The sequence below is a fragment of the Gobio gobio genome, assembly GCF_949357685.1.
Source record: "Gobio gobio genome assembly, chromosome: 4".
Taxonomy (NCBI): domain Eukaryota; kingdom Metazoa; phylum Chordata; class Actinopteri; order Cypriniformes; family Gobionidae; genus Gobio; species Gobio gobio.
This window is the reverse complement of record NC_137100.1, coordinates 32,119,994-32,243,766: the sequence shown is the minus strand read 5'-3', so window position 1 is coordinate 32,243,766 and position 123,773 is coordinate 32,119,994. Positions and strand designations below refer to the sequence as shown.

Here is a 123,773-nt window from a genome sequence, read left to right as displayed (position 1 = left end):
ATATACATTTAATTGATATATTGTCCTAACCAACCCCCGACCCTAGCTGATAGTAACCCTCTTGCAATATTTAACATAATTTGTTTCAATATATGAGGCCCTATATTCTTATTTTAAATTCAGTTTTGCTGAAAAGAAAGCCCTTATTTTTCCGCACGGTGTCATGTTCTGTTGGTGTTCAGTTTCATTTTCATGGACTTTTAGTTTGTTTCTCTTCAGTTACCTGTTTCCTTTGTTCTAGTTTCCTGCCAGGTTTTTCTTACCATGGTTATTGATTAATTAGTTGTCACCTGTTCGTCATTGAGCTTATTCACCCTGTGTATTTAAATCCTTCAGTTTATTCATTTCATTTTCTGGTATTGTTTGTGCCTAGCTTGCTGTTTAGTTGCTGAGTTACCTGGTTTTTTTATTGAATTAATATTCACTTCATTTTGAACTCTGATCATCTTCATTAGACCTTAATAAAATGTTACACACGGAAGCAAGATATTTTTTGTGTATGTACGAGACTTCCTTTTCATTAGCCGCAGCTCGGCGTGGCGCTTCTCATCTGTGCAGACTTAACAAAGTGCAGTAAACAGTAGAAGTGTTTGCACTGCAAACTAGTGTGTTTATTAGGTTAATAAATGAAAACAATATGAAATCAAATATCAGTTCACAACATCGATCACCATAATTAACTGTTTTTGCACAGCTAAAATAACTGGAGAAAGCCTTGAACATTCAAATTTAAAATGGCTGTGCTCTTATTTAAAAAATTCAGGTAGAAAGATAATACAAATGTAATCATTTCTGTGGGTCTATTTGCATCTGTTGGAATAGAATTGAGGTGGCGCTGTCACAATAAACTAGGGTCTTAAAAATGCTGTCCTAGAACTCCGGTCCTGAAGTTGCAGGTATTGCAGGAATTTGTATTGCTGTAATGACATTTTTGTCATCACGGGGGGGCACAACCTCCCCGCCTCTGCTGCTTATCTGCTGCCTCTAGCGGTTAATAAACTGCATGTGTCTTGAGGAACAAATCGCATACTCTCTTGAGTAGGTATTTATATTATATAAATAATTACTTCACGACCGCTAAAAACGTATGTTATTTATATAGTAAGAATGTAATCTGGATGTACTACGTTTGCCATGTTGTCATTATCATGTGACCTACCAGCGTCAGTTGCATCGCTGTAGTCATTCACAAATCCTCAGTGTCCATATGATCACTTCAGAAACTTACCGGAAATAATAGTAGCACTTTTTGCCTTTTTTATGAGTAATGTGAATTTGAATGTGAACATTTAAGCCTACTATATAGGGCAGTATGTGATTTTGAATGCATGGAGCCATTGTTTTGGTTGTGCTTTGGCTCTGAGTGGATGAATGTGTTTTGAAGCACCGTGTACACATGGATGAAGGACATCTTATCAGATGAACAAATAAATAATGTTTTTTCTTTGTTTTACAGGCAGTGATTCGCCATGATCCCTTATTCTTGTTAGTTGTGACAACAACATTTTAGCTTCACGCTATCCACAGCAGGAGCTTCTTTTTTTGTGTATGAAAATTATATGACACAGACGATTGTCGTATTTATGCAATTTCCTGCACAATCCTTCCCGACAGCTCTAAAATATCATTATTTATATTATTATAGATTTAGTATAGATTTATTATTTAAAGTGTGTTGGTTTGGAAGACAGATTTTGTATTTTTGTGCATTCTCTCATTAATAACATTTTGTTATTTCTCTCAAAAAGTTACTTTAATGAATCATAAAATAACGTTTTATTGAAAAATTGTGTCTTTCATATTTTAAGTAGCTCTCATAAAGGCCCTGCTGTATTGTGAATCATGGCTATTTGCGCTGTGACAATTATTACACAATATAGCGCACTCCTTAAATTTTCCATAGGTGTGAATGCGTGTGTGAGTGAGGCCTAAGCCATGTAATGGGGAGAATTGGGGAAAGACCTGGCAAACTACCCCGGAAATTCATCGCTAAGAAAATTAATGGTCTCCCGCGTATGGCAAGAGATGGCCCACAGAATCACCAAGAGTCAAATACGACTGAAATGGTTAATGAATGAATGCTAGCACACTCCCACTCATACCATATTGCTTAAATTAAGCAAATCTCAGACCGTTTGGAAATGTGAAATAACCTACCAATGTTTTGGAAGGTTATAATCCTTTAAGCCATGTTTGTTTTGTTTAAAGTTTGTTTTGGTTTTGGTTTTGTTTAAGCTTAACTTGGAGGATAAACAAATACCTAATAGGTATAAAGAAAATCCACTTATGCATCTTTATTCAGGGGTGTTAAAGCCCCTATTATGGATTTTTGAAAATTACCTTTCATGAAGTGTGTAATATAATTCTAAATGAATGAAAATATCCTGCAAAGTTTTAAATCTGAAAGCGCACTGTATATAAAGTTATGGTCTCTCAAAAGTAAGAGTCGACTCTGAGTCAGTTGAACAAATCGTTTTTCAAGCGAGTCGCAAGCCGTTTCGTTGTGACATCACGACAAAACATTAGCATATTATTATATTATATTACTTTATTATATTATATTTACTTTCACTATTAGATCGTACAAAATGTATGTTATTTTTTATTTAGTACTGTCCTGAATAAGATATTTTACATAATTCTTTTTTACATATAGTCCACAAGACAAAAACATAGCTGTTTTTTTTTTTTTAATGACCCATTCTAAAGTTTATGTACCATTGATTCTTAAAGGGTAACTTCAGTGATTTAGCATTCGGCTTTGTATCAGTAGAAACCCAGTAGTATATTCAAATTATGGTACTTTCCCCCCTCATATCCCCCTGAGACGAGAGAATTATGCATTTTATTTCTGGAAAAATTCCTCAGATGACGCAAATATCGTCATTTTGCGTCATCTGAGGATTTTTTGGCCAGAGGCTAAAGACTACAGCCACTAGATGGAGCTGTTCCGCATGTTTTCAACCCGCCCATAGGGGAGAGATCTCACTCACAGAATGTAAGACACAGACAGCCACACGGACAATCATCATAACGCAGCGCAGTGCAGAGTAAAGTGAGTGTTTCAACTTTTCAATGAATTCCTGGTATAGTTTAGCTTAACGTGCCAGACTGGCGCTTAACGTTACCTCAGCTCTACGTGATGAATGAAATCTGACACTGCTGCGTCTGTGACGTGACTTTCGTTCAGCTCACTCACACTTTATTGAAAAGACACGTTCAGTTTTTAATTGTAGTGTTTATTCTCTAACTGAACAAAATGATTGTATTACTATGAAGATCAAAACGACGGTGTACGGTGTGGCCTCGTAGGGCAGCGAAGCAAGTGCATTCTGGGAGTTGTTGTCTTTCATCCACATGAGACAAAAATAAATTTTCTGTCTTTTCTCAGTCTAGAACGCACCAAATTCAAAAATAATTTCACATTTCTACTACATAAATGACCCAGTTTAAATACAAAGCTTAATGCTAAACCATTGAAGTAACCCTTTAATACTGTGTGTCGTCACCGGGATGATCCATTTTTGTTTTGCGATGGTTGTTCTTGAGTCCCTTGTTTGTCTTGAGCAGTTAAACTGAACAATGTTCTTCAGAAAAATCCTCCAGGTCCTGCAAACTCTTCAGTGTTCCAGCATCTTTTGCATTTGAACCCTTTCCAGCAGTGACTGTATGATTGAGAGATCGATGGACAATTGATGGACTCAAACACAACTATTAAAAAAAGTTCAAACATTCACTTATGTTCCGAGAGGGAAACAACGCATTAAGACCCGGGGTGAAAACTTTTGAACAGTATGAAGATGTCCAATGTTTAAATATAATTTTTTTTTTAGTACTGCCCTTTGGAAGCAACAGAAGATACTTCCCAGATACTTACTTTACTTGTTTCCCAAGACAAATTAAGTACAATTTACCTTGATCTTCAAAGTTAATGCAACGAGCAGTTTCCTTCGGGAGCCTCAGTGATTTTTTAAATCTTTTTTAATAGTTGTGTTTGAGTCTTTCAGTTGTCCTCAGTGTGAAAAGATGGATGTCAAAATCAAAATCAGTCACTGCTGGAGAGGGTTCAAATATGCAAATGATGCTGAAAAACTGAAGAATTTAGGCAGTTTAACTGCTCAGGGCAAATAAGAGACTCATGAACAACCATCACAAAACAAAACACTTTTGATTTAATTCATCAAGAATCAATGGTTCATAAACTTTTGAACGGGATAATTTTAATAAATTCAGCTATTGTTTTGTCTTGTGGACTATATGTAAAAAAAAATTATGTAAAATATTTAATTCAGGACAGTACTAAATAAAAAAATAACATGCATTTTGTATGATCTCTCTTATTTAGTTTAAATTATTCACATTTTCACAGATTCTGCAAGTGGTTCAAATACTTTTTCTTGCAACTGTATGTCTTATCTTGCTGTGATGAATAGCTATACTCTTTCAAGCCCATGCAGTATGTTTGTTACTTACCTGTGTACCATTCTTCAAATATTAATAAATGTTTTGATTTTTTTATTTGGAAAGCATCAGATTTGGAATGCAAGGTTTGGGATTAGTGATTACACAGATTTAAGGTCAAAGCTTATTATGATTTATAGTAAGCCAACAATTTTTTTTTTTTTTTTTAACTCAACAGATGGTGTAAATTAATTTAAGAGTGCTCGGTCTGTCTATATGATCAGTGTACAATAGTCAACTTACGTTTTTCTAATTAATTAACATGTGATGATGCCACACTGTCCGAGACTATAGGGCAAACATACAATTGATGTTATGTCTGAACTTGACTCTAAATTACAATTTACTGTTAACCATTGCCCACAGCATGGTGTGTACTTGACAGAATGACCAGAGCAACATTGGGCTGTTCGATTTTCCGTTTGAATAACAATGCTCTGAGAGACAGGTATTTGAAACGGAGAGTCCCAATGGACGAGCACTAAGCGGACTAACAAGCCACTCCAGCACTCTAAACCTCCACACGCTTCCACCGCAGCTTTAACGGTAGCAACTTTGATTTCAACAGTAATTGGGGTCTTGTCTCTGTCCAGTACTGCCAATAACAGGAGCTAAGGTTAATAAAGGCTAAGGTGTTTGTGCACCTATGTGGTTTTTTTTCTATGGCAGGTCTTTATGTGTCTCTATGTGTGAGTGTTTTCTTATGGCAGGTTGCTCAAGTGGGAAAGGCCGGGTAATTAGATGCCATGGGCGCTTTACCTAGGTCATGGACTTCAACACACTTCAACCTCTTCAATCACAAATATATAGGCTAACCTTGTATTGTCAAACAGCACAAAGCAGAGTCATACACAGTATTCATAAATCACAAGTTAGATATTACTATAGAAAGATTTACTTTATTTGTTGTATGTCTGATAAAACAAACAATGGAGGATTATTTGACTCCACAAACAGTTCCCTGAGACACAGAGTTTCTTATTAAACAATCATTGCCATCTGATATTTATTCTGTTATTTGTTCCATTGGCCAACTATTTATTTTAAACTTGTGAAGACATCAAGTTTTAATCCAAAATTGTTCCGTGTTTAAGCTGTGGTGCAAAACAGGCCCACCTTAAAGTTCAAAAATCTGAAAAGTGATTTTGGTTTTTTGTGCCTTTGTTCCATAGATGAACAAACACATTTTCAGTTTACATGCACTTCTTTGGGAAACTGTCCAGATGTATAATTGTCAATAATGTGGCAGTTGAACTGACCAGTAAGGGAAAGACATGTAAATGTGTAGTTTTAATCTCTTGAGCAGTGATACTGAGGTTAGCCCACTGGAATGCGATTAGTAAACATTTGAAAGTTGAAACTGTGAGGCCACCATGCTAATCTAAACATTCTGAAAATGAGTTGCAAATTTTCAAAGTCATTACAAGTTAAGAACCCATTTAAGTCATGCAATTTAATCTCCTCTTTAATACCTATATTATATCTCAGAAACATGACAAAGCTATTATTTTTGTTTTACTGTCAGCAAATTGTCTCAGATTTTACAGAAATAGCAGGTCTTCAATTGGGCTCTTATAAATATAAACAGAATAAGGAACATGGACCAAAAGAAAATTATAGGTTACACTTTTTAAGGTGTCCTTGTTACAGTGTAATTGAGGAATTTTTCTCATGAATATCACCGCTATCATCTCATTTCACAATTTATAACATTTCTCAATTTAAAGGCATATATTTATAGCTTGCTCCAGGAACAAGGTAATTTCTTAAGATGGTTCTTAAGCCAGCTCAAACACCAGAATCATAGTTTAAGCATTAGAAATAAAACAGAGTACTGGTCTGGAACGAGAACCTCTATGTCTATGATAATCAGAACCTGGTTATGGTAGATTTGCTCTGAGCCCCACCTGCTGGACAATAGGCTGCAACTGTCATCCAGAAAATCTTCATTTAATGCTCAGTAACAAAGACAGATCCTTTTGAAAATCAGATCCTTTACCATTCATCATCTTTAAATACTATGTTATACATAATGGTATATGGCATAACTTATGCGTTCTCACATTTCTGAACCAAGATGGTTGAAAAGAATTTCACCAGCCAATTATGAAATTGAAAGTCATATCAGAATCTTCTATTCAAAATTGTAATAATTTGCTTTTTTTTTGTTTCAGTGACCTTTAAGCTTCATCTTTTAGCCAATGTAAAGATGTCCAATGATGGAAAATGGTAAAAACTGACACCTACAAGATTAAATACACCAACCTTTATATGTTCGGGAACGTTTGTGTTCCCTTTTAGTTGTAGGCCTACTTACTTTTCTTTGGAGTGATATTTTAGATGCGCACTCAGACGTGAGTGTAAGACACCAGGAACAAGGACGTAGGCTGGCGTTATTGTACACCTATCGTACGCCTTGTATGACTTGAGGTGTGTTTGGATGCTCCATTCCAGTAAGGGTGGAAAGACACTAGGAAGCCAGGGTTGCTGCTAGTGTAAATCACAAACTGAGGCTCTGTGAATCTTCCGTTCAGTTCGTATTGCTTTATTGGCATGACCTACTTAGGTGCATATTGCCAAAGCATTGTACAAAGCGAAACAAACAAACAAGAACACACATAAAATACATTCATATATTTATTCATATACACATATAAGTACTACTAACGCGGATGTGTTCACTCTGCTGTATTTGGTACAGTGAGTCTCTTAAGGATGTGTATTTGTCACAGTTGGAGGAGGAATTGTGCCACCCTTACGAAAAAGACGTTTATTCAAGTGTTCTATTAGTACACTTCTTTTAAACTTAAAATAAGAAAGCATACTTTTAGTTTATTTTTTACATACTTCTCAGAAATATACTTTATGTACTTCTCAGAAATAGCCTATACTTAAAATTGTGCTTAAGTATACTTGACATACTGACAGAAAAGTCTAAGTATATTTGGCCTATACTTGTACTCAATCTTTTGATTGAGATATAAATAAAAGTATAATTAAGTATTCAAGATATACTTGGCTTGTAATTGTGTTTAATATTTTAATTGAGTAGCCTAATAAATATTCTTTTTACATAATTTTACATAGTCTGAACATACATTGTTTAAAATATTGATTAGAATATTTATATAAAACAGATATGTTCCTAATTCTGCGTACCTGAATTTTTGTGTTAGCTAGTCCACAGGTAGTGTACATAGGAAGTTACTTTAAATCTACTTTATTCTTTCCCCATCATTGATTGAATTGTCCAGCTATCCATGTTTTCACTGTTATACGGTAGGGGGTGCTATGACACATTTCTAGTACAGAATCTCCAGATCAAAATACAGGAGAAGAAGAAGTTGAAACAAGTGATAGAAGATTGCTCAGGCAAATGTAAAATAACGCAATCATCATATATTAAATATCATGTAAATCAAAACTGCCTAACGTTACTGAATTAAATGTCGAACTACTGTAAAGCTTTGGGGGGTTGATAGACTCAATCTACTCCATCTGTGTTTTGATTATCATTCTGAATCTGATCAAGGGCTATCTTAGACAAAGATGCGAATTTCTCAACTTTTTCTTTAAAATGTTCCCTTTCTTTATGAAACTTTCCCACATTCAAGTGTTAATAAAAAAGGATACATGAAGCTAATGATTTTAAAAATGAGTTAAAGTACAGTTAAAGGTATATTTCAAGTATAAAAAATTATATATAAATAGTAAACTATAAGTAGCCTATAATGTTATATAAAGAAAACTTACAAGTTGCAGTATAAACTAGTAGTTTACTGAGAGTACTTCAAAGTGTACTTTCATAAACTAAAAAATTTACTACTTGTATTAAAATAGTAAACTACTTATAAGTTCACATGTAGTACAGGTGCAGAACAAATGAGAAACCTAGTTGTGCACTTAAAGGGTTAGTTCACCCAAAAATGAAAATTCTGTCATTAATTACTTAGCCTCATGTCGTTCGACTCCCGTAAGACCTCCGTTGATCTTCGGAACACAAATTAAGATGTTTTTGATGAAATCCGATGGCTCAGAAAGGCTTCCATTGTGCACAATGCACTGTACACTCTCAAGACCCATAAAAGGTACTAAAGACTTTAAAGTCGTTTAAAAAAAAAAAAAAAAAAAACGTGCACAAAAAAACCCTAAATAACGACTTATATAGTGATGACCGATTTAAAAATAAGGCATCATGAAGCTTCGAAGTGTTATGAATCAGCAAGTCGAATCATGATTCGGATCGCGTGTCAAACCGCCAAACTGCTGAAATACGTGACTTTGGCGATCCAAACCGCTGAATCGACTCACTGATTCATAACGCTTCGAAGCTTCATGATGCCTTGTTTTGAAATCGGTCATCACTATATCCTCCTAGGACCCAGGAATAGACTTTTGTCCACTGTAGTGGACATTATATTTGAGTGAATTACTCTGACATCATACATGTCACATGTCACAGTCTGGATGTCCTGTAAAGAGCACATTCGGGGCTTTGCAGAGATAACACATGTTTGGAGGTTTCAACAGGACAATAACTTCTTCTTGCTCTTTAAAAATGGCTGACATTACTGTTTAGCACTCTTATGGAAATATGATAATATTTTTTAATTATAATTTAAATAGGATTAATTTTCAAATAGTTTGTTATAAATCAACATCTCAGGAAAATGTTATGGGGTTTCTAATCAAAATATGACTTTCTGTTACAAAACAGGGCATTGATTTAATAAATGTCCACTGTAGAGACGCCAGGACTTAAATCATGTTTATCAGGCATTCTGTGAGACATAACAAGTGAATAGGCAAAGAAATACAAATCAATATTCCTATGAAATATTAGATATTATTATGAAAATGTTGCCAATTATTCCTCACATTATTACACTTCTTTTTTCATTACATGTTGCACCAAGAACACATTAATATGCAAATTAGATGCATTGTATTGAATGGGAAAATCCAAGTATGGCCATTTTACCAACATATTGCATAAAGTAAAATGGTATATTAATGCATTTCATATCTTTCATAACAAAGTTCAGAATCATCTTTAAACAAAAAAAAACTAAACCTAAACATTGATTAGTGAATGAAAAATAAATCTCATTGTTTTTGCCTATACGTGCAATGTCATGTCATTTTATTTTTTTAAGAGTCCTGGTGTCAACTACAGAGGACATATCATAACTTATGAATAAAATATAATTTTTCAAAAATGTTTTTTCCCATTAGTTTCTTATGCTCTAAACAATGGTAATAACATGAAAAAATACTACATTCAAACAACTTTTTATCTGGGTCCCAGGAGGATATAAGTCGTTATTTAGGGGTTTTTTGTACTACTAGTACACATTGATAGTATACTTACTACATAAAGCATACTTAAAAAATATACTTGAACATCACTTAAAGGGTTAGTTCACCCAAAAATGAAAATTCTGTCATTAATTACTTACCCTCATGTCGTTCGACACATAAGACCTCCGTTGATCTTCGGAACACAGATTAAGATATTTTAGTTGAAATCTGATGGCTCTGAAAGGCCTCCATTGGCACAATGCACGGTTCACTCTCAAGACCCTTAAAAGGTACTAAAGACGTCGTTACAAAGTCCATCCGAATCATGATTCGGATCGCGTGTCAAACTGCTGAAATTTGCCGATCCAAACAGCTGAATCGACTCACTGATTCATAACACTTCGAAGCATCATGATTCCGTGTTTTGAAATCGTCATCACTATATAAGTCGTTATTTAGGGTTTTTTTGCGCACAAAAACTATTCTCGCCGATTCATAAAGTTATTGTAGAACCACTGTAGTGAGATGGACTTTGTAACAACGTCTTTAGTACCTTTTAAGGGTCTTGAGAGTGAACCATGCATTGTGCCAATGGAGGCCTTTCAGAGCCATCAGATTTCAACTAAAATATCTTCATTTGTGTTCCGAAGATCAACGGAGGTCTTAAGGGTGTCGAACGACATGAGGGTAAGTAATTAATGACAGAATTTTCATTTTTGGGTGAACTAACCCTTTAAGTATACTTCATAATATTAACTTGAAGTACTTCTTTTTTTGTATGGACACCATCTCAATTGCTCCTGAAATTCATTACACATTCGCTCTTCTTTAGGTAACCAGGTCTACTTATGTCGTCCTCTTTTTATGGCCAGCTGGTGGTCACTAAGTCTGTACATGGTTAATAAATGTCTGTGTGTTATATTCCTGACTGAGATAGCCAGACAGACTGTAGCTACTCTCTATTAAGTCCCAGATAACATTAGAGACATCTTTGCTTTTTGATTGGTTCTTTCCAATGCACCATGTTTGTCTCTTTCTCTTTATTCATTATTTCTTTAATTCTTGTATGTTTTTCAGGGGCAGTGATATTGAACGCATCAGTTCTGTCACCATTGCAGAAAGATTACTTTTCTGAGCACTCAATTCTTGTGTTTTTAGTGCTTTAAAATGAAGAGCGTCTTCACAACTAGAGTTTAAGTGTATCCAGAACTTTAAAGCTCTTTTTTATTCATTAAATTAAGGGTAAGACGGCCTAGTTCCACCATACATGCATTATTAGCTGTGCTTCTGTGGACATGAAGGATGCTTCTACAGAACTGTAGAAATGTAGACCTTCTAAAGAATGTTTGTCCCAAACCATATGGCTGTAGTTACTCACTGGGCCCCAGACCTCACAAAATAAGGCAATAGGCAGTATCACACTATCAAAAATCTTTGTCCAAATTCGGATTGGAATGTTTATTTTGAATAATTTCATTCTATATGGCGGCCGCGGCAGTGCTCTGCAGGCTTTTATAAGGATTTTAATTGCCAAATTGAAATTTCCAGTGGGTGTTAAACCAGACCAAGATAATTATATTATATAAAATTATATTATATAAAGAGTGTTTAAGTGTGGTGTTGTTTACAGTAATATATATATATATATATATATATATATATATATATATATATATATATATATATATATATATATATATATATATATATATATATATATATATATATATATATATATATATATATATATATATATATATATTTCTTCTGAAATATCATAATCGTAGTTTTTTTTTAATGTTAAACCTGTTGACACAGGGTTGCTGCTAGTGTAAATCACAAACAAAGCTCTCGGACTCTTCCATTCAGATAGGGGCACCCCAAACGTAGTCAATTAATTATCTTATTTCTATATGTGTATGTTTACAAAGTGTATAAATAGAGCTGGCTTACTTACTACTTTAGGCCCCCTTAGAAGCCTGCTGAGGCCCTAAGTGAGAACATGGCCCCCTGGTTGAGAACCAGTGACATAAACTATACAGCTATTGCGCAGCCTTTGCACTTCATTTAGTTTGCCTTATTTCAAAAATGCTTCTTGGCAAGTAAACAGCACACCAAAATCAATGAAATTCACACATATGAACGTCTTCCATGCAGGAGAACATAAACGGCCAGAAAGAGCGTGGGAAATGGTCATATAAAACTAAATATGGCTGTTTTGACGAAGAAAAAGTTCACTAATATTTTAAGTGGACCCCTGAGGGGTAAAAAAAAATCAAAATACAAAAATCTAGCCTATTAGGCTTAATGACCTCTTTAACTTAGGCTGTGTCACGTGACCCGACATCCCCGGACTGGCCAGGATGAGCGCAGCCAGAAAATGGCGGATATTGAGGAGTTACGGGTAGGCGAAAGTGCAATGATAGCTGGTTACTTCTTTGCGGTTTTCATATTCTGAAGACATTTTGTAGTTTTGTTATGCTATTTTACCTGTCGGTTTTCTGCCCATGGGTTAGTTTCTTTAGGCCTATAGTTAATAGAGAGACGTCACATCAGTCCGTTAGACGGATTGTGTTTAGCTTGTTAGCCACCAACCAGCTACTCTTATAGCTCTCGAGCTGCAACACAAACATTGAAGAACAGCCTCAAAATGTCACTGCTTTCATTACCATCTTTTACTGCATGAAAACGCTTTATTATAATGCCTAACTGAACTTGACGACTGTTCGCTGCAGGTAAAAAGTTTTTTACGTTTCAATTTCTTCATTGCTCGAATCGTTTTGGTTGGTCTTTTGTTAGCTAACGTTAGCGTCCAACAGCAATTGCTAATGTATACATGTACCCGCAGGTGTAGTTTGTTTTATAACGTGTATTTATAAATGTAAATGATGTGTAGACCACTGTGTCCTAATTGTGTGTGTATAAATGTAAGTGGACGCACGTTTTACATTAAATTGCAAAGTAAACATTACGGAGGGACACACTGACAATGTTGTTTACAAGCCTGAAAACAAACTTGATTCCTGTCGATGTGAGCGAGCGTTTCATTCCCACATTTGTTTCAAGAGAACATCTTTTACTGGCTTTGTGCATAAATCATCTAATGATTTCATGCGTTATACTTAAGATCAGCAATAGCAAATGTAGACTGTGTTGGATACAGAAAAGGTAGATACATGCTTTAATGTACTAATTATTGCCACTATATGACTGATTCATGTTGTTTTGTAATTGTTCAGAAAAATCCCTTATAACTATAAACCCAGCTTTTTTCAGCAGTTCAGTTGATTTCTTTCGGGATCAAAGTGAACCTCTGTGTTTTGTCCTTTGTTATGCTCTTGATGTTCATCTAATGGGTCTTGGAATTATTCTCAACATTTTAGATGCATTTCGGTCATTTGTTAAGGATTTTTAAAGAAAAAAGGATTAACACATAAGAACAATCAAGCATGGACCATGTAATGAAGGGTCAGTTGAGATTTTCTTATTTCTCTGGGGTTTCTGGAATGGGTGTATTTGGGTGGGTTGTCACCTCATGTCTCGCACAATTCTTTATGAATTAATCTGCTTACAAATTTCAACCATAAAGTTGTAACCATATTCCACCAGCTTATGCCATGTTTATTATTGATGCACAGATTTTTAAAATCTTTTTATAAATTATGATTATTGTAAATACAAAACATGTCAAATTTTCAGTATGGCATAGCCTAGACTAGAGGGTGGTTTTTCTTACTAACTTGTGTGGTTAAAAAAGTTAATTTCCTTGATCAGCCCATATGATTTTCCACGTTTACTATCTCAAAATGCAGAATATGGTATCAAGTTTCCGTGTCTCAGAGCTCCAGGTACTGTTAGGTTTTGCTGGAAGGAACAAGAGCGGTCGCAAGCATGAACTATTGCTGAGGGCTTTGCATCTACTAAGGAGTGGTTGTGGTCCTGCCGTGCAGATCAAAATAAAGGAACTGTATTGTCGGAGATACCCAAGGACTTTTGATGGGCTTCATGATTTGGCGGCTCTAAAGTCAAGCATTAAATCCTACTTTCAAATAGACAGTGGTGCTACAATTGAGAGCTCAGACCTTCCTCTGCAAACCGGCCATTCAGACCTCCTGCAGCAGCAGCAGGTGAGCTGCGATTCACCTGTGTTTCATGAATTAAAGCCCATGATGAATATGCAGCAGCCCACGACACTTATGGCCCCTGTCCACCCGGACGTGCAGATGAAGGCTCTACCGTTTTACGATGTGCTGGATGTCTTGATCAAACCATCAAGTTTAGGTAATTTTATACAAAATGTCTGGATTTTTCCATGCTTGGTAAAATGAGAAAAACTTTTGATTAGTGTGGAATACAGCTTTATACAGATAAATGCATTGCACATTTTTTATATATATATATATATATATATCTCAGCTTAAAGGGATAGTTCACCCAACCAAGCATATCTCAGCAACCATTAAATGGAAAAATACAATGGTAGTCAATGGCTGCCGAGATCTGCTTGGTTACAAACATTCTTCCAAAAATCTTCCTTTGTGTTCAGCAAAAGAAAGAAATTCATACAGGTTTGGAACAACTTGAGGGTGACTAAATGATGATAGAATTTTTGGTTGAACTATCCCTTTAAGCATAAACAAAATATAGTGTTAGAGTTTGTGTAAAAGTGTGCACTAACATTACAGTAACATTGAGAAGTTTGGGGTCAATTTTTATTTATTTATTATTCTTATCATTAACTTAACAGCACGGATGCATTCAAATGATCAAACATGACTGTAAAGACATTTTGGCTGCTACAAAGAATTTCTATTTTAAATGAAACTTTCTGTTCATCGAAGAATATTAAGAAGCACAACTGTTTTCAACATTGATATTATGTGTTTCTTGAGCACCAAATCATTATATTAGAATGTTTTCTGAATGATCATTTCACACTGAAGACTGGAGTAATGATGCGGAAAATACAGCTTTGTTCATTACAAGAATAAATTACATTTTAAATATATTTTTACTGTATTTCTGATCAGCATAAAATACTTCTTTAAAAATCATTGAAGAACCTTTTTTCGAACGGTACTGTGAATTAATTGCTATCCCATCAGTTGGGTTGTACATCATTTCCTCATTGCCTGTGTCTAAATCTATACACCCTATGACTTGTTTTAAAGGGACCCATGCCATTCAGAGGTTTCATCATGAGAAGTACTTCATATTTGCATTGACTCCACAACAAGTGAGAGAAGTTTGCATTTCTCGGTAAGAACTAAATGGCTTAATTGAGACTTAAAAATGTGACTTGTGTCTTTTACTCCTGTTCTAAAATTTGTTGGTTCTTTGTTCTTTTTAACCTTTTGCATAGGGACTTTCTTCCAGGTGGAAGAAGGGACTACATGGTTCAAATTCAGCTGCGGTAAGAACCAACTCAGTGTGTTGCTTTTCCTAAACTGTCATTTGTATATTAGATTCAGCAGCATAATCAAAATTTTAGACTCTTGATGTTCTGTTTTGTTTTGATTCTAGGTTTTGTCTAGCAGAGACCAGTTGTCCACAAGAGGACAATTATCCAAACAGCCTGTGCATCAAAGTCAATGGGAAGCTATTTCCCCTCCCTGTATGTAGACCTGTTTAATGTGTTTTCCAAAACTAGTTCTTATAAAAGTATGTGACTTCTAGAGGTCTTGAGGCATTTTAAATGTTGACGTCACCGTGAAATCAGAATGGACTATTCTTATTTTTTATGGAACATTGCAGTATTATTTATCCGTGCACATTTATTTATTTATTTATGTGCCCTTATAATCTTAATCCAAGCTTTATAATGGCAGTGAATGTTACTCTGTTTTTGAAGTCCATGAAAGTGCATCTATATTCATCATAACTGCTCCACACGGCTCCAGGGGGTTAATAAAATCCTTCTGAAACGAAGCGTTTGTGTAAGGAAAATATCCATATATTATAAGTAAAATTTCTAGCTTCCGGCCGACCGTCTTCTGTATTCAATTTACGGGAAAAGTGTAACGACTCACGCGGTTCAAAATGCTTACGCTACGTCTGACGACATTGCACACCAGTACTTTTCCCGTAAATTGAATACAGAAGATGGCATGCCGGAAGTTAGAAATTTTACTTTATAACGTTTTAAATATGGATATTTTCCTTACACAAACACATCACTTCGCTTCAGAAGGCTTTTAGTAACCCCCCAGAGCTGTGTGTAGCCGTTATGATGGATATAGATGCACTTTTATGGACTTCAAAAACAGAGCAACATTCACTGCCATCATAAAGCTCGGAAGAGCCAGGGCTTTTTTAATATAACTGATTGTATTCGTCTGAAAGAAGAATGTCATATACACCTAGGATGACTTGAGGGTTAGTAAATCATGGGCTAATTTTCATTTTTGGGTGAACTAACCCTTTAAATCAAAATAACTTCCCTCTCGCAACAGCATCTCTTCTCTGATGATACAGGCGTGAGGGCAGGCCTGTCACATGAGATCACAGAAATTGCTAGCCACAACCATCCAATTAATTCCTGATAGACAAAATCAAGTCCTGCCCTACATTTATTTTTTTTCTTGTTCGAGGGGCTGTTTAACTCTGATATAGATAATGGGGAAGAAAAGACTCTCTGAACTTCTGTTTCATACGGACTTTAACACGATTTTAAGACAACACAGGATGTGGATGTAGTCAGTATGTGCAAATGAATGCATACTGAAAACCAGAATACCAGTCTGACTCTAACCATAAGGCTATGACTGCCCCAAAGCCGAGAACATGTGCAGGCTTTTAAAAGGGATATAAAACACTGCATATTAAAAACCTCTGTGAGATGCATCTATCTAGATACACTTTAGCATTATGCTGAGTTTATGCTCAAGAAACATTTATTATTGTCAATGGTGAAAATAGATGTGTTGCTAATATTTTTTTGGAAACCATGATTTTTTTTTTGTTCAGGATTTTTAATAGAAAATTTTACAAAAAAAATTCTGAAGTATAAATCTTTTGTAACAATTTAAAAATTTTTACTGTCATATTTGCTGAGTAAAAGTGTTCATTTCTTTTTTTTTAAATCTTACTGACTTTAAACTGAACATTTGTATAATTGCTAATCTGATATGGTTATCCCACAGGGATATGCACCGCCTCCTAAGAATGGTGTAGAGCAAAAAAGACCCGGCAGACCACTGAACATCACATCGCTGGTCAGGTTGTCATCTGCTGTACCCAATCAGATAGTAGTCACATGGGCACCTGAAATAGGAAAGGTATGTAAAATACCAGTACACGTTGCCACACTGCTTCAGACATTTCTTTATGCTAAGCATTGTATGTATTTCCATCTTGTTTTCTGCAGACATACTCCATGTCTGTTTATTTGGTGCGGCAGCTGACCTCCCCACTGTTGCTACAGAGATTAAGAATGAAGGGGATCAGAAACCCTGACCACTCCAGAGCTTTAAGTAAGTCAACATTTCCCTCTTTGAGAAAAAAAGATATCCATGTAATCTTAATCATAAATATGATCACACTAGTGTTATGATATCTGTGTTCATTTGTTAGTTTTTTTTCATGAATTCTTTAACAATTTGCGTCTTCGTCCTTATATATAATTTATTCACTGAATTGAAATAATGTACTAAATCCACCCCTTTACTCTTGTAACAGTTAAAGAAAAACTCACGGCAGACCCTGACAGTGAAATCGCCACAACTAGTTTACGAGTCTCACTCATGTGCCCAGTAAGTTGCTGTATCTATAAGATCCTAACTGGCTAATGTATGTCACTTTAAACAACATATTTAAGTTTTTGTTTAGTGGCCTAATGTAGTATGACAACTTTTTGTGTGACCAAATAAATATTCTTTTCACTTAGCTTGGCAAGATGCGCCTTACGGTACCCTGCCGAGCTGTCACCTGTTCCCACCTGCAGTGCTTTGATGCTGCTCTATACCTGCAAATGAATGAGAAGAAGCCCACCTGGATATGTCCCGTCTGTGACAAAAAAGCCACATATGAGAGTCTGATTATAGATGGGTGAGATTACTTTCACTGTAGCTGAGATGCCATTTCAACCACAATCACTGAATGTTTTTGCCTTTATTGAGATAGTAATATAGGAGTAAACTGGGCACTCTCTACTTTTCAGGCTCTTCATGGAAATACTTAATGACTGCACAGATGTTGATGAAATCAAGTTTCAGGAGGATGGGACTTGGTGTCCAATGAGACCAAAGAAGGAGACGTTGAAGGTGTCATCTCCATGTATCCCAAAAATTGATTGTAAGGTTCATTACCATTTATAAGTGTGTGAGCTCCATCTCTGTGTGCTAGTTTAATTCATTTTAGATAGGATTTCCATTTTTGATAAATTTTTAAAGTATTTCATGGCCCCTTAGGTGCTGTCCCAGTGAGACAAAGTGCAGTGGTGCCACCCCCAGAATCCAGCAGTACAAAAAAAGCAGACGTAATTGACCTTACGCTAGAGAGCTCGTCTGAAGATGATGATGATGATGATGATGATGATGAGGACAGCGATCCTCCTCTGAAAAAGCGCTGCCTCTACATGTCAAAGGCTGAGGAGATGCACAGCAAAGGGTTTGTGTTCATTAATTTGATGCAAATCAGACCAGGTATTTTTGTGCACCTATTTCATAAGCCTTGCCCTTTTGTCACATTTTTTGAATGACCCTGAAGTGTACAATAAATGCAGAATTGACCGTGGTGATGGTAAAACCTGAAAAATAAGGAAAATGTGATTTTTCTAAACCTGGGCAAGTAGTGTAAGTTTATTAAAAATCTTAAAGAAAAAAGGATAGAAAGTTAGGGGTTTTTTTGCACCCTAAAATGTTTATTATTATTATTATGGTAACTTTATGATAAGGTCTCATTTGTTAACATTAGTTGATGTATAAACTAACATTGAGCAAATACATTTGTTACAGTATTTATTAATCTTTGTTAATGTTAAGAAAAATACAACTGGTTATTGTGGGGGGTTTTTTGTTAGTTCAAGCATTAATTGTTAACAAATAAAACTTTTGATTTTAATAATATATTAGTAAATTTTTTGTAAGTATTGTTCATTCTTACGACATGTTAACTAATATTAACTAGTGAAACCTTATTGTAAAGTGTTACCATTATTATTATAAAATATCTCTATTATCAGGGCCTGAGCACGGATGGTGTGAGGACACTCTTGGAATTGCTCCATTTAATTAGAAAAAAATGTGTTTATTAAATCAGAAAAGGCATGGAAATTGGACCAAAGAAGTTGGAACCCTGTAAATGTTGTAAAATGATCCAGAATTATTCCCAAAATGCTTCAAAAGTTCGATTGCAGTGGAACCTCCATTACTCTGATAACGTTGTTTTGTGTATATTGGTTTTCTTATGTTCCTATTTTCATGTGTTAGGGTCTTGACTTATCAACCATCAACTGTCCGGGTGCCAAATGTCCAGGCGCTGGACACCTCATACCTGACCTCCTCGATAGCAGACTACTCTGTTCCATTCCACCATTCAACCTTATCCACTATTCCCACAGATATGCAAAGTATGTGCTTTCTTGTATATGTATCCAGTCTGCCATCCAATCAAATATGCTTTCATTTATGCTCAAGCTTTTACATAAATACTAACATATCATACTACACACATCTTTCCCAAAGGTCTTGATTTATTTTCTCTGATTCAAGGGGACCCCCAGGTATGTGTGAAATATTCCTCCAAAGAAATATTAAGATTGCATACACACACATTTTCATAGTTTGCACTGCTGTTTACCTCTAGTTTCCTTTATTGTTCTCTCAGCAACATTACAGAGGCCCCATATTTTTAGACAACCTCTCCAGCAGCCTTCAGAGTGCCACCACCAGCTCCAGCCTGGTTTCCTCATCCGCACAGTACGAGACGGCAACCCATAGCAGCAGCTCGAGTCATGAGACGGGTGTGATCACAGGAGGATCCTCAGGCCTATCAGACATTATCTCTCTAGACTGAATCCTGGTGCAGCTTTATTGGTCAGTCACCAAAACAACTACACTCAAATCAAGTCTGATAAGCGAAAACAATTTTGACATTTGATTATGGACCTCAAGAATCGTGTTCCGACAAGGACCCAGAAGGACTACAATGAAATCTGAGTGGGTCAGCAACAATACTGTTTTAAAATACAAACCTGAATTAAGCTTATTTCCCTCGAAATGGGGAAACCGTCGGTTACGTAATGACTCTCTTTCCTTAGCTATTTTATTGGAGGAGCACAGCAAAACAAATGGCATAAATGAGTGGACTGGAAAGCTCAGACACGTCCAAAAACGGCACTCTTCTCTCCATTGTGTGTTGCTTCAACAATTCTGCAGTTGAAACGGAAGCAGGTTTTCAGCGGCAGCTCACTTTATTTGTCCCTTCGTTTTCAGCAGTGCAATTACTTTTTGTTACAAGACTTAAGTTGCAGCAATAAAAACAGTTTGTTGTATATTTCAAAATTTTTAACTTCTCTGATATCAAGGCCGAATGTGTCAGATCTTTTTTTTTTAATTTTATTTAAATTTGTGGTTATTCGCTCGAGGGCCATCAGATTCCCTGTTGCTAAACCTACTTTGAATATGTAATTTTATATGGAAGTTGTTTTTGCTATCGTAACACATCTAACATATTCACCTCAGAAACTATAATATGATTGTTGATAAAACTGGGAGTAATTTGTCTGATTTCATATCACAACCAATTTTTCACAACCAGCATCTGCACGTGTAATGAAAATGAAGCCATTCATTTTAAGATTATGCATCAAATTTTTTATATAGGATGAGGGTCATAAAATTTAAAGAGAATAATTGGTGTTTTAGAAATTGGCGTTTATTGCTAATGGCTTACTTAATAGACACGAGTTGCAGTTTAAATTCATCTTATATGATCCGACTTATGATTATGAGCCGTACAACTTACTTGCGTCAAGTCTGAAGGCATGTGATTGGTTGTTCCTCGTTATTTGTGTACTATTCTGAATCGAAGATGCTCATATATTTTGATGTAAAAAAACAAACAAACAATGATGTGCTGTAAATGTTGATACAGTGATTTTATTGCCCCTCTCAGTCAGGTTTTTAATCGACATAGCTCTCCAATAATGATGGCAAAGGTAAAGCTGTTGAGAATCTTGAATTCTTTGCCGAAAAGGAGGGTACAGTTTAAGATTATACATATAACATCCTAAGACGTAAATCAATACACAGTGATTGAAGCATTGTTTCATGTTCATCTGGAAAAATATATTTTTAAATATGTCCAGATTGCTGTTGTCTTTTATGCATGACACATCCACACCTTTTTAACATGTTCATATTTTATTTGCTGCAAAATTGTGCAGCTTTGAATATTTAAATTAAGCGCTATCGTTTTTAAATTAAATTCTATTGATTTTTGTAAACATTATGCCATACACTTCAGTGTCATCACGTTAACATTGTAAGGTTAATAGCTTCAATCACCATATACAATCCAGAGAAGTTTAAAGTTTGTCCAGGAAGTTGTCCAGTGCTGGGATGCCCTCCTTCAGACCTTTGCGTTTACGGGTCTCAGCCACAACTTGGCAAGGTTTGCTGTTTATGTCGTAGGGGTCACCTGGCAAAATCTGCCAGTGGTCAAACACACACTGAGGGAAGGCCTGTCCACCAGTGTTAGACCTCAAGTCTGCTGTAAAACCTATACAGAATCAAAAGCAAGCAAATTATTGCCACTGAAGGTATTGAGGACTTCTGTTAAAGGGTTAGTTCACCCAAGAATGAAAATTAGCCCATGATTTACTCACCCTCAAGTCATCCTAGGTGTATATGAAATTCTTCTTTCAGACGAATGCAATCGGAGTTAAATTAAAAAATGTTAAAATAAAAGTTTTATAATGGCAGTGAATGGCTGATCTGTTTTGAAGTCCATAAAAGTGCATCTATCCATCATAAAAGTGCATCTATCCATCATAAAAGTGCTCCACTCGTCTCTGGGGGGGTTATGAAAGGCTTTCTGAAGTGAAGTGGAAAATATCCATATTCAAAACTTAAACTTCTGCTAACTGTCGTACACGCGTTAACGAGAGACTGGCGTTCCAGCATACGTCATATGCTGGAACGCCAGTCTCTCGTGAACGTGTGCATGACGCCGTTAGCGGAAGTTAGAGATTACAGTTTGAAAAGTTTTTATGGATATTTTTTTTACACAAACGCATCACTTCAGAAGGCCTTTATTAACACTTATGGCACACTTCATGTGCACTTTCGGTCTTGTGGACTTACAATGGCCGCTGCGTGCGCGTGTCCGCTAAGTCCACGAGACCGCAGGGTGTCCCATTTGTCATTTTAGGTCTCAGAAGGGTGCTCGCGAGCGCCCCCTTTGAGGCCGATATGCACCCTCGATGCGCACTTCTGCGAGCTACGCAGCGGACTTCTTCCCGGCAGTCAAAGCGACATTACGTCGTGAAAGTGCGAACTCAGAGGAAGACCGTGAGGGTTTAGGGTGCCATTTGGGACAGGGCCAGAGACTTCAAAACAGAAACAACCATTCACTGCCATTATAAAGCTTGGAAGAGCCAGGAAATTTTTAATATTACTCTGATTGTATTCGTCTGAAAGAAGAATGTCATATACACTTATGATGACTTGAGGGTTAGTAAATCATGGGCTAATTTTCATTTTTTGGTGAATTATCGCTTTATTGTCCACAATATAATAATTAATTAATTATAATAATTAATATAATAAATTCAGGCACCACTTGTGTTTAGTTGCTATAACTAATGTATTTATTGTTGGAATATAAAAATGACGACATCAATGTCCTATAAGCTGCTGTCAAATCTAAAGTATTAACTCACCAAATGATTCATTTACAGGTAGGTATGCCTTCACAACAAATATAGGTGTCCCAGCCACTTGGGACTCCTCGAACACATGGCCTCTTTTTCTGTTCAGCACACCGTAGATGCCACCAACAACCTGCTCTGGGCACTGGAGGGGAAAAGAAAATATATTATTAACCGCATAAAGATTGCACTCCCGTTTTTCTATTCCAGGACTCCACCATGTGTACCTGAATCTCAACCAGGTAAATGGGCTCCATGAGTCTTGGCTGTGCAGTGAGCACAGAGGCATACAGAACTCTACGAGCTGTGGGAATGATCTGACCGCCACCTCTATGGATTGCATCAGCGTGAAGAGTGACGTCGTGAATGTCAAATCGGACTGCCCGCATGTTCTCTTCACAGAGTGCACCCTGGTAAGGTAACACAAAATTGTTTCTGTTGAAATATCTCATTATTATATTGTAAACCGTATGAATGTTTAAAATGCATAACCTATCTTGACTCACTTCTTTTGTTGCCCACTGGAAACCAGCCACTACACTGTCCTTTATCTCATTCAGATACTGAACTCCCTTTGTGACATCCACAAGGACGTTGGGCCCTGTGCCATCTGGTCCAAAGCACCAAATCTTTCGGGCCTCGGAAACTTCCCACTCATATTTCTCAGTCAGGTAGCGAGCTCTCTGTTTGAGCTCCTGCCGAGCGGTCACGTCACCCTTATCAACGTCCTCCGCCAAGCCATCTGGGAAGGGCTTGGATTTCATGTACAGACGATTGTGCTTGTTGGGAGACTTGGACAAGCAAACTTGGTCTGATTCTTCACTGACAGTTTCACGATATGACACAACTGGGTCTGATTTCTGCAGAAAAAGTGGAAAGTGTTAGTGGAAAAGAATAGAGTAAAAAAATCTGTACACTTTAGTATCGTCATTCAAGCACTACCTTTAGAGGGATGCCGGCATGATCTTCCTCAAGGTCTTTTAGGCAAATCTCCAGATGAAGCTCTCCAGCACCTGCCACAATGTGCTCACCGGACTCTTCAATGATACACTAGCAGAAGGTGAAAAACAATTTGTATTTGTTATAGAAAAGACTGAAATCTGTTTAAACCATCTTATTCCCCACCAAGATATTCACCTGAACCATGGGATCAGACTTGGCCAGACGTTTGAGACCCTCCACCAACTTTGGTAGATCTGCTGGGTTCTTGGCCTCCACAGCAACTCTCACCACAGGACTAACACTGAACTTCATAACACGCATGTTGTGAGCATTTTCAAAAGTGGTAATGGTTCCAGTCTTGACCAGGAACTGATCAACCCCGACCAAACCAGCAATGTTCCCGCATGGCACATCTTCAATGGGCTCCACATAGCGACCCATCATCAGGATAGTTCTGGGGAGACCATTGGGTTATGATTAAATCAAATCAAGTGAAGATAACTTATACTGTATATGTAATTGTCAGCAGCCAACCTTTGGATTGGCTTTATGTACAAGTCCTCCTTCTTTCCTGGTGTGAAGTTTGGGCCCATGATGCGCACCTTTTGCCCGGTAGAAACAACACCAGAGAAGACACGACCAAAGGCATAGAATCTACCCTTGTCGGTGGTTGGCACCATCTTGGAGATGTACATCATGAGAGGAGCTTTAGGATCGCAGTTCTTTACACCTTAAAAGTCAAAGAAGGAATGTGAAAAGGTTGGAGAAAAAAAGCACTCTGAAGTGTAGTGTAGAACACTGCGAGTGTAGTGACTCACCCATAGCGGCCTCGTCATCTCCAGGACCCTCGTAAAGCAGTTCACAGCGGTATCTTTGGGCAGTGACGGGAGAAGGAAGATGGATGGTAATCATCTGGAGCAAAGCATCGCCTGCAGGCAACCAGCGGCGCATCACAGCCTGGAAGCATTCGAAAAACCATGTGTCAACAACAATAGCAGGTTTTCAAAAGTCATTATTTCCAGTTGAGGTATTTAGCTCTACCTTAAGTAGAGGTTTTCCTTCTTTTTCTTTGTCTTCTGCATCAAGCTTAACTTCAAGTTTCTCAATCAGTTTCTGGGTCTCTTCTTTGTTGAAATTCATAATGGCATCAAAAACCTGTGGAGTTATTCAAATGAGAGAGTAATTGCAAATGAGTGGTAGTAGCAGGAGACGATAGAACAAGAAGAACTTATTCAAACACAAACCTTAAAGATTGGATCCAAGACAAGTTGGCAGAAAGTACGGGGAAGCTTCTTGCCATCTGCATTGGTTGCTGATTTGCTGAATTTTCCACAAGAGGGATCAAAGTACCTGAAAAAGATGGCTTTGAATTAAAGAGATTTCATACATACACACAATTTATACTGGAAATCATATGGGTGATTTGTACTCGAGACATTAGATCACAATGACACCTTTATAACACAAGACACTTACTTGTCTCCCCAAAGCTTTTTCATCATCTCCTCCACTTTCTTAGCTCGTTCTGCTGGAGTGAGGTCTGTTTTTTTCTTATCCCCTTTGGCAGCAAACTTGGCCACGTACATCTCAGCAAACTGCTTCAGAGTAAAAGCCCAGCCATGGAGGCCTGACCCAAATCCCACAGTCCCAACCACAGGATCCACCTAAGGTACCCCAGAAACCAGTAGGAAGCACATTAATAGAAGCAAATATTTTACTCATAAAGTTGACTTTTCAGTCTAAACTGTTACCATAATGTTTCCCATTGGTCCGGTCTCTCCTTCACCATAGGTTGAAATGATGACATTAACGTTCTCCACAATCCGCTGGAAGGTTCGGAAAAGCTCATCGGGTTCCAGCTGCAACTCAAGGAGGGCACGGTCCATTTTGTTCATCATCAAGACAGGCTTGATGCGCTCTGCTATGGCTTGTCTCAAGACAGTCTCAGTCTGTACACACACACCTGTGGATCAAGTCAGCTTTTAATTTCGTTTTTCTGAGCAAGTTCGGTTTGAAAAGCAAAGTCGAAGCAACGTGACGGAAGGTGAGGTAGAAGTGTGCTTCCCCGGAGTGTGTGATTGGCTGCCGGCACAATTCTGCTTCAGCGCTTCTCTGCATTTATTCATGAGATTTAACTCTTTTAACATAATCACTGCGATGTATAATGCATGAGATCGCATTACAGTGGAGAATTCATGAGAGCGGTTTCTGCACGGAACGCCGCGATAAGTTTAACAACGCTCGCAGCGTAAATCATATAGATCATACACAGACCGGAGGACTTTTTTTTGTGCTCTAAACATGAACCAGCACCGTGTATGCGCACATATTTATTCAAATTAAATACACGTAAATAAGGACACTGATACAGCTGTGCGTCTTATCATAAACACGATGACACAATGGATTATTCTGATACACGATGTACAACGAAAATTCAAAGAACAAAGGACAAAAAAGTAACTGTGCCTTTATTCTTTCTGTGTCAAACTGGCGTGTGTCGCAGAGACTGTAGTGCTCTAAAATGTAATGAAAATATTATTAGACGTTTTAAATGTTCTTCCATGTTTCTCCCTCATTCTTGTGAGTTTGTTATATAGGGTTAGATTTTTTAAATGCATCAGGGTTCCCTCAACTCATGTGTCTGTATAATGTGTGTGTTGCAGGTCTGTGTTTTATTGGCTGTCGTCTCCCCTTTTCCCACCTACTCTCCCCCTTTTCCACAGCTTTACACGCCCATTTCTTGAGACTTTTTCAACTCATGAGGCGTGAACGACCAGGCTAAAACAGGGGGGGTTTCATGACAGAACAGAAGTGTGAATATGATTTCCTAAAATGAGTTTGCCTTACCTGATACACAGTCTACCACTACAAGGGCACCATCTGTAACTCTGAGAGCTGCCGTCACCTCAGAGGAAAAGTCAACGTGTCCTGGCGAGTCGATCAGGTTGATGAGGAAGCCAGTACCATCCTTACACTGCTTAATGAAGGCTGAGTCATACTCAGTGAGCTCATAATACAGAGAGATCGCCCTGTAAGGGAAACATACATGTAAAGGGTTTCAGCGATGGTGAAAAGTAATATTGGTGTTTTGCGTTGTCAATTTAGTTTGAATAGAATAAGAGACAAAGGGCTACATAAAGACAAAAATATTTCAAATAAATGCTTTTCTTCATATTCATATTCACAAATAGGCTATATATATATATATATATATATATATATATCACTGTTTCAAAAAAACGGATAATATTCAGAAATGTTTCTTTAGCAGCAAATCAGCATATTAGAATGATTTCTGAAGGATCACTTGACACTGAAGATTCAGCTGTGCCATCACAGGTATAAATGTAATTTTAAAACATTCAAATAGAAAATAGTTATTTTAAATTGTAGCAGTATTTCACAATATGACTGTTTTATTGATTTTTGAGCAAATAAATGCACTTTTAAACATTCAAAAATCGTACCTACCCTAAATTTTGAATGGTGGTGCATGTTCAATAAAACATGACATCAATAAGATTGATTATAAAAGAATGACTTTTTAAATAGGAATACCCACGTTGACTTTATGGTGATGCATCGCTCTTGTTCATCTTTTCTGGTATCAGTAAATCTGGTCTCTCCTGCACGTGCATTAGCAATAATACCAGCTTTGCACACCAAGGAATCAGTGAGAGTAGATTTGCCGTGGTCCACATGGGCGATCACAGACATGTTCCTGATGTTGGACTTTTTGTCCATAATCCCCCGAATCTGGTCTACTGTAAAGTTCACCTGAGGGCCAAAGACACGTTTGTCAAGTGTTGATTGTTGAGTAAATATAAGTGTGTTTGTGTGTGTGAGGGACAATATGTGACGTTAAAATAAGTGAATGCCTCGGGCTCATTAGAGGATGGGAATCTACAAAAAGCAACTCTGATAGTTTAGCTAAGCTTGTGTATTTACTTTCCCACTAAAGGCTGTATAAGGTACATTGTATATGTACATTGGAACGGTATTAGTCATAGAATTATATAATGTTAATAAACCAACATATCTGAGCTATTAAACTCACTTTAACAGACAAATTTGACACACAACACTAAAATAATGCAGTAAACATTCATAATGTTATGTAAAAAAAACGTAATAAATCAAATTAATTAAAGTACAATGAACATTTAAAAAAAAATGATGGTGATGTGATTTTGAAAATATCTCTATCGCCATAAATTGAGGCAATTCATACTTGTTGTATTTTCTTCTAAAATGCATCAGGCTTATTCTAATATATTTTAAATGCCTTTTTACGGTATATGGTAAAGCAATGTAAAATGTCTAATGTGTACTATGTATTATGCTTTCAAACCTAATTAATTATACAATAACAGTAATTCTTGATTTCAATAACGCTTTTTGAATGCATCATAATTCATAAGAGAATGCAGTGAGGCACAGCGCTGTACCATGAGTGCGCAGTTTTCCGCTCTGTGATGCTGTCTCCTCAGCACAAGCGCTACCCAGCGATGCACTCAGCCAATAGCTATAGGCATATTTCCATCCAAAGTTGCGAAATTGGAATATCGTATAAACATTTGCGCATAAAGCACCGTTTCCATCCAGCGAGTCGAAGAGGTAACAACATCGTCACTTCCTGATAAAACTCTGGCGCTAATTAAAAGTAGGAGAAGCCACTGTACAAGTTACTTGCGTCTCAGAGCGCGCAGACGAAACGCAATAAACGTGTTTTCTATCTTGCTTTGGGACGCAGTCATTTAAGAGAGTTCTGGGAGGGAGCTATAGCCTACTGAACCGCTTTGACGACAGAATTTGCTCAGGCATTTCACAACAACCAAAACAGCATTTGGGATGATGTGCAAGAAGATCGTTCCGCTGGTTAGTCCAGTTATGTTGTCCCATCGCGCAAAGTCACGGCTACGCATCGAGGAATTTAATCGGTAAACGTGTTTCCATCGTAGTTTATGCGCATTTTTACAATTTATACGCATCTTTGCGTTTCCATCCAGCAGTTTTTGATGCGATATCCCAAAATGTGCATAAAATGGGTGGATGGAAACAGCAAGCTTATTTAGCCTGATAAGAGTGTTGGGTTGTTTCGCCCCCTCAAAAACAATAACACAGCGGCCCCGTCACTATAATAACGACATTTGCACCCAGCAGCCCCTTCACATGCACGGCTTGCTCTGTCCCTGCGCATGAAACTTTAATACACGCATAGAAAAGAACCGTGGGGGCGTTCGCGCGCTATTTATAACGCAGTAACGTTATTCCAGTGCGCGCTCGTGCACTGTGTTGGGCCATATCCCTAAAATAACACGGCTAGACTTTCACTTAAAAACAAAGATCGAACAAAACGCATGCGGCTGTGCTTTACATTCATGCCTAGTAGTGTAACAGTTACATGACGAACTTTATGATCTCCCATCGAGCACAGATAAGCATAACGTTAGGCCTATTTCAATGCGTCATTCTCTTTCCTGACCGTCTTAAAATAAGGACAACAATTAAATGTTCCGAGTATAATTCATGTTCAAGGTTGACATACAACGCGAGAATATCTTACAAGCAGGTTGTCATTACGTCATTGACGTCAGAATAAAAAAAAAGATTAAATAGCCTGAATGACTGAATAAATGCGTCCTAAATGAACAAAAATGTTTTAATGTATAACTTTAGTCATTTTTTGATGAATGAACAGGGTGAATGACATGGTGAAATATCGTACCATTTTGGCGAATGGCTCCCAAATCTAGGACGGCCTCTCGCTGCGATCGCTGCTCCTCTCCGCTTGAGGACCTGGGGAAAGAGAGAGAATATGACGTAGAATCTCAGTTTATGCTGCTGCGACACATAAGGTGTGCTCGACTTCGGCTGCGGAGGGATGTAACCGATCGGCGAGAGCTGCCGCTTGCTGTCGGGGAGGAGCTGAAAACGGAGTCGGACACTTTCTGCTTCCCGTAGTGACGCTTCAGAGACGAATCACATGCTATATTTGTCTAATACACAGGCGTTTTCGTGCAATACTTTATGTACTGCTTAATACAGATTCGGTTTGTACAAGAATAAAGTTCAACGTAAGCCTATTCTATTTAAATACCATTTAAGTGGGCTCTATGCTTTGTTATTGGGATAAGCATGACACAATTTAGCGTTGCGACTAAATGAAAAGAGCTTTTTAACTGTTATAAAAATACGGATTTAGTGCACATTAGTGGAGCTGAGGGTGTCAGAATGAACACAAAACACACGTGATCCTTGTCCTCGGCCAATCGTGGAACAGCTGTGTCGTCATCAGAGCTCGTGCAGCCGCTCTGGAGAAACTGCGCCACATGAATGTTATCCTCAACGTTCTTCATATACAATACTGATGCTAAAATGTTATTTATGTTTTATGATGCTGTGGAACATTATATGTGAAACATTTGTATCGTTTAAAATGTTGCATGAATATTTTTGGAAATAAACGTTTAGAAAAGAAATAAAGAAACTGCGTCACACTGTGTTCTGAAACATTCGGCGTCTGAGGGAGCGTCTCAATCAGCTGCTCCCTATAGTTCAGTAGTCAGGGCACTGATTAGGTTGGAGTCGGGCGATTGCATGATATTCACGAGTTTCCTGTTGTGTTAAAGCGACTCTGAAAATATTAGTGCACGCTCCTCGGCTTACATAACCTATGTTTCAGGGAAGTTAAACTTATATTCCAACTGTTATTTACGCAGAACAGTTTTTGTGTTATGTCGTGTGTGGTAGCTATTGATATGATTAAAGAGCCAAAGATTTGCCAGATAGGTGTCGTAAGGACACTACGAGCTAATAACGTGTAACTAGCCGGTTTTTGTAATGTTTCTGTTTTACCTTGAGAGTCTGTTGTAAAGCGTGTCGTTTTAAAAGTTTGCCGAAATGGTAGCATTAATTACAAACTGGTAAAGGCAGCAGTAGCCTAAACTTCCCTGAGCACTTCGAATCTGTAAACTTGAATTTCTTGTGTTATATAGGCCTATGTTAGGCCTATGTGTTTCCAGAATTACACACATGCTTGAATTATTTTATCTTTAAATATATTTTAATGTTTTTCTTTAAAGTCCATGATGAATTATGCATGTAATAACCAATGTAATGTCTATAGCTAATGTAGCCTAACCTTGATTCTTTTCCAAAGAAGATGACTTGTGCCAATAAATATCCCTGTACACTAGACAAAGTAGACAGTTTTATTATTTTATTTTTATTCATAATAAAAATGCAAGTTATTTTTGTTTTGTTTTAAAACAGACTATAAAGTTATGTCCCCTAACTCAATCCCGTCGCCAACCATTCTCCACCTATAATAATCTAAAGCCTCCACCCATATGTGACATGACAGCAGGTTTCTTTAACAGTGGTGCAGAAGATGTATTTTTTATTCATATTTTATGAATGGACTGTCAAGCTGAACAACTCAAACCCATCACATAAAATTGAAATGGAAAATTATTATTTTTCAAAATTTCCTTTAATCCATAATGTACTAGTGTGCCGTGAAAAATGAATACTACAAATAAGAATATATCATCGCTCTGTCGGGCCAAAACCTTGTATCTCTATATTTTGTAATTTTTGTTTTATAAAATTAATGCTATTGGTCATACTTTACATCTGTATGTGGATTTTTAGAAATATTTAACCAATAAAAGCATTTAATAGAGGTTGTTACTAAAACTCATAACTCCATTGGCTCCTCAAACTGTCAGTCAAGACTCATAACTCCACCATGCCTCCATTTAGAATGTGCTGTGCCCACGCATTTTTCATAAAATGTTAATATTATAATGACACGTGCAAGTGTCTGACCACAGCTATATAAAGTCACAATACCAACTTCGACGAAAGAGTTGTTTTATTACCAACAACATCATATATTACATATATCACACACGTGCCGTGGCAAAAAAAAAAAAAAAGGCTGGGAAACACTGCTCAAGAGCACATTTCAATGTACATGCACATACACTGATCAGGCACAACATTATGACCACTGACATGTGAAGTGAATAACACTGATTATCTCTTCATCACGGCACCTGTTAGTAGGTGGGGATATATTAGGCACCAAGTGTGGCGCCATGGCGCTGCTCTGAATAAGGTCTCTATATCTGTTTGAAAACGCCCCAAAATTGGGAAATGGTTTTTGTCCCGCAGAGATTACTGGAAAGACCAGTGAAGGCATTAAGATTCAACACAATTTTCACTAACTTTACTTAATAAAATCATTATAGTGACCCGCAGAGAAGATATAGGCTGTCTAGCGTTCAAGCAATTATGTAAACAATCTTATTTTAATATTAATAAAATGATGACATCTGAAATTAACAGAGATGATCACTAGAAAGTTTTTAACAGTGTGTGATTTCTTTAGATTTAAATTGCATCGTTTTAGACTAATGCATCCCAACCAGCAGGTGGCGCTGTATCACTATCATTGTTTAGACTTAGAGGAGGAGGGAAAGTTCGAATCAGGTGAGGAAGGGGTAAGGGGACTGATTCCGAAATCGACATGCGATTCCGAGATCTCCTTCCGAAATCTTTGACATGTCTGCTATTCCTTGTTTAGTTGATGGATGGAGTGAGGAGAATAACAACATAATATTGACTTGGAAGGTATTGTAACAAAAGTACTATTGTATCGTTTACAGTAAAATTAGCGTTACCTTACGCATGTGCCGTTTTCCGTTTCAGCAAAATGAAGGAAACCTTGAGCCAAATCAGGATGCTCGGAAGCGATGCTGTTCAGAAAGCCTTAAACTGCTGCAGAAAATTCAAGGTACCGTCATGTGTTACTTTTGATGGGTTACAGTATGGTGATATTGTCAGAAGTTCATAACCATTCTTGTGTATGTATACACAGGAATACCAGCAGCTACTGAACGACTCAAACTTGAAATGACAGTTTCATATAATACGTTTTTATTCTCGTTGGGATTGTCTAATCCCAGTGAGATTGAGGAGAGTCTCATCCACACATTATTAAGAGGTAAATGTAGCATTGTGGGTTTTTTTTATTGTTATTGATTTGTATGCTGAATATTTTATGTTCCCTCCACCTTTCTTTTTCTGTAGCTTTAGAGGCTGCAGGATCTCAGGTGTCCTGTTCTGATCCAGTTCAGTTGTGGGAGGCTGTTCTGCAGACTTTTGGCACCTCAGTCTATGTGCCATATCTCTACAAGCTTCTGCTGATTCAGTGGATGCTGTGTCTCATGCGCTGTCAGTTAGAGAGAATTCTTACTCTTCTGACACAGACCAACAACAAGGTATTGTTTTCATAATCTTTATAAATATCATATTAAGGCTCCTCTTGGGAGTTTGCGGAATCGCTTGACCCTCTGGTTGAGAACCATAGTTTTATACCTAATTTACAATCAGCAGAATCTCTAACTCAATATTGTTGTATCTGTGATTTTCAAGATAATTATCAAGCCTGAAATGTTCTGTATGTGCACTATACTTACCTAGTTATGCCCAAACAAGATTTAAAGACTTAATATCTTCTCAGAAATTGATCCTAAAAGTGGAAGAATGTGCAAAATGTTTATATATGTACATGTATATATTGTACCTGTAGTTAAACCAAGTATAATACAAATCTGGCGGTTTTGCAATACAACTACATAGAGATAATCACTCAAAATAACATGCAAGAATAATAATAAGAAGAAAACTATTCTTTTTATGAACGTAGGCCACATATATTATATTTTGACTGCTGTCATTCTCATCTCCTTTCAGAGAGAACATTCAGCACCTGTGAATCTACAGACAGAAACACGAAACCTTGCTTTGAGCATGGAAGAAGACTCCTCTCTAATGGTTGCCATGGCAGCAAAGGACCTCAAGGATCTTTTGCACATCTGCACTGTGATATGTCAAGGTATAAAAGGTCTGAACTAAGATGTTGACATGATGAAACTTTTGTTTATATAAATATTTATACATTATGTAGGTCATTATATTAATGTCACAGGAAATATACAGTGCATGTAAGTCTTGTTATATGATAACATTTTGTATTTAGATTAGAAACAAGTAATTTTTAAATTCTTAATTTAAAACAACTGAGAACTGTCATTAGTTCCAAAATGTGTTTGTTGGTTTAGGGGTGGAACAGATGAAGATGGAGAAATATTCTGAAGCCCTTGAGGCTTTTCAGGAGGCTAAAGGGCTCCCAAGTCCCAGAAGTCTCTTGGCACAGATCCACACCCTTACAGGCCAGAGTTTTGCTAAGCTGGTAAGAAGCTCTGTTCTACAATCCTCCATCCAGTGAACCCTAAATAGACTAAATCTTGAACCAACAGTTTCTGAATCAGTTCCTATTTATATTTGATTAACTGAGTTTGTTTGTTACATTAGATTAACTGATTCATGTGTGATGTGTCATCATTTCTCTCTTGAGGCTGTTTCCAATGTCTGTGCAGGGTCAGCCCAATTGTGCTCTCCACTTTTATCGGAAGGCTGTGGAGGTGGATTGTGCTTGCCATAGTGCACTTTATCAAAGTGCTCTGGTGTTCAGACAGCTTGGAAATTCAAAGGCAGAAATTGAGGCCTTGCATCTTCTTTACTCAGTAAGTCTGCACACAACTTCTATTTACATTTTTAATTTTATGCAATGTACCTTGTAATTTACAGCATGTATGAGAGGTGCATTTATGTAAAATCATTAACTGCTTGTGATATCCGTGATAAATTATGAATTGCTGTCTTTACTTCACACTGACCATATAACAACTCAGTACTTTATTAAAAACAATAAACAAATAATTGGTGTGTGTTGTAGGTCTGTATATCAGGACTGTCTTCTAGCGTCAACAAAGTAAACAAATTAATTGAAGTAACAAGACTTTGCTGGTTTCGCTTCAGTAAAGGATGTTTCACATTCTTTCAAAATATTCCAATGAATGTATTTCCTGCATCATATGTAGTGTCATTTTTAAAATTTGTTTGTTAAATAGTACTTTTCTCTTGCTTTGTTTACAGGCAGTCCAGCTGCAGTCTGATAAGAGTTCATCTAGTGTGTCACTGGTCTCTCCAGCTACGCTGCTTGGTGGTGAACAGATGACATTCATTAGCAGAGTCCCGTCCTCCTCTCTGATTCTGCACACTTTGGCTCACACACGTGTATTCAATGGCAGGCAAGTGATCCAACAAGGACCAATGCTTGACTAGATTCTCAAATATGAATATTTCAATCAGATCTAGAAAAGCTTGTACTTTTACACTAAACCTCTAAACAGAATACATATATATTTTGTGTCAATCAGTATTTCAGATGGTGTTGAGCACTATCTTGATCTGTTGGCGTCACTGCAGTCAGATGGCAAAGATCTTGTAAGGACTGCACTTTTTCAGGCATCAGATTAAGAAATAAATAATGCATACAAAGGGATGTAATTGATTCAATGAAGTCACCTTTATTTATATAGTGCTTTTATACAGATTGATTCAAAGAAACTTCACATTATTAAATAGGAAAATAACATAATCACTACGCCACACAAACTTCATCAAATATGAGAGAATGAGTCTGTGTTTCAGGTGTCCCCAGGGGATGGCACTTCTTTTCCCAGAATCCCAGTAGTCTACCTTGAAGCAGGATTTGCTTTGTTGAAAGCTCAAAGGTATAGTGATGCTCTTGTGGTCTGCGAGGAGGTCATCACCAGCACTGTAGACTTCATTCCCAAGAGGCTGCTGCTTGATGCTGTTGAAAAATCGGATTCCGATGTTGTACTTGAAAATGTGGACTTTGTGTTATGGGCTGGTGTGGCCCATCTCCTTCAAGCTCAAGCCCACTGGAAACTGAAGGACACCAAAGAGGCTATTACAAACTTTACAAGGTACGATGTGTTGAGAGTTTTATTCAGTACTTCGCTGTGTTGGCAAACCATGTTTTGTGCAAATTGTTTTTTCTTATGCTCTCTTGTTCTTTCCTCTAAGAGCGATTAATCAGCTGGTGAAAGTGTTCATTAAACAGAAAGGTAAGGAATATCTTCCTTTCTAGATTGCTTAATCATACTAAGCATATCTGTCTTTGTTTTTGAAGTATTATCCAGACACAAATATTTTTTTATCCTGGGGTTCTATTTATAACAGATCTGCATTCAAGAGATTAAGCTGTTTTCCGCTTTTTATCTTACTGAAGCCACATGATGTGTGAACTTGCTTTATTGTCTTCATTGTCTTCTTTCATGTATCATTACTTACACAGTTTCATCAATTTTTTAGACTGGAAACAAAAACATCTTGGAAACACTGAAGCAATGGTTGAAAAAATGGTGACTTTGGAAGCAGCAAAAGGACAAGCACTAGCTGGTAGAGGGCTCTGCTTTTTGGAAAGAGGTCAATTGAAGGAGGCCCTGAGAGATCTTCATCTCAGTCTCCAGATGTCAACAGGTTTTCATCTGATATGATTTCATTATAGTGAATCACTTCGACTTGTTTGTTGTGCTTAGTCTGATACGTTGCCCTGTCCTTCTCAAGTTTACGTGTGGAATTGAATTTCACTAGGTTGTAAGACTACTAAAATGTGGCTAACTGAGGTCTTGTGGAGGCTTGATCGTAGAGAGGAAGCATTAGCACACTGGAGAGAAGTCCATAGTACTTCAGAGACACCGAAGTCAATGTAAGCTATTGGACTTTTACACTATGACTTTTACACATGAAAGTCACATCCTTGCAATCTATAATTTCTGTAACTGGAGTGATGATTGTTCAGTAATTTATTGACTTGCGTTTCAGAAACCTACCGCTGTATTTGCAGGCGTGGCCAGAGGACACAGCTTTTGACTTCACTAACTTAAAGAAGAAAATGGACGAATACATTCATGCCAAAGATGTAATGACATAAGAGGATGTCTGAGAGGATGCTTTCTATTGTAAACCGCACCGTGTCATCTTTTTGGTGCATAACTACATACACAAAAACAGTTTGACAAGATGACAGATATCTAATTTCCTTTTCAGGTAGCATACTAACCATGTAGCATACTAATAGTCCTGCTACTGTAGCTGAAGTGTCATCCCTAAAACAAAAATACACAGCCTTGCTAATCAGAGGTCAGGATTTCGTGCTACAATGTCTCTGACATTTTTGTTCAACCATTGCAAATTAGGTTACATTCCACTTGTCAGAATGACGGACGAGAGAATGCATCCAGACTGGAATCAAATTCTTTGTATATTTTAAACTAAAGTCTAAAGTAATGGGGATTTTTCTGATTAGCATTTTGTTTTTTGAATGGAAATGAAACCCTTTTATCCGTTATCTAGAAAACAAAATTTATACTGAAAAGGATTTTCATAATAATATAAACGATTTTATTTTTAAAAAGTACTTTAATCATTATACCATGCTCATTTTTTCAAACCTGCATAATTGCATGTATTGCAGGTACATAGGTGCATAAAAAAAATTATAATGTTGTGGAAAGTTTTTTTTTCTCCATTAAATCAAAAAGTGAACATTTCAAACATTTCAAATATTCTAGATTTCATGTAAAGTGAAATATTTAAAGCCTTTTTTGTTTTAATATCGATGATTACGGCTTAAAGCAAAAATCCAGTATCTCAAATATTGGAATATTTCCTAAGATCAATCAAAAAAAGGATTTACAATACAGAAATGTTCAAGTTCTGACAAGTACAATGTTCAAGTTATGGACTCAAGTTATGGAGACATGGTTGGGGCTCCTTTAGCACAAATTACTGCATCAATGCGGTGTGGCACGGAGGCGATCAGCCTGTGGCACTGCAGAGGTGTTATTGAAACCCAGGATGCAGCGGCCTTCTGCTCGTCTGTTTCTCATCTTCCTTTTGACAATACCGGTCAGGAGAGTTGGCTGGCCAATCAAGCACAGTAATATCATTGTCAGCCAACCAGTTGGTAGTAGTTTTGGCACTGTGGGCAGGTGTGACATCCTGTTGTAAAAGGAAATCGGCATCTCCAAAAAGCTTGTCACCAGAAGGAATATCCTGGAAGAAGACTGATTGTGGACTTGATAAAACAGTGGACCAACACCAGCAGATTACATGGCATCCCAAATCATCACTGACTGCGGAAACTTCACATTGCATTTCAAACAACTTGGATTCTGTGCCTCTCTACGACTTTGATTTGCAAATGAAATGCAAACTGTACTTTCATCTGGAAAGAGGACTTTAGACCACTGAGCAAAAGTCCAGTTCTTTTTCTCTAGATGCTTCTGATGTTTCTGGTTCAGGAGTGGCTTGGTACTAGGAATTTGACAGTTCCATTTCCTGAAGATGTCTGCGTGGTGGCGCTTGATTCCGCTTTGCTTGACAGTCTTCTCAAGCTCCACACTTTTCCCTAATAGTCAACTTCAATATGCTTTGATAAAGCACTCTGTGAACAGGCAGCCCTTTCAGCGATGACCTGTGGCTTACCTTCCTTGTGGAGGGTGTTGATGATCATCTGGACAACTGTGAAGTCAGCAGTCTTCCCCATGATTGTGGTTGCGTACTGAACTAGACCGATAGATATCTGGTGTTTATACTGTATGAATGGTCATTTAATCAAACTCATAAAAAAGACCAAAAGGGAATCCAACAACATTCATGGTAAGGGGAACTTCTATAGTTTCTAAAAATTACCAATGCGTTTTTTTTTTGGCTTAACAGCCTTCCTCAGGATGTACAGACAAACTCGAAAACAATATTCTAACATTTTTAGATGTTTTTTTTTTTTAGCTGTAATTATCGACAATAAACAATGTTTGAAACATGTTTTGTCTTTTTGAGATTACCTAACTTGTTGGGCAACATGGCCTATTTGGCAATAGAGTTGGTGGCAGTTTGACACTTCGGCTCAGCAGAGTAACAGTTTAATCAGACTGTCCCGAGCCAATCCAAAAGAGACAATTCACAACGCAGCATAAAATAAACCAATCGCAGTGAACTGTGAAAGACACCAGGACCAATGATGTTTAAGCTCCTCCACAGTCGGTCCAAGATTGGCCAATCAGTTAGCGCAAGAAATCGCGACGTGTGCTCTGATTGGCTCGACATTCAAAATGGGCGAGGAAACTTTTCCTCCGCAGAGTTGATGTTAGCAGGCTAATCCAGTGCCGAGGTAAAAAGCTAGTGTGAAGGTTGGAATCGGTCACTTGAGAGAGCTGCTCATTTCCATCAACTATTTGTATCTTTTTGCGGGAGAAGCAATATGGCTTCGGGTGGCGAGTAAGTACAATTTAGTGATACGTCATTTAGTGCGATGATGGTTGTTTTGTTTTCAGTTGAGTGCCAGTTTACGTTAGCCATGAAGCTAAAAGACGAACGCGTCATGAATGGTGATCAATGAAAAGAGCGAGTTTACACGCTACAGGTTTCTCATCCGAGTGTACACGTACATTGATATAATCTCTTTGTTCTTTAGGTACTCACGTTCTCTTTACTAATTAACTTCTGCGGGAGTTTTAAGGATATTATCATCCGCTGTGTTTAGCATGTAAGCTAACCGAACTGAGTCATCTCCGCATATGATCGAGGCTTTCGGCCCACCGGCATCACCGGCGACTGCTCGGAACAAAAACACGCACAGTACTGATAAAAGACTCGCATGAATAACAACCATATTAATATTCCATGGCAGTAAAACCTTGAACAATAAGCATCAAAGCGAGCTAGCCGGCTTTGTGCCTACAGCAGCAGCTGCTGATGATGATAAGTCCCGTGATCTGGATATTTCAGCCATCAAATAAAAAACTGTTGACAAGATGTGTAAAAAACGTCAGATTCTAAATGTACCAGACCATAGAGCTGTTATAAGCGATAAAATGTTTGTTTCAGCGGTTTGGGTTTCACATGTCACACAGCAGCATTTGCTGTGTCATTGGCAACTGGAGCTGGCTAAATGCTAACTGCATCACCCACTCTGAGAGGAATAAAAATCATACTTCCACCTAACCTGAACAATATGTGGTTAGGTTGTGTACACGATTAAAACTAACACTTGTGTGAGGGAGTCAACTGTATAGTTCAGTTGTATGTAATGATATAACGTTTGCTGTCTGTTAGCTACGAGGATGTAACGTTACCGTGTTAGCTTATTTACACAAGTTACGCTGCTGGCCTCTGCCTATTGACGTGTCTGATAAGCGTTTTAGGTTTAGTTTTTTTACTTTTCTTTTCAGAAAAAACCTTTACACCGTGCACCGCTTAAATTGTTGTATTCTGCGGGATTAGGTACACTTAAGGCCTTGCTCACGACCGCATCCCGGCCTAAATCTAGCGGATCATTAACGTTACGGCTTTCAGTCCAGTGTTTTGTGGAAAGCTCTAGAGTAACTTGAGCTTGTGCACTTGTCCATCGACTCCATCGTGCTATCCTCTCGGAACAGACAGGATAATATGTCATGTGAATTATTTCTACTTGAAAGTGCTACTTAATGAAATGTAAATATCTTTCACTTTCGCCGTGAGTGATACTGAAAGAAAAAAGAAAATAGCAACTAGCTGTCTCTGATAACCACCTGACAAGTGCCAAGCATTGTTAAAAGGACAGCTCGCCCGAAAATGAGAATTATTCTTTACTCGCCCCCGATTTGTTACAAACATCTGAACACAAAATCAGATATTTGCTCAATAACAGTCCTGGTTACCATTCATGTTCATTTTATGGTTAAAGGGGGAAAAAATGGATGCCGTAAAAGCAAATTGTGAGGTTGTCATTCTGTCCAGCATCATCTTTCTGTTCCACTGAGAGGCCTCAGAAAACCAAGGGTTCCTCAGGATGAATTCATACTGTGTGTGTGTGTGTGTGTGTGTGTGTGTGTGTGTGTGTAGTTTAAATTATGTTTTTCAATCACTTTTTGAAGGATATTCAGAATATTCCTAAATCAAAGTATATCATGCTAAATTTAATATCTCCCAGTGTTTGAAAATTAGCAATATTATCATAATTACAGCAGGTATATCAGAGGAGATTTCTTATCCAATATGGGGGGCCTTCGAATATTGTGTTGGACAATGGCCTCTAAGTAAAAAAAAAAAAAAAAAAATTAAGAACCACTGCTTTAAAATGTTCCTTTTCCACACAGATCCAAAAATGATGATCTTTCCACTGCCATTCTGAAGCAGAAGAACAGGCCAAATAGGTTGATTGTTGATGAATCCATCAATGAAGACAACAGTGTGGTGTCTCTCTCTCAGGTACAATCTTCAGTTATATTTTAAATGTGTAAAAAATGTGATCATCCCATTTGCATATGCCCATCACATTTTCTCTGCTTTTTCAGGCAAAGATGGATGAGCTCCAGCTTTTTAGGGGGGACACAGTGCTGTTGAAGGGCAAGAAACGGAGGGAGACTGTTTGCATTGTCCTGTCCGATGACACCTGCTCTGACGAAAAGGTTCGAATGAACAGGGTGGTCCGCAACAACCTCAGGGTGCGCCTTGGTGATGTCATCAGGTGAGACTGTTTTCTGTTTAAACTTTCATTGCATATTCTGAGTGAATGATCCTGGGAGTGTTGTCAGAACCGTTTAAGGGTGTTCTTCTGATTGACGGGACTCAAATACTAGTTGTTCCAAAATGTTCCTATTAAATAAATGTACGATGGATCATTTATTTGTTCCCCTTTTCTGGTTTTTAGTATTCAGCCATGTCCAGATGTGAAGTATGGAAAGCGCATTCACGTTCTGCCAATTGATGACACGGTGGAAGGCATCACAGGCAATCTGTTTGAGGTCTATCTCAAGCCTTACTTCCTGGAGGCTTATCGGCCAATCCGTAAAGGTAAATATTACTTCCAATGTTCATTATAATAGTAATAAGACAATGTTTTTTACTCTATTCACTTTTGGGTGAACTGTGAGATGTTACTTTTTATATATGGTAAATGTATGTTCGCTGCCATCCAAAGGTTTGGGCTCAGTAATTTTGATTTTGAAAACGCTTATTTTAGTGTCCTTGTTACACATTACATGTGGTTACAATAGTAATTTCTATAAATGATCCGTAACTACTAGAGATTCACCGGTCGAACAGCCAAAAGTTTGGCCGATCTCTATTGCATAGTCATTTGTGTGCCAATATTGCAAATATTTCCCCCCTTGAATATTTTGGCACATCTGTGCATTCAAGTTAAATTTGTGGATCATGATGCTTGGCATGAAGTGTTTGTCACCTAATAGATTGATTTCTAATATTTCAGGCATGTGAACTTCTGTTTGGTCAGCTGTATTTTAAAGGGTTAGTTCACCCAAAAATGAAAACGTACATTAATTACTCGCCCTCATATCGTTCCAAACCCGTAAGATCTTTGTTCATCTTCAGAACACAAATGAAGATTTTTTTTTTTTTTAAATCTGATTTGTCCTTCTGTTGACGGCCTACACAACTACCACTTTGTCCCTTCAAAAAATTAATAAAGAGATCATAAAATGAGTCCACATGAATCGAGCGGTTTAGTCCACATTTTCTGAGGATACTTGATTGCTTTAAATCAGGGGTCTCCAAACTCGGTCCTGGAGGGCCGCTGTCCTGCAGAGTTTAGCTCTAACCCCAAATAAACACACCTGAACCAGCTCATTAGTGTCTTACAAGGCCCTAGTTGGATACTGATTAGCATGTTCAGGTGTGTTTAATTGGGGTTGGAGCTAAACTCTGCAGGACAGTGGCCCTCCAGGACCGAGTTTGGAGAACCCTGCTTTAAATGATGAACAGATTCAATTTAGGCTTTTATTTACATATAAACATTGATCAGCGAACATAAATACCGAAACTGCTTGATGTGCGAGAACAAACCTCACTGGTTCTTGTGGAAGCTCAAACGTGCTGTGTAAAAAACACGAGAACGAACCTCATTGGTTGATAAATGTTAATGTGAATTAAAAGCCTAAATTCAATCTGTTCAAATAAAGCAATTGTCTATTCAGAAACCACTAAATTCATATGGATTAGTTTTACGAATGAAAGTCTTACAGGTTTGGAACGACATGAGGGTCAGTAATTAATGACATAATTTTTCATTTTTGGGGGAACTATAACCCTTTAATAACCAAGAAAGCGTTTGTGGTTTGTCTAAAGCTGCATGAAATTCAGTCACTAATTAAGGTTGTTTGATTGATATTGATTTGGCTTGATTTCCATAGGTGATATTTTCCTGGTCAGAGGAGGCATGCGTGCTGTTGAGTTCAAAGTGGTGGAGACTGACCCCAGCCCGTACTGTATTGTGGCCCCAGACACAGTGATCCACTGTGAGGGGGAACCCATCAAGAGAGAGGCGAGTAGATTGACAAATATTTCAAGTATTGTCATGGTTTATAATGGGTTATATGGAGGATCAATATGCAGTATGAATGAATGTGTCTGCACTCCTGTTTGCAGGATGAGGAAGAGTCTCTGAATGAGGTGGGCTATGATGACATTGGAGGGGTCCGGAAACAGCTCGCCCAAATCAAAGAAATGGTAGAGCTACCTCTGAGACACCCAGCTCTCTTCAAGGCTATTGGAGTGAAGGTAATTATCCGCACAATGAGACTTGCATTAAAGTGTTGTGAGTTTGTAGTCTAAGCTTCAAATCATATTTTGTTTGTTCAGCCTCCTCGTGGCATTCTGCTATATGGACCCCCTGGAACTGGAAAGACTCTCATAGCTCGTGCTGTGGCAAATGAAACTGGAGCTTTCTTCTTCCTCATCAATGGTGGGGATGCAAGAACACAATTTAAATGAATTTTAATGGCTGTTAATGTTTTGTTTTATGCTTGTATATCGATGCACGTTTATGACCCTGAGATTGACGTAAACTCTTTTAATGGTCCCAGGCCCTGAGATCATGAGTAAACTGGCAGGTGAATCTGAGAGCAATTTGCGCAAAGCTTTTGAGGAAGCTGAGAAGAATGCACCAGCCATCATCTTTATTGATGAACTCGATGCCATTGCTCCCAAAAGAGAGAAGGTAAGACTGAGTGGTGTTCGGAGGCAATAATCTTTCCGTCATTACAAAAGCAATCACAGCAGTTGCTTTGCACAAATAATCGTTACTTTGACTGATTGGGTTGTAAATTCTTTATGCTCTTTTTATCCATCAGTTACTAAAAAAAAGAAAATTAAAAAATGTAAACTATTCTGGCGCTTGTAATCTTCTCAACCAATTTAATGTATATTGAGTTATTCTATGGGACATTTCTCTCCCCAAATCCTGCCTTGCATTTTTGGGTGCTTTTATAGGGCTTTTAGGTCAAAATGGCTGAAACTTATTATTTTAATATTATTAAAATAATATTTAAGTAATAAAATAAATTTCATTTAAGGGGAAAAAGGTTTTGGCTTGTCTTCTGAGAGTGCAATGAGCAAAATATTAATGCACCACATAACCTTTTTTCAAAGCAATAAACTGTATGGTAAAAGTGCAAACCGTTTATAAATCATAAAGTGCTTAAACTAACGTTTATAAATCAAATATAAGTTTGTAAATTGCATAAATTATGAACAAAATGGCATGCGTTTATGCATGGTTTAATACTAAGAGCCAAACCACAGATCACAGTACTTTTTTATTTAAAAACATGAGATGCAGTGAAATGGAAAAAAGCCCCACAAAGTCTGGAGACATGTTTTAAGTTGAAATTCTCTTTTAACTTTACACCGCTTTCTAAACAGACTGCTCTCAATCAAAGATGTCCGTCTAGCGCATGTTTGCATAGAAAATAATGGAAAAGGATTGCAGAAAATATTGTGACTATCTTCTCCGCATTGAGCTTCTCTATTTCTGCAGTGTTTTGAATGAACGATGCAGAAGCGGCGCATTAGTCAACTGGACAGGTTAACAAAAACATTAAAAGACAACGACTCTAACATCTCACCTTGTGCGCCGCTGATACGGCTGCCTGATGCACACCTAAAATTAGAATGCACTATTTTTGCGTTCGAATGTGGGTTTTTACTTTAAATTCGACAGATTCTAATTTCAATTTGACAGCCATAGTGCTTTTAAAGCTCCTTTCCTCTTGCTTCACTTCTAATACCTATTAGCATAATTTACTATGAATGTTTTTTCACCAAAAATGTACCATCATGCACCTAATGTTTCACTTAATGGTTATCCATCTGTTTTTTACAGACTCATGGTGAGGTGGAGAGGCGCATTGTCTCTCAGCTGCTCACTTTGATGGATGGACTGAAGCAAAGGGCTCATGTCATCGTCATGGCAGCCACTAACAGACCCAACAGCATTGACCCAGCTCTCAGGCGATTTGGTGAGATCATTTTGCTCAAGTGTTGCTCTGTAAAGAGACCTCTGCAAAAATGTTTCCAGTTGAAATTCAGGCTCTTTGGCTACATGCGCCTACACCTTAGATAGGAACGTCTTGTGCTGATGCCCTGACTCTTGATTTCAGGTCGCTTTGACCGAGAGGTGGACATCGGCATTCCAGATGCCACTGGAAGACTTGAGATACTTCAAATTCACACCAAGAACATGAAGCTTGCTGATGATGTTGATCTGGAGCAGGTGTGTTTCAGAGCATGTCAGAACAATCAGTGCTCCGTGATGATTCACTTTCATTTAAACTGGGTCTCCATAATCGGGCAATGGCAGAAGCATCATGCACGTTAAGTCTGCCCCCGCAGAATTTTGAGCCAAGTGGATTTTAAATGCATCCCCCAAAAAGAAGGCATTTTCAGAATGTCTTTCATGCAGATCATTTGTTGTTTTCCTCCCTTTCCTCTGTGTTATATAGACATTACTGATCAGTAGGGCAGGGATGATGCACCTATCTCCCAATTCGATGCTACGATACTTGGGGGGGGCCGATACAATGTATATATTGTGTTTTTTTTTTGTTTTTTTTTCTCAAGTGTTGAAATTCGATATTGCCATGTATTGCAATTTTCGTTTAGCTTTTTTTAACTTTAGAGTAGACCATGGGAATATTGCAGGTCGTATTTCTGTCGATGGCTCTCCGTCTGCCATTTTTCACTTTCTCGAGTCCAATGATTGTCTGGCATTCTGGGCGTACTCTTGGGGTGTGCGCGCGCACAACTTCTCACACTATTGAATTAAGTTCTCTTTTGTGTCATCTTGTGCTTTAATATTTAAAATGGCATGGCCTAAAAACGCGTGCAAATGATAAACTTTCGTGATTCAGCCCTGGTGACTGTTGCGTCAACTGTCCCGAGCGACATTTACGCTGGCTCTGGGCGATCGGGCAGTCCTTATTATCAAGCCCTGCCCTCTGCTGAAATAAGAGGTAACTTCCCTCCACCTCGTCTATAAGCAATGACTAAAATAAAGCAATTTAAAATGATTCTATTCTTGAATCGAAATCAACTTTAAAATCATAAATATGATTAGTTGGGTAAATCGATTTTAGCAGTTTTTGCTTTTGCGTGTGAATTTGAGTCCCACACAAAATGAAAACTGACTTTTTTTTTTTTTTTTGTCTTATTTAGGGCACCAAGTCATTGTGGCTACCGCCCCTTTTAAATATCGGTGCATTTTCACACAAAATTTAGTTTTGTTTTTTTCAACCATCCACCATTTGTCTTCAGGTGGCGAATGAAACCCATGGCCATGTGGGTGCTGATCTGGCCGCCCTTTGCTCAGAGGCTGCTCTGCAAGCCATCCGTAAGAAAATGGACCTCATCGATCTGGAGGATGAGACCATCGACGCTGAGGTTATGAATTCCTTGGCTGTTACAATGGATGACTTCAGGGTGAGGATCTTTATCTCAGTAACTCTTACCTCAATCTAACCAATTAAGTGTGAGAAATGCATTCAGAAACAAAAGACATCATTTCTTTGCTCTTTTACCTAACAGTGGGCTCTTAGCCAGAGCAACCCCTCTGCCCTGAGAGAGACAGTAGTGGAGGTGCCCAACATCACCTGGGAGGATATTGGTGGTCTTGATGACGTCAAAAGAGAGCTGCAGGAGCTGGTGCAGGTACTGAGCACAGTCTTGTTCAGTTTGTTGACTACAAACTGTTCACACAGCTGAATTTTGTAGCTCTTACTAAATATTTCTATCCTTTTTTAGTACCCAGTGGAACATCCAGACAAATTCCTTAAGTTTGGCATGACCCCATCCAAGGGTGTGCTGTTCTATGGACCACCAGGTTGTGGTAAAACCCTACTGGCCAAGGCCATTGCCAATGAGTGCCAGGCCAACTTCATCTCAATCAAGGGCCCAGAACTGCTCACTATGTGGTTTGGAGAATCAGAGGCTAATGTCCGTGAAATTTTTGACAAGGTATGTGATAGTGTAATTTCGACAAGGCGGTTTCTAACTCAGTCCTGTTTATTTGATTTTGAATGTTGAATGGGAAAAATGATTGCTTGTTTTATGCAGCAACTATAATGACTTGAGTTAATAATACATTTTAAAATGGTTTTGGCTCTCTCTTTGTCCTCCAGGCTCGTCAAGCTGCTCCTTGTGTGCTCTTCTTTGATGAATTGGACTCCATTGCTAAAGCTCGTGGTGGAAACGTTGGTGATGGTGGTGGAGCAGCTGACCGAGTCATTAACCAGATCCTCACAGAAATGGATGGCATGTCCAGCAAGAAGAACGTCTTCATCATCGGGGCCACCAACAGACCAGACATCATTGACCCTGCCATCCTCAGGCCTGGCCGCCTGGACCAGCTTATCTACATCCCACTGCCTGATGAGAAGTCTCGCATTTCCATTCTCAAAGCTAATCTCAGGAAGTCTCCAATCTCAAAGGTGAGGGTGGATGGGGTTTTTTTGGAGGGGACTGGTAGGGACATTTTATTTGGTATTAATTTATTGCTTTTTGTGTAGGATGTGGACTTGGACTTCTTGGCCAAGATGACCAATGGCTTTTCAGGTGCTGACTTGACTGAGATCTGTCAGAGAGCCTGTAAACTGGCCATCCGTGAGTCCATTGAGAACGAGATCAGACGGGAACGTGAGAGGCAGACCAACCCTTCTGCAATGGTGAGATTCAGTTTGTCTAATGAAGTGTTTCTCGACCATTTTAAGTCCTACTTTTTGAGGAAGAAAAAAAAACATCCTTGTTGGACAATCTTTTCATAATTGGACAAACTCAAATTCATCTTTGAGTGCAAACCTAAAGACTATACTGTGACTGACAATGTTGTGTTTTGATTAATATCAGGCATGGCAGTTTTTTTTTTTTTTCTAACATGTTGGTTCGTTTCGGTCTTGTATATTCAGGAAGTGGAGGAGGATGACCCTGTGCCTGAGATTAGGAAGGACCATTTCGAGGAGGCTATGCGCTTTGCCCGTCGCTCCGTCAGTGATAACGACATCCGCAAATACGAGATGTTCGCACAGACCCTGCAGCAAAGCAGAGGCTTTGGCAGTTTCAGGTGAGATCTTAAACCAGTGTTAAGTGACCGCTGTTGTGATATTAAAGGGGTAGTTTGCCCCAATTTAAATAGTTTACTTGCCCTCAAGTTGTTCCAAACCTGAATGCATTTCTTTCTTCTGCTGAACACAAAGGAAGATATTTTGAAGAATATGGGTAACCAAACAGTTGATGGACCCCGTTGACTTCCATAGTATGGAGAAAAAAAATATGGAAGTCAATGGTCCATCAACTGTTTAACATTTTCAGGATGCTGTCGTTTGGTGTTCATTCAGACTTCAGGTTTCAAGATGCCGAATGGTTTAATTTTTTTCTTCCCTTTTTAAAAAAAAATATAAAGATTCCCATCCAGTAACCAAGGTGGAAGTGGACCAAGTCAGGGCTCTTCTGGTGGTGGCGGAGGCACAGTCTTCAATGAGGACAACGATGATGATCTTTATGGATAAATGTGACCACGTGGCTGACCCTCACAGGCCATTCTTCCTACAGGCCTCCGTGTACAAAAGACAAAAAATAAAAAATTCCAAGTTTTTAGGACTGTGCTTTTTTTGTTTATTTTCCGCTTCTCCTTTCATGTCCATTCCCCTTGTTTTTTATTCGCCTCGTTCCCCTTCTGTCCACCCCCTCTGTTGATAGAGAAAAGCATGTAGCTGCTTGTGTTTTGCTCTGGTTTGTGAAAGGATGATTTCTGAGAACTTTGATCTTAACATTCTGTGGGTGGGGGGTGAATTTCAGTAAAAACCATACACAACAGTGATTTCATTAACTTCACAAGCTATATGAGCAGCTTTAGTGGTGGGGTTTAATGCTAGGCTGTTGGAAGGATGATAAAAATAAAAAAAAATTAAAAAAATTGCTAATGACTTCATTTTTTTTATGAATGTAGCATATAATGTATTACAAGTTTGAAAAAATGTTAAATAAAATTCACGAAATGGACCTGATGTTGTGGTGCTTCATTTATAGTAGGTTTGAGATCTGTGCACATGTACAGACAGCTGGTTGTATAGCCTAAATACTTGGTTTCATATAATATACAAATTGCAATGTGTACATCACAACTTAGACAAGATTTAAATGCAGCTTTTTATTTAAATGAGTTACTGATATTGAAGACATGTCTACTTAAGATCTTTTACATTTTCCAATGCATCTGATTTTAATATGGATCACTGAAGGGAAAATGAGGGTGTCCTGCATCTCTCCAAACCTTTTGTCCGTCTTTCTGTGGAGTGACAACATTTTTCAGCCACAATAGACATTACAATTTTTTTTTGTTTAGCAATTAAGTATTTGTAGTTACCATTATAGTTGGAACAATAAGCCTTTCGTTCCTGTTGAAGGATTCGATGAGCCTCATGTCTTCATCAGATAATTTAAAATCAAACACCTGTGTGCAAAGTCCAACAATGAGTACATTTACATAATCACTGCAGCTCAAATCTTTCATTTAAGCATATGCTCAAAATAAAAGCGTGACACCAACGATGCCACGTGTCATTGGTTTTCATGTCTCTTAACTCATCTCTATACACACAATTTGAGAGCTACAGTGGAGATAAAAATTCACTGAATATTGACCGATTTTATTTTTCATTTCTGGGTGACCTATTATCCCATTAACTCTCTCCTCATTACAGGTTACAGCTCTTGTCCTCTAGGTGTCTCTGTATTCCCTCTCTTCATTTGACATCCTGAACAAGCCCTAAATGATGATTGACCTTGCTTAAACCCTCCAGGCATTATTTTAATCATGATTTTATTCCGTGTAGACTCAGCGGCTAAATAACCCGCCAAGGAATGCGAGCGCTTAGCTGGAGGATATCATGGAGGATAAGTATTAACGTTTAAAGCTGAAGTGTGGAATTTTTGTCACAAGCATGTCCAAATGGATGCACATTGCACAAAAATTATTATTATTTTCAAACAGGTTTCCTGAACACTCCCCCCATCATCCATTGAGTGGACAAACAGATAGTCCCGCCCCAAACTCAAGCCATCGAGTCAGTTTTGCTGTGATTGGTTGGTCTGGATGCTCCAACAAAGAAAGCAATTTAAATGTTTTGATAGCAAAGCGACACAGTTTAGACTTTTCAGGAAAATCTACCTCTCTGCATGTTCAAATGGGGCAGGAGAACGTATTTTAACATTGAAAAAAAGTTTTATGTCTTTTTAACCTACCTCAATGTTCTGTGTGATCCTGGATGGAGTGACGCTTTTGGGGATGCAAACGACACCCCTCTGAATGTGCCATCTATATGAGACAAAAACAAATCCAGAAGTGCATAATGGACATGTACTCAAAAATACACTAATAATACTAACATAAAACTTATTGTGAGCCTATTCTTGGATCTGTTTGCCGTCCTCACCTGTTGATGACCTGAGCAGGGCTCTTGTTATAGTGCTTGGCCATACTGAGAACTCTTGGATCATCCAGCAGACGGGCCTGTCCGGGTGTAACCCATGGCCGATCAGGAGAACCCAGAGGACTGTACGCTGTTACTGTCAGCCCTCGACTCCAGCAGTGAGATACCAGCTTAGTCTGAACCAGGTATGGATGGCACTCCACCTGAAAATATTGCATACAGAATTCAGGAAAATGCTATTTTGTGATATTTTCAATTATAAATATTTAAAATATGTATTTATTATCCATAAATTAAAAAAATAGAATAGTTATAATGGTGAAAACCTTATAAAAATGTCAAAAAGCTGTGTAATAATAATGCCTTTCGAATGCCTATATCAGTTGTCAATGGCAAATTAACACAAAGACAATCTAGAGATTACGGTGTGCAGTTATCACTCTTACATACCTGGTTGACCACTGGCTTGTGTTTGGCAACACTGAGAATGTCATCAATCTGTCTGGCATTAAAGTTTGACAAGCCAATGGCTTTTACCAGCCCTTGGTCCACCAGCTTCTCCATGGCTGCCCATGTGTCTCTGTAGTGAGTGTCATCATAGCGGATAGTGCCATCAGGATGCCTGGGCATCAGCTCATCTCCTCTCCTGGAAGTATTTAAAACACACGGTCTATAATGTTTTGTAGCACAGATGAAACCATAGTTTCAAACAATTCATTCAGCTAAAATTATTCTTACTTTTGATTGCACACGACACCTGTACAGCCTCGTTTGATTGAGTCTTTTGTACTATCCTTTATCCCAAACTAAACTTATTTTCTTCAGATATACTACCCGTTCAAATTTTTTAGATCAGTATGTTTTTTTAAAAGAAACAAATGATTGCTTTTATTCCCAAAGGATGCATTAAATTGAGCAAAAGGGATAGTGAAGGCATGTTTAATGATACAAACGATTTCTATTTCAAAAGAATCCTGAAAAAGTATTACAGTTTCCTGAAAAAATATTAAACAGAATAGCTGCTTTTAACAATGATAATAATACGAATGATATAAGGATGATCTCAAGCACCAAATCACCATATTAGATATGATTTCTGAAGGGTCATGTGACACTGAAGACTGGAGTAATGATGCTGAAAATTCAGTTTTGCCATCACAGGATTTAATTACATTTGACAATACAGCCTACTAAAATAGAAAACAGTTATTATTTTAAATTGTTATAATATTATTGATCATATAAATGCAGCATAAGAGACTTCTTTCAAAAACTTTTGAATGGTAGTGTATGTTGGTGAAATTCAGAAAAATTGCTCTGCTATTCAAGAGCTAGGCATGGAAACACATTGACTTACTCAAAGGCCATTGGCCAGTGCATGAGATACAGGTCCAAATAACAGAGCTTCAGATCTGACAAAGACCTTTTACAGGCCTCCTCGACATCATCTGGATGGTGCTTGGTGTTCCACAACTTGGAGGTCACAAAAATGTCTTCTCGTCTCAGGGGCTATGGTATAAATAGTACAAATGTCATGTGTGAGACATGATGGTGAGCTGTGTTGATGAAAGATTATTATGGCAAAATTATGTGTTTTATGTACAGTTTTATCTGCAGGTACTTTTCCTGGTCCAAGTCGTTCAGTCAGGGCCTCTCCGACCTCTCGCTCATTGCCGTAAGCCGCTGCGCAGTCAATGTGCCTGTAGCCACAGTCTAACGCTGCTAGAACAGCCTGCTTCACCTACAGTAACACAGAATCCAGTTCTGACACAATCAAGAAGATAACAAACTGCGAAATGAGAGAATACTACTTTACATATTGTACAAAAGTAACTTTTTAGGCAGTTTTTATCAGCTTATGTCTGGTTTGTCCGACATATGATGGAGAGGGAGGGGGTTTAGCCTACACACCTGTCCTGGAGCACTTTTCCATGTTCCTAGTCCCACCGATGGCATCTGCTGACCCGTGGAGAGAGTGATTGTTTCTGTCATGGTTTAATTTAGAGCATGTTTTCCTATCAAAAAGAAGGAAACGTTTTCAGAGGAGCCATCTAATTACAGACTTGAATAACTGTTTATAATTTTTATTTCATTATAAAAACTAGACTAACTAAAAAAGAAACATCGTTATTTATTCTGATAAATACATAGTATTATTGGTTCTATATTGTCATTTAATTTGTTAAGATAAGCAGTATCTGAACACAAAGCTGGATAACTAAACACTGTACACAGTGCAACACAAATGAACTGCCATTTATACAGTAAAAACTGTTGCTTCAAATCAAACGTCATAATGCTGTGATTCATGTAATTGGTTTGGTTCATGGCTAATAATTCTTTAAAGGGATAGTTCACCCAAAAATGAAAATTCTGTCATAATTTAGTCAAGCTCAAGTTGTTCCAAACCTGTATGAATTTCTTTCTTCTGCTGAACACAAAGGAAGAATGTCTGTAACCAAGCAGATCTCGGCAGCCAGTGACTACCACAGTATTTTCCCCCCACTATGGTAGTCAATGAACAAAGAAATTCATACAGGTTTGGAACAACTTGAGGGTGACTAAATGATGAAATACATTTTTGGCTGAACTATCCATTTTAACAAAGACCAGAGAAAACCAAATGAGAAAAATGCTTGAAAAAGTATTTTCAGGCCACTGAAATAGTGGAGAGGGACTGTTGAATTGTATTGTGCTAGTGTGTGAGATTGAAGCATTTTATACAAGCTTGCATAATCCCAAAATGTCTTTCAGTCAACCCTGGTCAGCTAATTTACATGCACATTATACTAACTTTTTGTAGTGTAATTCTAGTTTAAACATTCAAAATTACAAATTTGACTCACTTGAATCATTTGACATAACAGAATGAAAGATTTAGTTCATATCTTACCTTTCCAGAATGCAGAATTTGACTGACACAGTTAAAGAGTTTTTATACCCTACGGTCAAAGTCTTTGTTTACTCATTTCCTAAAAGGCTTGAACAGTAACCAAAAGCCATGCACACAGCTACAGCTATCTGATGAACCTCACATGACAAGAACATTCAGACCTATTGTGACAATCTTTTTTCATTTCATCTTGCTAAACAACGTTGATGTCATCGCTTGTCAGTGTGGCTCTGGGGGGAATGGAGATAATGAAATGGCTTGAGTTAGGAAACAACATCTGTTTATTCTGGATGTGTTCACAATGGGGCCGTATATCAAAACAGTTTAGAGTCAGTCACATTCTCACATGCTCAGGTTTAGCGCTTTCAGCTGTCACGACCCTCCTGCTGGACAAATATAGAGCCAACGAATTACTGTCTGTCTCATGACTGCTCCAAGTGTTGTGAGCTGGCAGCGCGCTCGACTCAAGGCCCACTCCACTTCCCTTATGTGGTCAGGCAGAAGAAATGTCTTAGTCACCGTACAGAGGGGGAAAACCCTGCAAACCCCTGAAGAACATTCTCGTTTGTGGAGTCACTGACAGTGTAAAAGCACCAATGGCTCATTTATGAGGGTACTCTCTGAACGGTTGTATAAGGCTATTCTTTATGTGAATAGTGTTTGTTGCACATTTGAATCATTTCACAAACCATTATTGTTACTGATTTCTTTTATGATGTGAAAGCTTGGATCAAAGTTCAATAAAATTGAATTTTGACAAAAAACATTCTTCAGGGCCATTCACACAGAACATGTTCATCTTTTAAAATTCGGGGTGAAGGGGAATGACAAAAGCAAGGTCTAGAGACTTTAAATATTTGACAATATTACTGTGTTTTTAAATCAATGTGTCCTGTGCAGGATGTTGAAAGAGACGCGAAATGTGAGCACAACGGTTAAACGTCTATCTAGCGCATGCTAGAAATACAAGGGAAACGCATAGCAAAACAGTGTTCTGTGTAAACGATTCTTTTTTTATTTCGTTATTTCGTTTTTGCCTCAGTGTTGCTCCGTGATGTGATTTTCTTCCCTCTTACTAGTAGGATATGCAAGGCTGCAGTAGTTTGGCTGAAATCTGAGCATTTTGTCCATGCCAATGTTATATTATACCCTTAGAGGATTAAAACTTCAAACTGACTCTGCACACAATGTTTCAAATATTTATGCTTTTGACCCATTGACAAAATACCACCAGAATGCCTCAGCATTTTGCCTGATTAACATGTTGTTGTTGTGGTTGTTTTTTTCTGAATATGTATTAATCAGTGTGGGCCATAAATCTCTTGGGTGACGTCAGGCCACAGTATTAGTGAGGCAATGCTTCTGGGACTTATTCAGCTAAGTTATATCATGAATTATTCAGTTAAGTTGAGGAAATGCCTCATGGGTGTTTCAAAAAGTTGAAAAGAAAATAGATTCTTATGCACTTCAAGGGGCATCTGAGACCCTGATTTCTATTTCCAAATATTTGAGACACTAATCTGAATATTGGGGGGCATCTTTCCCCCTGAATGTCTGTGGTGGTCTCCATCTCAACTCAGAAAACTCTGTAGTATTTTCAACAATGTCAAACAATCCAGATAAAACTTTTAAAGAAGAAGAATAAAGGGAACTTTCATATGTTCAGGTGCCAGTGGAAATCAGAATGCGCCAGTGACATCATCCTACATGGTGTTCAGACTTTGAAGCCGTTTCTCCTAACAGATGGATAACTGAAACTTAAAGGAGAACAGTCTTTTTGCTTAAAATACTGTAACAATACTCAAATATTTGAGTGTATACAGTGATTTCTTTTGTCGTCTTGTAACACATTTTTGAACAAAAATAATAATAATAATAATAAACTTTATTTTATATAGCGCCTTTAAATGTTACATCTCAAAGCACTTTACATAAAAATATGAATTAAAAAACACATAACATTGCAGGCAGTAAAAAATAAACAAAATAGACAAATGAATCACATAAAAGCTATCCTAAAATAATATGTTCTAAGTAAAGATTTAAAAACACTAAGGGATTCTGCATTCCTAATCTCAGAGGGCAGGGAATTCCACAACTTAGGAGCCAAAGAAGAAAAAGCCCGATCACCCATAGTTTTCAGCCGTGTTGTTTGGACATTTAAAAGACCAGCTTCAGAGGAGCGTAGAGCACGTGTTGGCGTATAGAGGGTTAAAAGCTCACACAAATATTGAGGGGCCAAATTATTCAAGGCCTTATACGTGAGCATTAGAATTTTAAAATCAATACGAAAACTAACAGGTAACCAGTGCAATTTTTCAAGAATTGGAGTGAAATGCTCCCTTGCACTGGTCCTAGTTAGAATTCTAGCAGCTGAATTTTGTACCAACTGTAATTTGCTCAGGGTAGCTTTAGAAACTCCAGCCAGCAATGCATTACAGTAATCAATGCGTGAAAAAACAAAAGTGTTGATTAACTGTTCTGCCACAGAGAAAGTCAACATCGGACGTATTTTTGCAATGTTTTTCAGATGAAAAAATGATGCTTTGACTGTGTTACGAACCTGATGGTCAAATGTTAAGTTGGCATCAAATATCACCCCCAGATTTTTCAGTTTAGTTTGAAATTGTAAAGCAGAGCCATGCCTACAGATGCCTACAGATGTCACAGTCTTGTGATGTCATTAGACTATTTTAAGGAATAGAGTGCAACTGTTGGAAGTAAAAAAATACCATTCATTTTCTCCATATGGGAATTCATAACGTATAAACTGTTGAAGACATAACTGTGAGCTATGAGGCTGTTAATTGATGATAAATGCTTTTGCTGAAGTCATCAGTGCACATTATTTCAACTTATTTTAATCATGCTTAGTGTAATTCCTGGTGAAAAACTAAATAACAAAAAACTAAAAATCTCCACCAATCAGAGAACCAGTCCAGTAACTTTGTCTTTTTGACCAATGGACCCTTTTCACAGACTGTGATGACGCGGTTTAACGGTCATCAGCATTGTAAATCCTGCAAAGTTTTTTTTATTTTCGTTTTTTTTAAATGCACATACATTTATAACTCTATACTTTGTATTATATTACCTTTGCATCCAATTACAAACAACTAGTTGATGATGCGGTGAGGGTGTTTCTAATACAGCGACTATGGGAGTGACAGTAAAGTTGAAATTTTTGTAGAAACTCTCTTCTGACTGCCGTTATCAATCTCTCGATACATTTTTCCCTTTTTGAAAGTTGTGAAAACACTATTGTGAGTTTTTTCGTTTTTCTTTTGCCATTTGAGCAAATGACGACACAAAAAATATATTTACTGTAGTCGTTCATTCACAGCTATAGAAGTTTCTGGGTTTCTCAGAGAAACCCGGAAATGTGAAAAGGGTCAATTTTCAAATCTAATTTCATAATGCTGTGATAAACGTGATTGGTTAAATCCCCAGAGAAAACCAGATGAGAAAAATGCTTGAAAAAGTATTTTCAGGCCACTGAAATGGTGCACAGGGACTGTTGAATTCTATTGTGCCAGTGTGTGAGATTGAATCATTTTATACAGTCTTACATGATCCCAAAATGTCTTTGGGTCAACCCGGGTCAGCTCATTATGAACTCAATAGAAAACCGAGTGTTACTTTCTCAGATCATAGGCCAGGTCAGTGGCCATTAGAGGAATGCAGTGCAGTTAATGGAGCTGTCATGTCTGGGACACAGATAATCAGACCCATCGAGAATGTTTAATTATGCTTAATGATAGAGATTTTATACTTTGTCAGCAGTACACATAAATGGGACTTTGATTCATACCTTATGAAGAAATATTTGAATAAACACCTTTAGTTAATTAACTTGAGCAATAATGCTTTTTGTATGACTTAAAGTTGATTGAGTCAGATATTCTTGGTAACTGAGAACGGCATGATTCACTGGGTAATTTCAGAGGAGGGATGAGGATCATTTCTGAGTCAAGCGATGTGGCATGAGCCATTTGTCAGACATATCCGCATAATTAAAGCATTCTCCATTCATGTCACGTAGACTTTACATAATGTACTTTAAATAGATAGAAGCAAATGTTTTGTCCCAAATATGATACTTTTATAACATTTATTTTAAATATAACTAGAAATTCAAAACTGTAGTCCAGCATTGATCTTTGGAGTTGAAACCTTTGATAGTTGTTACAGTGTAACTGCATCTGTACATTCAAATAATTTGTTGTCAACATTCTGATTTTTGTATTGAGATTTGTTTACATCGTCCTGTAACTTGGACAGCTTTCGGTGTACATTTCATTCAGCCTGACACAGTGATTTTTTGTCAATATGTTTGGTTTATTACATGTTCTTGTAAATAATTCCTAAAGCACCAAAAATTTATACGGCAGCTACTGAAAATGAAAGAGTTCAACAGCATGGCATACACACACACACCCTTACAGGCCATATTCTCTCTGAATCACAGGAAACTAACAGACTCTTTGCTTTCTACATTGATTTATCCACCCAATGGACACAGGGAGCTGGATTTACTGTATACATGAGGACAGAAGTCACAAACATGAGACATTTTAAATCTGACGTTCAAATTCAAAACAGAAGTGGCTGAATGTAATACAACTATTTTACACCAGTCTTTAAAAAGGTTGTGTTCTTCCATACTTCAAATTGATCACCAAATACAGTAATGATTAAATGACAGTTATGACTGTATGAGAGATATCCTGGATGGATCCATGGAAAATTGAAAATTGTTGCTTTTATAGAAAATACTGTTACTCAAAGGTTGTTGTTACTGTAGAAAGATGTACATCACAAATCCATTGAAAGTTGACTGTGCTTTATATAAATCTAAACTAAAATACAGACAACTTTTGCAATTAATTTCACATTGCACACATTTAAAAGTGTGAAATACTGAAACGGTTGTAGTAAAACGCTGTTTGAAATACAAATAAAACCCTCATAACTTCGTTAAAAAAAGTTTGCAATAATTGTAGCTGTGGTTACTGGACAATGAAGATCTGTATTTCAAAAAACATCACAGTTCTCAGTTTCACACAGACCGATCTTCAAACACTAATCAACATTAAGTAACATAGTATTTCATTCACTTCCATTGGCTCATAGGATGAAAAATTATCATTAAAAAAAAGATAATTTAACAATTATCTTGCCCACATTATTTTTTTCCATGGGACACAACATGTGTTACTTAGCAGAATGACCAGGCTGTTCTTTTCTATACAATGAAAGTGAATTTTGACTTCAATTCAGACAAAACAACCTGACATAAGGAACAGACCAGAAATTATGTTATTCACTGAAACTTTCCTTCTCTCAGTTAATAAAAAAATGAAGAACTGTTAGTAAGGATTTGTCAGACCAAATCGTAAAAAGTTGAGTACATATGACCAAGACAAAGATTTTTTGTTGTGTGTGATGTGCCAAATAATTGTATGTTAACTATAATATAACTTGGATTGACAAATATGACTGAAACCTAAACACACATATGATATAAGAGATTGCCAATGATGGCATTATATTTTTTTGTTCTTTGTTCTGTTTGTTATGTACTTATCTTTTTGCACCTTTGCACCTTTAAAAAAACTTTCTTTCTCATCTCAAATCTTATCCATTCTTTCACAATCAGAGCTGGTGATTCCACAACACACAATTTCTTTATTTACTGACAGCTAGAGGTGAGGCACATAACAGCACGCACGATTTTATGTGAATAACGGCTTAAGTTTTGGTTTGGACAACATGGAAGTTGTAAGAGACAGCCTGACAGCCAGTCACCATCTACTTTTCATTATCTGGAAAAACAGCCTGGACATTCTGTGAGCTAACTTATGTTCCACAGAAACAATAACATGTTACGAGCACCATGATGATGACTACATCACCAATTTATCCTTTTGGGAGTAAACTATTCCTTTAATGATGTTGTTGCAATACATTATTTTTGGGTACTGAAATTACTAAATCAGGGTTCTACAAACTCAGTCCTGGAGGGCCACTGTCCTGCAGAGTTTAGCTCCAACCCCAATTAAACACACCTGAACCATCTAATCAGTGTCTTACTTGGGCCTAGTAAAACACTGGCTGAATCCGAAATCGCCCCCTAAACTATTCTCTACGTTAGTCCACTAATACAGTTCACTTGAAGGAGTGAATGAAAATGAGTGAGTGAATTCGGACAGCCATTGTTTGTAGGCATAGTCTGTACACTCGTTATTGCCGTGCAATTTGGGATTGAATGAGTGCCCTCAAAAACATCCTCTATGGTTTCGGACACCACTACAAATGGCTCTTCCCTCAAATATTGCCCTATTTGAGGGTATAGGGGGCGATTTCGGATTCAGCCACTGATTAGCTGGTTCAGGTGTGTTTATTTGGGGTTGGAACTAAACTCTGCAGGACCGACCCCTGGACTAAATAATTACAGTATTTATTTCAACAATACCCTTTTCTATGCTAATGAAAATAAAACAGCTGGTTTGGTGGAGCCACATTAAGGCACTCAAAATTTCTGTGACCTACAAAAATCCCTTGATCACACCACTAAATGTTTACCAGAAATGCCAGTACCTGGTACTTCAAAAACTACCAGAAAGCACCCGTAGAGATGGGTCAGGAAGTGGAAATCTATCAAATCGTTACCAAGCGGCTCTGCTGGTGCTCAAAAACCCTAAAAAAAACAGAAGTCTCCAACACTTTAGTTGTCTTACTTAATCAAAATTCAAAACGAGCTAATTGATTATTACAATGGAAAAGAGTTTAATCTGCTACAAAATAACACATTCAAATTTTGAATAAATAGCCATTTGTTTTTGGACCGTCCTCATCCCATCATTGCACCAAAAATATTAACCTTCCATCCAACAAATCATTCATTTTGTTTTTCTTTATAACCGTTTGCCTTCAACATGTTAATACAGAGAATGAAAACTGTAAAGGAAAATAATAAAAATAATTAAAAAAAAGTCATGGGGTGAAACAAAGCCACGAACCTCTGCATAACAAACTACTTTAACATCTCAACAACAAAAATTTGGCGTTTCACATGTTCAGTGATAATAAATTAATTAAAACTGTAGCAAAATATCAAATGAGCCCCTGGTCCTTGCGACATATTTGTCCCTCTTTGAATTCAGTGTCTGTATTGGAAGGAAAACGTGTGTTTGAAAAACGTAAGCTTAAAGTGAATCCACTGAACTTCCTCTAAGACTGTGGTAGGTGCTGTTTGATGATCTCTCTGGACTGGGGTGGTATTCTGTCTGGGAAGCGCACCTGGAACTCCACTATCAAATCCCCGCGCTGGGATGGATTTTTTGGGAAAGGTAGGCCTTCTCCACGCAGTCTCTTGATTGTGCCTGGTTTGATGATATCGTTGCAGGGCAATGTGATCGCTCGGTTGTCAATGGTGGGAATGTTCACTGTGCAGCCACACAAAGCCTATCAAAAAGAAAAAAAGAAAAAGTGAAGTCAGTGCGGACAAGAGACGCTGATGGTATTTCAACACTTAAGCACAAACTCTACATGGCGACATAGAGACCTAGTGTAAGATGCCTCTATGATGTTACAGGCACAGAGAGCACATGTACAGTATGGACATAGTTCACATATAGTAGTTTATATAAGTAGAGTGCACTGTAAATAATAAAATAAATTGCTGTAAAACCCGGCAGCTGTGGTTGCCAGAACCTTACCATAAAAAATATGCTAGCAACATTTTAAGTTTTACAGATTTAACTTATATATATATATATATATATATATATTAGTGGTGGGCATAGATTAATGTTTTTAATCTAGATTAATCTCACTGTAATCTTGGAATTCATCTAGATTAAAATGGCTCATTTGAATTCTGCCGAAGGCATTCAGAATATGTGTGCTCTTAAGTGATCGTTTGTCTTTTTGTAGTTTGAATAATAAATAACTTCAGTCCCTTTAAGACCTGACGCACGCATGGATCCCAAACATTGTTCCTATGAGTTGGTTACGACTGTGTTTACGTTAAAACTCACCAAGACGGGCATTTAGACATTTTTGAGTGTATTTGACCATTAATAAGCTGGAAAAAGGAGCTCATTTTTGCACTTGTATGTCAGAGGCGGCTTTATTACGGTATGTGTGTGTGCGCATCAGACGCGAGCGCCAAATCTGCGGGAATTAGTAGAATTAACGTTATGTGCAACCCTGCGCGAAATTCAGACCGGTCATACCAATACTAACACGCTGTCATGAGGGAAAATCCAGCAGAACACCCGTTCGCCATGTTCAGAGGGTTAACTGGACTGAATGAGAGGAGGCGGGTGCATGTCACTGTCGGTCGGAGAGGAGAGCGCAGCTGATATCGATACTGTAGAAAATGAGTATCGTATCGTTTCAGATATTTCAGTATCGATATATATCGAAATATGGATATTTTTGACAACACTAGTAGGCAAACACACATGTTAGAAGACTCGTTCTCACGCCTCTACAGTGCAATTCGGCTAGGTATACATCCGCGCTAAAATATCAAGGTGAAAGTCATCATAGCTTGCGTAGTATAGACTCAGCTCCCAACCCAACTTTGATAATAGATTAACGGCAATATTTTTTTTATCGCCCGATAAGAGTCTCACGTTAAAGCTACACTGTGTGATATTTTCCCCCATCTAGTGGTGAAAAGGTGTATGACCATCCAGTGAATTTTAGTTTCTGTTCCTCTCAATTCCGATTTCGTTTTAACTCCTACGGTGGCCGATTTAGTCCAAGATTAATATGGCTTCCAGTTCGAGCTCGTCCACATTCGACACGGTGCCATCGAGTGTTAAAACGCGAAAGGCGAAGCTTGAATTTACGGGTATGTCCCTCTTTGGCTAATGTACTTTCAAGATGGAGGGACAACATGGGGACCGGCATTCGAACCCCTTACCCGTATGTATTTTCAGTGGCATATTATAAACTTACGAGAATACTTTATTACTTGAAAGAAGTAAATATACATAATGAGCACATATATTTTGAAAGAACTAAGTGTTTTTAGCTAAGAATAAACTAAAAGTTACACAGTGTAGCTTTAACGCAGCACGTTAACGCCGATAACGGCCCACCACTAATATATATATATATAAACGTTGTCAACAATTATCTACAAAATAGCTTCATTCACATTTGATTAAAAACTTTGGCCGCACTTTATATTAGGTGGCCTTAACTACTATGTACTTACATCAAAAAATAAGTACAATGTTCTTACTGTGTTCAAATTGTATTGCAAAACACCTTTGCTGATATTGAGGTGGGATACGGGTATGGTTAGGGACCGGTGTGGTGGTATATGTAAGTTTAAGGGTAGGGTTAGGTGTAAGGGAATGTAAAAAAAAATGTAACTACAGAAACTGATTACAGATGTAATTACATGCAGGTATGTTTTTAAATGTAAGTACAATGTAAAAACATGAATGTACACAATAAGTGCATTGTATCAAATGATTAATTAAAATGTTAGTACATAGTAGTTAAGGCCGCCTAATATGAAGTGGGTCCAAAACTTTTTGCAGGAGCTGTAAAGTTTCAGACTTGGATTGTGTCAAAGTGGGCAAGCATGTGGGGAAGTCCAAGTGTGTGTATGTGAGTGTTATGCTGCAGATGGAGTAGCTGGGTGCACAGAAATCTAATTCTGGCCACTGCTCTCATTTCACACAGCTAATGAAGCAAATGAAAAATCAGCTGAGGACATTAATTGCGAGTCCAAAATCAGAAGTTGCTATGGATAAAAAAAGAGACTGAATCAGGATTCCATAGGTTTGCACAAACAAACTAAAATTAGATTATTTGCACAGATGGAACACTTTCAAATTGTTGAAGTGGAATAATTTTCAAAACAAAACTTTTAAAAAAGTACAATTTACTTTTTCATGTACTAGTTTTTGTAAAATCTACTTAACTACGTTGTGTAAAATGATCAAAGAGAATAAGTCAATTTAACCAAGCCAGTTAAAGTTTGTTGCGTAATTTCCACTTAATCCGTTTATTTTGGCAATATTCTGTTTCAGATACATTTTACTCACTGTCTGTCTATAAATGTTACTCAACAATATAACACTGAATCAAGCCATGCTTTTAAATTGTATGATTTACTTAGAAACATCTAAGTAAATAACACAGTAGATATTGCGTAGATGATCTACACAATATAAATAATGTACCCACCCGAATATAGACCTCAATACTTGATATACACAAACACAATAACGGTAACATTCGATGGATCATTTTTGAGTAATGTGTCATTTTAAATAGAAAATGAACTCCAGATGTCACAAAACAACAAGTTACTAAACCTAACAACAAAAACAACAATAAAACAGTGTAAATACAGCTGGAAAACAACGAAAAAGTAACCTTATTCATTATTTATGGGAACACCAGTATCAAAAATTCTTGGACTTTATATTAGCAATAGGTGGCCTTAACTACTATGTACTAACATTTAAATGAATCATTTGATACAATGCACTTATTGTGTACATACATGTTTTGACATTGTACTTACATTAAAAAAATTACCTGCATGTAATTACAACTGTAATTAATTTCTGTTGTTACATTTGTAATTAGACTGTTGACACTTACCTTACACCTAACCCTACCCTTAAACTTACCACCATACCACCACACCTGACCCTAACTTTACCCATATCCCACATCAATATCAGCAAAGTGTTTTTGCAAAACAATATGAACACAATAAGTACATAGTACTTATTTTTTTATGTAAGAACATAGTAGTTAAGCCCACCCTAATTTAAAGTGGGACTGAATAATTTTTTATCAGTGTACGCAAACCCTAATATCACTGTCCTCATTCCTTTGGATAAAAGCATCTGTTGAATCAATAAATGTAAAAAAAAGAAAAGAAAGGTAAATCAAATGGAAACTGAGGAAAACCTTAGATACAGATTATTTTGTGACATGATTTATATGTTGAGAATATTTTTGCGTTGCTGCAATACTTGAGTGTATTGCATTCATGGTGTTAGTGAGATGCTAGTGGACGGCATACTCTGAGCTTTCTGAAAGTTATTGCCTGAAATAATTAAAGAATTCATGACTTCACTGGTTCATATAATCCTGCCGTGTCATAATGTGAACAGATTTGCCACGCTTTCCATTATGGAGGGGCTGAAGCTTTAAGGTTCCCACTGGACCGTCTGATAAAAGCATAGATATACAGATTTATGTAAAAAATAATAAGACATACAAATTACAAATATAATTGACAGGATTAGATGACAGATTTAGTTCATTTTTATCTTCTAACAGAGCTGATTCCTCACTGTTGAATAATCAGGACATTAAAAACGAAAAGGATAAATTCAAGACTTTAAAGCTTAAATGTATGCAGTGAAGAACCTGCGGTTATTGCATGTGAGCTTATGTTGGAAGAGCTTTTCATGAACTTTCTGTGAATACCAAGCACAAACAATTCCAGACAGCTCTGCTTAGCAGCTGTCTCAAGGGACGAGAAAATGTGTTCGCAATGACATCAGCTCCTTCCTACAGACAGCAGTGGTGTGGGATGGGGGGATGGGAGACGGGGGGATTCATGGAAAGAAGGGAGTAGCTGATACTCTCACAAAACAGTTGACCATGACAAGGTGCCAGGCATCTCCTCAACTCTGGCTAATGATGATGTTTCCCAAACAGTGTTGTTAAAGGAGATCCTTTTATGGTCTACTACAGCTATAGGTGCGAAACTGAGGTTTGTCAATGATCTGGACATTTGCACCAAGACAAAGTTTGCAGAACATTACCACAAGGGAAATATATAGGCTACATTTACATTTACAAACCCACTAAGCAAGCAGATCATTTCATAAGTATGTCAATGATGACGCTGACAAGTAGTCAAATGCAACTATTCACAACTTGCTCAAAATTCAATTGCAGGTCCTGACAATTTAGTTATCACTCTCTTTTTAAAAGCCTAAATGTTTATGAACAGAACTGTATTTAGCACTCCAAATGACTGACAACTGTATTCTACTGCTGTGTAAACATAGACGTACAGGTTCAGCATAAAAGTTTTCAGTAGCACATTATTTTACAGTCCTGTTCCCCATGTACATACTATGTACTTATTATAATAACTGGGTAATAACTAATTACTTACCCTGAACCTATACCCCTAAATCTAACCTTAACCCATGTAGTTACTAGGGCTGCACAATATATCGAAATGATCGAAATATCGCAAATGTACATATCGCAATATGCATATAGCAAGGGTATGCAATATCTGAATGATTTTAATAGGCTACTTCAACATTGTGAAAAGTGTACGTTTTAGGTTGACGCATATAGCAGAGAATAGATTGGGCACATGACTGTTACTTATTGGACTTGCTTGACGTTAAAATGAGCTATTAAACGCAATAACTTGGAAAAACAACTCCTTGCAGTCTCATGCTGTCTGACACACACAGCATATATGTGCGCACAAGCCGTTCTTTTTTTTCGTGTCGTGTTACACACTCGAACTGTCAAATACACACACAGTTGTGTCAAAATGGCTGTCTTGATGAGTATTCATGTAAACAGTCGGTTATGCTTTAAGTGAAAGATATCAGTTGGGGAAAGAAATAGATTTTACACACTTAAAGCAATATCGTATCGCATATCTAATATTGCATTATTTAACAAGGATATCGCATATCGCATTTTCCTTCAATATCGCACAGCCCTAGTAGTTACCTTCAGGGCTTGACATTACTACCCACCAGATGCGGGTGGATTTCAGCAGTGGCATGTAACGCAGTCACTACCAGCCACTTTGGCGGATTGAATTTTATATAATATACATTTTTCAATTATTGTCTTTTAAAAAGGTATCTGAAATAATAAAGTGCAATATGTTGTGAAAAAATTTTTTTTGTGATATCGATACTGAAATATATGAAACGCTTCCAATACTCATTTTCCACAGAATAGATACAGGATACCAGCTGCACTTTCTCGCTCTCTCATCTCATATCAATGTCAAAACATTGTCGCCATCTTTATTTTTTATATCAACTTTCACAGAATGGAAATGTTTTACTAAACATTCAGAGCATCAGTTAATGAATGGCTGAAGAAGCAGAAAGCTCTGAAGCCAGAAGATAGAAAGGCAGATAAAGACAAAAACGAGCGTAAATATTGATATGGCATACACTAGGTGAAACGATTTGATGACAGAGACAATACTTAGTGATGCCCAAATTGCTTCTGTTTTTGTTGGACGGGTAAAAGGGAATTAATTATCGCATTGAACACTCTTTAAAACTCACTAGTATCAGAGTAATGTACTTAAAACTCAGAGACGATTGTGCTGATCCATGCGGGGGCAACAGTCTAAGCAGAGATGTCCAGACTTCCCTCTCCCTAGCCACATCCTCCAGCTCTTCCGGGGGGACCCCGAGGCGTTCCCAGGCCAGCCGGGAGACATAATCCCTCCAGCGTGTCCTAGGTCTTCCCCGGGGTCTCCTCCCGGTGGGACGTGCCTAGAACACCTCCCTGGGAAGGCGTCCAGGAGGCATCCGAAATAGATGCCCGAGCCACCTCAGCTGGCTCCTCTCGATGTGGAGGAGCAACGGCTCTACTCTGAGCTCCTCCCGAGTGACTGAGCTGAGTGACCCAGCCACCCTACGGAGAAAGCTCATTTCAGCCGCCTGTATCCGGGATCTTGTCCTTTCGGTCATGACCCACAGCTCATGACGATAGGTGAGAGTAGGAACGTAGATCGACCGGTAAATCAAGAGCTTTGCCTTACAGCTCAGCTCCTTCTTCACCACGACAGACCGGTACATCGACTGCATTACTGCAGAAGCTGCATCGATCCGTCTGTCAATCTCCCATCCTTCCCTCACTCGTGAACAAGACCCCAAGATACTTGCACTCCTCCACTTGAGGCAGGAACTCTCCACCAACCGGAAGTAGGCAAGCCACCCTTTTCCGACTGAGAACCATGGCCTCGGACTTGGAGGTGCTGATTCTCATCCCAGCCGCTTCACACTCAGCCGCAAACCGTCCTAGTGCACGCTGAAGGTCCAGCTTTGAGGAAGCCAACATGACAACATCATCCGCAAAAAGCAGCGATGAAATCGCATGGTCCCCGCATGGACACTCTCCGGCCCTTGGCTGCGCCTAGAAATTCTGTCCATAAAAATTATGAACAGAACCGGTGACAAAGGGCAGCCCTGCCGGAGTCCAACATGCACCGGGAACAAGTCTGACTTACTGCCGGCAATGCGGACCAAACTCCTGCTCTGGTCGTACAGGTACCGAAAAGCCCTAAGCAGGGACGAAGGGACGAAGGCGAGGCCCCAGACGATCCGATCTCTGGACACAGAAACTAGCTTTACGGACGTGGAATGTCACTTTATAATGTGTGTTGGCAAATCACCTTTCTGAATGTGCTAATGTGACTAAAATTACCATTGTCTCTTACTGTATTCAAAGAGACAAGAGCTTGTTATTAACCCGAAAATGCTCACAGCCTGAACAATTCAGAAGCGCACTTTTATTACTTCTTAAAAATAAAACTAATGACATAGCTCTGAACTGTGAATACAGAGACAATGGTAACTTTAGCCACCGTATAAAGTAGCATCCTAACCAGCACATTCACAAAGGCGATTTGCGTACATTCACAAAATATAACGTGCGTTACTTGCATGTTCTGAAAAAGAAGTTGGTCAAACAGTTGGTATTTATCCGTCTTTGCGAATTCTACTCACTGTGTGAGGTTCGCCACACTCCTCTTTTTGTTGTCCAAACTAGCTGTAAAGGCTGCACCCTATTCTGATAAGGGGACGGGGAGCAGCAGCTCATTTGCATTTAAAGAGACACACGAAAACAACGTATTGTTGCTGCCACCCAAATAGGGGTTCTCAAATATCCTATAATAAATAATCTGTGGTGTATTTTGAGCTGTAATATCACAGACACATTCTGGGGACACCTGAGACTTCATCTTGTGAAAAGGGCATTATAGGACCCCTTTACATATTAACTTAATGATACAAGATCACATTCTGAGCTGTCTTAAATAATCCAGCTTCATCATACAGATATCATCATGTGGCCTTGTGTTTCCTCGGCATCGCTGCTAACAGGGCTCTTTAGTACTGCTGATGAGTAATTACTAGGTGAATTGGGTATGGAAATTACCAGAAGACAAGGACCCTATAGCTGTCTTACTCTTGTACAAACCCACAGTCATTACCAGCAGGCAATTAATGAAGCGCAGAGCTCAAATTAAAACAGTTCCTTGGGGTTCCGCTAAGAGCATCTCTAAATGAAAAGTCATATTGAAATGAAGACAATAGCTGGGTTTCCATCCAAATGTGAAGCAAATCTTTTCAAAGTTCACAAAAAAAACCACAAAAAAAAACATGCGAATTAGGTGCATTTCCATCAAGTTGTTTGAGTGGATGGCGGTGGTATTGGTAACCTAACAGTAAATTAAACTCCCTCAGTTTAACCTTAACGTGGCTTAAGAAAGTGGTATTAAAAGACCAAACTCTGTAAACACCAAACTAAATAAAGCATCTGTACAGAAAATCAGATGAGTCCACAATATGAACGCAACACGTTTAATTACACATTAAGCGTTTTCCTCCCATAGAAAACCAAGAAAACGCTTATAATGAGGCTTAATGGACCAACAACAGTTATAAAAAAAAAGACGAAAAACGTTATACATTATTAATAAAACACAGGCAGGTTTAGTGATTTGCGAAAACAAAATCTGTACTCACACTTAGATTGTCATAAACACAGAGGGAGAACTATTCCAACAAGCGTCATATCTGGGCTCATCGGCTTTTCTGCACATGGTATGCTTTATTAGTATTTTGGTTATTATTTGTTTTAGAATGTTCCCATCAGGGAAAACAGACGATCTGTCACGTTGGTTTAATGTTTGCTACATCAGAATTTATTCGGCAAATACATTTCCATGTCCCATTATTCGCATTAACTCTTTTTCGTCAAAAACCACCTCAAGCAAGCGCAAAAACTCGTTTCTGATGCAATTCTTCAAAGTTCGCATATAAACAGGGTGATGGAAATATAGCTAATGTGCCTAGTCTAGAGCCATGCTAAATCTGCCCTATGAATGCTTCTACAATAAAGAGGCAGATGAAAATTTGTGTGGCAAGTTGCCATCAGTATGAATGAGATGGTACCAGATGGCAAAACAGTTTGTGATGTTCACTGGCACTTATCAAGTTTCATTCTGGACATCTAATGAGCAAGACCTTTAAAAGTAAATCACTGCTCTGAAAAACATCTCAGAAACTATTAGTAGCAAAGACTTTATATACAGAAAGACGGTACACTCGTATTACTATGAATGGAAGAAAGTGCAATGTGCAATACGACGGAATAAGAGCCAATCGCTGATTGGTAAAGTCGTGTCACTGCGTACGAATTAGCGGCTCAAGCCTGAAAAACGCAGGTTTTTTTGTCATGATTCGAGTGTTTAGAAACAACATTTATGAAACATTATAGTTGTCAGATTTCATTGGTGATTTCAAATATGAAATTTAATCGTAAGCTTGCCGAACACTTTTGGAGAATTTAATGTTTCCCCATTCAAAGAGCCAGCTATTTCAGTCATGCTGCACTTGCATGACTGAAATAGCTGGCCCAGTGGAGTCTCAAAGATGGCCGCTGTGTGAAATGACATGCCTTAAAGGGGCTTTGTTAGTATTTATTTAAGACACCGTAGATTAAGGTTACCAGACTTCCCCGTTTCCCGGGGACAGTCCTGGTTTTTGGTGTTCTGCCCCCGACTGGAGCTGTCTCCGGAAATGTCCTCATTTTACAGCTCGTTCAAAACAAACTGCAAATTTGAAGTTAAGAAAAGTTGTCATGTCTGTATACAGTATAAACAACTTGTGATATTAAATACTATAAACTATTTTTTCAATAGTTTTATTCATCATATATTTGTAGTTTTATTTTTACGATGTGTTTTTGTAAAGTCATAATTTTGTTATAATATTGTTTTGAACTGCTTGCTATTTACAATGGTTACCATTAACTGTTTTCATTGTGTGAATTATTATTGTTTTATTGTTTTGTGGGTGTGGTGAATTGTATTAAAACCAGCAAAAATCCTAATAATCAAACTAAATCATAATAATTATTAATGTTAACAATAATAGGTTTTTTTTAATTAATAGATAATAACAATGATATTTGGCCACTCAAATAGAAAATGTCCCCGGTTTCCATTTCAGAAATCGGTTCACCTTATCGTAGATGTTTTCAGATATTAAAATCTGTGGTTGACATATTGCAAAAGCCAAAATGCTGTTTAAGGCAAAAGAGCCTACGCTGTAGAACTGGAAATCTAACTGACACATTATTGTTTGAAACAGCTGACAGCTGAGTGCCTTGGCTGAGCTGCCATGGTAAAAGTTGTCAAAAGTAAAGTTAACAGAAAGACAAGGAAATATCTTTTCTATTAATGACAGCAGTGCTCTGAAACACATCACGGTCACTCAAGACTGACATTAAGGCTATTTCTGCTAATGTCACTATAGAGTATTAACTGACAGTGGTTTTCTAGGTCACTAGACAAACAGAAATATATGCAGTTACTGTGGTTATTATCCTCAGTGGGTCAGCCCATGGAAATCCCATTACATCTAGGCACCATCAAAATAATATTTAAATGATTGCTTTGATTAAAAAAGCATCATGTTCCAGCATTTAATGACTGTGGGCAGAATTTTCTGAGGTTCTTATTCAATCCCCACAGGCTAGCGCTGCAGCAGTGAAATTCTTGAGCTGTAAACTCCTGAACTTTCATGATGAAAACACAACTGCAACAGAAATACAATTCATAAAAATCTAACTTTTCAATTACAGTTACGATTGTTTTTCACCTACTTGTTTATTGTGAACAAACTATATTATCAGCAATACTTTTTTGGTTCCAGACGTGAACATTAAATGTTCTATGCAACCCGAAAAACCACGCTTTGCTCAATCACATGAAAATTTTATATGTGCAGTTCAACTCATCAAGGCGAGTTCAACTCGCTTTTTCAAAGCGAGGACTCTGCTTTGGCGTATGACACTGCACCATGACATTCCTGTGCTCTCACACTGAAGTGGGAGAGAGAGTAAATCAGCAATGACGTTGAGCCATGGAGGGACTCTACAGACACCAAGCATGATTTGTTCTATTGAGTCCTATAGCTATGGTAGATCAACACTGGGCATGCTCAGGTACATTTACCCATAATTATACACATTATAATGTTAGACAATAATATTAATATGTTTCATAATGAAATTGTAGGTCAAAGATAATAGGGCTGCACGATATTGGGAAAAACAGATGCGATATTTATTTTTTTCTGCTTTTTTATATTACAATATGAAAATAATTTCAACAGATGACTTGAATATCTCTATTTGAAAAGAATTAATCATTATAGAATAATTTGAGTGATTCTAGGAAAGTGCATCTGAATAGAAAATAAACAAATAATAAACAAATTACAAGCATATCAATACAATTGAACAAAGAAACAAATTAAACAAAGAGTGCTTTATGTTTTTCAGATAAGTCAAACTGTATTCAGGTACAGAAACATGATATAGACGGCAGCAGGTATATTAGGCTGCTTTCACTTTAAGACTAAATAGCCTAATGATACGCATCTGTTTTCTTTCTCAACTGTTTATGTTTTCTTAAGACAAATGTGTTTACGAGGGTACTCGCCGAGATGGGCACTTTGATATCATTTTGCATGTATGTGTCCGCCATGTATGTGTCCGTTTAATCACAAAAAGACGAGAAAGAGAACTGTGAATTCTGTGTTCGCGTGCTGTCTGGGCCGGCGGCTATGTGTGCATGCACAGAAAACAGCGCCAAGTTAGAAAAAAGTTCCAAATTGAGTTCTTTTTTGCATCTTCTTGTGCTTGAATGCTTTAAACTTGTTTACATTTTTAAACTGACGGAACTTAAAAACACATGAAAATAATAAACTTTCACTCTATGATGGTTAAAGTTTTGCAATTAATCCGCGACTCGCATGCGTTCCGAACCGTGGGGCCTAGTCCATACGAATCAACGAAACAACTATGATTTCTACTTATGTTACATAGCACATCCTGTGATGTGACTATTGTGGATATGCGCACATCGATGCTGAACCAATATATTGTGCATCTCTAGTCAAAGATATTGCAGGATAATAAAACTACCAATTGTTTGCATGGGGAGAATAATGCAGCCAAATTTAGCAGCAGTGCAGATTAACAAGGTCAGACTCAGCACTTATTTTGGAGTGGGGTTGATACCAAATGAAGCCCATTAATTTACCCTTTAAGTCCATGTAAATGAGGGCACAAAGGCCAAAGGGTGGTCCAGTGTTGAGACTGCCGTAAACCTGGCTAATCTAAGTCTGGGTCTGTCTATTCTTGGGCTACAGAAGCCAACTGATAAAACAACCCAGTCTGCTTTGATGGCCAGTCAGGGAATGTCAAGGAATAGTGGAGAAAAAAAAACACAGGTGCAAAAAACAAACTGTCAATTAGGGATGAACAATATTGAACAATATTCTGGACAGTAACCAATATATCAGTAGCTATGTTTCCATCCACCTATTTTATGCACATTTGGGATATCACATAAAAAACGCTGGATGGATACGTCAAGATGCACATAAATTCTAAAAAGCTAGTGCTTTAAATTGGGGCGGATACATTTTTTGATCCGATAATAAGACAAGTTGTCCTCGCTGCACAACAAAAACCTCACGTGACTTTGCCTCAACAGTGGATGTGATTGGATAACTGGTCTAACCAGCAGACTAATTTCATCACACTGCATCCCAAATGTTGGTTTGATCATTCTAAAATGCCTGTGCCAAAGTCATCAGAATGATATGGTATAATGATCTCCCAGAAGTGTCTGTTATTACCAATATTTTGCACCAACGATATCTTGTGATAATTTTGCTCTCTTGAACACATGGAATTGAGATGCTGATTTATTCGCAAATGTTTTATGGGATATTCCAATTTTGAGCATAAGTTCATAACTTTGAATGGAAAAGAGGAAAACCAACACTACACATTTTTTTTTAAAATTCCTATGCAAACACACCTGATTCAACTCATCAGCTCGTTAGAAAGACCTGAAATGAATGGGCCAAATAAGGAAGATATCCAAAATATGTACTGTTGGTTTTCCTCCAGGAACAGGGTTGGGAAACACTGCAATATATTTTGAGGGGAAACAATGGTTTGAAAACTGATTGTGTAAAAACATAGAAGATTTAAGAGCACATACCTCCTTAAGACCGATCTTGGCTGTGTAAATGATATTGGAGCCATCCCTTTTGAAGAGTGGGTGCCCCTTGTCCTTGAGTACAAATGCAATATCAGCAGGAATGTTCTCAGGTGTCTCATCACCCTCTTTGGGGAAGGTAATCTTGGTCCCTTCCTTCCAGCCTCTCTTGATGACAATGTTAAGGATCTTGTCCTCTGTCCTCATTGTCCTTCCATCTGGGTTCAGTCGTCGGCGAGTGATTCGCATCCGCTTGGTACATCCGTGGAAGATCTCCTCTAGAGACACTTTAAGGTCATGTACCACCGGAGGGTCCTGCATTTTCCTTCGGCCACCATGAAGGTGCTCATTACGATGTCTTCGACCACCACCATGATGAAAACCGTTGATACCATTGAATCCAAAGTGGCTGAAGGAACTGAAAGGATCATCATCTCCATCCATGTCAATGTCCATGTCATGGTCACCATGTTCTGCAAAGCCATTAGTGGTTCCTCGCTGGCGTCCAGAGCCAAAGAATATATCGAAGGGGTTGGAGCCTCCAAAGAAAGAAGCAAAGGTGGCATGTGGATCCCCATGGAAGGTGTAGTGATATGTAGTCCCTTGTCCACTAGATGAGCCTGTGCCACCTGTTTTCAAACCTGAATGGAAATACACAGGGGGAACAATGTATCAGGGTTTTCTGCATTTACTTCCAGTTATTTTAAGTTCTGCCCAATTCCACAGTTTCTTCTGTGACCATTGCAAAGTTAGCAAACACTTTAGCTTTCAGTGAAATTTCTGAATCGTTAAAAATTCTTTGAAATCGTTTTTTTGTCATCTCTTAAAGGGTTAGTTCACCCAAAAATGAAAATTCTGTCATTAATTACTCACCCTCATGTCGTTGGACACCCGTAAGACCTCCGTTCATATTCGGAACACAAATGAAGATATTTTAGTTGAAAGCTGATGCTGAGAAAGGCTTCACACAGGCCTCCATTGGCATTCAGTACATTGACACTTCCAAGATCCATAAAAGGCACTTAAAACGTCGTTACAAAGTCTATCTCACCACAGTGGCTCTACAATAATCATACAATGCGACGACAATAGTTTTTGTGCGCAAAAAAAAATCAAAATAACACCTTTATCCAACTTGTTCTCGACTTCCGTGTGCGCCTCCACGACGCATGCGCGAGAATATGACGCAGATCCGGCGTTCGGACATATGACCCAGAAGCGATTTGTTTACGAGCAGAGGAAGACGCGCGTGTCTAAGCTGTTGGATTCTACATTGATCGTGCTTTAGGTCTCGGCGTAGTGCTCAAAATGGAGCTTAAGTGTGTATTTCATCGATTCCCGAACACCGGCGCTACGTCATATTCTCGCGCATGCGTCGTGGAGGCGCACACGGAAGTCGAGAACAAGTTGGATAAAGGTGTTATTTTGATTTTTTTTTGCGCACAAAAACTATTGTCGTCGCATTGTATGATTATTGTAGAGCCACTGTGGTGAGATAGACTTTGTAACGACGTTTTAAGTGCCTTTCATGGATCTTGGAAGTGTCAATGTACTGAATGCCAATGGAGGCCTGTGTGAAGCCTTTCTCAGCCATCAGCTTTCAACTAAAATATCTTCATTTGTGTTCCGAATATGAACGGAGGTCTTACGGGTGTCCAACGACATGAGGGTGAGTAATTAATGACAGAATTTTCATTTTTGGGTGAACTAACCCTTTAAGTATAAAAAGGACTGAGGGAGCCATACTGAGGGCATCACTAATTGAGTGTCTACCATAGCTGGATTTAGGACTCCACTGGCCTTGAAGACACTGATAAAACCTAAGCCACTTTCTATAAAAGTGTTAACTGATGTGTTAACAGGATGACATAACTATTATGGCCTACTGCATACTATGTTTTAATAATTTGAGATTGTAGATTCCTCAATCTTAAAAGAAGCACCTCTTTTCCAATACCAAAATATTTGCCAACGCCAAGATGATTCTTTGACTCATTCCTTTGACATTACTAAAAGGACAGCCCCCCCCCCCCCTCCCCCAGAAAAAAAATTATTGAATTAAATGAATTATTATGATGACAGTCCTACACAGACACACTATAATTGGCAACTGAGATGTTAATTCTAAAGTCCTGTTGGACAATTATCAAGTACTAGCCCTACATCATGACGTAAAACGGAATAGAATTTCATTTAGTCTGCAACTGTTCACTCATCACCATTTTGAGATTTTGAGGTGTAAAGCTCAACAGAAGACCTGCCAAGTCTTTCTTTCTTTCTCTCTTTTCTCCACCTCTTCTCAGTTTGGTTACAAAAGAACAGATTCAAATAGATGGGCAAAGCACAGAAACACTCTCTTAAATTAACAGTCTTCTTCATTTCTAGTTGGCCTCACTTGGTGGTCTGGTTCTAAAAAAATATGCTGAAAAGAACATGTAGCAAAAAAATCCTGGGCAACTAATGATCCTGTATGAGTGGAAGACCCTAGCATGGTGAATATGTGTTTTGAAGTTTACTGCAAAACAGTCCTCAGCACAAAATTAGAAGTTCAGAAAGAGCAGGTCAGTTAGGATCAAACAATCATTTGTTTTGTGTTTTTCAGTTCTGTTAAAAAACCATTAACATCCATGTGTTATGGTGGGAGATTGATGGCCTGTAACAAATGCACTCCTTCTAACTACCAGGACACAAGCTGACTCATCTTGCAACTTCACATCTTCAACTCTATACTTAATGCAGACATCTTATAAAACATGTTCCCACTTCATTCTTTGCAACTTCAATGAACACCTCAGGCCAAAACAGCTAATGAGGGGATGGTTGTGGGTCATTTGGGAATAACAGATTCATATATCTTAAAATACGGATTTAAAAACGCCAGTGTGTAAACAGAGGCAAATAAGCTTTCTGTTGCTGCCACAGCCTTTTGAGGGAACCCACTGGCTCTTTTTACAAGCAATATGGAACCACGCCACAGTGCACAGAAATAATGTATGCAAAGATTCTAAAAACATAAAGGGAGTCCTTGTAAAATTCAGGAGGAACTTCAGTGAAGGAGGAATTGGCAAAGGCGTACTCAGTGTAAAGATGCTTAGTTTGGCATCTAGCCTGGAGTTGGCATAAGTGGGAACACTTCAAATCCTTCTTTGTTTCCTCAGACATTTTTCTTATTTTGGAATAGTGCCATGATTATAGTCCTGCATTAGTCAGAGAACTTTTCTGCAGTGTGAATAGGTTATTTTGATAGTTGGGAAAAAGCAGAGGTGGTAGAGTTGCACTGACAGTGTATAAAGAACAGTGGTCTAGCCAGATGAGCCATGACATGATCCTTTTAAGGGTTGTCCTATCTGGTATAAACACAGAACCGTGACTGGGTCCATGAAGTCTTCTTGTAGCCTCTGCATTGTTTTCTTAGAAAAGATATGATACATTTTAGACTGTTTATGCAACACTGAAAACAAACAGACGGTGGGGAAATTTTCACACCGGTAATTTTGCGACAACACCAGTATTACCGATTACACCGGAGAGGGGGAGCACTGTTTTTTACTTTCGCAATGACGCATACTCTGTGCATATGCTGATAATTTGCGGGCATCTGGGAGTCGCTATCAATATGCTGGGTATTGAAATCAATTTCTAATGGATGCTTCATGCGCACTCAGTGAATAGGGAGTGGGATCCTTTACAAGATAAGATATTAGTCAACTAAATGCTTTTAATTTCTATTAAAAAAAAAGACAGTGGAGGCGGTGTAAGGACATTAACACCAACTACTGCAGCAAGCCTAACAGACTGCTGGGTTATGATAATAATATAATAATAGTAATTTGTTTTGCGTACTTCAACTATTTATGGTAGGGGGAAAATCTCTTCAACCACCACCAATGTGCAGCATCCACCTGGATGATGCGACGGCAGCCATATTGCGCCAAAACGCCCACCACACACCAGCTTATTGGTGGAGAGGAGACAGAGTGATAAGGCCAAGCATATGGGGATGATTAGGAGGCCATGATGATGGACTGAGGTCAATGGCAAATTTGGCCAGGATGCCGGGGTTACACCCCTACTCTTTTTCAAAGGATATCCTGGGATTTTTTTTTTTTTACAACAGAGAGTCAGGACCTCGGTTTAACGTCTCATTCGAAGGAGGGACGGTGGTTTTTGACAGTATAGTGTCCCCATCACTATATCTGGGCGTTAGGACCCACACAGACCACAGGGTGAGCACCCCCTGCTGGCCTCACTAACACCTCGAAATAATAATTAATAGGCTTTTCACAATTGAAATAGTGGGTCATTCTAAACCCTGCAAAACTGAATCCTAAGTTATCTTGTTTCACGATTCACAATACTTTACCTGGGGTTGACAATTAATAGGTATTCATAATCCAATGTTTCACACTATAAATTCCTAAACCTTGGGTTAATGTGCTTATTTGCATATTTGCATGTCAGTGATTGGATGAACTTTGTTTACATAAAGGCTTGTCTAGCTCTTGCACATCATCATACATTGTTGTACTATCCCATTTTTCTTTGCTGCTTGGGCTTTTTCAGACTTTAAATGTAAGAATAAAACAGTTTTTCACCGCAGCTGATGTTTTCCTTGACCATTTGACATTTCCCCCCTCAGACGCTGAAACTGACTGTGAATATGCGCGAATATTGGGTGTCTGTTGCTACTGTACAAGTTTGGCACCGTAATGCAGAGTGCAAAAGTGGTTCTAATCCTGCTCCAAAGCAGGGTTTCATAGGTAAAAAGTAAATTACAAGTGTGAAACATTCCTCTACCTCTGGTTTAAAGTGCGATTTAGAACAATGATAATCCGGGGTTAAGCACATCGAAAAACTTGTGTCCAAAATCAAAAATCAACTGGATATCAAATTGTGAAAAAGATAACTAAATTATTGCTTCCCCGAAAACTGATTATGCCCCAAGAATGAGTCATAGAATCTGCTAAGGTACTGAGATGTTTGGCTGTAGTTCATCAAATATACTCACCATCTTCGCCATACTGGTCATAGATCACTCTCTTCTTTGGGTCACTCAGAACCTCATAAGCCTCTGCTATCTCCTTAAACTTCTCTTCAGCATTAGGATCCTTGTTTTTGTCTGGATGAAACTTTAGGGCCATCTTCCTGTAGGCTTTTTTGATTTCATCCTCATTAGAGCCAGAAGGTATGCCAAGGATCTTATAGTAATCCTTCCCCATGGCTTTAATTTACAGATAAGAGTCCTTCCAGAACCACCCCAAGGTCTCTACAACACAAAGGTGAAAACGAACAAGGTTACCAATGAAGAAATAAAACTGCATTCAGGTTAAGATTTATCTTGGTGTCAACATAAAAATAAATAATGTATCTTTTTTTCTTTGTTGTTGTTTTTTTCCCCTAAAGGAAACAGAAATATACAAATTCCTTGTGTTTTAAACGTAAAGTATTTGATATTGATTCGTTTTTAATGAACTGTTGTGTAATAGCAAACGCACAGTCTGGCATTTTTCAGTCGTGCTGATATGAAGAACAGCAGCACTTCTGCTCGTTTGATATTACTTGTGCCCCTTAGACTAGACTAGAGCTTCTGCTGCAGTCAGTCAGTGTCCACACGATATTAATTAAAAAAAGCAGAATACATAAAATATCATAGAGCAATATTATACAATCATATATGTCATGTAGTGGCCAAGAAAGGTTTTAGTGTTACACAGAATGCAGTAGCCTACACAGACGGACATATTTTAATATGTATAGCGCAAATAAGAGCAGCTCTTGATCATTTGAGCGTGTCGTTTGGGCGGCACTGCATAAAGAAACACAAACAAAGACTTTATCTTCAGCATATTATACAGAGCAGTTTCGATTTACACACATAAACACGCATGCGTTTAAAAAGTGTCATGTTGCATTTTGGCTATTTGCTTGTCTGATCTTTTTTCCGTTTGACAGGAAAAAACGGTTCTGTCTAAAATACACAAAGCCTTATATAGGCTAACGTTACCTACTGTATTCGACAGATCACGAAAAAATTAATTAAAGCTCACCAGATAGCTACAATATCTGCAGAATAATGTTGCCGGTTTGCCGCATCCGACAGGAACCTCATCGCTAAATCAAAACCTCTGAGGTCTCCCGGTATCCCTCTCCGGTATTTAATGATGTCACGGTGACCGCCAATGAAAAAATAACGGACGACTGGTGACTGAGTGATATCTCACTGACGTCAGTTTGAGCTCTTTATGTATTTTTCGCATAAAAATAGATGTTGGATTACCCGCGTCTGCACCAGCACACACTACAGCTATAACGGCTCAGCAGAGTGTGCACACACACACCAGAGTGCGATTAGACAACATCCTTAAATTAGATGAAATTAACACTGGCTGTGTCTCAAACCCTTCTGAGCTTTCTAAACAGCAGGCAGCGAGGTTTTGAAACGCACGCACTTTCATAAAAGTAAAGACTACCATAACAATTCAAAAGCCTTGTGCTGATAACTGTCCTGAACTGTATTTACAGTTATTGTATCAACATTAATCATCACTATTAATTAGAAACCGACATGCTATTTTATAATAATTCTCCATGAGCCACCGAAGTTGTCAAATTCTCTCCGGCAAGACTTTAAAAAAAGCTTTTTAAAAACAAAATAGCCTTCGAAATCTCACAATAAACTATTACAGGAAATTATAAAGACTTTCAATCACATTCTTGATATATTTCACTTGTAACTTACTTGTAAAGGCATGCAGAATTAAAAAACAGAGCTTACCGTGTGACAATATCCTTTAGCTGTCTGCCGGTTAGAGCTGCATGACATTCTACTCCATTCATTTAACCACGCCCCAAATTTACATACGCCCCGCCCCGCACACCTCGCAAATGAATCACTTCAAGCAAGTCCATCTCCAGAATCACATTTCCCTTAATGAAGTGCATTGTAGATTTCTGACAGTGTGCTTACAATAAAGGGAAATTGCAAAAATAATACATTTATAAATGTGATAAATAAAATTGAAATATTACCAAATTTTACTAATGTGAATCTAAATCCTTTTTTTTTTTTCTATTTATGTTTAAATGTACAGTCATATGTCTGGAGTGTATGATTTAAAGAGTAGCATTTTGTATTTGACAAATGAGAACTTGAGGATGCCTTATCCACAGTGTTTTCTACCGCTTATGCCGCTCTCCACCTCCAAGCATGTGCTCTTCAGTCAAGCAGGGGGCGGTTGCATAAACCACTAAGACTAGTCTTACAAGTTAGTCATCACATTTTTTTCTTTAAGACTGTTCCTAACTTTTTTAAGTCAGTTACATAAAAAAGTAGATTGGTCTAATTTAATATGGAAAAGTAAAACTGACTGTCCCTTGACTAACTGCTAAGGTCATACTAGATCTTAAGACACTCATACAGCTGGCCCATGCAGTCTCTTGGAATAAGTGGGCTCGATACAGCTGTCTGGCCCCAGATCAGGCTTTACATTAACACAGCAGACTGTCCACTGATGTCTGGAATCACACTCATCTAAGGTCACTCCGCAGTCTAAGGTGTTTCTACATTCAGCCTCTTTTGTGTGCAGGCTCTATTCAAGAACGCTATTATATAAGTTAACATCCAAGTCCCCCTTGGATTTTCCTCTTTACTTTTTGAACTGTTTAAGTCTATTAGCTGCTTATTTTGCAGTTTCTGAATATTTCTAAAACTATATCTACACTGAAGTCAATCCATGTTATGCAATGCTGAGTCGGGCAAGGATTTGTGCGTTTTGAAGGCAAACAGATATTGTTCATAAAGAGTGTGTATGCAAACCAAAACAGTTTGGTTTCCAACATTCTTCAAAACACCTTCAGATAGAAGAAAGCCATACAGGTTTGGAAGTGCGAGGGTGAGTAAATTATAATATTTTATCTGTTTTTGGAGCAAACTATCCTTTTAACAATTGATTGTTAGATATATTTCTAAGGAGGGTCAGTGCTCATTATATATACACAGATCAGGCATAACATTATGACAGATGAAGTGAATAACACTGATTATCTCTTCATCACGGCCTGTATATATTAGGCAGCATGTGAACATTTTGTCCTCAAAAGCTGATGTGTTAAAAGCAGGAAAAATAGGCAAGCGTAAGGATTTGAGCGAGTTTGAAAAGGGCCACATTTACCCCTTTTCCACCAAGGCAGTGCTAGAGCTAATTCAGAGCCAGAGCTAGTCCCAGTTCATAGTTCTGACAAAACTGCAGCTCTTGTGGGGTGTTCCCGGTCTGCAGTGGTCAGTATCTATCAAAAGTGGTCCAAGGAAGGAACCGTGGTGAACCGGCGACAGGGTCATGGGCAGCCAAGGCTCATTGATGCACGTGGGGAGTGAAGGCTGGCCCGTGTGGTCCGATTAAACAGACGCTCAAATTGCTTCTCGAAGTTAATGCTGGTTCTGATAGAAAGGTGTCAGAATACTCAGTGCACAGCCACAGACCTGTCAGGGTGCCCATGCTGACCCCAGTCACCGCCAAAAGCACCAACAGTGGGCACATGAATATCAGAACTGAACCACGGAGACTAGTGGAAGAAGGTGGCCTGGTCTAATGAATCACATTTTCTTTTACATCACGTGGATGGCCGGGTGCGTGTGTGTCACTTATCTGGGGAACACATGACACCATGATGCACTATCGGAAGAAGGCGACCCGGCTGAGGCAGTGTGATGCTTTGGGCAATGTTCTGCTGGGAAACCCGGATGGCCCACGTCACACCACTCTTCATCTCTCGGCACTGGCTACCACTCGCATCAAGTTTAAGGCGCTTACGCTCGCTTACAGATCCACCACGAGCTCAGCTCCTGCATACTTTGACTCGCTCCTACAAGTCTACACCCCCACCAGAAGCCTTCACTCAGCTAAGAAGCAACGGCTTGTGGTACCATCACAGAGAGGTAGAAAATCCCTCTCCAGCACATTCACATTCACCGTTCCCTGCTGGTGGAACGATCTTCCCACCTCCATCCGAATTGCAGAATCACTGACAGCATTCAAACGACAGCTGAAAACTCACCTCTTCTGCGAGCACTTAACCTTATCTTCTTAAAAAAAACTTTCATTCTCTCACCCCCTACAGTGCAATTCGGCTAGGTATACATCCGCGCTAAACTATCAAGGTGAAAGTCATCATAGCTTGCATAGTATAGACCCAGCTCTTATAATAAATAACTTCTGTCCCTTTAAGACCTGGCGCACGCATGGATCCCAAACACTGTTCCTGTGAGTTGGTGAGTCTTCGAACCTGTGTGTATGCCTACTAGTGTACTGTTTCTACAGTATCGATATATCAGCTGCGCTCTCCTCTCCTCTCCGACCGACAGCGAGTTGACACGCACCCGCCTCCTCTCATTCAGTCCAGTTAACCCTCTGAACATGGCGAACGGGTGTTCTGCTGGATTTTCCCTCATGACAGCGTGTTAGTATTGCTGTGACCGGTCTGAATTTCGCGCAGGGTTGCACATAACGTTAATTCTACTAATTCCCGCAGATTTCGCGCTCGCATCTGAAGCGCACACACACATACCGTAATAAACCCGCCTCTGACATACAAGTGCAGAAATTAGCTTTTTCCATCTTATTAATGGTCAAATACACTCAAAATGTCTAAATGCCCGTCTCTGTCAGTTTTAACGTAAACACAGTCGTAACCAACTCACAGGAACAATGTTTGGGATCCATGCGTGCGTCAGGTCTTAAAGGGAAAGAAGTTATTATTCAAACTACAAAAAGACAAATGATCACTTACAAGCACACATATTCTGAATGCCTTCGGCAGAATTCAAATGAGCCATTTTAATCTAGAATAATTCCAAGATTACAGTGAGATTAATCTAGATAAAAAAAATTTATCTATGACCACCACTATATATATATAATATAATATTAGGTTAAAAAAAATCTGCACAAACATAATACATGTCTGTATGAAAATAATGATAAATATGAAAAATATTTTAATTACTTTGTAGACAGACTTTCTGGTAAACTAGTAAACTATTTACTAAACCAGCATATTTTCAAGTCACTATTAGGCTACAGTATTAGGGAACTTTTCCCTCAACATTTTTTATGAAAACCACTTGTTTTATTAGCTTGCAAATGAATTGCAATAAAATATTGCATCGTGCTGTATTCCATTTATTGGATTATTTGAGTAAATGTCATTACAAAATCCCCATGTCTTCTTATTTGTTTAAAGGTAGCTCACTTCTTTAAATAGACAGAAATGAAAGCGGCTGAAAGAGGTGGACTGTTGGGAATAAGTGCACCTGAATCATCAGAGTACTTGAGTGTGGAGGAGAAATGTAAATGATTGAGTGACTCAGAACCTCCCACAGGCGACAACTTAAGTGCAGTGACTCTGGCATATTACTGATAGTCATTTAACCCCTTACATGCAGTAGAAGAAGAAGGCTCTAAGTTAAAGAATTGTTGTTTTTATTAATTGTAAATTGAAATGACAGACAGTTAAATCGGAACTCTCAATATTCATCCAGGGGGCTGTTTGATGGTCATAAGCAAGTTTTCTGTCCCAATCAGTCCAGGATTCCCCTAAAGGTGCCGCTCCATCTAGAAATACCCCCAACCCACAGCTAGATAAGTGTCTCCATGGCAACCGGCTCTACAGACTGTACCTCCACTGTCCATCCACCTCTTCAGCTCTCTACGTGACTAAACGTTTGAATGACTTAATAAACAAATAAATAAATAAAATCCCACTCACATGTCTAACTAACTGATTGCTTGCAGTGCAGGGGTGGCATATACAAGTGGAGGCTTTCTTTTCCAAAAACCTATTTCTTTCTGGAGCATCTGTATGACACAATGTACGTCATTTAATGGTCACAGAAGCAAGAACTGTTTGTACACATGGAGAGGAGAGAGACAGAGAGAGAGAGAGAGAGAGAGAGAGAGAGAGAGAGAGAGAGAGAGAGAGAGAGAGAGAGAGAGAGAGAGAGCATGCTGGGTTTGAACACTGGGTAACAGAACAAATTTCCCACACAAAATGTACTTTAGCACCAGACAGCATAATGGTAGCCATGACAACTGGACCCAGAGATGTCTCTGTCACTGTCTTCTAATACCAATGACATCTGTCAATACAGAACAATACAAAACAGATGTTTATTTCATTAGAGGTGACTAATGAAAAGTAAAGTGTAATTGACGATGTGCTCTGCTGTAGTTTAACTAATTTCATCAACTCTTTAAAGGGACAGTCCACCAAAAAACTAAACATCTGTCAGCATTTTCTCATCCTCATATTGTTCCAAAGTGACTTTGTTCCTACTGTGGAGCACAAAAGGAGTTATCACAGAATGCCTAAGCTGCTTTTTTTCTAACAAAGGTGAATTGTGTCCAACACACACACACACACACACACATTGGGTTTCCATTGGGGACTTTCCATAGACATAATGATTTTTGTACTGTATGTTCTATCCCCTAACCTTAGCCCTAAACCTACCCATCACAGAAAACGTTCTGCATTTTCAAGAACATCGTTTAGTAAAAATATTGAAAAGAGAAAATATTTTTATTGCGGTAAATATTTTGTTTTAAGAATTTAACATTTACATAGAGAAATTACTGTTTCGTTAAATATTATCAGAGAAAGATTTGTATTCATCATCACTCAAAAAATTCTGTGGGTCGCAGACCCAAAGGTAAGCATTACATCGCTTAGCATGATTTAGCTGGAAATGTGCCAAAGATGAGATTCTTATCTCCGATGTTATCAAATATGTGAAATGCACACAAATACAAAATCCTGCTTGGCAACTGAAATCTGTTTGCATCCGAACTTCAGAAACAAGTTGATGACACTTCTATTTCTGATACTCGTATTTTCCAGCTAAATATGTGGGCAGAGGAATATCTGTTTCAAAACACATTTATAGAAGTACATTCTGTTACTATGAGGTGAATGTCTGCTCATATAACAGTTTGTGATGAAGACCCCCTGGCCTATGATTTTACATGAAATCAAGACTGTGTATGTATGTTCTTACCATGTTAAAAAGTGTTCATGCTATACTTAAATAATTTCACTGACACTTAACACCAAGTTATAACGTAAGTGCTTAGACAATAATAATATATAGGCTATACGGTGACATGATAGAGTGGACGTCCGTCCATAAATGCAAGGTGACATAGTAGAGTGGACGTCCCATAAATGCGAGTGGAAATTCTGAGCCATGTTCTCGCTCTCACTCCTGGCGCTCGCTGTCCCTCTGCTAAAACAGAGTGATGACTCAGGCTCACTGCTGCATTGCTTTTCCAACACTGTAAACATTTTGTTCAATACACTCATAAGCAAATCAGTGAACATCTACAAAGAGGGTTGTGAACCTATAGAAGGAATATTTCTCTTAATAAGGCTTGTCAGATTTAATTATGGAAATGTGGCAACTAAAGTTGGCTGATATATTAAAAGAGATCCATCACTAACAACTGGCAGTTAATCCTCATAAGTCATGTGTTTCATTAGTGCTGTATTGCAGATAGGATCTCCCGTGTAAGTGCAATGCAGTCCCAGTTTTCAGCGCAAGATTTATTGTTTCTATAATGTAATGGGATATTTACCAGTCAAACAGCTATAATTTTTGAGGCCTCTGATATAAAAGCTCAATGACTTTATAACATACACAGTCATGTGAAAAAGAAAGTACACCCTTTTGAATTCTCTGGTTTTACATATCAGGGCATAATAAAAATTAGGTAAATACAAGATGAACAAAAACACATTGTGTCGTTGTTTTTTTTATGATAAAGCCAAAATGGAGAAGCCATGTGTGACAAACTAAGTACACCCTATGATTTAACAGCTTGAAAACCACCTTTGGCAGTATTAACCTGAAGTAATCATTTTCTGTCTGACTTTATCAGTCTCTCACATTTTTTTGGAGCTGTGGTTTCTTCTTTACATTTGCTTCTGTTCATTGAGGTTTGCAGGCATCTGTTTATAGCTCTCTGAAGGTGCCGTCGGGTTGAGGTCTGGACATTGTCTGGGTCTTTGCAACACCTTGATTCTTTTCTTTTTCGGCCATTCTGTTTTAGATTTGCTGGTGTGCTTGGGATCATTTTCCTGTAGCATGACCCAATTTCAGGCAAGCTTTAGCTGTCGGACAGATGGCCTCACATTTGACTCGTGAATATTTTGGTATAGGGGAGCGCTTTTTGACTTTCTCAGTTTGTGTAAATCCACTTGGGGTTCAGAGTATTTATTTTTTCCCACATTAATTTCACTCATGTCTGGTACAATTATGTGGTTTTGTTTCATTAATACAGTGTATACTTTATTCTTGATTTACCCCGAAAGAATGGAAGTGAAATGTGACAACATGCCCCATATGTGGGGTACATTGTAACATGTGAGGGGCACAATGTAACGACCAAATGACAGCTTAAAATGTTATCTGATATAATCAAAAAAATATCCATGACAAACTAAAATATAAAAAATGGCATATTTTAATCATTAAAAATATAAAAAAATTTGAGTTTGACAACAAACACATCGCTTAATACAGCTACAGCATAGGTAAAAACATGATAATAATTGTATAATTTCTGAACATTGACTCTCAGTCATTATTCACCCTTTTCTAATGGTTTCTCAAAATAATTCATAATATAGAAAATAATAGCGTAGTTCTAATAGGGGCACATTGTAACGCAGTGTTACAACGCACCCCATCTGCGCAACTGGGATTTAACCCCGGCTCGTGTCTTCTGCTGTTAGATCAGCATTAAAGAACGATCTCAACTGTTAAATAACAGATATAAGATCCAAATAATATCAGATTTGTCTTATTTTAAATAAACACAAAAAACAGTGATGAAAAAAAAACTTTTGCTAATGTTCAGTAATATCTTCCAAAGATTTTTTAAATAATGTTGATATGGCAACTAGTAAATACACCAAGTTGCGTCATCCTGGCATGTGTGGAAAGTTTTAAACAACTTACCCCGCGTTAGGTTGTGCCCCTCGCTCCCCTACAGAGGAGTTCATGGTCAACTCAATGACTGCGATGTGCCCAGGTCCTGTGACAGCAAAACAAGCCCAAATCATCACCCCTCCACCAGCATGCTTGACAGTTGGTATGAGGGGTTTGTGCTGATATGATGTGTTTAGTTTTCACCTGACTTGGCGCTGTGCATTACTGCCAAACCTCTCCACTTTGGTCTTGTCTGTCCAAAGCACATTGTTCCAGAAATCTTCTGGTTTGTTCAGATGCAACTTTGCAAACCTAAGCCATGCATCCGTGTTCTTTTAAAGAGAAGAAGCTTTCTCCTGGCAACCCTTCCAAACGTGCCATACTTGTCCTGTCTTTTTCTAATTGTACTGTCATGAACTGAGGCCTGTAGACTAGAGTCTGAGGTGTAGCTCTTGGGTTTTTTGCAGTTTCTCTGAGCAGTCTGACCTTAGGGTGAATTTGCTGGGATGTCCACTCTTAGGAATGTTTTCCACTTGTAAATAATCTTCCTCACTATAGAATGATGAAATTCAAATAGTTTGGAAATGGCCTTGTAGATTGATAGGCAGCAACAATTGTTTCTCTTGGATAATTGCTGATGTCTTTGCCTTGGCATTGTGTTAACACACACCTGAATGCTCCAAACTAGCAAACTGGCAAAACCTCTGCTTGTATGTGGTAATGCCAAAGACATTTGATTAACAGTGCATGACTGTTACTTACCCTCTTTGAAGCAGTAAGAAGCAGATTATTTTTTTATGATGGTATACAGACATATGTACTTTCTTTTTCAAATGACTGTAATTCTGTACATTTCCCAGAAGAACCTCTTACACACTTACAGGTAGCACTGCTGTGGCTCATTTGCATTTCCATGTGCATTAATCCAAATCAACAGTCCAAATGACAGTATATCACAAGATAAAATTTGAGCTAAATTTAAGCTATAAATATTATATAAATATAAAACTGCAGCTTTGAAGAAACATACAGAAACTCCATTTATGTATATCTTAAACATTTTCTATAACTTTTAATAATGCCGATTTCAAAGGATAGTGATTTAATACTGTTTATGTGGTTATACTGCTTGGGGTCAGTAATAGAAAAATGTTTTAATTAATTTAGCAAGGACACAATAAATTGATCAAAAGTGAGTGTAAAGAAATGTAGGTAACACTTTACAATAAGGTTTTATTTGTTAACATTAGTTAATGCATTAACTAAAACTAACACCTAAAGAAATGAGCAATACATTTGTTACAGTATTTAATCTTATTTAAATGTTAGTTTATAAAAATATAGCTGTTCATTGTTAGTTCACATGCAGTGCATTAACTAATGTTAACAAATACAACTTTTGATTTTAGATTAAGTATTGTTCATTCTTGTATTATATAACGTTAACTAATGAAACCATATATTGTTACCAAAATGTAGTAACCAAATTTCAAATAAATGCTGTTCTTTTGAATTTTCATTCTCTACTCATCAAAGATTCCTGAAAAAAGTTCTTAATCAGCAAAACAGCATGTTAGAATGATTTCTGAAAATTCATTAATTGTTTTGTAATGCAAGTTTGGTCCCTAGGAATATGTTGCACTGTAGTTGACCTGTGGTGCTGCCCTTACTAGACCTAGAAAGAGTCATAATTTATGGTATCATTCATAAAAAAGATTGTTTTGATATAAGGCTGCAGAGCACAGCTACAGGACCGCTCGGAAATAAATAATAAATGAAGTGAGATATGTAATTAAATGTGGTAGACTGTGGGAGAAGCGACAGAATTTCAGCTGGCACTGCACTAGATACAAGCTTCACAAGTTGATGGCACATGGTCAGATCACCATATCCGTTTGTATCATGTTTTTGAGGACAAAAACAACGCTGCGTTATAGCAAACTTCAAATCATAAATGTTAACTAGAGCCAAGCCATAGGGATTTAATGCTCACAGCATATGCATTTTTTAATCTCTTTTGTTTACTTTTTTAATATGTACATACATTCTGTTACACTGCTACACTAGTCAGATACTCCAGCGTGTCACTCTGGCTCAGATGTGAAAGAATGTATTAACAGCTAAACAGAAGAAAAGACACTGGCATGCCACATCTCAGTCTCCCATCTGCTGTCTGGGTACCCTGATAACCCTCCCTCTGTAGCATCTATTAAAGCGGATAAGATCGCCATGGCAACCGCCATATCCTGGGATGTGAATTTCTTACTTGCACGGCCTCAAAAGGGTAAAACTGACTGATACATTTTGTCACATAAATATGGCTTTATCTTTTAGGTGGGCATGTATACTGTGCAGATAAATGCTTTCAGGTCAGTACTAAGATATTAAAAAATATATTTATATTGTAAATATTCTTAAAAATCATGATTTGAAGGGAAGGAGATCATACATACACACATTTTCGTTGATTTTAGGTATTATTGACATTGGATATCATTTACATTTCCATGTACATAAATCATTTGACAACATTTTGTATAGCGGATGTCAATCATGGCACAAGAGGAACAAAATCACATTGAAAACATTTTAAGGAAATAATGAAATCAGAAAGTCATGTTCTATGCAACTTTATACTTCTTTTCATTGTACTTTCATACAAGTGCCCAGGTTATTTCAACAATTGTTCTGCTTACTGTTATAAGCGATTTTCTAAACAATATGCACATTATGCTCAAGAGCATGACAATGACAATACGTACATCATGTTAATTTCAGTTTGTTTGGGGAGGATCTAAACATCTATAACTATTAACCCAATGTACATGTTTAAGCCGCAGTATTACGGAAACCAGTGAATTCTGTGGTATGAGAAAGTATAGAAAATGACCTCTGACTGTATAATAAAAGCATGCAGTGAATCCCCAGAAGTGCTGACCTATAATCTTTAGTCAATAAAAACTGCAACCAAATATGGAAATATCAACATGCTCAGAAATAGATTTTCTCCAATTCAAATTTATATTAGTTCTAAAATAATTTATATACTCCTAAACAAATACAGCCGTAAGCACGTTCATTAAATCTCATATATGATCTAATAACAGCCATCTTGCAAATATTTAAAAGGGGAAAGGAATATGTGATGTCAGAATTGTAAGGGAGCACTTCTGTATTAAAAAAATTAAGTGCACTTATCAGGCAGATCACATGCTGGAGCAGTTCACCAACCAAGACCAACACTCCATACAAAGAATAAAAAGATAACAGTGAGCCTCGCAAACATTCATTTCTTCACATCGAAATGTAATGTCCAACCATTATTGATTTATTTGCATGAGCTCATAAGGAAAGTGCTTTTTAAAAAGCACATTACAAAAACATATTCAAAGAAAATGAAATAAAATATATTTTGAAATTTCACCAGCATATTTGTTGTGCAAATCAAATGGGAGAAAAATGCTAAATGAGGTATAGATACTTTGCGACTGTGATTCAGTCGATTATCATCAGATATTACCAAAACTCCCCCAGCATGGGAGGTCTAAAACATTCTCATACATCCTCACCACTTCAAAATAAATTATATAAATGACTACAATATTATTATGAGACCATGAACAGAATGAACTTATGTGCTTATGTGTTATTTCTGGTCTGAAACGCTGAAGCTTTGGATACTTTAAAGAAGTGTTTCTCAAATTCAGTCCTTCAGAACAAGATGTCTCCCTATTTAACAAATTAACAAGCTGATGAGTTAATTCACGTGTTTTAATAAGCGAGACATCTAAAACATTCTGGTAGATGAGTCCGGAAGACTGGAGTTAAGAAACACAGCCTTAAAGCATGCCGTTTTAAGAAGAAAAAAAGGGGGCAAGCATGATATTAATGTGAGAACGAAAGAAAATTTGCGTACCAGAGTTTAAAAAATGACCACTGTCTCAGTATCTAAAATCATGATTTTAATCCATTCTTCCCTATTATGTCATTTTCCAGAAAACACCTAAGGTGGTTTAATTCTAGATGCTCATTGCTTTGATTCTCAACAAAGAGCGCTCTCAACTCTGTCTCATCTGGAGATGGAGCTGTTCTCAGGGAGTTTTTGGTGGGTTTCACAGAGCTTGACAGCAGGAGTTGAATCTTGTTTTGAGGTTTTAGCTAACGGATGATGTCCAGGTAATGCAGGTCAGTGTAGAGCGCATTGACCAGCAGGATCAAAAGACGGTTGCTGTCACGCAGACAGTGACCCGGGTACTTGATGAACTGACAGGCCTGGTTCACAGACACATGCAGCTCTGAATATTGCTTATTACTCAGCATCGCCTCCAGTATAGATAAGGCCTGAAGACAGAGAGAAATCATTCAAGGTACAGAACAAAACCATTTGCTTGTACTATAACAAATAATCATCATATATTTAAAACATATCCCCTTCTAACCATCAGAAAGCCACACAACATTTGTTTAAAGGAAGGGAAAAAAACTACAAAACCAGTTATACCATTGCTAAATTCAAAACATAGAAAACTTCTTACATTCACCTAAAAATAGAAGAAAATATTAATATTCTAATATATTAAACAAGTCAGAAATCAACCTGATACACACATTATTACGTCTTGCCTGTTGATATTATTAACTTTTATCCCATCCCCTGGAAACTCTTACTTGTTGAGCTTTAGCTGAGATCTGCAGCTCTGTGCCCGAATGAAGACGCAGCTGATTCTCTGAGGGCACCTGGACCAGGAGAAATGCTGACATGCTGCGAGCCACAACCCGAAACCTGAAATACAGTAAGAAATGAAATTGTGAGGCATGCAATTCACACAATTCAACATTAGCTTTAATGGAGTGTAGCAGTTATCTAGGCATCAAACCAAAATTCTACTGCTAGCAGTATTTCAACAACTCTCAAACTCACCTGCTAGAAAGTGGGGATTTCCTCCCAAGGCCAATGGCTCCCAGAATGCCTGAGTTCAGTCTTTCTTCACTGAGCTGGGCCAGACGGTTCTGGAACGCCATTAAGGTGAGAATCAGAGTGTCAAGTGCGCAGGTGTCCTCTTGGTCCACCTGGATCTGCAGAAGCTCCAAGAATTTATGCCACCATAAAAACAGCTTTGCCTCATCAGCTGGACCACTGCAGGGACACACGACACAGGTCATGAATAAAGGGTTATCTGCAGGGTTCTTAAAATAGAATTGAAGGCTTTTTAAAACCTACACAAAATTAATATTGTATTGTAAAATCAATGTTTATGGTAACATCTTAAACCATAAAATTACTAAAAAAAACAATGATTTAAACTTTACAGTTTAAATAATACAAGTTGACAAAAACAATAAAATTTTAAATTTTAAACAATAAATAAACAATTTATTTAAACAATAAAAATTATAAACCTTACATTTCAGCCTTTAAACAATTTTTTGTTGTCAAGTGTATTGATGTCAAAATGATAATATAATGATTATATATATTAATTAAAATTATGTTTACAATAATGATTATGATCTTTCCCCGCCAGTGTTTTTTTTAAGTTGCCAGCCAACCCCCAGCATTTTCACAAAATTTTCATGGCAACCAGAATATTTTGTTGTATGAATATCTGAACATGCAATATATCAAAAGAAAGAACAGAGCCTCTACTTAAAAAAAACTGTTTTATTCTAGCTTCATGCAATCTTTTTTTGTAATCAACACTTGATTGTGGGGAAGTTTCATTAAAAAAAGGAACATTTTGGGCAAAAAGCTGAGAAGATTGCGTTTTTGTCAAAAACTATGTCCGGATCGGATTCAGAATTTATTTATTTATTTATTTATTTATTTTTTTTGATTGTTTAGTTAACAGGGACAATGCACATTAATAAAACATTTCTGTAAATGCACCAGAATTAGCCTAAAGGCTATTTTTCATCTGTAGTCCCTGGACAGAATATTACAAGTCACCCTAAAAAATACAAATACAGGTAAAATACATAACACACTACATAAAAACCATCTCAATATAATAAGACAAAATAAGAAATAATTTAATAACTTAATTTATAATAAGAAATAAGAAACAATAAATGTACAGCATAAAATCAGAATGATGATCAAAACATAGATGGAGTAGATCGAGTCCATCTGTTTTATGTTGATGATTGAATTTATTTTACATATGCATCTTCTTACATGTGGGACAGTGGAATAAACATAAAAGGTAAAAGGGAAGTTATTTACTAACTTTGCTATCCTACACTGCTTCAAGTCAGGTTTTCTGCGTGGGTCCTTCAACATGTGAAAGAACACAATGCCACTATATGTGATAAAGTGCACGTTACCTAGGGAAGACCTGACTGATCCACGTGTTGATCAGCACTAAGGTCTTCTTCTCATTCAGGAGGGTTTGCTCAAGGTTGAGCCTCTGGAGGATGTAGACATACAGTGTGAGGTAACTGCACAGGCTCAGGCTTTCCTGGATGAAGTCCTCAACAGTCAGCTCAGGAACCTGAAGAGAGACCAGGATGGGCCCCCAACCAGAGTACTGATCGGCACATCCACCTGAGACAGACACACAAGATACTAGTAGATGTGAACATTTCAGACAGTTTTATAGGAAACTAAATCTCACTGAACGCTTTAATGGTACTGTAATGGGAAAAACATGCAAATGTTTTGATTCAGATGTTTGCTTTTATGCTTTTAACATTGTGATTATGGAGAGGAATAATTCCTAAAGGCTTACGCACAGACCTTTTTAAAATCTGTGACTAAGCCCAGAACAAGTATGAGCTATTATTACCGTCAGTGAAGTAGGAGAGAATACAGGCCTCAGTGGTGCGTGTCATATGACGCACTGAGGCCAGACATCGACACGCAGCGGTTAGCAGGGGGAGAACCAAAGGACCCCGAGCTCGCTTTTCCACCCAGGAGTGGAGTTTAGTCCCAAGTCCCTCGGCTGTAGACACACCAGCTTCATTCAGAAGAGTAAGCATCTCAGCAAACAGACTGCAGGTGGCCATGTGCCGCTGCTGGAGGTCTGTCTCTGAAAGCGAGGATGAGACACATTAAGATCAGTTCATTCAAAATAAAGAGAGATATTGGAGCAGCCTGTTATGACGTTCCAGCTTTCCACAGAAATAAGCAGCTCATCTGTTTTCAACATGGGCATTAATAAGAAATGTTTCTTGAGCAGCAAATAAGCATAACAAATATGATTTCTGACGGATCATGTGACACTGAAGACTGGAGTTAAGATGCTGAAAATTCAGCTTTACCATCACAGAAATAACTTACATTTTAAAATATAAAAAAAATAGTTGTTTAAAACTGTAATGATATTTCACATTATAACGGTTTTTGATCAAATAAATACAGCTTTGGTGAGAATAAGAGACTCTTACTGACACCAAATTTCTTAACCATTGTGTAGCTTGTTCAAAGTTAAAATCAGCCTTAGGAAGATAATTGAATAAATGCTAGAAATCACAGAATGTTTGACACACTAAATTAGTATAAATATGTGTCAAATTTGACCAAGGATTCTCCATTTTATACCCCCTATATTATTCAGACTTAAAACTCCCAGGCTTCAGACGGAGGGAAAAAAAAAAAAAATATATATATATATATTATATATATATATATATATATATATATATATATATATAATTTTTTTTTTATTTTTTATTTTTTATTTTTTTTAAGTGTTTGCCTGAAATCCATTCAAGCTTTTTGTAGTCTAAACAGCATGAACATTAAAAAAATAAAATAAATAAACATATAAATTACAAACAACTTTCATATTTGGATTGAAATGCAAACAAAATCAGCTTTTTGAAAAGGTGTTAAAGTTTAAATGGTAAAATCGTGTGGAAAGTGAACAGACACTAAATGACTGCACAATTTCTATGCACATACAGTATGTTGTAAATATAAATATATAACATTCTTTAGCATGCCAAATAGAATTAATTCGCACACCCAATCATACAAATCAGTCGATCATATTTCAAATGTTTTTGTAAAGATATGCATACATTAATTAACAGTAGTGCCTATATCTGTGTCTAAATTCACTAATTTCTTACTTTTTTCCCCATTCTGGGCATTGTGAAAATGCCTTTGCCATTTACTATGGCAACCAATGTACTGGGTAATGAATGAACAAACTGATCTGAATTTGTCACCTTCTAAATAACAGTACAAACAATCAATCTGAAAGACTGGATCTAAAAAACAAACCAGAACTGTGTGCAATGTGAACAAGTGCTTCAGTGGCAAACGACTGATTTTATTCCTATACGATCCAGTGATACACAGAACTACAATTATGCTTATGCAATATTCTTGAGTCACCTGCTGAGGGACGTGACAAGAAAATGAATGTGAAATAGCAATGAAACTTTCTCCTCACCAGGAGGGTTGAAAATGACAATGTACTCCAGTAATTTCTCCATTTCTGTCTCCAGAGGTGCAAGACTGATGTGCCCATTTTGATCCAGAGAGGTCAGGAACTGCACCATGAGATGAAGAAAGGCTTGGCACTTTAAAGTCATGTCCTAAAACACACAGCAGCTGCAGATCATGAGTTTCACTAATTTACAGTGTGCAAACATGGATTTGACAATAATGTGTCATCTCACCGTGTGATGTAACCCTTGTGCGGTCGGACCAAATCCAGCAGCCATTCTAAGCAATGTGATGACTTGTTGTGAAGAATTGTCATTACTGATAACAAGGGATGCTGGGTAATGTGTGCTAACATAGCGCATAACATTTTGATAAGAAGAAAAATCCACTAGGTGCCAAGGCAGAGAAGCTGATTGGTCCAGTAGAGTGAGGACAGAAGACTCCTGTAGAAGTAAACCACAATAGATTAACCACTAATAGGCACCTTTAAAGACGATTAAGGTAAACAGGTGACCACTCACAGGTTTGCTGAGATCCTCTTTGGCCAGAAACACCATCAGGTAGAGGACAGAGACCGCCATCATCTGAGCTGAAGGGCTCAGCTGGGGGCTGAGAGAGTCACTCAAAACACTGACCCAGTTCACCTCACACAGCAGCTCTCCCATAAACAGGAAACAACTCTTTGGACTTCCCCGCTCCACCTGAACATCATGAAATTAAATGATTGATCTTTTAAAGTATGCTGATAAGTATCAGATATCAGCATTTTCTTATATTTGGTATAAGTGAGTCTGTTTAAAATTTAGAAGGATTAAAACCCACCTTACCAAAGGTATATGGACTACCATTCAGAAGTTTGGGGTCAGTATGTTTTTTTAAAGAAAGAAATTAACACTTTTAGTCAACAAGAATGCATTAAATTGATCAAAAGTGACTGTAAATCCTATTCCTATTTCAAATAAATAGTTTTTTTATTTTCAGCAGCACAACTGTTTTAAACATTAATAATAATAAATTGTTTCTTGTGCAGCAAAAAATGATGCTGAAAATTCAGCTGTCGTCATCACAAGAATAAATTACTTTTTAAAATGTATTAAAACAGAAAACAACTATTTTAAATTACAATAATATGTCAAATATTACTGATTTTACTGTATTTTCATCAAATACATAATCTTGTTGAGCATAAGAGACTCCAAACGTCTGAATGGTAGTGTGTATCAGTTCAGATGGTTTCGAAACATCACTCAACTCTCAACATTCAACCAAACACAAGTAATACATGAGATTTTAAAGTCTCTCACATTGAAAAACTGGTTCATTAGAGTCTGATCTGGATGCAGGTCCTTCCATGGCAAACGGCTGTACTCAGTGTGATAGGTGTACAGCAGGTACTCTGGCATCTTGGGAGATGTGCAGGTCTCACAGTAATGCATGAGGTGAAGCCACAGAGCTCCTCTTTGTCCTGGCAACAAGCGATCTGCAGCAAAAACAGATAAAAAAAATTCATTCTGATCACATTATTTCCGAACTGAACATGAAAATGAATGGCTGAATTAATCATGATTTGTGAGTTGCCCTGTTCTCCGAGAATGTTTACCTTTGAATTTCTCATGTACAGACTCCACCAAGCAGGCATATAAGCTCACTAAGCTCGCTGCAGCTGCGGCATCTGATTCAAGCCATGGAGAACAGCGGGGATGACTGCGACATACACAAGAGAGTTGTTACTCATCACTTCTGTCATCAGTGTTATAATAACCAAACCACTGAGCCACATCAAAGCATACCTAGTGTTGTCAGTTTCAAGGACCAGAATCCACGGTTTAAAGAGTTTGGCCATTTTTGCATGCAGGTTCTCAAGAGCTACATTAAGGAGAAAAATATATAATATAAAAAAATGTGATTGTACAAATGGTTGCTATGCACAACATTTAATTTATTTTTTTATTTTCTTTCTGCATTTATTTGATTAAAGTATCAGTAAAACAATAATATAGTGAAATATCATTACAATTATTTGAATATATTTGAAAATGTAATTTAATTAAGCTGAATTGTCAGCATCATTACTCCAGTCTTCAGTGTCACATGATCCTTCAGAAATAATTCTAAATATGCTGATCTGGTTGATCTTATTTCTAATCAATGTTAAAACAAATTGTGCTGCTTATTATTTTTGTGAAAACAGTGATTCTATTCATCAAAGAATTCTAAAAAGAAAAGTAAGTTCAAAAGAACATCATTTATTTGAAAACGAAATATTTTATAACATTATAAATGTCTTTGCGGTTACTTTTGATAATTGAATATGTCCTTGGTGAATAAAAGTATTAATTTAACTTGACCCCAAACTTTTGAACGATAGTAGATCTATATAGTTGTGTATATATATATATATATATATATATATATATATATATATATATATATATATATATATATATATATATATATATATATATATATATATATGCATAACAGAGAAATATAAATTTGTACCTTTGACCAGTCTTGGACTTCCAACTGGTTCTTTGCTGCAGTTGTTTAATTCCAGATGAATGACGTAGGTAATCAAATCTTCCCAAAACACCTTGACTTCCTCAATGTACGGCGCCCATTTTGAGAGGAGACCAAAGCTCCTGAAGTCCCCATTAGACAGACGGAGCTTCAGGAAGAACTTTGAGAGCCATTCGATTGTTTCATCCACCTAGAAAAACATTGTAGAAATGTAATGCTCTGCTTCAGTTCGAAGTATTTAACATATAAATATGCCCATTTTGTATGTCAAAGAAATAAGTTAAAACAAGAGTGTTACCTGTTGAGGAGAAAGAAGGATGGAGCGGGGTTTGCTTGTCTTTATCTTAGGATGAGGAGAACAGCCCAGCGCTCTTAGTGACGTTCTCCAACAGTCTGGACTGATAAGCTGCTCAGAAGAGCCTGCGGAAAAAGTGAACAATGTTAATTTGTTCCAAGGATAAACTGCATTTTCACTCTTGGCAAACTGCTTATATGTAATCTTTGACGTTTACCTTGAATGTTTATGAATTATGAATAAAAACATCATGGTGAACTACTAAAACAAGGTGAAAAAGGGATGCTTAGACAGTCAGAAGAAAAACTACTATGACAGAAATCCATAGATAATCAAATCTACAAACGCAGGTCTGGATTGATATAGACTTAGTCTGCTTTAAAGTTATACATATAGCAGATAATGTTAATTTGCAACAAAAATGTGATGCTAAGCATGATGTGTCATGCAAATATAATCACAAAAATCAATGATTTTGACCTAAAATCTGAGGTTTGCAAGTATATTAAAATAAAATAACTGTTTGTCTAAAGGGTTTCATTTGGATAATTCAACATGGACCCAACCAAATCCAAAAAACAAATCTGTCTAGGTCAAAGAAAAGGAAAGTCATACTCTGCATGAGCAGACGGAGGAAGTCGCTGTAGTGGTCTGGAAACTGGTAAAGCAGCAGTTCAGTCCAGTGCTTGCAGAAGATGTTGAAGGGCATGAGGACTTCTGCCTCAGGTACCAGCCCACAGGTGCACAGAGCCTGATGGATGATTGCCATCAGCCGGCTACGCTCAGAGAATGGAGGCTGCGTCGCCGACAGCCACTGAGTCAAGTCAAACTAGGAGCACAGAACAGATTATTCAATTAAACTTTCAAAAGGGAAAAGGTGCAAACATGAGCAAGAGCAAAAAGTAGAGCAATCAAAGTCTCAGAGGGCCACAGGAAGGATCCAGCATAAATCGAATACAAGAATACAAAAACATTTCATAAACTACTCTGAGGGTTTTGATATGGGAATATGCTATTGCTAACAAAATCCTGTTAAAGGATATGACAGCACTACATCACATAATTATGAACAAAACAGAGCCCCCCCAAAATTCTTTATTATATAATAGTTTCAAATGCAACCTGTCTGACAAACATTGACAGCATTATTCAATGAAGGCAAATTACTTTTGTGAGGAGCATGAATATGACATCACCGCTGTCTATGTGAAGGGTGTTGACCACTTCCTCGTACAGAGAGACCAGCTCTGAAGGGGAGGCGTTTGGGGTGAAGTACGGTGAGAGCAGGTTACATAGGTGTCTGTTGAGCAAGATGGTCTTCAGCATGTGTTTACATTCTGATCGGACGTCCCGGATGAAGACCTATTGTAAAAGACACACTTTATATAGTCTGTATTACATGAAACAGGAAAACCATAGATACTTTGAGAAATGATTCACATAAAAAAGACAAAAAAGTCATAACGAAAAAATAATTTGAGAAAACATCCTCAAGTTTTAAAATTAGGCCTGAAATAATGTAACAAGACAATTAAATTCTCCTGAACACCGAGTTGAAAACAATACCTGACCAAGGATCTCAATACAGGACGTGAAGAACTGGCGAGTGGGTGGATGTCTCTGTGTGTCCTCACACACAAAGGACACTATCTGATAGAATGCAGCGATGCCCACCTTCAGTATGCCAGGGGATGCATTTAGTTTGTAAACATTAACCAAAGCCCTAAACAAGAAAATGAGATGTTTACTTTTAGTGACACAAATTTAGAAAGCGTAGAAAATGAGTTGAGTGGCTACTGACGTGATGAAGTTCTCTGTGTGCACGGCCGCCTCAGCCAGACTTTGAGGAGGAGCTTTGATTCCATCAGCCTGTAGCTGTTTAATATCACTCTTGAGGCACTGGATCTGATTCTGCACTGGATCCAGTTTGTGCATTCTTGAGTACTGCAACACACAACGAAAGGGGGAGAGAGAGCTCATGAAAATGTAGGATTTTTGGGCAGCTGGCAAAATTGTTTTCAATATTAATACAGAGAGAAGACAGGATTATTTAGAGAGAGATAAGAGGAATGGGATTTATACACAGGCACAGATTTGAACATCACAGTTCAGTGGGTCTGGAACATGCTTGTGCAAACTGCTAGGACATGGCTGCAACAGGTGGATATTAAATTTGTTTGTGACAAAAACAAAAATTACAGCATAAAACTCCAGTGTTATTTTAGTATTATTTATACATTACTATAGATTGTATTTATATTTTGAATAAGCTTTTATTTTAATATTTTTAGTTTTTATTTTATTTTAAAGTAATTTTGTTTTGTGCTTTTGTCATTTATATAATTTTTTATATATATAATTTTATATATATATTATATTTGTAATTTTTTTATTTAATTTCTTTTTTATTTCAGTTTTAGCTTTAGTAATTTTAGTAGTTCAACTTATATTATTTCAGTTAATTGCCAAGGCAACATTTCAAATTTAAATTTTTCATAAAATATTCTGTATATTATTTTATTACTTTTTTATTTTATGTCAAATTTATTTCAATTATATAATAAGTCTTAATGGACTTATGCTGACACTTATTGGTGTGGATGTATTATTATACAAAAAGTTTTCAGTTCCCATTGACTGCAATTAGCACATTTCTACAGTGGCAGTCATGATTAATTAATTACACGTGCAAAAGTGCCCAATAATATGGGGGTTACCACAATAAAGTGTTCAGTGGGTCATGTGATTACAACATGGTGCCCCATTAGGTGACACTCCATTGCTGTGTCCCAATTCAGAGGCTGAATCCTTCGAAGGCTGTATTTGAAGGCCGATTGCATCACCGTGGTGCGACGAAAGCTATCGATGGCAATTCGATAGCTCCTTCAAATGTGGCCTTTGTTTCCTGTGCTATGAAGGATACAACAGATGGATCCTTTGTGGCCTTGCCTACCCCATAACATCAGGGAGATCAGACCTTTCCTAACAGAGCATGCAACACAGCTTCTTGTCCAGGCCCTGGTCATTTCTAGGCTTGACTACTGCAATGCGCTTTTGGCTGGACTTCCATCATGTGCGATCAAAACGCTTCAAATGATCCAGAACGCAGCAACACGTCTTATCTTCAACGAACCCAAAAGGGCCCACTTCACACCACTCTTCATCTCTCTGCACTGGCTACCACTCACTGCTTGCATCAAGTTCAAGGCGCTGACACTTGCCTACAGAGTCTTGCCTACAAGTCTACACCCCCACCAGAAGCCTTCGCTCAGCTAAGGAGCGACGGCTTGTGGTACCATCAGAGGGAGGCAGAAAATCCCTCTCCAGAATATTTACATTCACCGTTCCCTGCTGGTGGAACGATCTTCCCAGAATTGCAGAATCACTGACAACATTCAAAAGAGAGCTGAAAACTCACCTCTTCCGTGAGCACTTAACCTCATCTTAAATTAAAAAAAATCCTTCTATTTTCCTCTACTCCTTCCCTACCCTAGCGTGCTCTGTGTAATGTCCAAAACTTAGTACTTCAGACACTTTTCGTGTTTCGTTGCCTCTTCATGACGGATCGCTTCTTGTATTCCTCAGTTGTAAGTCGCTTTGGATAAAAGCCTCTGCTAAATGCATAAATGTAAATGTTATTCATTGCGCGCGAGTAAGGACAGGATTTTTGAGAAATTGCCAAATTACACTTTTTAACGTAGGTATTGGGTTTCAGCTTACTCAAATATTAATCTAATGATACAAATGTAAAAAAAAAAAAGAAAGAAAAAACTTTCAATGGTTCAAATGTTGACGTATCTTACTAAGATGCATATAGTTTATACTCTTTATTATATACAGAAATGTATGCAGCCTTTGAATTGAGACATAGCCCATATACCATTAAACAGGTGTGCCGAATCCTACCTACATGCAGAGTTCAGATCCAACAGGATTGGGCACCCCTGCCATAAAACAACTTTAATTTGGCTCCTGAACATGATTGAAGTCTTCATCTCATGTAAGTGTACATGATTTTAAATACGGTTTCAAATGTACTACTCATTTCTTTATATGTAAAACCTTTTAACGAGGAAAATAAATACTAAGTAGTACACCTTATGAATAGGACAGAAATGGCAGGTATGTGTTCACCTTAACAGTGACATGTGCGGGTCCCTGGCAGGGCTGTCCACCTTTGCCACGGCACTCTAACTGCATTGAAAGCTGGTCTTCTCGGTTTATGTAGAGCTGCGGCAACACGTCCAACAGATCATTGTCTAGAGCGACCTGCTGTGTTTCCCGGACCGTTGCCAACCTGAGAAGAGGATACAGTCAAGATTTACAACATCATTCAGCAAAAACTACAGTGTAAGTGCGCATGTATTGAGTCTTACTTGGCTTGATGTTGGAGCTTAGCAAGGTCTTCTTGAATTAAGGCAGTGGAGATTTTCTCATTAGACAGACTCTCAGTGGGAATGTCAGGCACTGGAGCTTTCATAGGCACGAGCAACAGCGCCCCCTGGGGGGCAACATGCTTTCTCAAGTGAGAGAGAATACGTTCCCTTGCTGTAAAAGAATAGTTAAGGAAAATATTATTTAGTGCAAAATGTACAAAATGCTGTTCAAAAAATCTGTAAAGCAAACTGACCTAAGCAAAAAATACATGTTAACATCTTTTTATTATACAAAACTATAACTTGAATATGGTGAAAAAGGGCTTAATGACATACATTCATAAATTACTCTTGCTTTTTTATTTAAATGTGCCTGAAGCAAACAACTGTAGCATTCCCTCATATTTCGACTGTTATAAATGAGAGAGTCCAGATATCAGAGAATGATTATCAGTGGAAAGTGGGCTCAGTACCAGCCAAAGGATTGATGAAATCAGTAAAGGTTGAAGAGTTGGTGTTCTGGGAAAGTGCAGGTTCACTCTTGACCTTTGACCACAGACTGAGCACTTCCTGCAGTTCATGCTGGACTCGCTCAATGTCCACATGCTCCATCCACACCTCCTTAAGATAAAATGACACACAGACCTGGCTTCAATTTATTTTTCATAATGTTTCGTCTTCAACCTTGGTGAGCATAAGAAACATTACAAAAATCTTAACAACCCCAAACTTTTGAACATGTAGATTTGTTAAATATACAGCTTGATATTTTATATTTAAATCGGAAGGGATTGTTTTAAATAACATTTTCATTCAAAACAATCTACTAAATCGTTTTGATGGCTCACAGTCCTCTTAAAGACCAAAACATAGAGAATGCACTCCGCTGGATTCGAACAAACCCTCACCTGCTGGCGCTGCATGATTTTGGCTAGGCGATGGGTATCATACTGCTTTGGCAAAGAGGGCAAGTAAATTTCCTGCTTCTGAAGGTTTTCATCATCCAACCATAAAGCAAACACAGTGAAGAGCCTGAAAAATAAGAGTTTGAATATATTGTTATTCTAACATTATAGTTGAATGATATGGCTTCTATTCACAAATAATGAAATCTAAAATGGTCACACTTTTTTGTAACTTCTGAGTAATAAAACGTGGCAGGACTCGCAGCTTGGAATCAATAACGTTTTTTTTTCTGATGTCAAATTTGAATCACTTAGTTAACACTCAGTAGGACATTCAAGGAAACACTGGACATTACCGCACAAGCTCAGTGTGCAGCTCAGGAGATGTCATGTACTGGGTGATGGGCGTCCCGGGGGTGAGCAAACCATCACTGGATTCACTTCTTGAGCAGGGCACTTTTAGAGCCTTGCTAGCAGCATGGTGGAAGTCAGACACCTCAACCAGCCGCTGTCTGAGGCTCTTCAGCAAGAAGAGATGGGCCGCACTATGGAAATAACGCCTCCCAATGCAACATTTCACCTCCAGCCTGATGGTGCCAAATAAAACAACAGAGACAAGGGTTCAGAAATACCCAAAATCATACAAAACATTGCACCACATATGCAGTTCACAACAAAATATTATACATTACTTTAACTAATATACAAAGCAAAGTATACAGTCATCTGGTCATTACTGCAAAATAAAAACCCAAGTGGGTCAGAAATGTATCAGTATTTCAGAGAGCCATAAAATAAAAAAAAGTATATTTTCATGTACAAAATAATCTTATATTGACAAACACAGGAAGTGAAATGCATCTGTGGTATTATGTTCAACGCATGATAGACAAAAACGAGAGTTATGTTGGGTCAAAAAAGCTGGAACATCATGAGTCATTAGTACTGCTACACAAAGCTTAAAGTAAAATCTGGTGAAACATGAAATCAGTGAAATCAACAATTAGAAAGGAGTGCAAAAAGGGAAGTGAGGTGGAGGGAGGAGAAAAAAATGGAAAGAGGAACAGTGTGTACAGTTTCAGCATGTCCTTTGAATCCAACATGCATTATGTAACTGAAATAGCATGATGATATATGTAAAGTTTTGAAGTCTTCACTTTAAGGAGCCAGATCATTCAAAACTTAGCAAAACAATAGGTACTAAAAAATACAAATAACAGTTATCTAAAAAGGATAGAAAGTGTCCATGTTTAACGCACCCAAACTCTGGTCCAGGTTGACGGAGGTAAAGTTGGAGGAATTTCTGCCACACTAAAGGCAGGAGTGGATGATCTGCAGGGGTAGCTAAAGCTTGTTGAGCCCAGCGATAGATCATCAACCTCTGCAGGGACGGGACGACTTGAAGCTTGAGGCGCACCTGGGCTTTCTGACGAACCGAAAACAAATGGGCTAATATAATTGTATTTTTATTTCATGAATGTATAAAAATGTTTACAGGGATCTCAAACCTATTAACCGATGAATATCTATAATCTTTCCAGTCATCCATGATTAAGGGATACTTTTTTTTTAACTTATTTAAAAATGTCACCAATAAGACCCTCAACAAAATATGTAGGGGAAGTACATTTCAAATTATTTCACATTCCCCATAAACATTTCCCGTAATTTCCATGTTCACTTAGGGGCTTTGTAACAAAAGAAATTATGTTTCAATTTGGCAAGTTTTAGTCTAAAGAACACCTGCAAAGTAAAAAAACTGGAGAATTTTAAACAATTTTAACATTCCCTGATCAAAACACTCTCTTTGATGTGACAGCACATGTAAAATTGTACTGGAGATGAGAAGGTAGGAGCAGAAGAAAAGTGTACCTTCAGAGCCTGATCTGGTGTGCAAGCAGAGTTCGAGAGGAGCTCATGCTCCACACAACGTCGCAGCTGAGAGTCTTCCTCGAACATTGTCTCCATATTTAGGACCAACCAAGCAAACCACACCTTGAGACAAAGGAAAACACGGAGAGGGACATGATGACTAATAGCTGAGGGTGCTTTCACACTTGATTCGATTGCCTGGTCCAAACCAGAGTTCAATTGCTCTCAGATGTTTTAAAGAACGCGAGAGTCCAGCAGAAATTAGATATAAATTCTCTTTGTTTGCAGTGCGTCAGTCACAGGGAAATGAGTGAGACGAACACAAACACACAGTTTTATTGAGTCATACGTCATCAATAGCGGTTCACTTCAGAGATTTGGTACAATTGCGTTCATATCAGGAGCGAACCGTACCAGAATTCACATGAACCGCACCCCAGACTTGCCTTTTTTATGCAGACCCAGGTATGATTAGTGCACCCGCGTTTGGAAAATAGTGTTCACATCATCCAAATGAACTGAACCCGAGTGCGCACCAAAAGTGCTTGTGTGAAAGCACCCTAGAGTAATTAGATCATATAAGTAATAACCTGCACATACCTCTCCTGTAAGAGAATTGCCCTCAATGAAGGATGGAGAAACATTTCCTGCCACTATCCAGCCCATTAGAGATGACAGCAAACCTTTATCTCCGTGGTAACCTAGGGCACTCTAAAGGGGGGGGGGGGGGGGGGGGGGGCATTTGTAAGTCATTTGCTTTATTTCAGCCATTTGTTAGAAGGCGGCTGTTTGAACATCAGCCAAGAATGAAAAACCTTGTGTTGTTGGTAGAGAAGTTTCTGGAGACATTCCTCTTGTTGGTGAAGAAATGCAGCACGGCACAGGTGATCCAGAAGGTAGAGAACAGATCTGTCTCGATGCCAGAGGTTCTGTTCGGCCAAAACCTGAAGCCAAAACTCAAGAACAGCTACTGCACCAACACGCCCGGGCCTGGAGCTATCCAGAATATGAGCCTGGAGGACAATAAGATCTTCTCATGATCTTAAAAGGTTTTGTATTTCAATTTGTTATTATTTTTATTCATACACTACAGTTTAAAATGTTGGTGTCAGTAAGAAGTTTTTGAAATAAATTTATATTTTTATTCAGCAAAGTTGCATCAAATTGATCTAAAGTGACAGCAAAGACAATAATAAAGTTTTAAAAAATATATATATATTTTTTTAAATGATATTATTTTGAAATTTCTATTCATCAAAGAATCCTGAAAAAAAAAAAATCTAATTAGCACATTAGAATGATTTCTGAAGGATCATGCAGAGATGTGGGTGCCCAGAAACCTGAAGGTGGTGACATTTCTGCTGACCACTCCTGGACCTACAACATCAGGGCCCTGGTTAAGAAAGCGTAGCAGCGGCTACACTTCCTGTGTGTCCTCAGGAAGAACAATCTGGACACGAAGCTAATACTGGCTTTCTATCACTCCGCTCTGGTGAGCGTACTAACAGACTGCTTAAGTGTGTGGTACGCAGGCTCCAAGGCTGAGGACAGGAAGGCGGTGCAGAGGGTCATTAACACTGCCCAAAATCAGCTCACCTCCCCCTACCTGCACTTTTGTTACAACTATAGACACTTTAAGATTTTAAACTTTTTATTAGGTTTTATGTATATTATGTGTTTTATTTTTGTGTGGTGCAAGGGTGGCTCTGTGGGAGCACCCTAAATTTCGTTGTACTTCCACAGTGCAATGACAATAAAGGCTACTCTACTCTGCTCTACTCTACTCTACATGTGACTGAAGACTGGAGTAATGATGCTGAAAAAAATGAAGTTGCCTTCGCCAGAACAAATTTTTAAATATATTAAATTTAAAACAGTTACTTTTAATTGTAATATTATTTCACAATATTTTTGTTTTTAACTGCATTTCTGATTAAATAAATGCAGCCTTGGTTAGCATAATAGAACAAAACATAGTTCTGAGTAATACAAATAGTTTAGTTAGTTCAAAAACATTAAACAATCTTACCGACATCAAACGAATGGCAGTGTATATTTTTTAATGGGTGAGTTGGATCGGCTAATGAAGGAAAAAGAGCAACAAGTGTCCAGAATTCATGGAAAACCAACACAAAATCCTACCTGGATCACACTGTTGAGGAGTTTGATGTTCTCAATTGTAGAGGCGCCAATCAGATGCTGGGCCACCTTTTGTGTGACCTGCTGGGTCACACCCTGAGTCCCACTATCAATCTGCAAGAAGAGCTGGATACAGCTCAGAAACCTGTGCATTTATATTAGGAGAAAAGCATTGGTATTTCTTACATAGCTAGCATTATTAATTCATTATTTATGCTGTGAAGTCAATTGCCAAGGCTGTAGCAAAGTCTGACAGCAAGTGAAAAATATTTCACAATACAAGTATAAATGTTCTTAACTGTTCATTCTTGAGCAGGTAGAACTGGCAGTGATAGACCAGAGGAAGGATGTTTTCCAATATATGAATTACAGCTTTGAGATGACGGCACTGAACCAGAGTCTTCAGCAGAGATATTCCATCACTGCAAAACTTCTCCAAACTAAGATGTAAAACATTTCAAATGAATGAATGTTACTAGATTTGGATTTTCATCTAGCCTGAAATGTTACTGATGAATCAGTCAGTCAGTCACTTCACTTCATCTGTTTGAAACAAGAGTTATAATATTCCTTCCAAACCTGTGCCCAATGGTTGTCATGTCAATAGCCAGAAAACAGCCAATAGGGATGCCCGCTTTGACTGCTTTGAACACTGGGTGCATGGTGGGAGAGTCTGTGATCTCAGGCACACTGGGGACGCTGGAAGAGGGAAGCGGGCACCAGGCATCCTGAGGACTTTTTTCATTGGCATGGAGCTTAAGCCTCAGAACCAGGTCCCAGGCCCACTGGTTAAAGGAGGATTCTGGTGTTTGGCCATGCCGCACCACGTTAGCCAGGTAAGACACCTGCAGAAAATTATAATGCAGCAAATATGAGCTGGTAACAGTACAAATTTTTGGCACTTTGGAAAATGTTCATTCTTTGAGGGACATTTTTTTACTATCAACTTTAAGTGGCTGATTCATCTTTTGGATATTATTTCTGCTGATGAATGGAGGTGAACCCCTGCAAACTAGACATCTTACATGGGTTGCATTAGTCTCCAAAAACAAAGCCATAAGATGTACAACATTGTCCTTTAAAAATGTTGAGGAAGCTTATTAATCTGCAGTAGTCAATGAATGACAATCAGTGTTGATTAATAGAAGGGATAAGTAGCCATCTTATTTCATACCTGTTTAATGCCTTCTGATAATATGCCACCATATGGCTTGTCTGTGAGATATTTTTGATATGTCTCAATCACCAACAGGGCGACTTCACTGTGCAAAGATGCGGGTAGAATGAGGCAACCATTCTGTGGACAAGACAGAAAGTTTTGTTTACAGTGAATATATGTAAAATCTTAAAAAACATCCGAAAAACACAATTAAGCATAATTAATGGAAAGATCAACCACATGACCAACTAATTTATCAGGCCTATCAGGGAATATCAAAATCTAGCTCAAAAGTACAATCTTTGTTGTGTGTATTATGTTCCTTTCAGGGCTACAACTGACAAACTGGACATATTTTATGATGATAAATCCTGCCTATATTTTAATAATTATAGCGGAGACTCACAGGCTGAAATCCCCAGTTGAGGCCCTCTAGTATGATGCAGGCTAATCTGTTCTCCACAGCAGAGAGACTGAAGTTCAACAGCCAATCTCGGATCAACCCCACCTCAGCTTGAGCTGGCATCCACAAGTGCAGGGGCAACTCCTTGAACAGGTAGAGTGACACCTGGACAGATAACCATAATCAGAGCAAATAACAGCATATATCAGTATTCGCTGACATAAAATACATTTTTGTGGCAGTTGTGTAAATCATGTGTAAATGTATCTTGAGACCCTATATTTTGTCCTGTTCTTTCTATAGTAGCTGTTCTGCATGCATATTTAGTAGAATGTTACATGCTCAATTGTCCTGATCATCCAGTTACTACAGAAATCAGAAATGAAGTCTTATGTCTTTGAAGGAAGCTGTCTATCACTCACCATGCCCACTTTCTCTATAGTCTCTCTCAGTCTCTCCAACAGCATAGAGATGATGTGAGGGTGGACAGTTGCTACAGCCGACAACAACTCCCGCCCAACTTTAGAGAAGATCTCACGGGTGGCAATACTAACATAGGACACCTCGAGGAAAGAGTAATCAAAAATGTATTGCACTTATAACACCTGGATGAAGTCATGATCAGTTTTTTTGAGTCCATTCAGTAAAACTTTTGCAGGGAAAAAAAGTCAAATCACCTCGTAGATCTCTAGCACAATGTTCCTGACAAACTCAGGGTCTACGTCGGTGCGTCTGGGCTGGGCCATGTGTGCAAACGTTGTCAACAGGCAGATTCCATCCGAGCTGTTTATCTCTGACAGCCAGTGCTGAAATTTTTCCTGATGGCTTGGTTCTGGACATACAAACACACAATAAGTGTTTTTGCTCTAACCCAGGGGACCGTGATCCACTAGGGGCTATCAGCACACTTCCAGGGGGTCACAGATGGCTTAAAATGATTTAAAATAAGACAAATCAAGCATCAAAATAAGAAAAATGCTAAAAAATAAAAAATAAAGATGTAAGCCGACATATTTTTAATTTGAACTTAGCTACTATTTTATTTAAGAAACATGGTCAGGGTCTTGGAAAACCGATATAGGACAAACATTTTAAAGTGTGTGATTTCTAGACCTAGAAAAGTAATTGAAATGAATAAAATCTTAAAAAGTCTCAGAATTTTTTTGCATCTCTAAAATTTTGTATTGGGTAATAATTGCTATTTGTGACTTAAAGGTGCAGTGTGTAGTATTTATGAGGATCTATTAACAGAAATGCAATATAATATACATAACTATGTTTTCAGTGGTGTATAAAGACCTTACATAATGAACCGTTATGTTTTTATTACCTTAGAATGAGCCATTTCTATCTACATACACAGCGGGTCCCCTTACAGTGAAATTGCCATTGTCATGTTTCTACAGTAGCCCTAAATGGACAAACTGCTCTACAAACTGCACCTTTAAACTATTTGAAAAACCCTGTAAAATCACAAAAGTACCATCATTTTACTTAAATAAAGCGATCAGCTTTATTGATACATCAGAGGCGAGGCGGGGGCACTGTCTTTGACAATGGAAGGACTAATGCTGCCTTCACGTGCTATCGGAATTATCGTAAATACGAGTTTCCTAGGTAAAAATTGCACATGAATGCCCTCTGATGTCGTGTTTACCACTGGGAAGTTCGGAAATAATTTTGATACCCCAATTCCCGAGATGGGCGTGTCATAAGCTTTAAACATGGTGGCGGGGAGAACTAGACTGCTGTGGCAGGTGTGGTTTTATTGTTTTTTTTTCCCAGAACAGCTAGGTCGTCTTGTCTTGACATTATGTAGTACATATTTACATGTACGAGTAATCATATGAAGCGCATTGTATGTTTGGTACACAGCGAAAATAGCCTGTATTTGACTGAAATTATAGAATCAGCAGAAAGCGGACTAACTGGAATGTTTATATGGTTGTCGGTGCATGGGAGACTACATATGATGTTGGTTTTAACAAGATTATCCCAATAAATAGGCAAGAATAACCTGGTGTCCACCATGATTCCTGTTCACTCCGACAACAAAGCACTTGAATGCAACAAGCTCGTAATCACGACTTCTGAAGTGGGAATTAGGACATTTCCGATAGCACGTGAAGGCAGCATTAGAGTCAGAAAGGTTGCCAACCACTGCTCTAAACTACTCTCTTGTGTTTTTCTAGCATCAGACGAGCTTGGCGTCTCACCTCTGAGTCCCCGGATACAGTCCTCAGCACTCAGGCTACAGCTGAGCTTCTCCAGACCATCCATCTCTGCACACTGCATAATGTAGAAGATCTTCCACAGCATGGAGCTGGATAACGTGCCATACGGCATCTCAGACATGAACAGCCATATGCCCAGTCTGTAAACCCATAAAGAGTTAGTTAAATAGACACTGCTTCAGGAAGTGATGCACACGGTGAAGTATTGCTTTAGTTAAAATCTTTTATCGACAGTAAACATAGAGAGGAGCATTAGCATTAGCCTATACCTCTTGGCCTTGAGCACATGAAGCACTGCTCTCAGGAAGAGATGGTCAAACTCCACCTGCAGCTTCTCCATTGAAAACGACTGTTCCTGCATTGTGGTTCTACTCACACCTGTAAGGCTGATATACTGCGCCCAGTGGTCACTAACATAACAGAGTGTCATCCTAGAATGAGGAAAAGAACATGGGCATGAAGTCAGTACTCTTTAAGCCAACTATATAAAAATGAAAAATACCTGACTGAAAACCTGCTAAATCATTTCTAATAACAATTAATAAATATAATAATAATAACAACCCGTTAATACCGGTAGTTTGTCAGCACTAAAAAAGTATGAAAGCATTATATATCATGAAATTAAAAACTGAATTTAAATTAATAAAGCTTATGAACCGAATCATGTAACCAATCCTCTTCACAAATTGGCGATAACGTGCTCTGTTGTACGTCTGCAAGCCAACAGCAAGCAGTTCGACCAGCGAGGAGGCAAATGCAAATATCTTCATCATCTTTTGACTGGTGGTGGCTTGAGGCTGGTAGTCCCCTATTGGCAAGAGAGGGATTTCACAGGTCAACTTATTATAATCGGTATGAAAAAAATCTACTTTAGTTTACATATAACAGTCTAAAGATTTCTTAAACTCTTAAAGGGGTCATGAATTGAGAAATCAACTTTTCATTCAGCCTTTGATATATAAAAGGTCATGGTAATATAAGAATATCCTGTAAGTTTCGGAGCTGAAAACTTCCTTGTTAGTCAAAGAAAAGCTTTTATTGACACCAGGCCCAGAAAACACTCGATCTCAGAATAAAACGTTGCACGTCTGTTCGCTTCATTTCAACGCGGAATCGTTTGTAAACAAGACACAGGTCGAGACTGGATTTGCAGACAGATTGAGATTAAAACACAATGCTGTGCCTTCTGTATTGGATCTGACAGGAATGGTGCAACACTTATGTGAGTAAAACTATTTTTTTAAATGTGATAGTATTGCATTGTTACAGATCATTTGAGATCTACTGATTATGTTGCGGAAGTTCTGAACATGCTGATTTGTCTGCAGTGAAGTTTTGCTGATGCATGTCCTTGGCTTGTGTGTGTGTGTGTGTTAGTGGTGCGCGGTTCGCAGATATTCGCGGTAATAAAATATAACATTCATATTAATTGCGGGTGGATGAGAGATAAATCATTGTGTTTGTTTGATAAAGACATTTTGCGAGCCCTGTGGGCGGATTTCGGTTTCTCCACATTGGACGTTTTCAAAACAATTCCCCACATTTACTGACAGGGGAGCCAAAACTTATGCAAACTTATGCAAAATTATTACGCAAAACTGTTATCCAATCATAGCAGTGGGAGTTTACTTCCAAGCCTTCAGGGCGGCACGCCCACAAAAACCAAGCGTTCCATGAGAGAGGCTCAAAACCAGGGTATAAAATTGCCTATTACTTATTCATTATGATGTTTTGGAATTTAAAAACCACGCAAACGTAGTTGACCTCAGACAACAGTATACATTTTTTTAAAAAAGCCAGTTCATGACTACTTTAAGTGAAATTCAATTTTAGAAATTCAAACATAGACAAAAATGTACTTTTTTCCCCGTATTTCTCCATTTGTGTTTTATGGAAAGTCATACATGTTTGAAATCACATGGGGGTGAGTAAATTATGTCTCATCTCATTTATGGGATATGATGACAGTCTCACCTTTAGAGCAGATCCCCAGTAAGCGTTTGAAAAGCTCATCAAAGGGAAACTGAGAGAACAGAGAAACCAGATCATCCTCAGACAGCAGCATCCAGCTTGTTTCTGGGTCTTCGTCCTAAGAGAGTTCACAAGAGTGTTACAGTAGACATCACATGGTAGCATGGTGTACAGTTATAACAAGCACAACAAAGGTTTTGTTGGTACTTAGTTAAGAGACACAAAATACTGACACTTTCAGTTTGTGCTGACAGATGTCAAAAGTCAAGTCAGAAGTTAATACAATATAACTGATTTCTGATGACAATATACTGTATGCAGTGAGGTCAAAAGGTCTGAAACCAATAGCAAAATTGGTTCTGTTTTTCATTTTAATTATTTAATACAAATCAGCATAACAATATGAGTTCAGACATTCTCTAATAAAGCACTGACAGGGGCTGATGGACCTCCTCACCTCCTCTCCACCCTCATCCACAAGAGTCCAGTTACCAGATGCAGGTCCTACAATACTGTTGTTGCCCTTCACATCACTAGGCTTCATGTGTCCCAGGAAGTCTGCACGGTGCCTGCATGTCACACACATCTCCATATTTAATTAAATAAATAATGCAAAGGCAAATTCTCTGTCTCCAGTTTGTGCTTTTAGTTATAACAGTTTTAAACAAAAGAAGCAACTTTTCAAGTCAAACTGTAAAATTGGCAATAATACAGACAAGTATACAGATGATATAAAAAGCAAAATTCCAATTTCCCGTAAAGCTAATCTTTACCTCGCTGGAGACATGAGGATAGCCAGAGCCTGCATGAAATGATACACTCCAGATGGGTTATCCAATACTTTGATCTATTGAAGGAAAGTGGATGCAATGACTATTATAAGACAAGCAGATATTTGAGATGTTTTAAATATACTGTATTTATTTTAAATTTCCCTGTTAACATTTACTCAGTCATTGTTACAGCTGATCTGAGCCACACATCAATGCTCTGCTTGAGTACCTGTAGGAATGGCACAGCCCATTTCCCCACACCTGCCGGGCAGCAGAGCAGGTGGTTTAGGATGAAGAGATGATCTCCTCTTGAACCGACCTGATCCAGCACAGACACCTGGATGGAAAAAAAACTTTTATGTTTCATCATAGGTCGTGAAAAGCAGATCTTATAAGCTAGAACTTTTTAATTCTAGAGTAATATAAGGGTACTAGTATTGCCAGCTAAGCGTGAATTTAATAAATTGAAGGACATCTGATTCTGAATAAAAATATTTCCTATATATATATATATATAGCTACTAATATTTTATTTAAATGTAATATTACAAATAATTTGTAGCTGCTTTTTCGGAGTGTTCCTCATATGAAAATAGTAATATTTGACTTTTTTCAGTTCATTAGCTGGTGTTTGAGGGTCTTTACCAGCCTCTGAAGCCAGAGATGGATGTCAGCCTGAAACTGAGAATCATCTAGGACCCGTCGGGTGAAGATGAACAGCACACTGATGCTCTCCTTCAGCGGTTGCAAAGAGGAGGGCTGAGACTTTGGACTCACTAAGAAGTTCAATACAAAAATCAATAGACAGCATGACATTCTAAATTACAGAAATAACTACTTTCAGCAGTAATCCTATGCTTTTTTCAATGCTCAGTAGGACCAGACATAATAATATACAAGTAAGAATGTTGCCAGTTCTGGTCATCCAATCTTTGGAAAAAAGTGCCTGCTAAATACACAAACAGTGAACAAGCAAAAGCCAACAAGGGTTGCACTTAAATTGTTAGTTCACCCAAAAATGAAAATTCTGTCATTAATTACTTACCCTCATGTCGTTCGACACCCGTAAGACCTACGTTCATCTTCGGAACACAAATGAAGATATTTTAGTTGAAATCTGATGGCTCTGAAAGGCCTCCATTGGCACAATGCACTTTACACTCTCAAGACCCTTAAAAGGTACTAAAGACGTCGTTACAAAGTCCATCTCACTACAATGGTTCTACAATAACTTTATGGAGTGACGAGAATAGTTTTTGTGCGCAAAAAACCCCTAAATAACGACTTATATAGTGATGACGATTTCAAAACACGGCATCATGAAGCTTCGAAGCGTTATGAATCAGTGAGTCGATTCAGCAGTGAGTCGATTCAGCAGTTTGGCGGTTTGACACGCGATCCGAATCATGATTCGACTCACTGATTCATAATGCTTCGAAGCTTCATGATGCCGTGTTTTGAAATATCTTCATTTGTGTTCCGAAGATGAACGGAGGTCTTACGGGTGTCGAACGACATGAGGGTGAGTAATTAATGACAGAATTTTCATTTTTGGTTGAACTAACCCTTTAAAATGCCTTTTTTTTTTTTTTGCCAGAGACTGACGTTTTGTCAACACCAGTGTAACTGAAAATATGGTACTTATCAAACAGTGTAAACTAACCAATTATTTGTGTCTGTCTAAAGTACAGTAGGCTTATCAGTGTGAACTTGCCTGTGCTTGTATCTTGCACAGCCACACTCTTGGTGGTGGGGTTACTGCTGAGCAAGCGGTAGAGATAAGACTCCACTTGCAGACGGGACAGGATGGAGGTGTATGAGTGCAGGGCTACTGTCTGATGGAGTATTTCTGCTTTTGCAGAAAACAGATGCTTCAACTCAGCTAAAGCTGCCTCGTTCAGAGTCACCTGCTGGTAGCAGTGGTAGCCAAACACCTTGGTCTGGTCCGCACATACACCCTGTAAAGCAAACAGGTGTGTTTGTGATCAATAAAATAGACCACTGCATTGTATTGTTATGGTAAGGCATGGTTGTGACTTAAACAAAATGCTGGGTTTACAGTTTTGATAAGGACACACTACAACACTTAAATAGACTAGAGTTCATGCTACCAGTCAGTAAAAAAATATACAGCTGATCAGGGTCGTGCGCATTCATTCAGAATTGCTGAATCCATTCCTGAATTCAAATTAAAAGAGAATTGAGGTAGCAAACACAAAATTTTAAGTTTGTCTTGAAATGGTTAATATACAAGGTTTAATATACAACTACAGTGAGGAAAATAAGTATTTGAACACCCTGCTATTTTGCAAGTTCTCCCATTTAGAAATCATGGAGGGGTCTGAAATTGTCATCGTAGGTGCATGTCCACTGTGAGAGACATAATCTAAAAAGAAAAATCCAGAAATCACAATGTATGATTTTTTAACTATTTATTTGTATGATACAGCTGCAAATAAGTATTTGAACACCTGAGAAAATCAATGTTAATATTTGGTATAGTAGCCTGTTTGCAATTACAGAGGTCAAACGTTTCCTGTAGTTTTTCACCAGGTTTGCACACACTGCAGGAGGGATTTTGGCCCACTCCTCCACACAGATCTTCTCTAGATCAATCAGGTTTCTGGCCTGTCGCTGAGAAACACGGAGTTTGAGCTCTCTCCAAAGATTCTCTATTGGGTTTAGGTCTGGAGACTGGCTAGGCCACGGCAGAACCTTGATATGCTTCTTACAGAGCCACTCCTTGGTTATCCTGGCTGTGTGCTTCGGGTCATTGTCATGTTGGAAGATCCAGCCTCGACCCATCTTCAATGCTCTATCTGAGGGAAGAAGGTTGTTCCCCAAAAACTCGCAATACATGGCCCCGGTCATCCTCTCCTTAATACAGTGTAGTCGCCCTGTCCCATGTGCAGAAAAACACCCCCAAAGCATGATGCTACCACCCCCATGCTTCACAGTAGGGATGGTGTTCTTGGGATGGTACTCATCATTCTTCTTCCTCCAAACACGTTTAGTGGAATTATGACCAAAACGTTCTATTTTGGTCTCATCTGACCACATGACTTTCTCCCATGACTCCTCTGGATCATCCAAATGGTCATTGCCAAACTTAAGACGGGCCTGGACATGTGCTGGTTTAAGCAGGGGAACCTTCCGTGCCATGCATGATTTCAAACCATGACATCTTAGTGTATTACCAACAGTAACCTTGGAAACGGTGGTCCCAGCTCTTTTCAGGTCATTGGCCAGCTCCTCCCGTGTAGTTCTGGGCTGATTTCTCACCTTTCTTAGGATAATTGAGACCCCACGAGGTGAGATCTTGCATGGAGCCCCAGTCCGAGGGAGATTGACAGTCATGTTTAGCTTCTTCCATTTTCTAATGATTGCTCCAACAGTGGACCTTTTTTCACCAAGCTGCTTGGCAATTTCTCCGTAGCCCTTTCCAGCCTTGTGGAGGTGTACAATTTTGTCTCTAGTGTCTTTGGACAGCTCTTTGGTCTTGGCCATGTTAGTAGTTGGATTCTTACTGATTGTATGGGGTGGACAGGTGTCTTTATGCAGCTAACGACCTCAAACAGGTGCATCTAATTTAGGATAATAAATGGAGTGGAGGTGGACATTTTAAAGGCAGACTAACAGGTATTTGAGGGTCAGAATTCTAGCTGATAGACAGGTGTTCAAATACTTATTTGCAGCTGTATCATACAAATAAATAGTTAAAAAATCATACATTGTGATTTCTGGATTTTTTTTTTTAGATTATGTCTCTCAAAGTGGACATGCACCTACGATGACAATTTCAGACCCCTCCATGATTTCTAAGTGGAAGAACTTGCAAAATAGCAGGGTGTTCAAATACTTATTTTCCTCACTGTATATTTAGATATGATAGACGGTCGGCCATTGATTGATTGATAATGACACACCTGTAATGAAAGCCTTTCATCCTTGAAGCTCCACATGCGATTCTGCACATTTTTGCAGTCTGAATTAGCAGCCTGCAGTTCAGTCTGGGCCTGCGTCAGCTGTTTACGGCACCTCCAGTAGCTCAGCAGCAGCTCGTACAGTTCATGTCCCTCTTGTTGGGCCAGATTCTGGAACTCAGCTTCATGGAGCTCCACGTTTTCCAGCCAGGAACCGGGTTCCCATGTCCGTAGCTGCTCGCTAGTGAAGGGCTTCACGGACTGGCAGCTCCTGGGCAGCTCTGGATAAAGCCTCTCCCTGGGCTTCTCTACGTCAGCGACCTTCACAGGGACCAAGCTGGGCGGGGAGGATTCCTGGTTGGCCAGAGGCAGAACAGCTGGGGCTACCCATCCCTCAGAAGCCACTGGCATAAAGGAAGTATCTAACAGTCCATAGGCGATAGAGTATGAGTCCTCCGAGAGCTGAGGCTCAGAGCAAGAAGCTGGGATAGATGGATATATAGAAGGGACACTAAATGGCTCAAGTTTAACACTCAGAGGTTTGGGATCACTTCGGCTGTACTGAGTGGGTGCCAAATCTTGGTCCACCCGAGGTGCCGTGTCTTGTGATGGCGATTTATGCTCTTTGTCTTCGTGGCAGGACGGTTTCTTCACTATTTCAGTTGCATCAGACAAGAGAACTTGGTTCTTTTCAGCTTTGTCATTATGATCTAGTGAGGTCTGTGTGGCGGGTGGATTCAGATCAGGGGCAGGAGGCACATGAGGAAGGCTGAGAGGGACATCAGTGAACTCAGGAGCTGGTGCTGGCTCATTAAGTTCTTTAGAAGGTTCAGAGGGCTGTCTAACATTCTCCAACTGTCTCTCCTTTTTGACCTGTTAATAAATAATAACTATTTTTAGGGTTATGAGATAAACTCCAACATTATTTAAAAGTGTCAACCCAATGATTAGTAAGAGAAATATTATAGGTGGGTTTTCACCTGGGGTTTCCCACTGGATTTAGACTTGGATTTTTTGGGTCTTACAGCCTCCATCTCCAAACAGGTATCCACATGATTGTTATACAATTACTCCATTCCTCTGCAGGACCCTGCCAGCAAATTTAAAGGAGAGATTCCATTTAAAGGGACAGCTTGCACAAAAATGTAAACTTTACAACATTATTTGCTCACCCACATGTCGTTACAAAACTGCATGACTGAGTTTCCGGCTGTGGAACACAAAATGAGATGCTTTGCAGAATGACAGTGTCCGTTACCTTTCACTTTTGTTGTATGAAGAGATGCACTGAAAGTGAAAGGTGACTGAGACTGTGAGTCCTCATCATTCAGTAACATCCTTTTTGTGCTTCACTGAGGGAAAAAATGTCACATTTGTTCGACATTATCTAAAATTCACAACATTCTCCTATGATAGAAGGATCGACAGATGCATCTCGTTTCACTGAAGAAAGTCACATGGGTTTTAACAACATAAGGATGGTTATATGATCACAGAAAACAATTAAACTACAACAAAAAACGAATAAAAAATGTAAGAGGGGAAATTCTAGCGTTAAGAGTTTCCACCTTCTTCTATATTAACATTTGAAACTTACTTCATCTGACAGCGACAAAATATTGTTGAACCCGTACAGTTCACATTTAGCTGATTCGACGCTATTTCTGTTTTTTAGCAGTGAATAAATTAGTTGTTTCTTTCACGAACGAGGCTACTATTCCTAGTAAAAAAAAAAAAGTCAACCGAAACAGACACATCACAGGATTGCAGGGAGATGCGGATCAACCAACATAACCCCTGCTAACATGGCTGATAACGTTACCCTCTCCAAAACACAACAAAATCATCTCGTGTGAAAGGGAGATTATTATAGGTTTATTATAACTCACCTAAGTGATATTACTTTTATAAACAGCAGCTGTCAGTCAGTCACAAAGATTTAGCGGAGCTGTCAGATCTCGGTTTGTTTTGTTCCTGGACGCTATCGCAATACAGGGATCACGTGCCCCTTCCACCCTCCAATGGTGCGCGGGAAGGGACAAACGCGAAACAATTATGAGCCACGCTACGAAATTTGTATAATTTTTAGTGCAGCCGTAGTTTTGCCGTTTCTATAATTGTGTTGCAGTATCAGTACTTGCTGCAAAACAAACAAATAAAAAAAGTCCATATTTTGTTTACAATACCATGTTTGCAAAGGACAGATAATGAGGTGTTTATATTTCAGTTGATTAGATGAGTGTTTAATAAAGTTGATTAATGCACATTAAAAAAAAAAATCCTGCAAGCAATACATTCTCCATTATTTGAAAAAACAACAAACAAAACCTCGATGTGCTATATTTCAAACATAAACAAGGCTAACAACAACTCAGCATCCAGATGTAGATGTTTATTAATTAATTTCATACACAAGTGACATTGAAAACAGTAGGAAGTCCTGAGGTCATTTCTTCCATCCTCAGCCCCAGAAGCTAGCCGCATCCAAACTGCTCTTGATGTTGTTCTGATTCTCTCTCCTCTCCTTGGTCACCAGGTTGGCCTCACCCTTCTGCAGACGTCTTCTCTGAGCAGCCTTCTGCTGTTTGGTGAGCTGCCTCTTCACTTTCTGCCTGATGACCTCCTGTAGGGGCACATCCAACTCATTATCTTTATCCAACTCATACAACAATATAAATCTAACTAGCATCCTGAAAGCAAAAGTTAAATAAATGTTCTTTTTTTATTTACATTTCAAATACATTTTTACAGCAAGTGCAAATAGCCCGCCTTGTGGGCAGAGGCCATTTACACTAACCTCACCCACAAAAGTCAAGATGAGTCAGACAAAATTACAAAAGAAACCCATCTGATAACAGAAGCAGTGGCGTGGAGAGTAAAGAGGGTTGCCGATAGCTTTTGACGCAACCAACCTTTCAAATCCGCCTTTTTCCAAACTCATTCTTCTCCCTTTTACTATTGTATAATAGCTTGGAGACTTTTTAAAATTAAGAAAATATTCAAAAGGTGGAAATAAAGTATATAAAGTGCTAAACTGGTATTTAAATGGCCTATAATTGAAATTGGATGTGGTGTCCTCATGATAGTCAGATGGTCAGGCACATTGAGCGTGGTAATATGAACTGCACATGTCACGGTCAAAGCAATAGCTCCCTTTCTGGACCTTTGAGGACACTTTTACTTATTAGCAGGTTCAAAATAGTTAGGGGTAGATATAGGGGAGGGATTTAGGGATAGGGTCAAGTAATGTCCCAAAAAGGCAGCATCCATTTTAATAAATGTAAACACATACACTGAATTTGTTATCATTGCATACTGTTTTATAGCATACTTACTTATAATACTCTAAAGATGCAAATAGTATCAAGTATAAATAGCATCCAACAACTATTTACAATTAGCGCAAAAAAAATACTGCTATCACTATTTGCACTTAAATAGAATTTCCCTAGGAACTTTCCATTTATATATGCAAACCTAAAAAGTTTCACTGCATCATGCTTTGTGAATGAGGATGGAAACTTTTAACCACAGAATAAAATTCAAAGAGTTATACTTACTAGTGGAATTGTTGAACAACTGCCAACACTTCCAATGCTCATTTCACTGGTTGTTCTCCTCCTGTGCTCGTTCTCAAGGCTCAATTGGTCTCTGTGGGATCACATGCATCGTTTCATTATATGTAAGAATAATGGTTTTATATAAAGGAATCCTTCACACAGCAATCACAGGCTGTCAAGCATCAAAAGGGGCAAAAAAGCACAATACAAGTAATTTAAGGTCATAATTCACAGATAATCTGTTTCCACTGCAGCTCTCCAACCAAATATGCCACGTTGGGACCGATTGTGTCAGCTTGAAGAATGCTTGCATTAGGAAACCTACATTTTTCACAGGTAGCAAATATTTCTTAAAGGGATAGTTTAAATTAAATAAAAATTGTGTCATTTACCCTCATGTCGTTCCAAACCTATTACACTTTTCATATTTTTACACATTTTAAATTTCTATATTTGTCCATCCATTGAAAGTCCATGCACTCATTTTTTCAAGCTTCAAAAAGTCCATAAAGACATTGTAAATATAACCCATATTGTTGGGGATTGCCCCACTGAATGCTGGTGAATATGTTATTGACCGCTACAGAACTCTGGTCAGGGAGTCGGAGTCATCAGATTGAATTTGGCTGTTTATTGTACAAGATGTGACCATATACACATTAGTGAAGTTGAGGTAGTTTCTGAAATAAATAAAATAAACCAAATAAATACAGACTTTCTGCATACTGTTCAATACAATAACAGTACGATAAATTGCAGCCTCAAAAATAACCCCACATAATGCACGGATGCATAATTATAATCAAGAAATATATATTAGCATGAATCCGCAATAATAACAACTGTATAGTGCAATGAAATTGACAGAACCAACCAAATATAGATTATATATAAAATGAACTGGATCATTCATACAGGCAGTAATCATGACAGCCAGTGAAGGATAATATAACACTGGAAATGTTGCAGATAATAACTTTGTAAACATGAACTATACGAGCCGTGATGCTAGCGGGACGAATCCGCTCGTTAATCAGGATCAAATTACACTCAGAAAGATCGCTAAACATCAACATCGTCATTAAGCTGGTCTAACGTAGCACCGCTGTTATACAGTGTAACCATCTGGGTTATTAACAATATACATGTCAATAAACTTACTTCATCATGAACTTTCTCTTGCACATAAACGCTGCAGCTGAGTGAGATCGCGCGATCTGACTCCTCCGCTGGAGTAAGTGAATAGGCAGATACGCTAAGACTGTACGTGCTGGAAACGCTGCACTACGTTACTTACGCAAGTCATAACTTAAACCTCACACACACAGCCAACTTTAAACTTAAAGGAAGAGAATTCACAACAGCCGCCCCCACATTTGAACAGCAAATGGGTAATCAAGGGAATTCTCTAAAGGTCCTTAGTGTTCCCTTCTAATGTTGGCAACTTTATCAGCCGGGCAACTGGTCTGAGGTAAGTTTTACCATCAATGACAATTTCAGCAGTCCGCACACATCCGTCACTACTAGGCAATGTCTTTCGAACTCTGCCGATGGGCCACTGAGCTCTTGCGAGTTGGGGATCTACGATCAATACAACAGAGTCTGCTTCCAGATTTTCTGCTGATTTTTGCCACTTCTGTCGAGTCTGGAGAGTAGGCAGGTAGTTTCTCGTGAACTGTATCCAGAATTGGTCCACCATATTCTGGCAGTGACGCCA

At 38.1% G+C, this 123,773-nt stretch overlaps 8 protein-coding genes across 19 annotated transcripts in view; 3 read left to right on the top strand and 5 right to left on the bottom strand.

Annotated features, from left to right (window-relative positions):
* The first annotated feature begins 12,107 nt into the window (after nucleotides 1-12,107).
* On the top strand, nucleotides 12,108-21,069 carry pias2 (protein inhibitor of activated STAT, 2). Of its 7 annotated transcripts, XM_079815751.1 has the most exons (16): nucleotides 12,114-12,497; nucleotides 13,146-13,230; nucleotides 13,575-13,889; nucleotides 13,986-14,043; nucleotides 14,934-15,021; nucleotides 15,125-15,175; nucleotides 15,286-15,376; nucleotides 16,905-17,039; nucleotides 17,129-17,234; nucleotides 17,440-17,513; nucleotides 17,648-17,808; nucleotides 17,921-18,054; nucleotides 18,171-18,369; nucleotides 19,191-19,330; nucleotides 19,446-19,483; nucleotides 19,588-21,069. In XM_079815751.1, the coding sequence occupies exons 3-16, from the start codon at nucleotides 13,578-13,580 to the stop codon at nucleotides 19,774-19,776; spliced, it is 1,776 nt and encodes a 591-aa protein (XP_079671877.1). In that variant the 5' UTR covers nucleotides 12,114-12,497; nucleotides 13,146-13,230; nucleotides 13,575-13,577; the 3' UTR covers nucleotides 19,777-21,069. The 7 variants fall into 7 exon arrangements, with proteins under 7 accessions (XP_079671875.1, XP_079671877.1, XP_079671873.1 ...); XM_079815749.1 differs by having other exon boundaries at nucleotides 12,108-12,166; nucleotides 13,575-14,043; XM_079815747.1 differs by having other exon boundaries at nucleotides 13,575-14,043.
* On the bottom strand, nucleotides 20,837-30,882 carry eef2l2 (eukaryotic translation elongation factor 2, like 2). 3 transcript variants are annotated; one of them, XM_079815744.1, is made up of 16 exons: nucleotides 30,723-30,882; nucleotides 29,307-29,377; nucleotides 27,141-27,355; nucleotides 26,426-26,607; nucleotides 25,327-25,538; nucleotides 25,052-25,239; nucleotides 24,820-24,925; nucleotides 24,617-24,730; nucleotides 24,394-24,532; nucleotides 24,110-24,305; nucleotides 23,771-24,029; nucleotides 23,576-23,683; nucleotides 23,140-23,493; nucleotides 22,861-23,043; nucleotides 22,646-22,778; nucleotides 20,837-21,483 (listed from the first exon to the last, which is right to left on the bottom strand). In XM_079815744.1, exons 2-16 carry the CDS (start codon nucleotides 29,307-29,309, stop codon nucleotides 21,290-21,292), a joined length of 2,586 nt encoding a protein of 861 aa, XP_079671870.1. In that variant the 5' UTR covers nucleotides 29,310-29,377; nucleotides 30,723-30,882; the 3' UTR covers nucleotides 20,837-21,289. The 3 variants fall into 3 exon arrangements, with proteins under 3 accessions (XP_079671870.1, XP_079671871.1, XP_079671869.1); XM_079815745.1 differs by lacking the exon at nucleotides 30,723-30,882 and adding an exon at nucleotides 30,078-30,196; XM_079815743.1 differs by lacking the exon at nucleotides 30,723-30,882 and having other exon boundaries at nucleotides 29,307-29,820.
* Nucleotides 30,883-32,081: 1,199 nt separating this feature from the next.
* fancg (FA complementation group G) lies at nucleotides 32,082-38,350 on the top strand. The gene is made up of 14 exons (XM_079815753.1): nucleotides 32,082-32,218; nucleotides 32,297-32,381; nucleotides 32,466-32,591; nucleotides 32,678-32,868; nucleotides 33,344-33,485; nucleotides 33,712-33,842; nucleotides 34,030-34,176; nucleotides 34,589-34,743; nucleotides 34,873-34,939; nucleotides 35,147-35,445; nucleotides 35,546-35,586; nucleotides 35,834-36,001; nucleotides 36,116-36,230; nucleotides 36,347-38,350. Exons 1-14 carry the CDS (start codon nucleotides 32,150-32,152, stop codon nucleotides 36,453-36,455), a joined length of 1,845 nt encoding a protein of 614 aa, XP_079671879.1. The 5' UTR covers nucleotides 32,082-32,149; the 3' UTR covers nucleotides 36,456-38,350.
* Nucleotides 38,351-38,526: 176 nt separating this feature from the next.
* On the top strand, nucleotides 38,527-48,856 carry vcp (valosin containing protein). Its single transcript, XM_079815740.1, has 17 exons — nucleotides 38,527-38,803; nucleotides 40,663-40,774; nucleotides 40,861-41,033; nucleotides 41,217-41,359; nucleotides 42,718-42,848; nucleotides 42,953-43,084; nucleotides 43,166-43,268; nucleotides 43,390-43,523; nucleotides 44,688-44,823; nucleotides 44,965-45,077; nucleotides 46,118-46,282; nucleotides 46,388-46,510; nucleotides 46,604-46,816; nucleotides 46,981-47,289; nucleotides 47,368-47,523; nucleotides 47,764-47,918; nucleotides 48,258-48,856. Exons 1-17 carry the CDS (start codon nucleotides 38,787-38,789, stop codon nucleotides 48,361-48,363), a joined length of 2,421 nt encoding a protein of 806 aa, XP_079671866.1. The 5' UTR covers nucleotides 38,527-38,786; the 3' UTR covers nucleotides 48,364-48,856.
* Nucleotides 48,678-53,350, bottom strand: akr1a1a (aldo-keto reductase family 1, member A1a (aldehyde reductase)). 2 transcript variants are annotated; one of them, XM_079815741.1, is made up of 9 exons: nucleotides 53,180-53,350; nucleotides 52,198-52,301; nucleotides 51,890-52,027; nucleotides 51,644-51,795; nucleotides 50,737-50,932; nucleotides 50,290-50,489; nucleotides 50,099-50,171; nucleotides 49,221-49,307; nucleotides 48,678-49,142 (listed from the first exon to the last, which is right to left on the bottom strand). In XM_079815741.1, the coding sequence occupies exons 2-9, from the start codon at nucleotides 52,276-52,278 to the stop codon at nucleotides 49,077-49,079; spliced, it is 993 nt and encodes a 330-aa protein (XP_079671867.1). In that variant the 5' UTR covers nucleotides 52,279-52,301; nucleotides 53,180-53,350; the 3' UTR covers nucleotides 48,678-49,076. The 2 variants fall into 2 exon arrangements, with proteins under 2 accessions (XP_079671867.1, XP_079671868.1); XM_079815742.1 differs by having other exon boundaries at nucleotides 48,866-49,142; nucleotides 51,908-52,027; nucleotides 53,180-53,230.
* A 4,152-nt stretch (nucleotides 53,351-57,502) lies between these two features.
* dnajb5 (DnaJ heat shock protein family (Hsp40) member B5) lies at nucleotides 57,503-80,345 on the bottom strand. Of its 3 annotated transcripts, none has more exons than XR_013816424.1 (5): nucleotides 80,320-80,345; nucleotides 78,553-78,810; nucleotides 73,548-74,185; nucleotides 59,566-60,646; nucleotides 57,503-59,293 (listed from the first exon to the last, which is right to left on the bottom strand). XR_013816424.1 is itself a non-coding variant. In XM_079816054.1 (4 exons), exons 2-4 carry the CDS (start codon nucleotides 78,761-78,763, stop codon nucleotides 60,413-60,415), a joined length of 1,083 nt encoding a protein of 360 aa, XP_079672180.1. In that variant the 5' UTR covers nucleotides 78,764-78,810; nucleotides 80,320-80,345; the 3' UTR covers nucleotides 57,503-60,412. The 3 variants fall into 3 exon arrangements, 1 of the variants encoding a protein (XP_079672180.1); XR_013816425.1 differs by having other exon boundaries at nucleotides 57,503-59,212; nucleotides 59,616-60,646; XM_079816054.1 differs by having other exon boundaries at nucleotides 57,503-60,646.
* Nucleotides 80,346-89,983: 9,638 nt separating this feature from the next.
* On the bottom strand, nucleotides 89,984-120,524 carry epg5 (ectopic P-granules autophagy protein 5 homolog (C. elegans)). The gene is made up of 45 exons (XM_079815791.1): nucleotides 120,386-120,524; nucleotides 119,477-119,586; nucleotides 118,500-119,369; nucleotides 116,288-116,531; nucleotides 115,219-115,349; nucleotides 114,803-114,910; nucleotides 114,574-114,647; nucleotides 114,258-114,369; nucleotides 113,804-113,918; nucleotides 112,487-112,637; nucleotides 112,096-112,257; nucleotides 111,809-111,966; nucleotides 110,270-110,424; nucleotides 110,015-110,155; nucleotides 109,596-109,757; nucleotides 109,205-109,327; nucleotides 108,610-108,875; nucleotides 108,330-108,470; nucleotides 108,034-108,175; nucleotides 106,707-106,904; nucleotides 106,492-106,602; nucleotides 105,892-106,014; nucleotides 105,279-105,445; nucleotides 104,376-104,606; nucleotides 104,023-104,146; nucleotides 103,588-103,735; nucleotides 103,115-103,286; nucleotides 102,873-103,035; nucleotides 100,540-100,682; nucleotides 100,305-100,461; nucleotides 99,906-100,100; nucleotides 99,354-99,567; nucleotides 98,742-98,863; nucleotides 98,426-98,633; nucleotides 97,714-97,789; nucleotides 97,524-97,627; nucleotides 97,228-97,403; nucleotides 96,445-96,624; nucleotides 96,157-96,366; nucleotides 95,928-96,072; nucleotides 94,314-94,556; nucleotides 93,853-94,072; nucleotides 92,450-92,665; nucleotides 92,197-92,311; nucleotides 89,984-91,869 (listed from the first exon to the last, which is right to left on the bottom strand). Exons 2-45 carry the CDS (start codon nucleotides 119,528-119,530, stop codon nucleotides 91,687-91,689), a joined length of 7,653 nt encoding a protein of 2,550 aa, XP_079671917.1. The 5' UTR covers nucleotides 119,531-119,586; nucleotides 120,386-120,524; the 3' UTR covers nucleotides 89,984-91,686.
* Nucleotides 120,525-120,873: 349 nt separating this feature from the next.
* Nucleotides 120,874-123,773, bottom strand: part of riok2 (RIO kinase 2 (yeast)) — a 13,883-nt gene continuing 10,983 nt past the window's right edge. Inside the window, exons 9-10 of the mRNA XM_079814996.1 lie at nucleotides 122,057-122,147; nucleotides 120,874-121,119 (exon numbers count right to left, since the gene is read on the bottom strand). Coding sequence (XP_079671122.1) covers nucleotides 120,958-121,119; nucleotides 122,057-122,147 — 253 coding nt within the window. The 3' untranslated portion in view covers nucleotides 120,874-120,957. The remainder of the gene's footprint in view (nucleotides 121,120-122,056; nucleotides 122,148-123,773) is intronic.

What these genes read in the sequence shown, in the direction of transcription:
- pias2 (XM_079815746.1), top strand. Translation starts at nt 12,143, where the DNA reads ATGGCGGATATTGAGGAGTTACGG. An exon ending in CGGATATTGAGGAGTTACGG is followed by an intron (nt 12,167 to 13,574) that starts GTAGGCGAAAGT and finishes CTCAAAATGCAG; the next exon opens with AATATGGTATCAAGTTTCCG. An exon ending in ATGGTTCAAATTCAGCTGCG is followed by an intron (nt 15,176 to 15,285) that starts GTAAGAACCAAC and finishes TTTTGATTCTAG; the next exon opens with GTTTTGTCTAGCAGAGACCA.
- vcp (XM_079815740.1), top strand. An exon ending in TCAAGGCTATTGGAGTGAAG is followed by an intron (nt 43,085 to 43,165) that starts GTAATTATCCGC and finishes TTGTTTGTTCAG; the next exon opens with CCTCCTCGTGGCATTCTGCT. An exon ending in ATGATGTTGATCTGGAGCAG is followed by an intron (nt 45,078 to 46,117) that starts GTGTGTTTCAGA and finishes ATTTGTCTTCAG; the next exon opens with GTGGCGAATGAAACCCATGG.
- akr1a1a (XM_079815741.1), bottom strand. Translation starts at nt 52,278, where the DNA reads ATGACAGAAACAATCACTCTCTCCACGGGTCAGCAGATGCCATCGGTG. An exon ending in ACAAGCCAGTGGTCAACCAG is followed by an intron (nt 50,490 to 50,736) that starts GTATGTAAGAGT and finishes CAATATTTTCAG; the next exon opens with GTGGAGTGCCATCCATACCT. An exon ending in GGATCACACAGAACATTGAG is followed by an intron (nt 49,308 to 50,098) that starts GTAGGTTAAAAA and finishes CTTTGCACACAG; the next exon opens with GTGTTTGATTTTAAATTATC.
- eef2l2 (XM_079815744.1), bottom strand. An exon ending in AGTCTGATCCCATGGTTCAG is followed by an intron (nt 23,684 to 23,770) that starts GTGAATATCTTG and finishes ACCTTCTGCTAG; the next exon opens with TGTATCATTGAAGAGTCCGG. An exon ending in TTTACCTGGTTGAGATTCAG is followed by an intron (nt 22,779 to 22,860) that starts GTACACATGGTG and finishes TTTCCCCTCCAG; the next exon opens with TGCCCAGAGCAGGTTGTTGG.
- fancg (XM_079815753.1), top strand. Translation starts at nt 32,150, where the DNA reads ATGTCTGCTATTCCTTGTTTAGTTGATGGATGGAGTGAGGAGAATAAC. An exon ending in ACTGCTGCAGAAAATTCAAG is followed by an intron (nt 32,382 to 32,465) that starts GTACCGTCATGT and finishes ATGTATACACAG; the next exon opens with GAATACCAGCAGCTACTGAA. An exon ending in TCAGAGACACCGAAGTCAAT is followed by an intron (nt 36,231 to 36,346) that starts GTAAGCTATTGG and finishes CTTGCGTTTCAG; the next exon opens with AAACCTACCGCTGTATTTGC.
- epg5 (XM_079815791.1), bottom strand. Translation starts at nt 119,530, where the DNA reads ATGGAGGCTGTAAGACCCAAAAAATCCAAGTCTAAATCCAGTGGGAAA. An exon ending in ATCCTCATGTCTCCAGCGAG is followed by an intron (nt 114,370 to 114,573) that starts GTAAAGATTAGC and finishes TGTGACATGCAG; the next exon opens with GCACCGTGCAGACTTCCTGG. An exon ending in TCTCAGCTAAAGCTCAACAA is followed by an intron (nt 91,870 to 92,196) that starts GTAAGAGTTTCC and finishes CTCTGTCTTCAG; the next exon opens with GCCTTATCTATACTGGAGGC.
- dnajb5 (XM_079816054.1), bottom strand. Translation starts at nt 78,763, where the DNA reads ATGGGGAAGGATTACTATAAGATCCTTGGCATACCTTCTGGCTCTAAT. An exon ending in TGACCAGTATGGCGAAGATG is followed by an intron (nt 74,186 to 78,552) that starts GTGAGTATATTT and finishes ATTTCCATTCAG; the next exon opens with GTTTGAAAACAGGTGGCACA. An exon ending in CCAAGATCGGTCTTAAGGAG is followed by an intron (nt 60,647 to 73,547) that starts GTATGTGCTCTT and finishes TCTTTTTGATAG; the next exon opens with GCTTTGTGTGGCTGCACAGT.